This window comes from Entelurus aequoreus, linkage group LG02, assembly GCF_033978785.1.
Source record: "Entelurus aequoreus isolate RoL-2023_Sb linkage group LG02, RoL_Eaeq_v1.1, whole genome shotgun sequence".
NCBI lineage: Eukaryota > Metazoa > Chordata > Actinopteri > Syngnathiformes > Syngnathidae > Entelurus > Entelurus aequoreus.
Window position 1 is genome coordinate 64,319,220 of NC_084732.1, and position 144,179 is coordinate 64,463,398.

Consider the following 144,179-nt stretch of genomic DNA (forward strand, 5'->3'; position numbering starts at 1 on the left):
GTTACATGGCCTTTCCTTTTAACAACACTCAGTAAACGTTTGGGAACTGAGGAGACACATTTATTAAGCTTCTCAGGTGGAATTCTTTCCCATTCTTGCTTGATGTACAGCTTAAGTTGTTCAACAGTCCGGGGGTCTCCGTTGTGGTATTTTAGGCTTCATAATGCCCCACACATTTTCAATGGGAGACAGGTCTGGACTACAGGCAGGCCAGTCTAGTACCCGCATTCTTTTACTATGAAGCCATGTTGATGTAACACGTGGCTTGGCATTGTCTTGCTGAAATAAGCAGGGGCGTCCATGGTAACGTTACTTGGATGGCAACATATGTTGCTCCAAAACCTGTATGTACCTTTCAGCATTAATGGCGCTTTCACAGATGTGTAAGTTACCCATGCCCTGGGCACTAATACACCCCCATGCCATCACAGATGCCGGCTTTTCAACTTTGCGCCTATAACAATCCGGATGGTTCTTTTCCTCTTTGGTCCGGAGGACACGACGTCCACAGTTTCCAAAAACAATTTGAAATGTGGACTCGTCAGACCACAGAACACTTTTCCACTTTGTATCAGTCCATCTTAGATGAGCTCAGGCCCAGCGAAGTCGACGGCGTTTCTGGGTGTTGTTGATAAACGGTTTTCGCCTTGCATAGGAGAGTTTTAACTTGCACTTACAGATGCAGCGACCAACTGTAGTTACTGACAGTGGGTTTCTGAAGTGTTCCTAAGCCCATGTGGTGATATCCTTTACACACTGATGTCGTTGGTTGATGCAGTACAGCCTGAGGGATCGAAGGTCACGGGCTTAGCTGCTTACGTGCAGTGATTTCTCCAGATTCTCTGAACCCTTTGATGATATTACGGACCGTAGATGGTGAAATCCCTAAATTCCTTGCAATAGCTGGTTGAGAAAGGTTTTTCTTAAACTGTTCAACAATTTGCTCACGCATTTGTTGACAAAGTGGTGACCCTCGCCCCATCCTTGTTTGTGAATGACTGAGCATTTCATGGAATCTACTTTTATACCCAATCATGGCACCCACCTGTTCCCAATTGGCCTGCACACCTGTGGGATGTTCCAAATAAGTGTTTGATGAGCATTCCTCAACTTTATCAGTATTTATTGCCACCTTTCCCAACTTCTTTGTCATGTGTTGCTGGCATCAAATTTTAAAGTTAATGATTATTTGCAAAAAAAAAAAAAGTTTATCAGTTTGAACATCAAATATGTTGTCTTTGTAGCATATTCAACTGAATATGGGTTGAAAATGATTTGCAAATCATTGTATTCCGTTTATATTTATATCTAACAGTTTCCCAACTCATATGGCAACGGGGTTTGTAATACAGTCATCCCACAAGTTAATCATCAGAGTATATCAATGAATTATTTACATTGTGTACAATATTTACAATCCAGGGGGTGGGATGAGGAGGGTTTAGTTGATATCAGCACTTCAGTCATCAACAATTGCATCATCACAGAAATGGACATTGAAACAGTGTAGGTCTGACTTGGTAGGATATGTACAGCGAGCAGAGAACATAGTGAGTTCAGAAAGCACAAGAACAAGTATATACATTTGATTATTTACATTTGGTTATTTAAAATCCGGGGAGGTGGGATGTGGAAGGGGGAGGGTGTTAGTCAAGGGTTGAGGTTGACTGGAGGTGTTGTTTTAGTGCGGTTTTGAAGGAGGGTAAAGATGCCCCTTCTTTTACACCTGTTGGGAGTGCATTCCATATTGATGTGGCATAGAAGGAGAATGAGTTAAGACCTTTGTTAGATCCGACGTGACTCAGAGGCACTTGCGGGTTCTACATGGCGGTCACAAAACCGAAACCACCCGTCCCATTTTTCCAAACCGGGTAATAAACTGCACGTTATGCTGCGTTATATTTTATATTTGATTTGTCTAACAGAGACATGTTATATTTTATTATTTTTGGTTGACGTTGCTGCAAATTTTCCAAAGCAGCAAGACATAAATTCCATGTTTGTTTTCCTACGGGTGACAGCTTAGGAAATGATCATAAAGTAAGATATATTTAAGTTTTTATTTCCTGTCTCTTTTGTGCTGCTGATTCTCCGTTTTGTTGTTACACATTTTATTCCATTCATGGTTAATTACAAGTAGTTATTGACAACTCTACAGTTTATCCATCATTTAGTTTTTACGCAAGTATTTCACATATTTACATTTCTATATGGTGCATAATTAACCTTATTAACAAACTCAAATACAAGATGTAGTATTTGTAGTATATACATGTAGAAAACTGGAACGCAAATGGCGCGCGACTAAACTTGAGGTTTTCCATCAAGCATGGAGTGATAGTTTAATAACTTATAAACGCATGCTTACCTTAGCTAAAACTAAATACTACTCAAATCTCATCCGCCTCAACAAAAACGATCCTAAATTTCTGTTTAGCACAGTAGCATCGCTAACCCAACAAGGGACTCCTCCCAGTAGCTCCACCCACTCGGCAGATGATTTTATGAATTTCTTTAATAAGAAAATTGAACTCATTAGAAAGGAGATTAAAGACAACGCATCCCAGCTACAACTGGGTTCTATTAACACAAATACGACTGTATATACGATGGACACTGCCCTCCAAAATAGTCTCTCTATTTTTGATGAAATAACATTAGAGGAATTATTACAGCGTGTAAGTGGGATAAAACAAACAACATGTTTACTTGACCCACTTCCTGGGAAACTTATCAAGGAACTGTTTGTATTATTAGGTCCATCAGTGTTAAATATTATAAACTTATCACTTTCCTCCGGCACTGTTCCCCTAGCATTCAAAAAAGCGGTTATTCATCCTCTGCTCAAAAGACCTAACCTCGATCCTGACCTCATGGTAAACTACCGACCGGTCTCCCACCTTCCGTTTATTTCCAAAATTCTCGAAAAAACTGTTGCACAGCAGCTAAATGAACACTTAGTGACTAACAATCTCTGTGAACCTTTTCAATCCGGTTTCAGGGCAAATCACTCTACGGAGACAGCCCTCGCAAAAATGACTAATGATCTATTGCTAACGATGGATTCTGATGCGTCATCTATGTTGCTGCTTCTTGATCTTAGCGCCGCTTTCGATACCGTCGATCATAATATTTTATTAGAGCGTATCAAAACACGTATTGGTATGTCAGACTTAGCCTTGTCTTGGTTTAACTCTTATCTTACTGACAGGATGCAGTGCGTCTCCCATAACAATGTCACCTCGGACTATGTCAAGGTAACGTGTGGAGTTCCCCAGGGTTCGGTTCTTGGCCCTGCACTCTTTAGTATTTACATGCTGCCGCTGGGTGACATCATACGCAAGTACGGTGTTAGCTTTCACTGTTATGCTGATGACACTCAACTCTACATGCCCCTAAAGCTGACCAACACGCCGGATTGTAGTCAGCTGGAGGCGTGTCTTAATGAAATTAAACAATGGATGTCCGCTAACTTTTTGCAACTCAACGCTAAGAAAACGGAAATGCTGATTATCGGTCCTGCTAGACACCAACATCTATTTAATAATACCACCTTAACATTTGACAACCAAACAATTAAACAAGGAGACTCGGTAAAGAATCTGGGTATTATCTTCGACCCAACTCTCTCGTTTGAGTCACACATTAAGAGTGTTACTAGAACGGCCTTCTTTCATCTCCGTAATATCGCTAAAATTCGTTCCATCTTGTCCACTAGCGACGCTGAGATCATTATTCATGCGTTCGTTACGTCTCGTCTCGATTACTGTAACGTATTATTTTCGGGCCTCTCTATGTCTGGCATTAAAAGATTACAGTTGGTACAAAATGCGGCTGCAAGGCTTTTGACAAAAACAAGAAAGTTTGATCATATTACGCCTATACTGGCTCACTTGCACTGGCTTCCTGTGCACTTAAGATGCGACTTTAAGGTTTTACTACTTACGTATAAAATATTACACGGTTTAGCTCCAGCCTATCTCGCCGATTGTATTGTACCATATGTCCCGACAAGAAATCTGCGTTCAAAGAACTCCAGCTTATTAGTGATTCCCAGAGCCAAAAAAAAGTCTGCGGGCTATAGAGCGTTTTCTATTCGGGCTCCAGTACTCTGGAATGCCCTCCCGGTAACAGTTAGAGATGCTACCTCAGTAGAAGCATTTAAGTCCCATCTTAAAACTCATTTGTATAATCTAGCCTTTAAATAGACCCCCCCTTTTTTAGACCAGTTGATCTGCCGTTTCTTTTCTTCTCTCCTCTTCTCCCCTGTCCCTTGCGAGGGGGAGTTGCATAGGTCCGGTGGCCATGGATGAAGTGCTGGCTGTCCAGAGCCGGGACCCCGGGTGGACCACTAGCCTGTGCATCGGTTGGGGACATCTCTGCGCTGCTGACCCGTCTCCGCTCGGGATGGTTTCCTGTTGGCCCCGCTGTGGACTGGACTCCCGCTGATGTGTTGGATCCACTGTGGACTGGACTTTCACAATGTTATGTCAGACCCACTCGACATCCGTTGCTTTCGGTCTCCCCTAGAGGGGGGGGGTTACCCACATATGCGGTCCTCTCCAAGGTTTCTCATAGTCATTCACCGACGTCCCACTGGGGTGAGTTTTTCCTTGCCCGTATGTGGGCTCTGTACCGAGGATGTCGTTGTGGCTTGTACAGCCCTTTGAGACACTTGTGATTTAGGGCTATATAAATAAACATTGATTGATTGATTGATTGATAGTAAAACTAGGGGCCATCGGGCTCTGATCTTGAGCTTTATAGAAAAGTGAAATTTTCTTTACACAACATATTACAAATACACAGCATAAAACTGTTCAGGTCTATACACAGTAAAGACATACAGTATACAAACAGTTGTGAACTATTCATGTCATCCATGTTGGTTACACATTTGTACCAATATTATACTATATACACTTACATTTCCATTATTATTTATGTACCACATTTTAGTTTTGTAATTAACCTTGATCATAGTATTAACTACTGGTGTTTATTCAAGAGCGATATATTTTTCTTTTTAAATGTGTGAATGGAACTGTAAGATTTAAGGCATCATCCAAGCTGTTCCACAGATGGACCCCCTTGACAAAAACACATATACGTTTGAACTTTTATGAATTCTCATTTAGCTACTTTTTTTTAAATCTTTGCTTATTTTATCTTTAATGTCCTTATTTCGTCTTATTTTCTATTATAAAATGTTATTCTAATGTTATTTACTCATTATTCACTTAAAGTTGTAGTTTATTTTCTATCACTTTTTTTACCCTACATTATTTGCATATTTATTTTAACTTATTTCCTACCATGAATTTCTATTAATTCTCATTCTGTCTACTTTTATTCCTATATGAATCTATCTTTCATTTTCAAACAATGTATGTTTTTTGTTTTTTTAACTCTTATTTGCTTAATTGATTTATTTTTTAACTTATTTTCCTTGATTTTTATTTATTATAATTTTATTCACGCTGATTTTTTTCCCCATCTTTGAACATTTTAATTTTAATTTTTTTTGTAACTCTTATTTTCATTCTCACTTTATTTACTCTTAAAATAAAAATGGACTTGTCAGTGTCTTATTTTCTTTTACTTGCTTAGTTAATTTGTGGTCAAAAAGAAAGGTCACAAGCATGTAAGTGAAACCATACTTGATCACGAATGATGTAATTAAACTGCATGGCAAGATGCCAGCATTCTTTGTTAATATGTTGAGTTGGGATAGCTTTCTTTTGTTTGTAATGATTTCTATGTATTGATAAGTCAAGCCAATGCCTGATCATGAACAATGTAATGAAATTGCAGGGTAACATGCCAGCATTCTTTGTTAATGTTTGACTTAGGATAGCTTTAATTTGTTTGTGATGATATCTATGTATAAATTAGAATCCGTACAGAAGTACAGTTTCGGTCATTAACTTCTCTGATAAATGTATACCTAGAACACAGACAAAAGTATCCTTGATTAACATAACTATGAGCAACAAACAATTATAATAAAGTTTCAATGTGAAAGACATTATTTATTGTCTTTGCTAAGAGTTAAAAAATGAAGTCCCACACCAAACGTAAATGATGTACTGTTATATTTTTCTAAAAACATTTGTACAGGAACTGAAAATACAACCCATGCAAGAAATTCTGAATGATCTTCCGTTGCTTCTTTTGATGAGCGTTTACAAATAAGCCATGAGCATGTACAAGAATCCGTGCTGTTAGAAGTTAAAGCATCAATAAAGGACATGAAGAGCGTGTTCAGCATGTCAAATGGGATATTTCATAAAAAAAAAAAAAATTGAAAAAATGAAGAAAATATAAATATACTCGTACACATAACTGCAATCAGCTGTGAAACGTCCAAATAGAACAAAGCAAGCGTGAACTTTACAAGAAGTGCAAATATTGCATAATGGAGGATTGCATCATTTTGGAAAGGTAACATTTCTTTCTATTATATATTTCAAAACACACAATACCTACAAAATTTACATGCAAGTCAATATTCAAAAGCCAAGGTAGTGTTTTAACTTGTGTTTCTTATTGCTGACAGTGACAAGACTTGTTTGGCTAGACCAGAACAAAGATTGAGATTATTTATCATAGACTAAATATCATATACTATTTCCTTCATTTATATTAAAAAGCAGATGGCACCATTACATATTGGGAAGGATCTTTACTACAAAGATGGTGGCAAAAAGACAGTCAGCATCAGAGGTCAGAGTTTGGTGGATGTAGAGTTCAGAATGTGGTGCTGGATCTTGGCGTTAGTGGCCTTGGACAGGTCTCGCTGCAGAAACGAAAGATATAGCAAGCCATCAACACGCATTTCTAGTCAAAAACAACATAACTGCTAACTGTTAGGCACACTGCTACTTCAAGATACTCGCTGAAGGTAAAAAAAGCAAAACACCACATCAGTTCATGCTCAAAGACTAGAAAGGACTATTCTGAAAGGATGGTGCAGGTGCAGGATACACAATTATTTTTCTTTAACAGTAGACATGCCACAAGAACGGTTTCGCTGTGTTGTGGTGCAAATCGAAAGTCGTTAAGATACAAAAGTGAGGCCTCTGCCAGCCAATAACAGTCATTAGGGTGTAGTTACCCTTGTTAGTGTTCCTCTTAATTATAGCAATAGTAAGGAGTGCACCATAGAGCGAAACAACTCTTGTTGGGGCATGTCTCTACCTATAAGGAAAAACACAATCCTCTCAGACTAGAGCTGTCCTATGAAGTCCTTGAGCATGAACTGATGAAGCCTGCTCAGATAAGAGGTAAAACATCTTCAAAATTGGGATGGGTGACATGGCATAAAATCTACATCTAAATATATACTGCAGCCTCCTGCGATAAGAAATAATATAATTTTGCATATAAATAATAATACAACCAAACATGTTACAAAGGCTCCTAATTTGGCTGCTGATATGTGCGATTACTAAATGATCGATTTGATTGATAATAAAATAGCGCCGAATGCATTTGTTGCGGCCAAAATTGACTTATTAAAAGCCATCCCAAATATATGACTGTATGGGAAACACTGATGTATAGACTACAAGTGACTAACAAATGTACAGTAGTACCTTGGATTACAAAGCTTTTTGGGAAACAGATATTTCCTGAAATTTTCATTAAAAAACCTTTGATAACTTTTTCAATTATACTGAAAACTAACCAACAAACGTCAGCGATTGCATACCCTCCTTGCGGATATAAGGACTCTGTACAAAGAGAAAAAGAACTTCTGCGCAAGTAAAGTAATATGTAGTCGCGCTCGCCACACTGACGAGGAAAACGTCTCCATTATACCCATTAAGCGTGAGGCAAACTCTTCAGAGGCAGTGTGCCACAGAAAAGAGAGCAGAGCAGAGCAGCTTTATTTGTCCATTCTTAACATGTACAAGACACATAAGAACTGAAATTACATTTTCGGCACAATCCCGCTAAGAGCAGACATACGTTACAGGGAGACAAGACGGGACCGCCAACGGATCAGCCACTTAGGGCGCTCCTTAAAAAGGTGGGAAAAAGGTGACATTGGGAAAGGGGGGAAGAGTAAAAAAAATATCAGTCTGAGGCTGGACCCTCAGGAATGGTCCAGACTGAGTCCGAGGAAAAAAAACTCACATAGCATGGCACACATAAACATGGTACATGTAATCACAACAACTCGTAACAGAGTCATCCAACAGGACCTTGGAGGCCGGCAGCTGCTGTTGAGCGCTACTCAGCCCCCACAACCCCGGAGGAATTAAGCAGTGGTGAAGGCGTTGATTTGGGGAGGGGTGTGTGCGTGCATGTATGCCCAATTAACTTGGGTGAGATGTTGGAATTGTCTTTATGGGCCGAGGCCGGCCCAAGGAAAATTAAAGTAAAAAGTGAAGGGAAATTAGACGTAAAACACTCTGTAATGGAAAGGTGTGGAAACGAATATTGGCTGCATGGCCTAAACAAGCGCTGTGAACATCATTAAGGAAGAAGATAATAGCCAGATTCGCATATACTAGTTCTCGGGACTCAGTTCTAAGAACTACCACACTCAAGTTTAGTTATAGGAACTACCCTTCCCCACAGGGGTTTTTCCTTTTCACGTTCGCACATGGCTGAGGATGCTTGGGACCTTGATAAGAAACATGTGTGACGCATATCTGCCTGTGACCCAAGACATATTACTTTAGTATCTCAGGTAAGTAGGACTGTTTTGTGTTTTGTTTTTACTTTACGGAAAAAATATCGAGATTTACATCGTATATTGCCATTCAGCATACGGAGCGGAAAACACAACCAAAAATTGTAGGCTTCTTCACGCGACGAAGTCGGCCTACTTCACCACAGTCTGTAGTTTATTGCCCCCCCCCCAGGCAGCGATGAGAAAGAGACGTGATGGTGGCGACAGGCCAAATTACACTGTTCCTTACACCCACCCAGCCCCTTCCCGGTCCGTCCGCCTGTCCCGGGCGACGCCCCCTTCCTTCCCCCTGGAGAGACACCACCTTGACTAACAAATATTCTGGGGGAAACACTGAAGGCGGTATGCACCACTTTTCAATTACACATGCAGTTTTGTTAGATCACACACACAACAAGCCCACTCATAGTACACACAATTTTTTTTTTGTGGACACGCTCCCTAGCGTGTGGTATTTGGATTTTAGTAAATCAGGCCCTGCGTGTGCGAAATAATTTTATTTTGTCATTTTTTCTTCCCAGCAATGCGGGTGCTCCAATTATCAGTGTATATTCTGCACATTTATGAAGACAAACACGCTAAATGGATTGCACTCCTTAATTCACTTAAGGGATGCTATTTTGTGCGTATAAGCTTGGTAGATCAGCTCAAGTTTGCACAAGTTTTAGTACACGTAAACCTTCAGTAAATCATGTCAATCAGTAAATATCATTATTTAGTTATCTTGTAACAAACTGTAATCTCAAACAGCCCAGTGGTGCTTTTGTTTGTTAATTTCAGGGATGCACAATATTTATATTCCATCCATCCATTTTCTACCGCTTATTCCCTTTGGGGTCGCTGGAGCCTATCTCAGCTACAATCGGGCGGAAGGCGGGGTGTACACCCTGGACAAGTCGCCACCTCATCGCAGGGCCAACACAGATAGACAGACAACATTCACACACTAGGGCCAATTTAGTGTTGCCAATCAACCTATCCCCAGGTGCATGTTGTTGGAGGTGGGAGGAAGCCGGAGTATAAATATAATTTTGGGTGTGTTTGGATGTCTTCCTCTGAAGGCCCGAAGGATTCCCACTTGATCAATGGAAACGTTTGTTTACACTGTGAGCTTAGGGGAAGTTAATACCCTCCTGCGAGGTAGGAGCGCTTGATATTTTCATCCTAACCCACTTTAAAGCACAGTATGGACACTCTTGCCTCATTGGAGTGTTGTTTTTTCAATAATTGTCGGATTTATCGTTGTGGCGTCATAATTCCTAACATTGGTCCAATAGTTATCGGGCATCCCTCAATTTATAAGCTTGCAATCCAACTCAAAGGTATAGAGTCACTTAAAATGAAAACACACCTTGACTGAACACTTTCAGTATTCACCAAGTCCCTCTAAAATGTAAATTGGCATGATTAGATGCAAAGGAATAGTAGAGAGAAAGCATAGCAAGAAAACATGAAGACAAAAGTGTCCATTACCGCAAACTCTGAATATGTGCTGGCAACAGAGTTAAGGCTGACGTTACACTGTGGACTAGAGGGGGTCATCAACGCACCACTCAGAGGAGTCCCCTTCAACTGGACCTCATTTTCCTTGTTACAGCCTGTCACCTTTGGGTGGGGAGATTTAACGAGCATCCTTTGTGTATGTCCCTGGAGTAGGGAAAAGAGGGCAGAACATAATCAACAGCAATCCTGAGACTAAAATTATTATTTTTTTAAATTTACTTACCGGTAGTTTTATTTTTAAAATTGTAATAATTAAACAATTTATATCACAGTGGATCCCTGACACTGTAAACTTAGACAAACATTATTCATCCCCAAGGAAAAATGGCACACAGTAGCTCAATTACAAGAAGTTAAGTTATTTATGGTTTGGCATTGGGGACTCTGTATTTTGTCAGTAAGTACCATACAGTATAAGTATGCCTATAATTGTTTCTTCAAGTGTAAAACTGAATTTAAAATTATTTAAATACTTGTGAGAGGCATATTATAGGATTAAAGTAGCAAACACCGGGCTTTTTATTGGTGCATTAATCATTTGTGTTTTATTCATACAAAATAAAAATAAAATATATAATAAATTCACCAATACGACGGTGTGGCGAAGTTGGTAGAGTGGCCGTGCCAACAATCGGAGGGTTGCTAGTTACTGGGGTTCAATCCCCACCTTCTACCATCCTAGTCACGTCCGTTGTGTCCTTGGGCAAGACACTTCACCCTTGCTCCTGATGGGTGCTGGTTAGCGCCTTGCATGGCAGCTCCCGCCATCAGTGTGTGTGAATGGGTGAATGTGGAAATACTGTCAAAGCGCTTTGAGTACCTTGAAGGTAGAAAGGCGCTATACAAGTATAACCCATTTATCATTATCATTTACCAATATGAAATGCTGTAAATTCCACAACCAATATTTTACAGTGCTTTTAGTGAAAACCTTCTGCACGAATCAAGCAATAATTGATAATGAATGCTAATGAATACTAATTAATATTGATTCTGGCAATATTTACTGCCTTTCCAATGGGGTTTGCTAACCCACCACACCCTTGGCAATGCCCACACAGTCAAAAATAGATTGGCTTTCTGTGGAAAACACTGAATCGTTATATTCCATTAACCTCTGTCGAGACACTGCATATTGTAAATGTTCTGTTTTTGCATTGTGCATTATTATGGTACACTCTTTTAGTGTATTTACGGTCATTCCCAGCATGCATTGCTCTATGCGCGGGCTCCGGTGTTTTGGTCTGTTATGTGAACGGCAGTGGCCGGTTTGTTATTGTGTTCCCTCAGTAAAGTATACGTATAAAAAGAAGAAGGTTGTCGTAATTGAGTTATCAATGGTAGCAGAGGATGTCTAACAACGCTAACTACAGAGTGCCTCCTGCGTTTGAAGAAAAGAAGTCATATGAGAGCTGGAAAAATGAGGTTGAAATGTGGATACGTGTTACCGATCTGGATAAGGAGAAACAAGCATTAGCTGTTGCTCTCTCACTGAGGGGGAGAGCTAGAGATACAGCTTTGGAAATACCTGCGGATGATTTGAACAAAGATGACGGGATGAAGACCCTTGTAAAGGCATTGGATAATGTATTCTTAAAAGAAGAAAAGGACAGAGCTTATGATGCATACACGGACTTTGACAAGATTCGGAGAGAAAACGAAGTTTCCATGGTGGAATACATCATTCAGTTCGAGCAGAGGTACAACAAAATGCGCAAATTTTTCATGGTTCTTCCCGACGCTGTTTTGGCATTCAAGTTGTTGGATACAGCCAGTCTCGATGTTAAAGATACACAGCTTGCGCTTACAGCTTGTTCAACACTTACATTTGCAAGCATGAAGTCAGCTTTAAAAATGATTTTTGGAGAAAATGTGCAGCCGCCCACATGCAGCGGGGGAATTCACATGCGCGAAGATGTTGCTTTTTATGTGGATCAAAGGAAAAGAGACGGAAGGAAATTTTGTTCCCAACCCGAAGTAAAAGTCCCAGCAAAAATAGGACAAACCAGGTGCCACATAGAGACTGAGGTGGTCTCAGTGAACATTCCTTTACTACTAAGTAAAACGTCACTTAAGAGGGCAAAAGCAGTGCTTGCCATTGAGAATGATAAAGCCACAATGTTTCAGAAACCAGTGCCTCTTGAGATTACATCCTCAGGACACTACTGTGTAAACATAGTGGACAGAGATTGCACAGCCACCCGTGAGAATGAACCCCAAACTGATGAAGTTCTGGCCATAAGAGATGGCATGAGTAAAGATGTAAAACTCAAAGTATTGGTGAAACTTCACAAGCAGTTTGGACATTCCTCAGTTGATAAACTCAAAAAATTACTAATTAGTGCTGGAAGTAATGATGATGAGAGTGTTACTATTCTGAATGACATCGTAAGTAGCTGTGAAACATGTCTCAAGTACAACAAGCCCAAACCAAAGCCCTCAGTTGGTCTACCAATGGCTTCAACATACAATGAAACTGTGGCATTAGATCTACACGAGCTAGAACCAAATGTGTGGTACCTCCACATGACTGATCACTTCACCAGGTTCAGTGCTGGTAGCATTGTTACAACAAAAAAATCCAGTGAAATTGTGAGGCACTTTATTCATTCCTGGGTGAGTGTTCATGGAGCCCCATCTAAGATTTTTTGTGACAATGGAGGTGAATTCAATAACGAGGAAATGAGGGACATGGCTGAGAACTTTAATATTGAAGTGAAAACCACTGCTGCCTACAGTCCATGGAGTAATGGATTGATGGAAAGACATAACCAGACCCTTACAGAGATCCTGTTAAAAGTGAAGAAAAGCAGTGTTTGTGACTGGAAAACAGCCCTAGATTGGGCCTTGATGGCAAAGAATACAATGCACAATGTGCATGGATTTAGTCCATACCAGCTGGTGTTTGGACAAAACCCGAACCTACCTTCTGTGCTGGTTGATAAACCACCTGCCCTGGAGGGCACTACCATGAGTAAATGGGTAGGACAGTACATTTCAGCATTACATGAAGCAAGGACAGCGTTTACTGAGGCAGAGTGCTCTGAGAGAATCAGGAGAGCTCTGCGCACACAGCTTCGCAGCACAGATGAATACTACGAAACTGGAGATAAAGTGTACTACAAAAGAATGGACTGCAATGAATGGAAAGGCCCTGGGGTGGTAATTGGACGAGACGGGGTGGTAATATTTGTTAGACATGGAGGCTCCTATGTCCGGGTGCATCGCTGTAGACTGCGCAAGGCCACAGATCACTACACTGACACGTCTCGTGACAGACAAGAAAGCCAGACAGAACTTAATGCAGCAGAATGTGGCATTGAACATGTTGAAGATCTACCCAATACTGTATCTAGTGATGGAGACAGTGTGCCTAACACAGAGAATGCGGCAGGGAGCTCTAATAATGACAGAGACAGCAATGAGCACGATAATGATCCATCTGACAGACAACCTTCTATCATAAGAACAGATCGTAGTATGAATCTAAAGGCAGGACAATTCATTAAGTATGTGGAAAGAGACACTGGAATTACACACACAGCAAAAGTGCTAGGTCGAGCGGGAAAGGCAACTGGAAAACACAAGAACTGGTACAATCTGGAGTACACTGAGCCAGTTAACCTCACTGGCACAACAAGGTCAGCTGACCTTTCACAGGTTGACACACTGCAGATTCAGTCATTGGACAGGGTGGAACAGCCATCTGATCACGAGGATGTACTTGTTACAAAGGATGTGTCATTTGAATCAGCTAAACTTACTGAAATCAGTAACTGGGAGAAACACGGTGTGTTTGATGAAGTAAAAAACATGGGACAAAAATGCATTTCCACAAGATGGGTGTGTACACTCAAAGACACACCAGACGGCATAGTTCCAAAAGCAAGGCTAGTGGCGAGAGGATTTGAAGAGCTAAACACAAAAGATCTCCCAAAAGACTCGCCAACATGTGCCTCAGTCTCTTAGACTACTCATGTCTGTGATATGTCAAAACCGATGGACACCCCACTCTATGGACATTAAGTCAGCATTCCTTCAAGGAAATGAGTTATCCCGAGACATCTATGTTCGTCCACCACCTGAAGCCAAGAGTGAGGGAACTCTATGGAAGCTAAACAAATGTGTTTATGGACTAAATGATGCATCACTGTACTGGTACAATAGGGTTAAAGAAACAATGTTGCAAACTGGAGGAATGATGTCACAAATTGACCCTGCTATATTTTATTGGTTGGATAAAGATTGTAATGTGTCTGGGGTGCTTGCTTGTCATGTTGATGATTTCATCTGGGGTGGTTCACAGATTTTCACAACTGTAATCCCTCACCTGCAATTTGCCTTTCAAGTGGGCAGAGAAGAACATGACAGCTTTCGCTATGTAGGCATGGAGTATGTCACTGCAAATGGAGTAACATGTATGCATCAAGACAATTACATACAGAATCTTCAGCCAATTCACATGGACATCTCCAGAGCCATGAGACGGGATGCTCTTTTGACTGAAAGTGAAATTGATGACCTGAGATAAAAAATAGGTCAACTTCTGTGGGTTGCCAGACAAAGTAGACCGGATATTATGTTTGATACATGTGTCCTTGCAGCTAACATAAAACATGCTACTGTGCAGACTTTACATGACACAAACAAGGTGGTGAGAAAATTGAAATCAGAACATGTGACACTGAAGTTTCAGAACCTGGGAAAAGACAGTTCTCTAAAGCTAGTAGTGTTCTGCGACGCCTCGCTGGGAAACCTTACAGATGGAGGCACTCAAGGGGGACATCTCATTCTGCTGATGGGTGAGGAAGGAAGATTCTCCCCTGTGTATTGGCAGTCAAAAAAGATCAGAACAGTCGTACGGAGCACTCTTGCTGGAGAAACTCTTGCCCTTGTCGATGCTGTTGACAGTGCCATTTCTTTATCTGACCTTCATGCAGAACTTACCACAGGGAATGTATCACAACATGTCTTACCTATAGTGTGTGTCACTGATAACCACTCCCTTGCAGACGCCATCAAGTCTACTAAGTCAGTGACAGAGAAAAGGCTCAGTCTTGAAATAAGTGGCATCAAAGAACTTCTTCAGTGTAAAAGAATTCAACAGATTCTCTGGGCACCTACTGGAGAGCAGCTAGCTGACTGTTTGACAAAACGAGGTGCATCCGCACTTCAGCTCCTAAAGGCACTCAATGTTGGACAGTGGAAACTGGAATAGAGACTATTCTTTTGTGGACAGTTTTTTTTGTATAAGTTTTTTTTGTTGATCACCATGTTCTTACATTTTCATACTTATAGACATTAATAATAGACTGTGATTTTTTTGTGTTAAAAAAACTAAAAAGAAAAAGTGGGAGATTGTAAATGTTCTGTTTTTGCATTGTGCATTATTATGGTACACTCTTTTAGTGTATTTACGGTAATTCCCAGCATGCATTGTTCTATGCGCGGGCTCCGGTGTTTTGGTCTGTTATGTGAACGGCAGTGGCCGGTTTGTTATTGTGTTCCCTCAGTAAAGTATACGTATAAAAAGAAGAAGGTTGTCGTAATTGAGTTATCACATATCGCTACTCACACAATTTTTTACCCAAGTGCTCAGACCACTGAAATGAGCCAAACAGAAATGAGGCACCGGTACATACTCAGTTTCTGGGTCTGGTTTATGTCGGCACACTTGCTATTATGGTACAGAGTTTTAGTACGCATCCCCATGTTCTTTTCTCCTTGAAAAGTATGGGCAGTGGCCGGTTGCATAATGCAGTATTTGTCAAATAGAATGTGATTAAAAGGGGAATTGCCCTTTTTTTTCTCCTTTTTTTCCATCCATCCGTCCATTTGCTACCGCTTGTCACAATTATGAAAGACATGACGACGGATGGATTTAAAAAAAAAAAAGCATTCTAACTTGTAAATATAAGTCCGCTTACAGGGGAGCCAATGGGAGCTCCTCTATTTTGCCCATAAAATCCAATACAAAAACATTCATAAACCACCAACCGTACTCCATTTACATTTCATGATTTAAATAGTATCCAAGTATTAGTGATATTGTTATTACAAGCGCTAACGTAGACAAACTACTTTTGTTTACATTGAGTGGTCCGCTGCTTTCTCGCTTCCTTGCTCTCTGTAAGTTTAATGTTTATCATAAATCATGCATCCCACCTGGACAGAAGACATCTGAGTAGGTATTCAGACAAGTTGGTACACTTTGACAGCTATTTAGGACCCGAAACTGGCAAGGACGACAAAAGATGCTTGGTTGAAGTAATGAAGGTAGACAGTAAAGGAGAGACCGTAGCAAATTGATAAGTAAAAATGAATAATGTAGATATTTTACAAAAGTGCACAAAAAAGTGGAAAATGTGAATGCTATGATAAAAAACCTTTAGAGATACATTTTAAAGTTTTGGGTTAAATGCCAATACTTTCTGTATTTTGTTTTCGTGGATAGCGATTGTTGTCCCATAATTTTGAACTCATTCCTACACTCCTGGTTATTTGAAGCTTACTTTGAGGTGAACAAGAAGTCACAGTGTGCATGTTTTAAAGGCCTACTGAAACCCACTACTACTGACCACGCAGTCTGATAGTTTATAAATCAATGATGAAATCTTAACATTGCAACACATGCCAATATGGCCGGGTTAGATTAGTAAAGTGCAATTTTAAATTTCCCGCAAAATATTCTGCTGAAAACGTCTCGGTATGATGACGTTTGCGCGTGACGTCAGGGATTGTAGCGGACATTTTGGGACACCATTGTGGCCAGCTATTAAGTAGTCTGTTTTCATCGCAAAATTCCACAGTATTCTGGACATCTGTGTTGGTGAATCTTTTGCAATTTGTTTAAAGGCCTACTGAAATGACATTTTTTATTTAAACGGGGATAGCAGATCTATTCTATGTGTCATACTTGATAATTTCGCGATATTGCCATATTTTTGCTGAAAGGATTTAGTATAAAACAACGACGATAAAGATCGCAACTTTTGGTATCTGATAAAAAAAAAGGCTTGCCCCTACCGGAAGTAGCGTGACGTAGTCAATTGAACATATCCACAAAGTTCCCTATTGTTTACAATGATGGCCACCAGAAGTGAGAGAGATTCGGACCGAGAAAGCGACGATTTCCCCGTTAATTTGAGCGAGGATGAAAGATTTGTGGATGAGGAAAATGCAAGTGAAGGACTAGTGGGGAGTGGAAGCGATTCAGATAGGGAAGATGCTGTGAGAGCCGGGGGTGACCGGATATTCAGCTGGGAATGACTACAACAGTAAATAAACACAAGACATATATATACTCTATTAGCCACAACACAACCAGGCTTATATTTAATATGCCACAAATTAATCCCGCATAAAAACACCTAGGTGTTTGTTATGCTAGCTCCTAGCTCGAGCTAGTTATAGCTCGAGCGGGTTATATGGACGGGATCCCGTATATATAACCCGCCAATACAATTCAAACACCTGCACAACACACACACTCACTCAGCCCAAAGAACCGTTCACCTAACCCAAGGTTCATAAAGCTTATATATTTAACCAAAGTTACGTACATGACACGCACGTACGGGCAAGCAATCAAATGTTTGGAAGCGCGCGGGTGGGACCTGATATTCAGCTGGGAATGACTACAACAGTAAATAAACACAAGACATATATATACACTCTATTAGCCACAACACAACCAGGCTTATATTTAATATGCCACAAATTAATCCCGCATAACAAACACCTAGGTGTTTGTTATGCTAGCTCCTAGCTACTAGCTTGAGCTAGTTATAGCTCGAGCGGGTAATATGGACGGGATCCCGTATATATAACCCGCCAATACAATTCAAACACCTGCACAACACACACACTCACTCAGCCCAAAGGACCGTTCACCTAACCCAAGGTTCATAAAGCTTATATATTTAACCAAAGTTACGTATGTGACACGCACGTACGGGCAAGCGATCAAATGTTTGGAAGCGCGCGGATGGGACCTGATATTCAGCTGGCAATGACTACAACAGTAAATAAACACAAGACATATATATACTCTATTAGCCACAACACAACCAGGCTTATATTTAATATGCCACAAATTAATCCCGCATAACAAACACCTAGGTGTTTGTTATGCTAGCTCCTAGCTCGAGCTAGTTATAGCAAGCGATCAAATGTTTGGAAGCACAGCTACGTACTCACGGTATTGCGTCTGTGTATCCAAATCGAAGTCCTCCTGGTTAGAGTCTCTGTTGTCAGAGTTCTTCGATCTTGACTGCATCTTTCGGGAATATAAACAAACACCGGCTGTGTTGTGTTGCTGACTTCCCTCGCAAAATATCCGCTTCGACCGACAACTTTCTTCTTTGCTTGCTCAGCTTCTTTCTCTATATTGCAATGAATGTCCAGAATACTGTGGAATAATGAGATGAAAACAGTGCTATTTCGTATTGGCTTCAATGGGGAAGCCATACCTCTGTTAAACTGGCTACGTCACGCGCATACGTCATCATACCGAGACGTTTTCAAGCGGAAGTGTGGCGGGAAATTTAAAATTGCACTTTATAAGTTAACCCGGCCGTATTGGCATGTGTTGCAATGTTACGATTTCATCATTGATATATAAACTATCAGACTGCGTGGTCGGTAGTAGTGGGTTTCAGTAGGCCTTTAATGAACAATGAAGACAGCAAAGAAGAAAGCTGTAGGTGGGAAGTGGTGTATTAGCGGCCGGCTGCAGCAACACAAACACGTAGAGAACTGGGACAACAGAGACTCTTACCAAGAGGACTTTGAGTTGGCTATGCGGTACCGTGAGTACGCAGCTGCGGCTTCCAAACATTTGATCGCTTGCCCGTGCGTGCGTGCCGCTATGTGCATGTCACGTACGTGACTTTGGGGAAATATATGTGCTCCATGAACTTTGCAGAGGTGAAAGGTACTTTGGGCTGTGGGATTGAGTGTGTTGTGCGGGTTATATGGACGGGAGGGGGGAGGTGTTTCTTATGCGGGATAAATTTGTGGCATATTAAATATAAGCCTGGTTGTGTTGTGGCTAATAGAGTATATATACTGTATGTCTTGTGTTTATTTACTGTTTTAGTCATTCCCAGCTGAATATCAGGTCCCACCCGCCTCTCACAGCATCTTCCCTATCTGAATCGCTTCCACTGCCCTCTAATCCTTCACTCTCACTTTCCTCATCCACGAATCTTTCATCCTCGCTCAAATTAATGGGGTAATCGTCGCTTTCTCGGTCCGAATCGCTCTCGCTGCTGGTGGCCATGATTGTAAACAATGTGCAGATGTGAGGAGCTCCACAACCTGTGACGTCACGCTACTTCCGGTACAGGCAAGGCTTTTTTTATCAGCCACCAAAAGTTGTGAACTTTATCGTCGATGTTCTCTACTAAATCCTTTCAGCAAAAATATGGCAATATCGCGAAATGATCAAGTATGACACATAGAATGGACCTGCTATCCCGTTTAAATAAGAAAATCTTATTTCAGTAGGCCTTTAATGCTGTGTATCTTTAGAGTAGTTACATTTGAAGCTGCTTAGCGATGATTGAGTTAACAACACTAGAAATGAAGAAATCGTTTCATAGAAATTACCTCTTTGGGTCTTACATTTTATTTTATGTCGACAAAAGCAGTTGACCATGTACGTCAACATACAGTAAGCGGGCACTTACTAGTAATAAGACAAACACTATGGACCAGGACTTGAGTTGAGTGAAAAGTAAATTGTTACTGCTAATTTGCTTCCTAACGACTTTTAAGTCACTTTTGAGTTAATTAAGTTAGACGTGTTGTTAAACTGCAAGTTGCTTTTTGTATTGCAGGTTGTACTATAATGTGTTTACCCAATTATTGAGTTAATGTGTTCTATATACATTTTTAACACCAACCTTGTTAGCAGAAAAAGGTGAGCGGGACAGCGGTGTGCGGGGTAGGGGTGAACGACAGACAGTTCCACTAAAGGCAGAGCGCATTGTGCTGTTGGATGTGGCCAAAGAAATGCTGGAGGTTGCATTTAACTGTGCGAAAGACAAAATAGCATTAGTGTTAAGAGTAGCCATTGAGGTATTCAAGTAGCCCAATGTAATTCTGGGTTTACCATTTTTCGTGATTTACTTGGGGTTTGGTTACCCGGGAATCTACGTTTGGGGGTTCGTACTGATGTTCCATACAGCATATCCTCTTCGGTCTGCTTGCTCTTTTTTAGATGCTGGTGTTTGTAAAGAAGGGTGGTTACGAAACACATTAGTGATAGTGAACAAATCAAAAAGCGTCAAAATTAAAACTACCTTACCCTTTCTAGTTTTTCCTTCTCCTTCTGTGCTTGATGCAGTGTCCTCTGTTCCCCCACATACTCAAGAAACTTCTGGCCATTGACCAAAAACTCACAACCCTGTTCACCTTCCCAGGCATCAATCAGGGCTTTCAGATTATTTTCAATCTTAAAAAAATAATAATTATGGATTATAATGAGTTTAAAACATCAGCACGTCTTCAGAACTTTTACCTTTGGCAGGTTTTTGTGAAGTTCAGCCCTCTGTTTTTCCTCTTTAAGAAGATTACCTCCTCTATTTGTGAATCTTGTTGGATCTGAGGCCTTTTTCTGGAATTTCGGAAAAAAATATTGCGTAAAAGTTCACAAAAATGACTATAACTAAATTATTTATAACTAGAAAATTTTAAAGAGGAGGAAGAATCATTTACAGAAAACATTGAATCCAGATGGTGATCCAGATCACACCCAAAATCTAATCACTTTCTGCTAACTCAATTTCTAAAAGTTCCTGAAATATTGATTAAATCTTCCTATATGTTTGTGAGTTACGTATGTTGCTAACTAACAAAGAGAAAAAAAGACAAACACCCGCCAATCAAAGAATAGATTAAATTGTCAACTCAGTGTGTAATTGTTTTGTTTGTTTGCTGCTTCAAAACACGCTGCAAGAGGGTTTACACTCTGCATCAGTCTCAGCACCTGGGCGCATTTGTTCAATAGTGAAATTATATATACAGAGTGAACCCTCTTGTTAGTGATCACATACACCAGTCTTGTATGCTTAGCTTTTTCACTAGTAGCAATGGTGTTACTAAATGAAAAAAAAAACAGTAATACAGAATATTTTTTGTAGCACAGAACATTTTTTGTAGCAATGTGAAATGTCTTAAATATTACAATTTCATTATTAACACTCAAACAAGGTGCACATGCCATCTTAAGGCCTACTGCAACACTCAATTAAACACAGACAACATCCCTAAACCGTGTAGGGCTGAGCGGTATGGATCAAAATTCATATCCCGATATACTGTAGTTTAGCCCATAAACTAACACATAAATGAAAATATTTGTGTTAGTTTCATCCACCATGCCTAGTTTTTTAATTTTCGTGAATGATGGGTACCCCAAATACACAAAAACAAGTACCAACAAGTAAGAAAAGATACCACCTTAGAGGTGTTTTGACAAAATAATATAAGAAAAGTCAAATACCGTCTCCAAACTTCTTTAAAAAAAAACATGTATCTATGCTCAATTCTTCAGCGAACCAAAACACAAAACAACAAAATGTGAAATAAAGTGCCCTTGTTTAAGAGGTCGTGTTCGCAGACCATGAAAATAATTGACCTTTAACAATGGTGTTTTTATAGGTAAACATTATTATAGAACATACACACAAAGATGTTAACCAGGAACACCAAGCTGCCAACTGCTTCATGATGCGGTCTGACAGGCGGTGTTCTGAAAATTACTTTAATTAATCAATGATATACGGTAATTTGATACATTGAGTCTATTACAGTGCTAAAAGTGCCTGGAGTTAATCAATAATCACTATATCAGTGTGCAGCTTTTTAAACATCACAAAATGCTTGTTTTCTTTTAGAGGGAGTTAGATTTGGTGTTATACTGTTTGTTTTTATGTTGCAATTTTAACTGTTTTTTAATACATAAAGAAGGTTAATAGTTTTGTTTTTTTTTAGCAATTTGCCTTTCCTGTATTTTAAATCAGTGGGGGTGGGGGTATTTTTTTTTATTTTATTTTTTTCCCCCAGAAAGAAATACAATCATGTGTGCTTATGGACTGTATCCCTGCAGACTGTATTGATCTATATTGATATATAATGTATATATTGTGTTTTTTATGTTAATTTAATTAAAAAATAAAATACAATAAAAAATGTTTTATTTATTTTTTTATTTCTTGTGCGGCCCGGTACCAATCGGTCAGGCCGCGGCCCGGTGGTTGGGGACCAATGTTTTAAATGGACAACATTTTAATAGTTATTTAAAATTTTGAACAGCCGAATGCACAGTTACAGTATAAATACATATTTATGATTTAATTAGTCATCTTTGTTATTTGTTTGTAAGCATATGCCTAAAATATCTTAAGTTGTAGTATCGTGCCATCTCGTGCGTGCTTGTATAACAATAATGTGTCCTGGTATAACAGTAAAGTTCCTTGAATCCTTTATAAAGGTGGCATGAAACACTATTAAAATCAATACAATAAATTTCAGCAAAGTACGAGGGCGGCGAATGCGTTGCTCTCCCTTGCCGCCATCCCCCTCTGCTCATCGTCAACTAGTCTTAAAAAAAAGGTACCGTATTTTTCGGACTATAAGTCGCAGTTTTTTTCATAGTTTGGCCGGGGGTGCGGCTTATACTCAGGAGCGACTTATGTGTGAAATTATTAACACATTACCGTAAAGTATCAAATAATATTATTTAGCTTATTCACGTAAGAGACTAGACGTATAAGATTTCATCTGATTTTGCGATTAGGAGTGACATATTGTTTGGTAAACGTATAGCATGTTCTATATGTTATAGTTATTTGAATGACTCTTACCATAATATGTTACATTAACATACCAGGCACGTTCTCAGTTGGTTATTTATGCGTCATATAACGTACACTTATTCAGCCTGTTGTTCACTATTCTTTATTTATTTTAAATTGCCTTTCAAATGTCTATTCTTGGTTTTGGGTTTTATCAAATAAATTTCCCCAAAAAATGCGACTTATACTCCAGTGCGACTTATATACGTTTTTTTCCCTTCTTTATTATGCATTTTCGGCCGGTGCAACTTATACTCCGGAGCAACTTATACTCCGAAAAATACGGTAAAAGTGATGTAAAATGTTCAATTAACTATTTTATTCATCGTTTATGTTTTTGGAATTGTTTTCAGCATGTAGTTTTGTGGTAATATTTTTGGTTGTTTAGAACAATATAAATACATTTTCATACAATTTATTTTGGAGGGGAAGGGGATTTGCTTCGGTTGTCATATTTTTTTATTTTCAACTGACCATTTGGAACAACTGTACAATTTAATTCATAATCATTAATTTATTGATAGTCTGTCTCTCTGTTAAAAAATGTTTACAAATAATATGTACAGTAGCTATTTCGTTTTACATCATAACCTTTACTGCATGGCCAAAGAGCTTTGTATAGACTGGTAAAAATTCCCTTTTATTGCTACATGAAAGTCTTCTCATTCCCAGCACTCAAGAGTACTCACATCCAACTCTAGAAAGAGTCTCCAGCTTTCTTCCCATTGGTGAACCCCGTCAAAAAGAGTTTTGTGATCTTCATAATGCTGCTTCAAGCGCTGGAGCTCGGCGTCATGCGTACTCAACAGCTCCTCTGTGAAATCCTCTAAAAGTTGGAAATCAGAGCCTTAGCAAAGCACACATTTTCAGTACCATATTTTTCTGAATAAGTAATAGTAAACGCACCACTAAAATATGCAAAAAACGCCTGCTGCTGCTCAAGGCTGTAGAAGCACTTCTCCCAAAACACAGCAATCTCAGAGCGGATAGCATCGGTCACATTTCGAATGTTGTGCAGTTTTAGGTCCTCCAAACGATGTACCTCTGCTTGGAGCTGAGGAACGAGATTTTAAAAAATCAAGCATACAACCCAGCAAACAGAGAGAGATGTTTGTCAAGTTATCCCACCGCGTCTAGGTTGAGTTTCTTCGACATGACCATGTGCTCGTTGAAGGCATCTCTTTGCTCTTGGGGAACCTGCAATCGGTCCCACAGTTGCTGGATCTTCTCTCGATGAGCCTCACATGTTGCCTCGTTCTCCGCCTTGTGTTGCTCCAGCTGGACATTGACAGCAGCATGACGTCACTAAATGCTCACAGTGCATTGCCAACAGTTCACAGGATTGCTTTTGGGTATCTCAAGATTCCAACTAAACATGGCGAGCCTCAACTAATTGTTCCATTTAAAAAAGTGTGCCTCGTGTTCAGTGACAAATAGTAAATGCAGGGAAGCTCCTGAGTGTTATTTTCGTAAGCCTGCTAATCAGATTGGAAATTGTGTGTATAGAACAAGCACAGCGCATTTTTGCTGAAACTGACAATTTTAGACACATGGACACCTCTCATCGCACGTGCGAGTATGCCAAAACTGTTTGATCTAAGATTGATGATAAAAAGAGTTAGGCCTTGTCTCTGATTTGCAGCAGTTTACATCACCTTTGGAAGACTATACAGCTTAAACATACAATAACAGGATCTCGCAAAAGTGAGTACGGTATACCAGTCACATTACAGCAAGTATTTTGTTGTATCTTCTCAAAGGAAAATATGGTATGAACACTGTAACAGTATAGTATATTTTCAATATAGCAGCACATTACATGTTTATAATTGCACAATTCAACATTTCCAAAAAGGCACACCAGGGGACACCGCCATCCCACCACCTCAGGTGGGATGGAACAATCCATATAACACGTCACAGATGACGTCACACTAACATCACGTGACACCTCTGAGGAAGGCTGCAGAAGCAAGATAGCCGAAACTTGTCAGGTAAAAAACTTTACCTTACTAGCCTATATAAATCAACCATTTATAAATTTCCAAAAAGGAGTAGGAAGAAGTAGGGAGTGTTTCCACTACATGTAATTGATCGTAGCGCACTACCACGGCAAAATAAAAGCCAACACACCTTAAAAATCTTTTACATAAAAAAAATTAAAGTATTATATTGCATGAATTAATATATATAGTCTATCATTTACGCACTATTGACTAGTGATGCACCAAAAATTTGGCCCCCGAAAGACTGATCACCTAAACAGCACTGCCAAAACAGGATGTTGTGATGACGTCGCAAGATACACGCGGTTGTCTGGAGCAGAGGCAGCTTTTCTGCGATGTGGATGTACTTTAATATATACGAGTGTACCTGCGGACAGCATTACACAAAATGTGACAATTTCAAGAGGACATTGAATTAATTTATTTTATCTGTCAAACTAAACCATCAAATTCAGTGGGAGTGGCTAACAGAAATCTAGTCCAATGATTGCTTTGGTCTGAAGCCTGAAAGTCTTTCAAAACATGGCAACTATCTAGGATATACGCTTACTTATTTAGGTGTTGGTGGTACATAGTTTAGACCTAGGGGAGCACGTGGAAGCAGGACCTACTGACTCAGAACATGTAGCAGTTAAAATAAAGGGATTTATTGAGGTTGTCAAAATTATTTCTGCACTTTCAGACCAAGATATCTACCACTACTCCTTTGCTTCTCTGGCAGTAGGGTTTCACAGACAAGCACAAGTGCCGAGTAACCAACCAAGTGTTAGGATCCACCCAATGACTTTAATGACTGAGTTTGACAGATAAAATATTTCATTCATGAAATGCTGCCACAGAGGTTCATGAAATAATTAAATAAATATTTACATTGTGAAATTATAAACTCATGAAATAATTCATAAAATATGAAATCATTTAATTGTGAAATAATTAAATAAGTAATTGATTACACATTGAAATAATTTAGATTGTAAAATATAAATTATTTCACATTAATTAAGGACAAATTCTAGATTAAGATTAAAGTACCAATGATTGTCACACACACACTAGATGTGGTGAAATTTGTCCTCTGCATTCGACCCATCCCCTTGGGGAGCAGTGGGCAGCAGCGGCGCCGCGCCCGGGAATCATTTTGGTGATTTAACCCCCAACTCCAACCCTTGATGCTGAGTGCCAAGCAGGGAGGTTATGGGTCCCATTTGTATAGTCTTTGGTATGACTCGGCTGGGATTTGAACACATTTAATTCCAATTTACTGCAAAAAGTAATAGTTATTGTCTTGTCCTTTTATACATAAAATGTGTTTCAGGGATACAGTATATCATATTTTACTGAGGGAACTTTCCTGAAGGAATCAATAAAGTAATATCTATCTATCTACTGTATTTATATCACACAGCACTACACTGACTACTCTAAAACCACAGTATAGCCAATGTTTATTTATATAGTATTGTCTCTTAGGAAGATTATATGTAAGGAGTATACTCACCATGTATAATCTCTCTTGATATCACAGCATAACATGAGTATTTTTAATTCAATGTGGCTTCAAAACAATCTGTATGATCACTTTCCAAATGTTCAGACACTGATTGCAGATTTTACTTCCCCTCCTTTTTTTATTTTTATTTGCTCACACATTGATAAGTGACATGAAAAAAAAGATCTCACCTGACAAAGAAGCAGCTTGAGTGCATTAATGTTGTGCGTCGAAAGACAGAAAGAGTCTTCATCTTCACAGACAACATCCTTCTCAAAACTGGTCTCTGGGACATGGTCCAGGTCACTCATGTACAAGATGATCTGCTTTTTAAGGTCCATGAACTCAGCATACCGTTTTGCCTAATCACGGACATAACCATAATTACAAGGATGTATGTTTTTTTCTGTGAATTGATGAGTTACTGACATTCTGGTGTATTTAAACAGATATTATACAAGTCAACTACTATGCTACACACTATCCATCCATCCATCCATTTTCTACCGCTTATTCCCTTCCCTGGAGCCTATCTCAGCTACAATCGGGCGGAAGGCGTGGTACACCCTGGACAAGTCGCCACCTCATCGCAGGGCCAACACAGATAAACAGACAACATTCACACACTAGGGCCAATTTAGTGTTGCCAATCAACCTATTCCCAGGTGCATATCTTTGGAGGTGGGAGGAAGCCGGAATACCCGGAGGGAACCCACACAGTCACGGGGAGAACATGCAAACTCCACACAGAAAGATCCTGAGGCCGGGATTGAACTCACGACTACTCAGGACCTTTGTATTGTGAGGCAGATGCACTAACCCCTCTGCCACCGTGCTGCCCATGCTACACACTAGAACCGCTTAAATCAGTCAATCCTGCTTATTTTGACAGCCCGTTAATGTTGACCATTTTCATCTAATCCTGATTCATCATGTTTATCTTCAGAGAGACGTAGTAAAATTGAAAATAAATGTTATTTTTCTAACAGCCTAATGAGAAACACAGTCAGTCAGTACAAGCCTGAAACTATCTCAAGCTGAATTCAAAAGCTGACTGCTAAACTAGAGTTGCTGAATAGTTGTACACTTATTAATCCAATTAGTCGACGAATCGTTTAAATAGTTGATGACTAGTTGACTTTCAAAATAGTCATTTATTGCAGCCCTTGTCGACAAAATTTGAGTGTCAAATGAGTAATTTCTATAAATGGGTTAGATTATGTTAACACTTATTGTGGTATCGCTCACTTCATCATCAAGAACATAACTACTGTCTTTCTATTTATTTTTCTTTAGATCTGAATTTTTTTTTTTCCGCAAATACAAAAACTGTCACTTTTGTCAAAACATACAATGAGTGTTCCCTCGATCTTCGCAAGGGTTACTTTCCTTATGTTGAATTTAACATTTGAGTTGTACATGGGTCACCGATTGTAGCTGAGATAGGCTCCAGCGCCCCCGCGACCCCGAAGGGAATAAGCGGTAGAAAATGGATGGATGGTTCACCGATAATTTCTTAAGGGGATCCATTATGCAAAACCAACGCGTTTTACCTATTGGTACCTGTTTTATTGTATTTAGGATTCTGACTTCTGAATGCGTGCGCACAGGTCGTATTACACACTCACAAATCTGGATGCGCTCGCTCAAATTGTACACGGCAGAAGTGTCGCAAAAGTCACGTGTAAAAAAAGACAGCAAATAGAGGGTTCCTGCTTCTCGCAGATCATTGATACGCATGAGAAGATTGTATTACACGCACGCACTTCTGAATGCGCACGCACACGTTCTAATACACGCTCACGAATCTGGATGCGCTCGCTCAAAAATACATGGCAAATTTGTTGCAAAAGTCACGTGTCGACAGCCTATCGAGGGTTTTTTCTGATTAGGGACAGACGGACAACTTAAAACACACGTACACGGATCTGATTGCACACACTCAAATTGATATACAGACAAACACATTTGTACACACGCCTGAAATTGGATTACACACGCAGATTGAGATACACGTTTGCAAATAATTTTGCTACAATAATACTTCCATACAAATATTTGTGACAGTAAATCTTTGAATATTGTTCTAATGTGTGGCACCTTGACACAATAATGTTAATTTACCAGTCTAAAAGTAACCAATCTTCCTTCACTCTAAATATTTTCACAGTTTTATGCATTTATATGTATAAAATATAAAAATAGCAAATTTTTAAGAGACAATTGCAATTAGTTTTTTTCTCAAAATCGTGCAACCCTATTTCTTGTTACTTAAATGTAAAAAAATAATCTCGATTTCTTAACTGTTGACTTTTTGTACTGCCTAACCACTATTAACCCCGCATAGCGAGGTAGCAGTAAAACGACATTTTGCAGAGCGGAGGTGCGGAAGTTGTCCTTGAGTTACAATCGTCCCAGAACATGATTTTGAAAAAAAACAACAAATAAATAAAAAATGTTTTTAAATAGATATTAAGACATTAAAAATATATTATTATTATATCATTAGAGAAAATATCGCAATATTGCCATAGCAATATTTGTGCCCACTCCTACAAGTTACAGCATTTTTCTAGAACTCCTGACCTCTAAAACATAGTTGTTGTTGCTAAAGAAGTCTCTACTCATCATCTTCTGTGTGAATGTGTATTAGTGCTTTTCTAAGACAACAGTCAAGGGTGGAGAAAAATAACTCTACTTATATAATTGAAAACAAACACGCATAGTGACTGAAAAGGTTGTGTTTCTTCCTGAAATTATACGTTCAGTACATGTCTTTTTGCATTTAAACAAGGCCAGCATGAATGGAGCTCCTACCTTCTCTGCACTCTGGCTGACAATGTGCTGGCTTAATTTCTCTAGTTGTTCCAGTGAGGGGACAGAATCTGGGTTGATGCTATAAGGAATGGAGCACAGGATGTCACACAGGTACTGGTCCTGCACCAGCAGAGCCTTCAGCTGCTGCATCCGCCTATTCTTCTCCTTTGTCAGAGCCTCCACCTGTGTGCGGAGGTTCTTTTCCTGTTGGAGCATGCTGATACCAGCCTCTTCCTGAATCAACACAGACCATTACAACGGTAACTCTATGCACAAAATCCTGGAGACATTACAGTACAAGTGCCAACATCTTGCTTGTGACAAAAAAAACCATAACAGACAAAAGAAAGTTAATTTGTGTTTCTAAATTGATTCGTTATGCTTTTAAATTATGAATGTTTTTGCTAACTTTTTGTCTGTCACAACAATCTTAAGAATTACATGCACAGTCATCATGGCCAATCATGCAGATTAGAGGATGACGTCATCTAATCTATCTCCCGTAACCTACTGCCACAAATAGATTGCAGTCGTTTGAGAAACACTGCACACTCTTTGGAGAATTCAATGGGGCGTCACTGACTGTCAGACGAACACTGACAAAAACACATACACCCTTGCAAACGACTGCATTGCAATCGCTCCTCTACCACAACCTTTCAATACGTGTGTCAATCGTATTACTGTACTGGTTTTGTTTTAGTATACAAGGGACAACCGGTAGAAAATGGATGGATGGATAATAAAAATATTAATTAAATTAAAATAAATCCTGAAAAGAATAAACAAATTAAAATAAACAATAATAAATAAATAAAAATAAACAAATACATAAACATCTTATTGAATAATTTTTAGAATTAGATAATCAACAATTAAATTCAATATGGGCCATTTAAATTAATGCAATTGCTCATTCGTGTGAAATATACAGAGCACAGAAAACATTTCAAACACACAACAATGTAGTTGGGATGTAACAGTTATCGGTATAATGACAAAACGACGATTAATATTATTGTTTAAAATTTTAACTATCGTAAAATCGTGATTACCATACACTAAAAACTTTGCGATTCTGCTAATTTCTTAGAGAAGCAACTCGCACGTTAATTGCTAGCTAGCTTAAATGCTAGCATGAATACAAGACTCATTAAAAACAAAACATGATTAAAAGATTTCAGTGTGTACAAGTACTTTTTGAGCACATTCAACAATATTGTGATAATGATAACCGTGATAATTAACCGTCTCTGCTCCACACGCTGTAAGTCTTTGCTGTCATTCAGCATTCTGTTTTTGTTTACTTTGTAGCCAGTTCAGTATTAGTTTTGTTTTCCATAGCCATGCCTAAACTTCAATGCTTTTTGTTTATTTTTGGTTTAGGCATTAGATACTACGTTTACAAAGCAATTAGCTACCTGCTGCCACCTACTGATATGGAAGAGTATTACACGGTTACTCTGCCGAGCTCTAGACAGCATCGACACTCAACGGCACTTTATTTGCAGATTATAATTACTGGTTTGAATAAAAAAATGTAACCCAAATAGGTGAAATTACACGGTGTGCCGCGGCACAGCGGTTGAAAAACACTGCCATACACCACACCTCAGTCATAGGAGACTCCATCACCCGGAACATACAGCTTAATAAACCAGCCACTGGGGTGAGTTTTTCCTTGCCCGTATGTAGGCTCTGTACCGAGGATGTCGTTGTGGCTTGTGCAGCCCTTTGAGACACTTGTGATTTAGGGCTATATAAATAAACATTGATTGATTGATTATTAAGTGTATTCCTCTGGGCCAGAGCACCCGACATTGAAGCTAGTTTTAGGGAGCTGACTCGCAACAGGCCTAGTAAACACGTACGTCAGGCTAACCGCACCACTAGCTACGCAAACAGTTGTACACGCCAGCTCCAATGACACCTTAACGTCATTGGTCTCAGTGAAACCTGGTTCAAACCAGATTAATTTTTCCCGCCTAATGAGGCATCTTCTCATAACTATACCAATGCACATATTGCGCGTCCCCCATTTGAGGTGCTTACTATGTGGTCTGTCACACCCCTACCTCTCTATCTGGCTGTTATCTATCGGCCCCTGGACCCTAATCTGACTTTATCAGTAAATTTTCAGAGTTTGTCACTGATCTACTGATGCTCGTAGATAAAATCATTTTAATGGGGGATTTTAATATCTATCTATCTATCCATCCATCCATCCATTTTCTACCGCTTATCCCTAACGGGGTCGCGGGGGGTGCTGGAGCCTATCTCAGCTACAATCATAATATTCTATTACAACGTATCAAAACACATATTGGTTTGTCAGACTTCACCTTTTCTTGGTTTAGCTCCTATCTTACTGACAGGATGCAGTGTGTCTCCCATACCAAAGTGATTATGGATTATGTTAAGGTAATGTGCAGAGTTCCACAAGGTTCGGTTCTTGGCCCTGCACTCTTCAGCATCTATAAGGGGCCGCTAGGTTACATCATACGCAAATACGGTGTTCGCTTTCACTGTTATGCTGATTACACGCAACTCTGCATGCCCCTAAAGCTGACCAACACGCCAGATTGTAGTCACCTGGAGGCGTGTGTAAATGAAATTAAACAATGGATGTCCAGCAACTTTTTGCATCTTAACGCTAAGAAAAAAGAACTGCTGATTATCAGTCCTGCTAGACATCAGGACTTTATTTAATAATACTACCTTAACATTTGACAACAAAACAATATATACCTACCCTATCTGCGGTCCCTTCCAAGGTTTCTCATCATGCCCATTGGGTTGAGTTTTTTCTTGCCCTGATGTGGGATCTGAGCCGAGGATGTCGTTGTGGCTTGTGCAACTCTTTGAGACATTTGTGATTTAGGGCTATATAACTAAACATTGATTGATTGGTTGCAACAAAAGCTCCCTCTGATCACAGTGCCTCTATAAATAGTTAGTCTGCGTTAGCTTTTATAATAACAATATCACTAATACTTAATACTAATACTAATATCCAAGTCACGAAATGTACATGAAGTATTGTTGGCGATTTTTGCATGGTTATTAAGAGAGCTATATGGGCGAAATAGAGGACCTTTCATTGGCTCCATTGTAAGCAGACTTTTATTTAGAACGCATAAAAAAATACAGTCGTCTTATCTCTCATAATGATTGTGAACGATAGGCAAAATTCCCAAAAAAGTGCGGTAACTTACTAGGCTAAAGGAATTTGTGTATTTTCTTCCTTCAGAACATAATTTTTACGCAAAACCATTTAAAATACTTGCAGTTTAACACTTCTCCATCTGCCTTATGTACTTGAACTACTATGTTGATGTGATTCTTGATCTTTCCTGAGCTGAGGTCATGCAGCAACGTACTGTTTTATATGGGTCTCCATTTTATATTATTTGTATTATTATATCTGAGTCAGTGTATTTTATCGTACGGTTTAAAAACATATAAAATAAACAAATGCATTTGCAATTGTGTAACAATATCAATAAGCGAATCCTTATGCATTTATATTCATAAATTATTCGAGGTTACGTACCTGCGATGTGGCTCTCAATGAAAACGAGTTTGACACTTGTGGTCAAAAGTTTACATACACTTGTGAAGGCCTAAATGTCATGGCTGTCTTGAGTTTCCAATCATTTCTAATACTCCTATTTTTTTGTGATAGAGTGATTGGAGCACATACTTGTTTGTCACAAAAACATTCATGAAGTTTGGTTCTTTTATCAATTTATTATAGGTCTTCTGAAAATGTGACCAAATCTGCTGGGTCAAATGTAAAAAAACAGCAATGTTAATATTTGGTTACATGTCCCTTGGCAAGTTTCACTGCAATAAAGCGCTTTTGGTAACCATCCACAAGCTTCTGGTTGAATTTTTGACAATTCCTCTTGACAAAATTGGTGCAGTTCAGCTAATTTTGTTGGTTTTCTGACATGGACTTGTTTCTTCAGTATTGTCCACACTTTTAAGTCGGGACTTTGGGAAGGCCATTCTAAAACCTTAATTCTAGCCTGATTTAGCCATTCCTTTACCACTTTTGACGTGTGTTTGGGGTCTTTGTCCTGTTGGAACACCCAACTGCACCCAAGACCCAACCTTGGGGCTGATGATTTTAGGTTGTCCTGAAGAATTTGGAGGTAATCCTCCTTTTCCATTGTCCCATTTACTCTCTGCGAACCACCAGTTCCATTGGCATTAAAACAGGCCCACATCATAATACTACCACCACCATGCTTGACGGTAGGATGGTGTTCCTGGGATTAAAGGCCTCACCTTTTCTCCTCCAAACATATTGCTGGGCATTGTGGCCAAACAGCTCAATTTTTGTTTCATCTGACATCACATGGACAAAGACAAGACCTTCTGGAGGAAAGTTCTGTGGTCAGTTAACACATTTAGTTCAGAAGTGAATACTTTGTGCAGCCCAGCCTCACCCTAACTCTGCCACCAGTGGCCCCCATTTAAATTGAGTTTGAGAACCCTGCTGTAAATTGTAAATATATTGTTAAAAATATTTGAGTGCAACACCAGACAATATGGCCAAAAATACAAAATAACCGCGTACCGTATTTTCTGAACAATAAGCCTTTTTTCCCCAAGATTTGAACCCTGCGATTAATACAAAGGTGTGGCTAATCTATTGATTTTTCTTCGCTGACGGCTATATTATTTGAATGGATTAAGCAAAGACATCAAACAATGCATTAAATGATCCACTTTAAGAAACTGTTCAAACCTAAAACGTGTTTACAAAGTACAAGGAAGACGAATCCTGGTAAACATCTTGAACCTTATTGAAAAGGAGAAAATCTTATTCACCCCATAAAGGTTGAATAAAGACATCAATGACTTTTTTGTTTTGTTTGATCAGCCGTTTTAAAAAAGGTATGTAAATAAACATTTACAAAATATTTTATGTAGATATCTCAATTCACAACGTACCAGTATATATCTGCAGCTTATGGTGCGGTGCGGCCAATAAATGAGAAAAACTTTTCTTCTTCTGAAATTTAGTGGGTGTGCCTTATATACCGGTGCGGTTTATAGTCGGAAAGATACGGTAGTTAGTTACCTCAAAAGATGGAATCTGTAGTTCAAGACAAAGCTTCTCCATTTCAGTTTTGCAGTTCTGAATGTTGCTTACAAGCCTGCTTTTCAAAGACTCCTCCTCTTTGATCATCATATCGAGTAAGTTCTGGGGAACAGAAGGACCCAGACTGTTAAATCATCAAAACACATCACGGACTAATATCTATAATCCACACATCATTCAATGTTAAAAAAATAAATAAAAATTACCTTTGTTTCAATATTAAAACAGGATTAGTACTCTAGACATTTTGTAACAAAGGAGATTCATTCTTTTTTATACTGTGTATTTAAAAGACAGATTTAAACCAAAAGGGTAAAATAGAAAACACACTTCCTTCCCAAGCCAAGTAATTGATCTAACAGTCTTTCCCACACATTATCTGATCCACAAAAATACTCTACATTTTCAGCGCCAAACAGATTTGGCGCTACATGTGAGGCGGAGGTATGCATCCTTACTCAGCAACTCACCTGGTCTGCCAGACTACAAACAGACACAGCAGCAAGGACAAAATGTTAAAAAAAAAAACCCGGGGAAAAATAGAACAAAAAAGTCAAAACGTGATGAAAAAAAAAAAGAAATGTTGATATTAATAATGAATACAAACGACAACAAAGATGTGTCTTTAAATATATGTTTTAGCCCTTTTATTAGCCTATTTCACTACAAATTACATGATGACATCTTGCTACCACCACATTGAAAGAATATTAAGAACAATATTGTTTGTCTTATGTATTGTACGTTTTTTTTTAAACGTAAAATAGTAAACTATTGTTATTTATGACCCTAATTTATGAGCACAATGTTGTTTTTGTGATACTTACTGGGTGGCGATAAGCCACTACTGTTCTTTTATGAATATACAGTTGCTAGTAGGGATGTGAAGATATGAACATTTCATATCACAGTTATTGTCACCAAAATTATTCTCACAATATTGTTGAATGTGCTTAAAAAGTATTCATAGACACGGTTAACACATTTTTATTTTTAAAAATTACTTATTTCCTGAGTTTGTAAACAATAACAAAACCGACCAAAAATATTTTGATATTAAAAAATAAAGATCTGACCACTGTGGTATTGACCTGATACTATATTACTTAGTATCGTGACTGTCAAATTGTGTCAAAATTTGTATCGATCCTCAGATTGGAGTTAACATATCATCCTACGGTGTATGCATTCCTTGTCCTCCAGGGATGATACTTCACTCGCCACAGAGACAAGGATTACTGACCTAGAAGTTTGCACTGAGGAGGGACATTAGCCGCTAGCAAGAATGATACACTGCGTTTAGAACACATTTGCTTGCTTGTCAGTTTCAAATCTGTGGGATACAGCTAAAATGTGTCATCAACATGCATTATCATGATAGAACGATAGTATTAAAACTGTGTTGGCCAAATGTATATAATTCACTGTATATCATCTATATTGCGCAACGCTATGTTGTGTTATCAAGTAAATATCGAAAATTCAAAAAGTATTGTATCGACTACTGAAATGTGACAGCCCTACATCTAGTTATTGTTTGGATGTACATAACGTCACGGCCAGCTCATCAAATGTGCGTGGTGGTCATGCTAGCGTCTGTTCTCAATGGGTACTAGGCGCCATTTAGCCTTTCTTGAAGAAAAATGCCCTATGCTTGCATTTAATTCGGCTGTACAAACCGTTGAAATCGCGAAAAGGATAAACGTTTCTTCAGAGTTCCTCAAGAGGTAATCAAGAAGCGCGGAAGAGTGCACGATTTTATGAAAGACAAGAAGTCCAAGGGAGCAGAGTAGAAGAACGCACAAGATTGCAGTCATCATTTCGTTAAAGGTTGGTTTGATATAGGGCTGCAACAACTAATCGATTAAATCGATTACCAAAATAGTTGGCGATTAATTTAGTCATCGATTCGTTGGAACTATGCTATGCGCATGCGCGGAGGCTTTTTTTTGGTTTTGTTTTATAAACCTTTATTTATAAATTGCAACATTTACAAACAGCTGAGAAACAATAATCAAAATAAGTACAAAAACAGTACAAAACAGCGTACGTCTCATGAGGTGGGGTAAGCTAGCCAATGATGTGGTCATGTGCAGCTCACGTGACGACGGCGTCTCCTTTGCTGGAAAAATTCGAAAAATGGCGCAGGAAAACACTACCGATAGTTTAGCGGAGAAACATCTTGAGGTTATTGCTTCAATGGAGAAAAGTGTACGACCTAAGTCGTCAAAAGTGTGGGAACACTTCACTTTAAAGACTTCAAAGAAGACCGTTTCCTGCAAAATGGCACGGAAGTACAACATTGCTTCAGGATCACCTGAAGAAGAAAAATGTTGGAGCCATGGATGAAGGGAGGAACTCACAGTACGTAACTTTTTAAGTCCATAGTGGCAACAAGCATTCATGAGTTCAGCTTTTTTGTAAGTAACTTTAACATTATGCCTTTGTTGCAAGCTGATGTTTCTCCGGCACATTTGACTCCGTTTTGAGAGAGAAAACGCACGGTTACTAATTTGGAAATAAACGTAACGGACAGAAATATCTCAGGTTGGTTTCATAATGGATCAATGTAGCCGGGCCGATAAAGCTATATAAATATATTTAGATTTGAGTGACGCTTTAGTATAACTAAACATTATGAAGGTGCTGAAATATTTCATGCTATTATTCAGAGGCAGCCTAAAATGAATCCTTTATTATTCACAACAGAAACGTGTACAATATCTGATTCAGTTCTGATGAGTTACATTTCTGTGTTATTATTGGTGTATGCTGCACCCCCAATGTCCACAACATGGTGCCAGTATGCTGGGTTTTTTCAATAAAATACTGGAAAGGATAGAAATGTAGTTTGTCTCTTTTATCCGATTATTAATTGAAGTAATAATCGACAGATTAATCGATTATCAAATTAATCGTTAGTTGCAGCCCTAGTTTGATATCTTTTTTATATACTTTTGTTTACATAAACGTGTCCTCGCAAGACTCAAAGTTAAATCATTAAAGGCAAACTTACCCAAGCAAAAACAATGCACGAGTTAGCCGGTAGTATCTCAATATCAATTTCCTTGACCCAGCCACACAAAAAGAAGTTGTAAGCCTCCTTGTTTTTCCAAGTTTTCATCTGTTTTGTCGTGTAGAATGACGTCTGGGGCACAAGATAGTTCAATATGTCTAGAAACTCCACTGACGAAGAATCCTTGATAGTACTCGACAAATCTTTTTTTGATAAAAGTATAGGGATCTATTCCATTGCATAGTTTGCGTTTTTGCTTGTATCTGCTTTTTGCAGGAAGATCTAAGCCCCTTGCGTACTCAGAGTTTGTGCGCCATTTGCTGCACAACAGCCATTTTGGCACCACTGTTTTACGCACAACAGCCATTTTGGCATCACTGTTTTACGCTTCCGGGAAGAAGTCATGTGACGGAATACAAACAATAGGAGTTTAACAGTAAATGTATTTGTAGCCAGATTTATCGGTACAAGGCCTTCGGTTTCACACAGATGCACATTAAAAAAATTAAGAATCAAAGAGGAGCGGTTACGATAGGGGAAGTATTTTCGCAGGAACGGGAATCCAGACAAAATCCAGAGGGACACCTCAAAAGGCCATGGGAGTGTGCATTACCACGAAAGGCAAGGTGTCGAGACGTGCTATGCAACATGTGCAGACCAGCCTTTGACTTGCCGCAGTCATAACTACAAATACTGCCTTCAACAATAATAAATAGGTAAACCAGTGTCCAGAATAAGTGGTGCAGGGGTCATTTTGGAGTGCGGCTCTTTTTTTGTATGAGCCCCTAGCATTGTGGAAATAAAACAAAACAGCAAAAAAAAAATACAAGCGATCTCTTGGCAAATTGTTCTTTTTGATTGTGAGCAAAAATTTGGCTAACAAACCTCCCCACCGCCAGTTGGTGTCTTGAATGTCAGCAAACCCTGCATGATCTGGTCAAAACATCAGTTGTTTTACTCGCTGGATAGCAATATATAATCTAGTTTTTCCAGCCAGGTGTCCAAACAATTGTGTATGAAGGACAGTGCTGAGAAGAAAATGCGGATGATATTCACTGAATAAAGACGCCAACTAACATGACAAAAGGTAGCCGACTTGGAGAAGAAGTGCAAGCATATCCCTGTTACAATAATCTACACCAGTGTTGTCCAAAGTGCGGTCCGATGGTCTTTTGCGGCCAGCAGATCATTTTTTAACTATTACAAAAAAAAAACATAAAAAGTGGAACAAAAAAGCAAACAGGTGTAATGTAGTGAGAACATGTTGCAGTATTGACACTAATAACACAAATTTGCAATCAGACAGTTTTTTACTTTAAAACTGTCATTGCTCTAAAAAAGATAAAAATGTATAATCAACAGAATGATCTGAAGTTGATCCAAATATTTAAGAGTTGAAAGTAAAATTAATATATATTAATATAAGAACTATTTGTAACACTTTTATGAGTGGGGGGTTTTGGATCCCCAAGGTTATTGTTAAACGGTTATTGTTCAGAAAATAATGATGAACCTAAAGCAATGTTATGAATTTTTCAACTATTTAAGGCTCCAATTACTTCACATCAAATATTCAATTTTTGAAAATGTTTGGGGGAAACTATTGCATATTTGATGTGTATGTCATAAAAGAAAACATGATTTTCTTCGGAAAAAACGGCATAATAAAAAAAATGAAATGTTATGGCAACGGATTGAAAATATTATATGCCTTATTTTTAACACTTTAATGACTGAGGGACCCCAGGACCTTTAACATTCACCAAAATTGAGGGAAGCCCGAAGGGGTACAATATATATTGTATTGGTCTTGAAAATCAAAAATATCAAAAGGGCCACTGCCTGCTTTCATTTTTCAATGTGCTGCCCTCTCAGTAGAAAAAGTTTGGACATCCCTGGTCTACACCATATTGAAGCAGAATGCCAGCCAAGGACGTTAAAATGCTTTCCAAACAACAGACATTAATCCATGAAAATCTGGAGAAGCAGCCGGAAGGCGATACGAAGTACACCGTTCAAAGTAAACGCTGTACATCCATATTACATTACTGTAGTTCTATGCTATTGTTTTCCCAACAATACCCAGGATCTAGGAGTTTGTTTTTCTTATTCAAAAGTATGTTAAATGTTAAAAAAAAAATTAGTTTTTTGGGGGCACATAATGGGATGATGGAAATGGTTGATTTAGAATAGGAGTATTTTGGGTTATGAGCTCCCCCTAAACAACTAAACCGGTAAGCTGAGGTACCACAGCAAAGCAAAAATGCATAATATAACGACCAAAATATGTAGTCTTGATATTATCAAGTAACAACATCACTAAGATTTGTCTTTAAATCTATGTACCGTATTTTTCGGATTATAAATCACAGTTTTTTTCATAGTTTGGCCGGGGATGCGATTTATACTCTGGAGCGACTTATGTGTGAAATTATTAACACATTACCGTAAAATATCAAATAATATTATTTATCTCATTCACGTAAGAGATTAGGTGTATATCAGCAATCGTCACACACACACGTCAACCAATAAAAATTTGGCAGGGGCGGGTCATGGCAGAAGTGCATTGTGAAAAAAAAAAGATGCTACCTGCTACTACTTCCGTACCTATGAAAATTGATCATTTCAACATTGGCGTTAACTTATAAAAACTGAGAAGGGCTGAACAAAAATGGCACCGAAAAGGAAATCATATACTGCAGGTTACAAGTTTTAGAAGCGACACCGAGGAAGAAGATTTCATCGGATTTAGCGATTAGGAGTGACAGATTGTTTGGTAAACGTATAGCATGTTCTATATGTTATAGTTATTTGAATGACTCTTACCATAATATGTTACGTTAACATACCAGGCACGTTCTCAGTTGGTTATTTATGCGTCATATAACGTACACTTATTCAGCCTGTTGTTCACTATTCTTTATTTATTTTAAATTGACTTTCAAATGTCTATTCTTGGTGTTGGATTTTATCAAATAAATTTCCCCAAAAAATGCGATTTATACTCTAGTGCGACTTATATATGTTTTTTTCCTTCTTTATTATGCATTTTCGGCCGGTGCGATTTATACTCCGGAGCGATTTATAATCCCAAAAATACGGTATTATGTTTTTTAGTCATAAAAATTGCATGCAGATATGTTATGGCCAATTATGTGACGTCATCTTGACTCCCAACCACAAATGGATTGCAGTAATCCACCTTCAGTAGCAGGCACCATTTAAATAATTTACGCAGTTAATTTATTGTTTTTCATGGTATTATTTTGTTTTGCCATTAAAACATTGCAGTGCATCTCATTGTATTGTGCAGGTGCATCGAAAGCAGTATACAATAAAAACAGACGAAGTCAAAGTAATAAGTAGTTTCAATGGGGTTATAATTACCATAACAATACATTGCTGACCCACCTTAATGTGATTCTTGACAACATTCGTTCTTTGCAGTCTTTGGTCTTCAGGTATGCCGATCTCCTCCCAAATGTCCTTCAGGTGGCACAAAGCTTTATTGAGGCACGACACGGACTCTGCTGCGAGCGCCACACTGCAAACATATTTAATGTAATTAGTCAATTTAATTCAGATGCATAGTTAGCAGCAAACTTGCTAACGTGCATAAGTCCACATACATGTAGTCGCTCACACTTGGTTACGACGTGTACATGTACTCCACTAACAAATTCAAAGTCTGAGAACTTAAAACACAAAAACGTACCTTCTCCTCATTTTCAATCGAAGTTGTGGCCGCCACCAATCGGTCAGAATCAATTAAAAAACTAACCAGAGAGAGAAATGAATGGTCAACGTTGCGCGCTGCCAGTGTGAGCCGTTGGTCACTGTCAGTTCAAAATCCCACCAAGCAATGCGCTGCTCTCCCATTGGCTCGTTAAGAAGTGGGCGCGTGTTTTAGCAGCAGCAGCATGAGCCGCCGGGACTGTTTGCCGACTCTCTTACTAGAAGCACCACCCATCTAACTCTACCATAGTTCAAAACAAACACATCCTCGTCATGGAAAGCGTTTGGAGTGAGCGATACTACAAATGTTGGCGTCGGTTAGTGGTGTGCGATACCATTGATTGTCTTTCCGATCAGATACCGAGTTAAATTCAAGTTGGTATCGGCAATACCGATCCCATACCGATACTTTGTGCAAATTTACTTTTGTGTCTGCTAAAATTTAAAAAAGTTGTGTATTTCGAACAATAACAGCAGAGAGAAAACATAATTTATTCTTACTATTTATTATATATTGTCTTTATTATATTATTTAATATTTGTTTATTTATTATTATTACATAGTATTTTATAATTATTATTTTGTATTTATTTATTGCAAACTCTGAAGTATATTGAGGTAGTGGCTTGAATACAACAGAAAAAACAGAGGACAAAATAATACAAAGCACACGAAACCATAATAAAAGGAAATAAGTAACATAATAAAAACAATAAAATAAAGAAATTAATAAAAACTACTATTAGGATAAAAAGTAAGTCACAATTCAGTTACATGAACATGTTAACGTGAAAATACTGAACATGTAAACAATATCATTCAACATTGACACATTGCCTCATTCGCAAGTTTAGTTACTTTTTTACACGGTGTTCCTGGCAGGGGTGTCACTAGCTTTTATGGACAGGGGGGGGGGGCTTAGCCCCCAGGAGATGCACAGGATGCGAGCGAACGTAGCGCACGAGCACAAAACTTCACAAACCGCTAACAAAGACTTAGAAATTATTCATTGTTATTATTATTATTTAAAAAAATGCAATGCAATGAAAAAAATGCAATGAAAAAATGCAATGGAAAATGCAATGAAAAAAAATACAATGAAATGCTCCCCGGGACGATGGCTTTTAACCATTTTTTTCTTTTCTTTTTATGTATTTATTTATTTTATATTTTACATTAAATGTCTTGGTTTTTCCTCCCTCTGAAAATCCTATGAAATGTTTAACAAGCCATCCTATAATACAAACCCCGTTTCCATATGAGTTGGGAAGTTGTGTTAGATGTAAATATAAACGGAATACAATTATTTGCAAATCCTTTTCAACCCATATTCAATTGAATGCACTACAAAGACAAGATATTTGATATTCAAACTCATAAACTTTTTTTTTTTTTTCAAATAATTAACTTAGAATTTCATGGCTGCAACACATGCCAAAGTAGTTGGGAAAATGCATGTTTACCACTGTGTTACATCACCTTTTCTTTTAACAACACTCAATAAACGATTGGGAACTGAGGAAACTAATTGTTGAAGCTTTGAAAGTGGAATTCTTTCCCATTCTTGTTTTATGTAGAGCTTCAGTCGTTCAACAGTCCGGGGTCTCTGCTGTCGTATTTTACGCTTCATAATGCGCCATACATTTTCGATGGGAGACATGTCTGGACTGCAGGCGGGCCAGGAATGTACCCGCACTCTTTTTTTTACGAAGCCACGCTGTTGTAACACGTGCTGAATGTGGCTTGGCATTGTCTTGCTGAAATAAGCAGGGGCGTCCATGAAAAAGACGGCGCTTAGATGGCAGCATATGTTGTTCCAAAACCTGTATGTACCTTTTAGCATTAATGGTGCCTTCCCAGATGTGTAAGTTACCCATGCCTTGGGTACTAATGCACCCCCATACCATCACAGATGCTGGCTTTTGAACTTTGCGTTGATAACAGTCTGGATGGTTCGCTTCCCCTTTGGTCCGGATGACACGATGTCGAATATTTCCAAAAACAATTCGAAATGTGGACTCGTCAGACCAGAGAACACTTTTCCACTTTGCATCAGTCCATCTTAGATGATCTCGGGCCCAGAGAAGCCGGCGGCATTTCTGGATGTTGTTGATAAATGGCGTTCGCTTTGCATAGTAGAGCTTTAACTTGCACTTACAGATGTAGCGACAAACTGTATTTAGTGACAGTGGTTTTCTGAAGTGTTCCTGAGCCCATGTGGTGATATCCTTTGGAGATTGATGTCGGTTTTTGATACAGTGCCGTCTGAGGGATCGAAGGTCACAGTCATTCAATGTTGGTTTCTGCCCATGCCGCTTACGTGGAGTGATTTCTCCAGATTCTCTGAACCTTTTGATGAGATTATGGACCGTAGTTGTTGAAATCCCTAAATTTCTTGCAATATCTGGTTGAGAAACATTGTTCTTAAACTGTTTGACTATTTGCTCACGCAGTTGTGGACAAAGGGGTGTACCTCGCCCCATCCTTCCTTGTGAAAGACTGAGCATTTTTTGGGAAGCTGTTTTTATACCCAATCATGGCACCCACCTGTTCCCAATTAGCCTGCACACCTTTGGGATGTTCCAAATAAGTGTTTGATGAGCATTCCTTAACTTTATCAGTATTTATTGCCACCTTTCCCAACTTCTTTGTTACGTATTGCCGACATCAAATTCTAAAGTTAATGATTATTTGCACAAAAAAAAAAGTTTATCAGTTTGAACATCAAATATGTTGTCTTTGTAGCATATTCAACTGAATATGGGTTGAAAATGATTTGCAAATCATTGTATTCCGTTTATATTTACATCTAACACAATTTTCCCAACTCATATGGAAACGAGGTTGGTAATACAGCAGCTATTAATGTAACAATACAATAAAACAAATATATTTAATGATGTTTTTTTCATTATTTTAAACAATAGGCTAATGTACATTACTTTATATAGATTCTGCAAGAAACACAAAAATTAAAAACTAAATTATTTACAATTGCAGACACAAGGTTTCGTGCCGCTTCACTCATTGTAAAGGAAGACGGAAGTCCACGCAGGAGAAAAATGACTACAAAGATGGTGTCTGGGTTTTTCTTATATATATATTAGGGGTGGGCAAATTAATGCGTTAATTTCGAGTTAACGCATCAATCTATTAACGCCGACAATTTTTTTATCGCGCATTTGCGTATGTTGTTTACATGCTTTTATTTTGTTAACGCCTATTGCTGGCTACTGCGGACAAGGAAGGAGAACGCGGAAGAAAACAAAACAAGTATGGAGAAGAAGGGTAACTCAACAGAACTTTTACAGGGTCATTTTCATTATAAAGTACTTCCAGGCGGCGGATTTGACAGAAACAAAGTGGTTTGTAGCCACTGCCAAGCTGAATTTTCTTATCACAGGAGTACTTCCAGTCTAAAATATCACCTTAACGCCAAGAACACTGTTGATGCGAGCAAACCGTTCAACAAAGCAGAAAGTGGAGCCAGGCTTCGGCAGACTATGTTAAATGCAGCGTGCGGGAGAAGTATAAATAAACGAGAGCAAGAGAAGCTAACAAATGCCATAGCGAAGTGGATAGTTACAGACTGTAGGCCCATTAGTGTTGTGGAAGACGCCGGTGTTGTACCGAAATCTGTTACCCATCGGAATTTGTAACTCCAGGGGGCGATGTTCCCATGGCGTTTGTTTGATGGTTAAACGGAAAGCCCAAAGAGGAGGAGAAGAAGAACGCTTGCGTAAATGGCGTAAACTATCCTTAATGCTGAAACGTCAGTTGTCAGAATTTCAGCATCAATAAATTACACATATTCTGGAAATCAATGACTTACTTTCATTATGGTATGAGTCAATTGTATCAGCTGTTGATTCTCTCTCACACACATACATTTTCCAATATAGATAAGGCTATACATGCACATGCGGTTGTTCTGTTTGTTATGGCTGTATGTTCCCTATTCTTAAGCCAGGCACCTCAATTACCATTTCCTGCCCTTTTTACACCCCCCTCCCCTTCATCTCCATTCACTTTTTCTCATTTAGACCCCCAGAATCAGGACGCACTACGGTTACATTTTCCGATAAGCTGTGACTTGGCCGTCAGATTTCGAGACCTTACTGTATGTTCCCTATTCTTAAGCCAGGCACATCAATTACCACTTCCTGCCCTTTTTACACTCCCCTCCCTTCATCTCCATTCACTTTTTCTCATTTGGACCCCCAGAATCAGGACGCACTAGGGTTACATTTTCATATAAGCTGTGACTTAGCCGTCAGACTTTTTTTTTTTGGGGCGTGGCCTCCAGCTCCGGCTGAATACCGGGAGTTTGTCGGGAGAAAATCTCTGTCGGGAGGTTGTCGGGAGAGGCGCTGAATATCGGGATTCTCCCGCTAAAAACGGGAGGGTTGGCAAGTATGCTTTATGGAAATGCACGTAAAATCCATTGCAATTGTTTGTCAGATATAGATGTATTAAGTAACCATTCAAGCAAATGTGAAATGAACTTACTTTCAATACAAATATCCCACAGGAGGTACTGTCTTTTTGTAGACTGTTAGGCACTGTGTTTGCAGACCACTTTGGTAGTGCAACATTCCTCTGTCGCATGAAAGACCTTCATATAATGTACACATCAAATCAAATTCAGGTATTGTGGATGTGTGTGAAAGTAAGGGATGGTTGATGGTAGCTGTAGGAGGATGAGATAGGGGCAGCTGCTCTACAGGCTTGACACATCCTTAATCCCTTGCGTTGTGCCTGTAAAGCAGCTCCCCCTATCTCATCCTCCTACAGCTACCATCATCCACCCTTTACTTCCACAGTAAACAGGAAGCCTGGGAGCTTTTGACTTATGAAAGAAACAGCTGTTACCCGGTGGACTCCAAACACTTGGGTACTTTAGAGCGAGCATTGCCTAATGAGTCAAGCACGAGACTCCGCTGCTCTGCTGGATAAATGGCCTGTGAATATTCAGAAACATCATAGAGCTTCACTTCTATTTCCTCACTGTCAGATAAGCCAATAACAGAAACACCCAGGATTAGGAGATATAATAATAATACCTGGGATTTTATATAGCGCTTTTCTAAGTACTCAAAGTCGCTTTACATGTTAAAAACCCATCATTCATTCACACCTGGTGGTGGTAAGCTACTTTCGTAACCACAGCTGCCCTGAGGAAGACTGACGGAAGCGTGGCTGCCAATTTGCGCCTACGGCCCCTCCGACCAGGTTCATGGACAGCTCCCAAAACAACAAAAAATGAATTGGGATCCAGCTGGAAAAAAAATTGAGTATGCAAATTTGGTTTACATTTAAAAATGCAAAGCACATTGTTATTTGTGCCATGTTCTCATATTAACAAAGGAATCCTACTTTCACTCGTGTTTTTTTCCTTGCCACATCATTGTCATGGCAAATGAATCAATGTATGCAGCTTGTTTCCCTCCTCGGCTGTTGTAGCACTCGACTAGTTTATGTAGGTATGCATTGATGACCTAAGGGCAAGAAAGTGAAGTGAATCCACCTAACTTTATTATTGTGGGTTTTTTATTTGTCTTAGCCAGATGTAAGTAAAGGAAATTTGTGTTTCAGCTTACCTCGCTTTCAAGTTCCTTGTTGGGCCCTGTGCGATTGATGTCCCAATACCACAATTTGTATCGTCCAATTTTGGACAGAAGAATGTGACAATCCTGTCCTCCCCAAGTTTCTTTGATATCTGCCAGAAAGATTTTATTTTTTAGAAATGTGAGGTAAAAACAGAGGTGGTAGATATGTAAGAGGGGATGAAATGTATGTAGTAATGTTTCTAAAATTGTTTTTTGGTCATTTACATTGCTCTGGATTATGTGAGATGGCAGGGATTCCATGGGATCCTCTGGCAGGTGTCATTCATCTTTTGGTAGACCCAGAGGTGGCTGAGGTGGTCTCACTGGTGTTTGGGGTGATGGCTGTGGCAGGTGCAGAAGAATCTTCAACTGCTGTGGTGGCAGGTGAGGCTGTATTTGGAGTGGCTTCAGCAGGGGAATCTGTGGAGCATGTCCTCAATTTGGCTGGTATTCTAGGGCCTTCCTCCACATATTTTCTTAAATGATCAGCATTGACCTTATACCAGTGGTTCTCAAACTTTTTTTGTCATCCCCCACTTTGGACAAGGGGGAGTTTTCAAGCCCCACCTGCCCCCATCGCCCCAACAGAACGCTAATGCCAAGCTTAACATTTTCAAATTTATCGAACATCAAGTAACATCAAGTTTTATACATTCAAACTCAATAACATAAAATAAAATCAAGTTCAATAATAAATAAAATTAAAGCTGCAAGCAGCATTGGTCGGGTCCGCCTTCTGGCAGGTGCTAGTCCTAGGTGTCCAATACTTTTGTCCAGTGGTAGTCCTGAGTGAGACCTACATAGAGGTTTTTGTTTCGTGTCTCTACGATATTGGTACTGGGAGTTAGAGGAAGTTGTGTCTGAGTTCACATTGTCATTATAGGCTATTGTGTGTATTGAGGCCAAAGAAGGTCTAATCGCAGTTTCGTTGTCATTTTTGGCACCGTAGCAGCATCAGTGCTGCGGGTCTTTGAAGGCTCGTAAAATCAAAACGGTAGCACTTAATCATTATCCGTACGCATCTTTTAATCAGAAGGGTTCAATCTCTCTCCTGTAGCAGTTTGAAGCGGAAACGACAAACGGGCTCAGAGGAGATAATGTTTGATGTTTGGTGACCGTTTGGTACAAAAATGTTGTTTTGAAATGGAGATAACAAACTTCCTGTTGATTTTTGCTGAAGGGTGTCAATCTATGAAATGTAGGTCTAGGCGAGACCTACATTAGAGGTATTGGTTTCATGTCTCTACGACGTTCCTACCGGAAGTTACAAGCAGTTTTGTCAGATTTTTCCTCTGAGGAGCAGTTTTTTCTCTGTTTTTTCCAAAAAATTATGTAGAGCACAATTTTGAGTTTTGGGATTCGGTTTTTTTTTTAGATCGCAGTTTCCCGCAGTCCCGATGTGTGTGCGAATTTTGGTGAGTTTTGAAGTATTTTAAGGGGGTCAAATTACAGCTCAAAAATCAAAAATGAGTGTTTTTAGTCATTTTTTGTCTTGAAGGGGAAATTGCCAACTTCCTGTTGGTTTTCGCCCGAAGAAGTGAAATTATGAATTGTAGGTCTAACTGAGACCTACATACAGGTTTTTGTTTCATGTCTCTACGACCTTCCTAGTGGGAGTTAGAGGCATTTTTCTTCCTAGGGGGCGCTAGAGAGCAATGTTGATTTTTGGTATTTTTTTTTACCACTAAAGTGTGCTGTCCCCGGGGTTTAATGTGTATGTCAAATTTGGTGAGTTTTGAAGCATGTTAAGGGGGGCAAAGTAGTGCGCGACCGTGCGGAAGAATAATAAAGAATAATAATAAAACCTTACAAATACAATAGGTTCCTTTGTAACCAGTACAAAGGACTCCCTGAGGGAGTCCTTTGTACAGGGTACAGGGCGGACCCTAATAACTGTGCAGCTGTGGTATAACTTGTATCAAGTTCAATATCAAATAAAATAACTTGCATCAATTCAATAATAAATAAAACAAAAGTGTTATAACTTGCATCAAGTTCAATAATAAATAAAAAAAAGTGTTATAACTTGCATCAAGTTCAATAATAAATCAAATAAAAGTGTTATAACTTGCATCAAGTTCAATAATAAATCAAATAACTTGCATCAAGTTCAATAATAAATAAAACAAAAGTGTTATAACTTGCATCAAGTTCAATAATAAATAAAACAAAAGTGTTATAACTTGCATCAAGTTCAATAATAAATCAAAAAAAGTGTTATAACTTGCATCAAGTTCAATAATAAATCAAATAAGTGTTATAACTTGCATCAAGTTCAATAATAAATAAAACAAAAGTGTTATAACTTGCATCAAGTTCAATAATAAATCAAAAAAAGTGTTATAACTTGCATCAAGTTCAATAATAAATCAAATAAAAGTGTTATAACTTGCATCAAGTTCAATAATAAATCAAATAACTTGCATCAAGTTCAATAATAAATGAAAATAAAAGTGCCACTTTGCAATCTTTGCCAAAAAAAGGAGGACAGGGCAAGTGAACATGAGTTTTACAGTACTCTAGCATTAGTGGCTGCAATGAGCCTGTTTTGCACTGCACAGCTTTTCAAATCGGGGTTGCCGGCTTGACACTGCCACTGTTAAAACCTCATTGAATTCGGGGCTGAGCTGCCTTGACGCGAGTGTTTCCCGGTGAATGACACATTGTGTCCAATGCGCATTTGGCGCAACCCTCTTTATTAGAGCCCGCAGCCCGTTTCTTGACTTTGCCATGCGCGCCATCAGAGCAAAAGCCCACACAGTTTTCCCATTTAAGGTCGTGTTCTTTGAAGAAACTGTCCATTATCTTGAACAGCTCATCAGCAGTGGCTCTATTTTTTATGTATTTGCAAAACAGCAAATCCTCGCACAGTGACTCGCCATTCACAAAGCTTCCGCTTAGCCCCGCCCCATTAGTTACTGTTGCTGTCTGTCAAACTTTCGCTCCTACCTAGAAATGTAAAGCATACAGGAAAAATAAGTAATTTACATTTATCTATATAGCGGATTTCACAGACAGAATCACAAAGTGATTTCCAGTGTGTATAGAAAATGAAAGCATAGTAAAAAAAAAAATCAAAGAATATAATAATAAAAATAAATAAAAAAATCAAAGTGAAATTTCCTCCCGTTCCTCGCGCCCCACCTGTCATGTCTCTATTCCCCACCAGTGGGGCGCGCCCCACACTTTGAGAAACGCTGCCTTATACACAGGCTTTCCATCTGTGCTGACAAGGTCAATACTTTTCCCCTGAATTTTTGTTATGCAAAATGGACCAAGGAAGTCAGGGTCAAGCTTTCCCCCTTTTCTTTGCTGACTTCGGACATTTCGCCGCCACACCATGTCCCTCACCTGCATAAATTGAGTTTTAGGCCTGTTTTTTGCTGCCTGGGTTCTTTGATGAGCCTTTTCTTGATTTTTTTGTACAATGGCCAATATTTTCTCCTGCCGTTGTAGATCAAACATCACTTCTTCCTCTGTGTATAGCTCCTCAAAAGACTTATCAACCCGTGGCAGAGAAGAAACGGATGCTAGACATACACTGTAGTACTGGCAAATTGGGATTGAAGTTTTACACAAGGGAGGAATACTGCATAGATGGAATTGAAATGAAGATGAATGAGAGTTAACCTGGAAGTTCTCTGCAACCTCAGAAGGGTATCGCGCCTCCCTTCCAAACATGAGGAAGTATGGCGAAAATTTTGTGGTGATTTGTTTTTTGGTGCGTAGGCCGAACATAACTGCGTCCAAATAATCATCCCAATCGTTCGCCTTGTCTTTCACGAGCTTCCCCAGGGTTCTAAACAATCATTTCATAGAAACAACATAGATGCTCTAAAAGTTTGGAATATTTTGGGTGAAACTAAGACTTAATGGAAGAAATATATAACAACTATAATTCTAATCATTAACAAAGCTATAATGACATGTTTGTTTGTTTTTTACCTCTGAATGCTAGAGTTGAGTCTCTCCACCAACCCATTTGTCTGGGGGTGGTATGGAGCACAAAGGCTTCTTTTAACCCCCAAAAGCCGGCAAACCTCTGTGTTGATCTGTAAAAGTAGTTTGTAATTCAAGGCTTCAAGTACTTTCACATGTTTAGTCCTTTTAAACCTCACAATTTAAGTCAAGCAGTATTCTATCAACAATATTATAGTCATCAATTGTATCAGTGAGAAGTACAACACAATAATTCTAAACTAAATCATAAGTTTGTGTATCTTACATCAAACAAAAAGGTATATGCACACATTGTTGACAAATTATTTGCCCTGGTCAGTCAGGATTCTTTGCAGAACCTCAAACTGATAGAAAAATTTGAGGATGCACCCTGTCACTTCTTCTGCTGTTTTAGATTATAGGGCATATGCCTGTGCCCATCTGGTGCAGTAATCTACCATCACACAAATGTATTGGTTGCCTGTCTTGGTCTTCACCAGCCTGCCTATGAGGTCCATTCCGACCAGCTCAAAGGGGCATTTGGTCTTGAAGAGAAGAGTGGAGAACAATGTTAGCGTGGAGTAAACACACACAAACTCACACAAACACAGGGAGAATTATAGCTGCTGTGAGGCAATGGTTCGGGGACATGAAAATTTAGGCAACATTTGCATATTCTTCACAACTAGTTTGACTTTGGTAGTCTCAAATGATTGACCTATAAACAGCGAGGCCTTATCCCTGCCAGAGTTTGAATAGGGCCACCTTTTCATGGGAGATTGCAGTGCTAGCCACCCCACCTCTCGCCAAGGATACATGCTGTGTAATTAAAATGCAAAAGGTGAAGTTCACCTTGATTGGCTTGTACTCTGTGCCTGCCTTTAGGTCAACCCTGCCCTTCTGTTGACAGGACGTGCATTCAGACAACTGAGTATAAAAAACATTGATCAATACAAAATATTTAACGGCTTAAAAGTTATGTCAGTATGGGTATGTGCAGAGTATGTTATTTAATTGTTTGACAAAGGGGAATGGGGTATATAGGCCAAAATGGTAAAGACTATTTGATATATACTTGGGAATCAAATTGTTTATTTCAGCAATGAAGGCCAAAATATCTGAATTGTTTGACATTCAGAATTTTTTTTAAATTGCTTAATTATTTTTTATGTTTTTATGACGAGCCAGCAGACTGTCCTTCAAAGTGGACAGTCATAAGTGCCCTTCATAAATAAAATGATGGACTGTATTCCATTTATTTCTGACAAGGCAGCAGTACCTTTCGGTAAGACAGGCAAGACATGTTGTAAAGGCAAAAATGAGGAAAAACCAAATCTTACCCATTTTTCAATGTCACACGTCATGGAGGGCCAGTAACATCTCTTGGAAATTGCATCCCTTGTTTTGATCTGGCCACAATGTGCGCCAATGTCACTTGCGTGGAACTCTCTAAATATGGCATCTGCTTCAGCTGCCCCACACACCACTTTAACTTTCAGCTCTTAGGCCGATCCTTTGTGGCGGAGGTAATATAGCTTGCCATCTATGACAAATCAAAGCATTAATTGAAAGCTTATTTCTTACAATGAAAAGTAATACAGTGAAATACAAATATCTCTGATTTGAAATCCAGAGATTGTAGCAATGGTATTTGTTTATTGTAGACATTTCAATGCTTTACTTGCTGTGCTCACACCTAACAGAGTGAGCGGCCTGATTCTATACAAATTAAATGCAAAACTCACAAATGGCGTGGGGGCAGTGTATATTCATTCATGAAGGATCTATGTATATTAAGATTTACTCTTAGACTATTAAATTAATAAAATGAAAACATGGCTCCGAGACCGTTTATTTATTTATCAAAAAAACAATACACATGAGTAAATCCGCGACAAAAAATATCTTATCCATCACACAATCAACTCAGAGGATATGGGCATGGCCTCAAAGGGTCAATATCCGATGAGGCAGAGAACTGCCATCAACCCAACATATACAGAAAGGGTTTTTTGGAGAAAAAAAAAGGAAATTAACATTACTTTCACTTTTTCTTCAATTTTCCATGGATTTAGGTTAAAAGGTGTACAATTTCAGACACCATTTATGCACCTGAGTAAAGTTGCGCCGCATTCTAGTGCTAGGTGAGAGTCCATCTTAAGTATGAAAATCTACAAACACTGAACACTGTTGCCCTCTGTGTTTTAATTTTTTTTATTTCTATTTACTGTTTTAATTGGTTTCACCCTTAAAATCGTTTTTAATCATATTTATTTTATATTGTTTTTATATGTATTTATTTTTATTTTTTGTTTTTTATTCAGTCATTGGTGGAGCTCAGGATAGTATTTGAATGTTGTTTTTAATATTGTTGTGCAGCACTTTGGAAACATTTTGTTGTTCAAATGTGCTATATAAATAAAGTGGATTGGATTGGATTGAATTATGCTGTAGTATAATGTAAAACTGTAAATTTAGAAAGGGAATGCTTTGTTTTTCTTTAAATACATTAACACCATCACATTTTGTTATAATAATACTAAGTCGTTGAACCTCTTGAGGCAAATTTGGCATTTGTTGGGGTAGTTATCAAGTGCGATGCTAGGTACCATAACTTGCCTTCCACAATGTAGTTTGCCGCTTTTCTTTTCAGGTTGAAGCGCTCGTATTTTTTGGAATTTGGTGGTACTTTCCCTTCGGTAAGGTATTCCACCAATTTTCTATAGGTGCTTGGTTCCATGATTTAGATTGGAGTCAAAATCCGCTAATAAATTGGAAGGTGGGCTTCAAACTGGATAAAGCCAAATGTTTCAAGTACCTTGGTATGGCGCCACCTCCTGTTAATAGTGTGAAATGCCATAAGCTTACGCCTAGTTGGCTGGGCAAAACGCCGACAGGCTTATCGGAAAATGTAACCCTAGTGCGTCCTGATTCTGGGGGTCCAAATGAGGAAAAAGTGTAGGGGCAGTGTTGGGACTAACGCGTTACTTCGTAACGCGTTACTGTAACGCGTTACTGTAACGCCGTTAGTTTCGGCGGTAACTAGTAATGTAACGTGTTATTTTTTATATTCAGTAACTCAGTTACCGTTACTACATGATGCATTACTGCGTTATTTTACGTTACTTTTAATGTAGTATAAAGTGTGTTAGTGTCGTAGTTCTGATTCTTCTTGTGTCACAAACCGGAGAAGAGATACCTGCGCTCTGTGTGTGTGTCTGAGTGTGGGGAGAGAGAGGAGGGGGCGGGGGCGTGTCTGATCATGGCGGAGCCAGAAGTCGAGTTTGTTAACATGGAGATATTTTCACTACTATTCTTTTGTCGAGCACAAAGAAAATAACATTTTAGTTAAATGTAAATTGTGCTTTGGATCAAAGATCCCATCTACTGCCCAAAACAGCAATTGAAATCTGCTGAAACAAGCTACATAAGCAACATGCTTCGACGTAGCTAGTAAAGAGAGACAGAGACTCCGATGCTACTTTCCCTCCACCACTTAAGGATTAACTCTGCCTCTGCTCATCATTCAGCACTGAAGGTACACACTCTGTAGAGCGATGTTCCCTCTAATTTTTCATGTGTGTGAGCAAACGCAAAAACTCCCTGAGCATTCAGTGGAGCCCATGTGAGCAACATCAGACGTGCACACTGTGGCTACACCAGCAGCACACCTGTCCCGAACCTGACTAAATAACAAGTTCAATCTCCATCCATTTTCTACCGCGTGTCCCTTTCGGGGTCGCTGGAGCCTATCTCAGCTGCATTCGGGCGGAAGGCGGGGTACACCCTGGACAAGTCCCCACCTCATCGCAGGGCCAACACAGATAGACAGACAACATTCTCTTATTATTATAATCAAATGACAGCAGTCATTTCCTTTTCTAATATAAGTGTTTAGGCCCACTTACAATGACAATAACAAAAAATATTGTTTTTCATGAACTGTGTACTTGTATTGTTTGTCTGGGTGGAGGTCCTGCTTTGGAAATACTTTGTACCCCTTTCAGACATTGCATTTAGTTCCCATTAAAACATTCACATGTTGCACAATGAGATGTAAGCAGGGGATCATGTGTACATTCCTGCAACTTCCTGTTTGTAAAAAATATATTTTTATTAGTATTTATTTAATATACTAATAGCATTTCATGATTAATATTTATAAATTAAGATTCCTAATAAATGACACTAGAATAAGCACACATTTGATTGGCAAATCATAGTGTAACAACCTGGAATGACACTTTATGTGTGGTGTTGGAGTTGTCCGACTTTTTGTGTGGCTGTAAACGCATCACTGGCTAAGTGCCATATGTGCATGTGTTGGCGCAAGTGAGAAAGAGCGAGCGGCTGCTGTTGATCTAACAAAGTTGCTTTTGGTCTGGTTTGTACTGCAGAAAATGACCACTTTTGCTAGATGATATTTTTTTTACTAATGTTTTGGTGATGTGTTTACGGCCGACAATAAAGAGTTTTGCTCAGTAAAGTGATGGATGGAATTCATGTCCTCAAAGCGTCTCGACAGACGTTACAATATTTGAACTATGATGACGAAAACTGTTTTCTCTGTCGTGTCCGTGTCGTGTCGAAAATTGTTATGCGCTTATTTTTTTATTTGATTTTGTGCGTGGCATAGATTTGCCGTGCGCAGAGGACGCTTGAGCAATGCGCAATTGCACAGGCGCGCACCTTAGAGGGAACGTTGCTGTCAATTCTCTTATATACTCTTTCATCCTAGACTTCCAGAGTGTTTGACTATCACATCACTCTAAATGTATAAACTATAAAGTTCACAAACATAAAGAGGGATTCTAGTGGGCCAGGCCAATCTTTCCTTATCTCTAAACTAAAACTGGGGAAATGTGTAGAGTGTTCTGGGCTTCAGACATGATTTTGTGTCAGAATTCTTTGAGGAAAAAATGCCTGGTTAGGCTTTGTGTATGTAGTGTGTGCCTTTCTTGCTTTACAGCTATGTTGTTATTATGCTGTTTGTTACTTATGTATGTTATGTTGCAGCTATTTCAAATAGTTTTGTCAATTTGTTCTGGCCAGAAACAAATAGGCCTTTGTAACATATCTTTGTCTTTGTGTGTTGTATGTAGACCACATTGCTTAGCAGAGTTCAGTGATGCAAATGCATGTCAAGTTGATCAACACATTGTATTATTCTCCAGTGCAATAACAGTACTGAAATGAAGGCTAAAGGGCATTAATGGGAGCTTTAAAAAAAAAAGAAGAAAAAAAGAAGTAACTAAATAGTTACTTTTCAAAGTAACGCATTACTTTTTGGTGTAAGTAACCGAGTTACTTTTGAAATGAAGTAACTAGTAACTATAACTAGTTACTGGTTTTCAGTAACTAACCCAACACTGGTAGGGGGTGTGTGAAAAGGGCAGGAAATTGTAATTTAGGTACCTGGTTTAGGAATAGGGAACATACAGCCATAACAAACAGAACAACCGCATGTGCATGTATAGCCTTATCTATATTGGAAAATGTATGTGTGTGAGAGAGAATCAACAGCTGATACAATGGACTCATACTATAATGAAAGTAAGTCATTGATTTCCAGAATATGTGTAATTTATTAATGCTGAAATTCTGACAACTGACGTTTCAGCATTAAGGATAGTTTACGCCATTTACGCAAGCGTTCTTCTTCTCCTCCTCCTTGGGCTTGCTGTTTAACCATCAAACAAACGCCATGGGAACATCGCCCCCTGGAATTACAAATTCCGATGGGTAACAGATTTCGGTACAACACCAGCCTGAGAAACATTGTGCGAATCGCAACAAGTGACAGCACGGATGAGCCGCCATCAAGACGCACCAAGAATACACGACTTGTATGAAAAGGAGAGGACTGTAAAAGTGACAACTTTACAACGTGCAGCTGTAGTTGCTCTCAGTGGGGACTACTGGACATCAATCGGTAAGCATAATTACCTCGGAGTTACAGTGCATTATATTGATGAAAGGTGGGTGCTGCATTCACATGTTCTGTCTATAATGAAAACAGAGGAGAGGCATTATGGAAAGGAAAATTAGAGGAAAATGTTTCTGCTGTTAACTCAGAAATTGCCTGTTCGGATGTTATGATTGTGGCTCAGGGATTTGTAGGTAGATTATATTTATTTTCCATAACAAATAGGATAACTTAAATACCCTGGCAGTGGCAATAAACTTGAATGTTTGTATTGACATTTTTTGAGTTGATTTTCATAAAATATGCTATTTAACTGCTACTGTTTAACAAGTACTGATTTAAATTGTGTTTGCACAACAAATGTTTTGGCGCTTTTGTTCATATGGGAGAATATTCCAATAAAGGTGCACTACACACTACTTTTGAATTCTTTATTGGGTTTTGCGTATACAATGCAGTTAATCGTGATTAATCAGAGAAATAGTGCGATTAACTATGATTAAAATTTTTAATCGTTGCCCAGCCCTAATATATATACATATTAAGTCTTTCATACATGTATATATATATATATATATAAATATATGAAAGACTTAAAGGTATACTAGAGGATGTTGTGGATCATGTTGACTATTGGTCCTCCTAATTGTCAATCATTCTGGTGATGTTACGTAAGGACATTATATATATATATATATATATATATATATATATATATATATATATATATATATATATACATACAGTATATATATATATACATATATATCAAATAAAATAAATGGCTTATCGATAAGCCATTTTTTATTTATTTATTTATTACAACGCCAAAATAGGCCTAACAACGCCAATGGTTGTAATTCTGTAGCACTTTGAGATTTGGAATCAAATGTAAAGTAGATTACAAATACAATCTATTATATAAATAAATAATATATGTCCTTACATAACATCACCAGAATGATTGACAAATAGGAGGACCAATAGTCAACATGATCCACCCAGAAATAAATAAAACAAATGGCTTATCAATAAGCCATTTAAAAAAAAAAATGGTTTTAATATTTATTTATATGTATCATTATTCTCCTACTCACCTTTCCAGTAGAGGCCTCTCCCCTCTCACTTTCTGTGCTCCTCTGCCCTGACTCCTACAGATCAATAGGGGTTGTGGAGTGATTATCATTATTATCTACTGATGATAGTCATACCTGAATGAGCTCAGCTCCTCTTCTCCTCCATGTGTGAAGTGAGAAAAACAGCTGATGCTCCAGAAGGAAGTTACCCCAAATATAGCAAATGGTAAAAAAGAGTGCACATTTAACTTTATAAACAACCAGGACCTTCATGATGCATTTCAAGCTAACTAGCTAACTAAGTAGCAGCATTGTTTTAGAGCGGTAATGTCACTTTTTGTCAAACACAGACCTGGTGTAAAGTGGAGCTAATACATTTTACTACAAGCAGTGATGCATACTTACTTTCTGGAAAAAGTTTCTTATGTCCATTTTGCATCCGTTCATGTTCTTGTTCTGCAGTGCTGTGTGCTAATATGCTTCGTACACCTGCAGGACCGCAACTCCGCAAGCAAGGTCGCAGAGAAAATGCGGACTGGATCTTGAGTGATGTGGGCATTTTCTATATGAACAAGCGGAATGGATTGGATACCGATACCTTACGTGAGGGGAAACTGAGTGAATAATGACAGGTTATATGATTATTTATTTAAACTCATATTCGGGCCACTTTATAATGAATATGTCGGCATGTATTTGTAAAAAAATAAAAATAATAAATAACACCAAATTATTTAGGGGGGCATCAGAATATTTTAGGGGGGCTTGAGCCACCCCTAAAATAGGCCTAACAATGCCAATGTGGATGTATATATATATATATATATATATATATATATATATATATATATATAAATATATATATATGTATATATACACATACATATATACTGTATATATATATATATATATATATATATATAAATACACACATACATATAGACTTAGACAAACTAATGGTCCACAAGGGAAATTGTTCAACACAGTAGCTCAGTTACAATGATGGAAAGGGTAAGGAAGGAAAGGACAATGCAGGTAAAAATAGACTTATATAGCAATATAAAATCTAACATATATACGAATATATATACATGTGTACAGTATATTATATATACAGATATATTTACATTTTCCTGAGGGAACTCTCCTGAAGGAATCAATAAAGTACTATCTATCTATCCATATTATATTATGTCTATAATGTCTATGGGCTTCTGGCGACTTGACCATGAAGCCCATTTTTCTTTAAGTGCCTCCTTATTGTGCACCTTGAAACAGCCACACCAAAATTTTTCAGAGAGTCCTGTATTTCAGCTGAAGTTATTTGTGAATTTTTCTTTGAATCTCAAACAATTTTCCTGGCAGTTGTGGCTGAAATCATTGCTGGTCTACCTGAATCCCTCATTTTCCATTTCTTAATCAGCGTTTGAACACGTGCTGATTGGCATTCTCAATTCCTTGGATATTTTTTTATACCCCTTTCCTGTTTTATGCAGTTCAATTACCTTTTCTCGCAGATCCTTTGACAATTATTTTGCCTTTCCCATGACTCAGAATCCAGAAACATCAGACAAGATATTTAACGTTCACACTGAGAAACTTTTGTTATTTTTTCCAAATATTAGCTCATTTGGAATTTGATGCCTACAACATGTTTCAAAAAACCTGGCACAAGTGGCAAAAAAGAGTGAGAAAGTTGAGGAATGCTCATCAAACACTTATTTGGAACATCCCACAGGTGAACAGGCTAATTGGGAACAGGTGGGTGCCATGATTGGGTATAAAAGCAGCTTCCATGAAATGCTCAGTCATTCACAAACAAGGACGGTGCGAGGGTCACCATTTTGTCAACAAATGAGTGAGCAAATTGTCCAACAGTTTAAGAACAACAACGAGCTATTGCAAGGAATTTAGGGATTTCACCATCTATGGTCTGTAATATCATCAAAACGTTCAGAGAATCTGGAGAAATCCCTGCACGTAAGCGGCAATGCCCGTGACCTTCGATCCCTCAGGCGGTATGCATCAAAAAGCAACATCAGTGTAAGGATATCACCACATGGCTCAGGAACACTTCAGAAAACCACTGTCAGTAACTACAGTTTGTCGCTACATCTGTATATGCAAGTTAAAACTCTACTATGCAAAGCCAAAGCCATTTATCAACAACAACCAGAAACGCCGCCGGCTTCGCTGGGCCTGAGCTCATCCAAGATGGACTGATGCAAAGTGGAAAAGTGTTCTGTGGTCTGACGAGTTCACATTTCAATTGTTTTTGGAAACTGTGGACGTTGTGTCCTCCAGAACAAATAGGAAAAGAACCATCCGGATTGTTATAGGCGCAAAGTGTAAAAGGCAGCATGTGTAATGGGGGTGTATTAGTGGCCAAGGCATGGGTAACTTACACATCTGTGAAGGCACCATTAATGCTGAAAGGTACATACAGCTTTTGGAGCAACATATGTTGCCATCAAAGCAATGTCTTTTTCATGGACGCCCCTGCTTATTTCAGCAAGACAATGCCAAGCCACGTGTTACAACAGCGTGGCTTCATAGTAAAAGAATGCGGGTACTAGACTGGCCTGGCCGTACTCCAGACCTGTCTCCCATTGAAAATGTGTGGTGCAATATGAAGCCTAAAGTATGAGAAGGGAGACTGTTAAACAACTTAAGCTGTACATCAAGCAAGAATGGGAACTAATTCCACTTCTCAGTTCCCAAACCTTTACTGAGTGTTGTTAAAAGGAAAGGCCATGTAACACACTGGTAAAAATGCCTTTTTTGCAATGTGTTGCTGCCATTAAATTCTAAGATTATGATTATTTGCAAAAAATAACAGTTTCTCAGTGTGAACATGAAATATCTTGTCTTTGCAGTCTATTCAATTGAATATAAGTTGAAAAGGATTTGTTGTATTCTCTTTTTATCTACCATTTACACAACGTGACAACTTCACTGCTTTTGGCTTTTGTCATCGATATTTTTTTTTGGTATTGATCTGAGTTTTGTGTGCAGCACATTCCAGTGACGACATGATGATGTGTCCTGACTAGGGTTGGGTATCGTTTGAATTCGAACGATTCCGATTCTTTGTTTCGATTCCGATTCCTGACGATTCTCGATTCAGATTCTTTTAAGAGGCAGGGTCAAAAAAAAGTTTAGGATATTTTAAATGAGCTAGTTAACCTACAGTCTTTCTGAATGAAATAGTCTGACATTCTCCATCAATTTTAATTCTAAAGTTTAAGTTTAAAGTTATTTTTATGAACTTTACTATAAATTCCTCACAGGGCTGTTTTCAACTATAATATAAATATCAAATCTATGAACTTGAATATAAATATTATAAATTATGAATACATTTTCCCAGGGGTACAATTTCCTCAAGAGAGCTTTATTTTTGAAAACCTCATGAAAACACATTTACACAAGTGTATGATGCTGCAGGAAACCTCATGAAAATACATTTACACATAAGTGTATGATGCTGCAGGAAACCTCATGAAAACACATTTACACATAAGTGTATGATGCTGCAGGAAACCTCATGAAAACACATTTACACACACAAGTGTATGATGCTGCAGGTACTTAAAAATGTTACCGTGCTCCCACTGATGGGCTAACCTGGTGCAGAAAAGAAAATAAACAATAAGAAACAACTTGCAAAACCCAGTCCAGATTAGCAGCAGGTACAGGATAAAATCAGAGACAGTTCTTGTTTAGGAAAATGACCATATCCGCCTTCTCAGGCAGGATGCGTGAGCGTTCTGGACAGATAGTGTCTCTTGCTGTGGAAAATACACGTTCGCTGGGGGTGGAAGAAGCTTGAACGCATAAATAGGAGAAAGCGAGATCTGACAGCAAAGGATAAGTCTTTTGTTGGTTCCACCGGACCACCACCATGCAGCAGGGTCGTCAGACATAAGTATCGGTGGAAAGTCCTGGTACATCTGCAGCTCTCTCTCCACTCGTTTCTTGATGGACATGGAGCTCTGTTATTTCGCGGTTATTTAATTTTTTTTTGTAAAGTAAAGCCACACTTTCGACCGCCGACGCCCGCTATCCATGCTTGAGCTTGACTGACTCGCTCGGCTATGCTAACACTTCCGGCGGTGGGCGCTTCTTCGTTGGTGTTCAGCGGCTTCTTCCTCCGGTTCGGCGGACATATTTTTTTCCGGTCGGCGGACTGGTATCGAAACTAGGAATCGAAATTTAAACTTTTGAACGATTCCGGGAGAATCTGAAAGTTAGTTCCGGTTCCAATCGATACTCGATACCCAACCCTAGTCCTGACTGCCCTCGCATGCGACCGCTTAACGACCCCGTCGCAGTGAAAGCGGTCCAGGAGGCGGTGCAGAAATACAACCAGGAGTCCAACAACCAGCATTACTTTGCTCTGCTAGAAGTTGGACATGTGCTGAGCGGGGTGAGTACTTCCTCTTTGCGTGCACCGACTGCGGCGAGAGGCGTTTAACACAGGCTTCTATCCTGACGCAGTACATCCCATCTGTCGGCATGGTGACCTACCCCAAGTTCATCCTGGTTGAGACAAACTGTCCCAAAGACTCCCGCATCGCCCCGGAGGCCTGCACGCCTCGCTGCCCCCATAGAGATGTAAGTTCCAGTGCCCAAACATGCTAGTGCTATTATGCTAAAGCATCTTTTTGTCTCGTCATGGAATCTTCTCTGATTTTTGTCTTACAGCAACACGCCGTTTGCTCAACATCCTATTCTTCCAAGAATGGAGTTTGATCGCCACAGTGTGGAGTTTGATCGCCACAGTGTGAATTATTCCCAGCCAAAGTAAGTGCACACTTTAAAGGTGCGTTCATAATTTGATCATAATCACACAAACTGCGTGGTAGGACTCTACCGCCCTCGGGCCTGGCGAGGTGGAGCCCCAGTGCGGGTCGTCCTTCCACCAAAGTCCTGAAGCGGCCGCCTGCAGTTCTCAGCTGACCAACACTGATCCGGCTCTCCACCAGATTTGTCCCTTCCCTCTCGCCGTACAACTGCCGCAGCATGGGGCAGTTTAAAGTGCGCCATTGTTATCGCAGCACATGGCGAGTCAATAAAAAGATTGGAATTCCAGAACCTCTCTCTTCTTCTGGCCCTAAACTCGTCCGATGTGTGGGTAGATCCCGGATCTGCAAACATGTGACTCGTTTGACCGTTCTCTGAGTGGAGCTTTGCACCTCTCGGAGCTCCAACACGTCCTCCTCGGGTGCTTTATCAGGCTCACCAGACGTCGGATCATTCAACTCGAACACAGAAGGAAAATCAACAATTACCATAAATTCCGGACAGGGTTGTACTAATTAATACTAATGAATTAAAAATGGTAATATACTGCTTCTGAAAAATACCTATACTATTTTTTTTAAGGACATGACTGCACGCCCTGGTCACATTGCTGGTAAAACGAGCAGACGCAGAGTCAGTGACGGGCAAGCTACTTGGAAAATGTAGTAAGCTAAGCTACAAGTTACTCTTGATTAAATGTAGCTAAGCTCTCTCCAGAGAATTGTAGCAAGCTATACTACAAGCTAAACAGCAAAGTAGCTTGCTTCATCAAACCTACATTTAAAGGAGCCATATGTAATTATGTGGCCAGAAATGGTACTGCAATCAGGGTCAAAATTCTGTAGTCCCTTCCCTCTCTCCCTGACTGAGGTTGGCAGATACGCAGCCAAATCCAGCTGGATGGACTGGACTACTCCAAGGAACTTCAAACTTCCACTGCCTCTTACTAGGGGTTGAGGTGCTGAATAGACAAGCGTTTTGTCAATAACAAATCTCTAACCAACACATTTTACACAGAAATTAGGCTATTTTCAGGAAGAAGTAGGTCATGCCTGCGTACAATATCACAACAATCACATGGTTATTGTTAGTACTATCAGAAAACAAAGACTAAAACCAACTACAACCAACGCTAGCAATGGTTATACTGGTGAAAATAGGTAGAGCATGCTTAGCAGACTAATGTACGCCCAAAACTAAAGAGAAGACATTTTACCAAGGTATGCCTATAGGCTACTGTTTCAAACCTTTCAGATTGCCATATTACTGTACTGTACTATACTGTACTGTATTGTACGTCGTCATGTCTTTCATAAGGATTGTGAATGATGGTCAAAATTCCAAAAAAGTGCAGTTCCCCTTTAAAAGAACAAGTGTCATTAACAGACTAGCAGCCAGGCTAGTGCATGATTGGATGTAAGAAACAGAATTAAGTTAAAAGGCTCACCAGTTGATGGTCACATGACTGCCACGAGCATTATAAACAATCATTAAAATAAAAAATGAACCCTCTGTGATTCTTGATCACTATGACAGCAAAATTAAGTAATTTGTTGTTTATTAAAGTTAACATACAGAACACAGGAACAATGACAGTTGAATTAAAATAAATAAATAAAGTTTAGGAAGGGAAATATGATGATGGCACAGGTGCTGTGTTCCGTTCAGGTGGGGACTCTAAGAAGAAAGATCAAGTCAATGAAAGTGACAAAATCACCATCAAGAAGACTTTGCATGTGATGTGACGTCACCTCTGGGAAGCTGACTGGCTGGAAGACCGTAGACTGGAATGCTGTCCGATCGCCTGAAATATTTGGGGTCCAGACCTGCAGATTGTCTAAAGGTGTCCAGAGAGCACATGCTTTAACTCATTGATATTTATTGTAGACTTGAGGTGGGAGCAGGAAGACGCCACAACTCACGTGTGCTTAGGAACGGAAGGGAAATATGTTGATGGCACAGGTGCTGTGTTCCGTTCAGGTGGGGACTCTAAGAAGAAAGATCAAGTCAATGAAAGTGACAAAATGACACCTTCTCACCATCAAGAAGACTTTGCATGTGACGTGACGTCACCTCTGGGAGGCAGACTGGCTGGAAGGCCGTTGACTGGAATGCTGTCCGATCGCCTGAAATATTTGGGGTCCAGACCTGCAGATTGTCTAAAGGTGTCCAGAGAGCACATGCTTTAATTCATTGATATTTATTGTAGACTTGAGGTGGGAGCAGGAAGACGCCACAACTCACGTGTGTTTAAGAACTGCACCTAGGTCAGAGGACGCCGCTTTGGAGGTTTGAGGATAAAATTGCATCTGGAAAAAGATGGTGACCTGTCAGTGTGTGTGTGTGTGTGTGTGTGTGTGTGTGTGTGTGTGTGTTCGTGTGTGTGTGTGGCTCAAGTGAAAAAGGAAGAACAACACGAAGAGGGCGACACCCTCACCCGTAGTCCAGCGGACGACAGCGCAGACGCACTCTCCAAAGGTTCTGGAAGGTGTGGCATCTCTGCAATCGGCTTCTCAATTAGCTGCCTGTTGAGCCAACTGATGACTGACAAGACAAGACATGGACACAACGTAAGAACACTGAGACTAATAAAACTTCTTTAGGTGCACCTGCACAGTCTAAGGAAAGAGTTCACATGAAGCATTTACTTCTTAAAAGTAAAGTGAGAGACCTTCATGGAGGTCATGTTGCTGAGGAAGAAAGATTGGATGGACAAATGTCCTCACCGTTCTCTTTGGTTTGCAGCAAGTCTTCGTTTTCATTCAGCTGCTTTTGAAGCTTTTCAACCTGCCAACACACAGGCTGTGTCTCAATATACCAGTGCACTTAAAAAGTTCCTGAGAGCACAGAGTTTGACATGGTCGGGTGGTCCCAAATCCATTATAATAATAATAATACATTTTATTTGGTATAGCGCTCTTCTCGGTACTCAAAGACGCTTTACATGATAAAAAATTAAAATATAAAACAGTTCAAAGTAATAATATAAAATACAGGAAATATAAAAGCAATCAATCAATCAATCAATGTTTATTTATATAGCCCTAAATCACAAGTGTCTCAAAAAGCAGTACATTGTAAAATACATAATAATACTAGAGTTACTATTGTGCACCACAGCAATTAGGGATGGGTACCGACTCCGGTACTTTTTTTGGCATCGCCACTCCTACAGTACGTGGGTTGACTCACTTCGGCAATCACTCCAGCAGCACTGAGAGCAGATTCAGCCAAACCTCCTCCAGGTAATGTTGCAATTTTCAATGCCAACAAAGAAATAGACTCAAAAAATATGCCAATGTAGAGACTCCACTTTTCTAAAAATGCCTTAGAATTATGTTAATATACCTTGGCTTTGCTATTAACTTGCTACTGATTAGCATTAGTGATTTTACATGGTGATTTCAACACCTCCAAATTTGTTAATGAAAGATACAACTAAGATGCACGTTACAATCAAACAGGTGGTGCTTAATAAGTACAATACTTACAGTATTACCATTTTTTGGGCGCAACAAAAAACAAAGAAACAACAAACTATACACTACTGCCCTATTGGACCTGCAACAGTCATCACAGTTTAATATAATTGCAAATGATAGTATTTGATTTGATTTTTATTAAGGATCCCCGTTAGCTTGTTGCCACAACAACCCACTAGTCTTCCTGGGGTCCAGAAACTCAATACAATTACAAGTAAAAGCATATAATTATAACTACACAATACAGAAACAAATAAAAGCATCAACAAGCAAACAAGCAAAAAATTTACCGTCACAGAATATTAATTGCCATATAAATATAACTACACAATACAAAACCAAACAAAAATCATCAACAAGCAAACTAATTTACAGACTCAGATCAAATATTACTTTCCTTTTAAAAACCTGTTTACTTTCAATGCCGGTGAGAATTGGAGGCAGGTTATTCCAGAGCGATACAGATCTATAAATAAAAGATTTCCGCAAAGCATTCTTCCTGGGACGAGGGAGTACAAAATGACCCTCACTAGTAGTATGCTGAAGGTACAACAAAACTGTATAGCAGGTATCATGTTTAGCTCATTTTTAAATGTTGCAATAAAAAATTAGATTTTATTACAAAAACAATTAACATCTATTAACCCACACAAAAGTACAGAAAATTGGTACCGTTGAGTACCGGCATCGATTCCCAGGTACCGGGAATTGGTACTGTATTGGTTGAAATGTGAACTGTACCCATCTCTAATAGCAATATTTACCCACATTTTCTTCTTTCTTTTCAATAATGCATTGCAACAGAGCATTATCACCAGCGTTGTTGCCATTAAATATATTCCTACTTTTGTCCCCCACTTCTTGATTTTACATTGATTGAAATTAATTGGTTATAGGGCTGATTGATTTTGAGGAAAAAAAGTAATTTGAGATTTTTCTCTCAAAATTGCAATTCGATTTGCGAATTTTATACACACAGATAAATGCATGAAACTGTGAAAATAACAAGTGAAGGAAGACATGTGGATCAAAAAAGTTTGTCTAAGTCTAATATGAATTTTGGGTCATAAAGCCCAGCCATAGTCTCATCTGTATCCTTTCCCCTTTCAATTGAGCAGCTGATTACCTAGTTGCTTTTTGTTTGGCAGTCCCATCCCTCCCGCTACATAGCCAAAATGGTGACTATTGAGGGTGGGAAGTGTCCAGCAATCAACATTATGAGTGCAGGATCCAGATACTGAACGTGCACTGTCTTTTTCCGTACTCCTCGGTGTGAATGCACTCTAAAGACTAAATCTAAGTACGGATGTGGTGGAATTGAGACACAGCATCAAGACTGGAATATGTTGCAAAGACACACCAGCACGCACCTGCTGGTCCTTGCTGGAGAGCTGCTGCTGAGTCTCATGGAGGTCTTTTTCAGTGTGCTCAAGTTTGGCCTGGGTCTCCTGGAGGATCTTCTGCCGGTCCTTCAGCGCAATGTCCATGTTATGGAGTTTGACCACCAGAGTTCGCACCTCATGTCTATACTTTTGCTCATCATCCACAAACTTATTGATGATCTGGTAGCCCTGAGAAGAGGAGCACAGTTCACCATGCTGCAATCACTATCAGTGACTTACTGAGACTAAGGCTGTCTCAAATGAAATTTTTCTGTCAGTACACTTCAACATGTATACTATATACACTGTTTACTCGAGTATTGATAGTGCAGTGCTGTGCCAAATCCATTGTTGTCGTTGCGCTCATACAAAAAAAACGATTGCAATATTTGTATGGTTCCTCTTCTTCTTTTTATTGGTGAATTGCAACCACTGGAGTTTGTCCTTCCCCTTCTGCTACGTGGCCAAGACGGCGAGTATTGAAGGTAAGTGTCCATCTTTCCACTCACCTTCTGAGGTGTGTTAAAGGGGAACTGCCCTTTTTTTTGTAATTTTACCTATCGTTCACAATCATTCTGGGTATCACTCCATCTTATCTGTCTTGTCTTTTAACAAAGAAACAAGGAAGTCACAATCTTCGTTCAATGAATGTTCTGCAATTTGTCGTCCCCACAGTAAGAACTGAACTGGGCAAGAAAGCATTTAGGTTTTCAGCACCGAAGGCTTGGTATAATCTACAATCCAATCTTCAACTTCAAACCCTTGTTACATTAAATGAGTTTAAAGCTTCTGTGAAAGGATTGCAGTCTACCTTGTCTGTATGCACATGTGTTATGTTAGCAAGTTTTAATGTTGTAAATTTGATGTTTTATGTGTTGTTTACTGTTTTTAATGTAGCCTTGCTGCTGCCCTCTTGGCCAGGTCTCCCTTGGAAAAGAGATCTTTGAGCTCAATGGGATTTTACCTGGTTAAATAAAGGCTAAATAAAAAAAATCGAATGAAAGACATGATGACGGATGGATTTTAAAAAAAAGAATTCTAAACATTAAATAAATGCGATCAAAAGTCTGCTTACATATGCCTGTCGGATTATATTCTCAGCCATCTACTTTCCAGGTGAGATGCATGATCTACAATAAATTTACAGGGAGCAGGGAAGGAGGAAACAGCAGACTACACGATGATGTAAACATAGGCACATCTGGAAGTGATCATGGCGCCGCTATAAATAGTTTGTCCGCGTTAGCGCATTTAATAATAATATCACTAATACTTGGTTACCGGTAATATTCAAGTCACGAAGTGTATACGGAGAATTGTTGGCGCTTTTTGAATGGTTATTTATCGGATTTTATGGGCGGAATAGTGGAGATCCAATTGGCTCCACTGTAAGCAGACTTTTATTTACATTTACTCAATATTTAGAATGCATTAACAAAATGACTGAACGATAGAAAAAATTCCAAAAAAAAGTGCAGTACCCCTTTAAGTGCAACATCTGACAGTGCACTGCATTTTGCCATACTTCCCAGAGTGAACATACTTATGCACGCTAAAGGATAAGCATGGAAGTGCGCCAATTAAAACAGCCTAATTACATTGTTGTATTTCTACAGCATGTTCACTTAATACACATATTCTTCTTCACATGGAAAAATAATTCATCAACTCAAACCTTTTCCACGTCGTATGTCAAAGATGTCACCTCCTCCTCAAGTTTCTGGATTTTACGTTCTTTAGTTTCTGCTTTTTCTTCTACATACTCCTGTACAACATAAACGTTTATTAAAAATTGTTATATTTACTAATCATCATCATTTCTTTTTATTCCTTTCATGAAAATGCATATATACAAGCCACGTACAGTTGACACTTTCATTGTCTTTTGTTTCTTATACATTTCCATGATCAGAAAGGAGCAGATGGAAGAAGAATATTCTTATATTTATCTGCACCCTTATTAACACAATTTTTTTTAGATGACTTTATAACTGTTCCCTCCACCAACACCCCACTCCAACATACTTTTAATTTTCCTTTAAGCATTTTCACAATGACACGTCCAATCAAAATCAAAAATCATTTTGATATAATTCCAGATGTCTCTTTTTGTAACTCTTTTTAAATTCAAAGATATTCTTGAAACGTTTTAAGTCTTTGTCTAGAGAATTCTATGCTTTCACACCAGCAACAGACAAGCACATTTGTTTCACTCTTGGATGTTTAAAGTCATACGGCCTTCTGTGGTTCTCATCTTCAGACGTGAACACAAATAACTTTTGTAAGTCCTTCGGAAGAACTTTATTTCTAGCTTTGAACATCACTAATAGAGTATACAATTCTACAATGTCTTTTAGTTGTAATAATCCTGACCTAATGAAGAGTGGATTTGTGTGGTCTCTGTATCTTACTGTAAAAATTAATAGGAATTACTCTTTTCTGTGAAAGAAATAAAGGCATTATGTTGCTGTGATATGTATTTCCCCATATTTCTGCACAATAACTGAAATAAGTTAAGTCATTGTGTTATACGGGAAACTGTATTTAACCTTGTTCAAAATAAATACGCTTATTTTTCACATGCAATATATGAGCTTTCCATGTAAAATTTTCATCTAAGATGACCCCAAGAAATCTGATTTCAGACACCTTCTCAATTTTCACATTGTTTATGGATAATGGTGTGAGTACTTGCCTTCTGCTGCTTGGTGGCCTCGAGCGCCTCACTGGTATGGACCACCTGCTGCTCCAGATCGCCCACCCTCATCTGGAGCTGGTTGGCCAGACGCTCCTTCTCGTGGAGGGTTGTGTGGAGAGAGTGGTTCTCCTTCTCCAGAGACGCCACCCGCTGCTTGAAGTGCCGACAATACTGCACACAACATACCTCCCTGATTACCTCATCACCATTTGTAACCTCACAGTTTTTCAAATAGACCAGTTCACGGTATTCGAAAGTGGTAAAAAATTATAATCTCACTAAATAAAAGACAATATTGATGGGCAATCTTGTTTCTTAAACCCTGATTTTATTTTGGAGATTCCACAGTCCTGTTCCATGCAGTTAGATTTCAGTGCATTTTAAAGAACTACCAACATACTCTGAAGTCTGCGCTCTACTGAAACATGTGATAGTTCCAGTGATCACAAAGAACAGAAGAGCATGCGCCATTATTGTAGTCCGTACCTGCTTGGCACCCATTATTGTAGTCCGTACCTGCTTGGCACTCATTATTGTAGTCCGTACCTGCTTGGCACCCGTCAGCTTGCATTTGAGCTCGTTGATGGCCGACTCGTTTTTGTACCTCCCTTGCGTCAGGTCCTGGCAGGATTTCTCCAGTTCTGCCAGGCGTGTTTGAAACTGCTGGTGATCGCTCTCCAGCTTGTGGCTCAGCTCCTGCTTCTGCTTCTCTAGTCGGCTCTGTATCTGCAGGAGAACTCACGCTTCGTTACTCGCATCCAGTGTTTTTCAACCTTTTTTGAGCCAAGGCACATGTTTTGCGTTGAAAAAATGTGGAGGCACACCACCAGCAGAAATCATTAAAAAACAAAACTCAGTTGACAGTAAAAAGTCGTTGTCGCAATTGTTGGGTATGACTTTAAAGCATAACCAAGCATGCATCACTATAGCTCTTGTCTCAAAGTAGATGTACTGTCACCACCTGTCACATCACCTCTTTTTGAGTTTTTTGGTGTTTTCCTGTGTGTAGTGTTTTACTACTTGTCTTGCGCTCCTATTTTGGTGACTTTTCCTGTTTTGTTGGTATTTTCCTGTAGCAGTTTCATGTCTTCCTTTGAGCGATATTCCCCGCATCTGCTTTGGTTTAGTAATCAAGAATATTTCAGTTGTTGCTATCCTTCTTTGTGGGGACATTGTTGATTGTCATGTCATGTTCGGATGTACTTTATGGACGCCATCTTTGCTCAACACGCTGTAAGTCTTTGCTGTCGTCCAGCATTCTGTTTATGTTTACTTAGTAGCCAGTTCAGGTTTAGTTTTGTTCCCTAAGCTTCAATGCCTTTTCTTAGGGGCACTCACCTTATGCTTAGTTTTGGTTTTAGCATTAGATACATTTTTACCTGCACGCTGCCTCCCACTGTCATCTGCATATTGGGATCACAACAAACCATGTTCCGACATCAACAAAGCAATTAGCTACCTACTGATATTGAAGAGTATAATATTGTTACGCTGCCGAGTTCTAGACAGCACCGACACTCAACAACAACACATCATTTGCAGACTATAATTACTTGTTTGCAAAAAATATTTTTACCCCAAATAGGTGAACTTACATAATCTCCCACGGCACACCAGACTGTATCTCATGGCCCACTAGTGTGCCGCGGCACAGTGGTTTAAAAACACTGCTCTAACACATTTGGAAGGCATTTTGAGAGGTGGGAGGGGTCTTACCTCCGCCACCTTCTCCTTCTCGGATTGCAGCTGCTGTGAGTGACGGCTGGACAGCAAGTTGGTCTGAAGATTACATTCCGAATGCAGCTCGTCCAACTCTCTGGTCTTTTCTGACAGAGTCTGATGGACATTTGTAAAATAAACACAAAAACGACTTAAACTTTGATGCATTTTGTACATTAAAGATGCTAAAACTAATGGATTGTATGTCCGTATGTGCTAAACTATTTGAATAAAACATCTCAGCTTTGTGTTACAGGCAACAAGGCAAATTAGTGTGATTTGTATATCATTAATAATGAAATTATTATTACAGGACCACACATTGGACCCTAGAGATGTCCGATAATGGCTTTTTTACTGATATTCGATATTCCGATATTGTCCAACTCTTAATTACAGATACAGATATCAAGCGATACCGATATATACAGTGGTGGAATTAACACATTATTATGCCTAATTTTGTTGTGATGCCCCGCTGGATGCATTAAACAATGTAACAAGGTTTTCCAAAATAAATCAACTCAAGTTATGGAAAAAAATGCCAACACGGCACTGCCATATTTATTATTGAAGTCACAAAGTGCATTTTTTTTATTTTTTTTTAACATGCCTCAAAACAATAACAGTGCAATACTTTTTCATAACATGGTCACTACTGCCTAGTTTCTCTTGTTATATTCTTATTCTCATTGTTGCTTTTTATTTTTATTCTTATTGCAATATTTTTCTATTCTGTTTTCATTTATACCCCCATTATTTACTTTTTAAATTCGATCTCAATTCTGTACACTGCTGCTGGAATTTTAATTTTCCTGAGGGAACTCTGCTGAAGGAATCAATATAGTACTATCTATCTATCTTGATCTTAGCGCCGCTTTCGATACCGTCGATCATAATATTTTCTTAGAGCGTATCAAAACACGTATTGGTATGTCAGACTTAGCCTTGTCTTGGTTTAACTCTTATCTTACTGACAGGATGCAGTGCGTCTCCCATAACAATGTGACCTCGGACTATGTCAAGGTAACGTGCGGAGTTCCCCAGGGTTCGGTTCTTGGCCCTGCACTCTTTAGTATTTACATGCTGCCGCTGGGTGACATCATACGCAAGTACGGTGTTAGCTTTCACTGTTATGCTGATGACACCCAACTCTACATGCCCCTAAAGCTGACCAACACGCCGGACTGTAGTCAGCTGGAGGCGTGTCTTAATGAAATTAAACAATGGATGTCCGCTAACTTTATGCAACTCAACGCTAAGAAAACGGAAATGCTGATTATCGGTCCTGCTAGACACCAACATCTATTTAATAATACCACCTTAACATTTGACAACCAAACAATTAAACAAGGAGACTCGGTAAAGAATCTGGGTATTATCTTTGACCCAACTCTCTCGTTTGAGTCACACATTAAGAGTGTTACTAAAACGGCCTTCTTTCATCTCCGTAATATCGCTAAAATTTGTTCCATCTTGTCCACTAGCGACGCTGAGATCATTATTCATGCGTTCGTTACGTCTCGTCTCGATTACTGTAACGTATTATTTTCGGGCCTCCCTATGTCTAGCATTAAAAGATTACAGTTGGTACAAAATGCGGCTGCAAGGCTTTTGACAAAAACAAGAAAGTTTGATCATATTACGCCTATACTGGCTCACTTGCACTGGCTTCCTGTGCACTTAAGATGCGACTTTAAGGTTTTACTACTTACGTATAAAATATTACACGGTTTAGCTCCAGCCTATCTCGCCGATTGTATTGTACCATATGTCCCGACAAGAAATCTGCGTTCAAAGAACTCCGGCTTATTAGTGATTCCCAGAGCCAAAAAAAAGTCTGCGGGCTATAGAGCGTTTTCTATTCGGGCTCCAGTACTCTGGAATGCCCTCCCGGTAACAGAGATGCTACCTCAGTAGAAGCATTTAAGTCCCATCTTAAAACTCATTTGTATAATCTAGCCTTTAAATAGACCCCCCCTTTTTTAGACCAGTTGATCTGCCGTTTCTTTTCTTCTCTCCTCTTCTCCCCTGTCCCTTGCGAGGGGGAGTTGCATAGGTCCGGTGGCCATGGATGAAGTGCTGGCTGTCCAGAGTCGGGACCCCGGGTGGACCACTAGCCTGTGCATCGGTTGGGGACATCTCTGCGCTGCTGACCCGTCTCCGCTCGGGATGGTTTCCTGTTGGCCCCGCTGTGGACTGGACTCCCGCTGATGTGTTGGATCCACTGTGGACTGGACTTTCACAATGTTATGTCAGACCCTCAGTGTGACCTGTATGGCTGTTGACCAAGTATGTCTTGTAGGGCTGTGAATCTTTGGGTGTCCTACGATTCGATTCAATATCGATTATTGGGGTCACGATTCGATTCAAAATCGATTTTTTTTCCCAATTCAACACGATTCTCGATTCAAAAACGATTTTTTTCCCCGATTCAAAACGATTCTCTATTCATTCATTACATAGGATTTCAGCAGGCTCTACCCCAGTCTGCTGACATGCAAGCATAGTAGTAGATTTTTGTAAAAAGCTTTTATAATTGTAAAGGACAATGTTTTATCAACTGATTGCAATAATGTAAATTTGTTTTAACTATTAAATGAACCAAAAATATGACTTATTTTATCTTTGTGAAAATATTGGACACAGTGTGTTACAGTCAAGCTTATGAGATGCGATGCAAGTGTAAGCCACTGTGAGACTATTGTTAATTTTTTTTATTTGTTATAAATGTCTAACGATAATGTCAATGAGGGATTTTTAATCACTGCTATGTTGAAATTGTAACTAATATTGATACTGTTGTTGATAATATTCATTTTTGTTTCACTAATTTTGTTTTGTTCTGTGTCGTGTTTGTGTCTCCTCTCAATTGCTCTGTTTATTGCAGTTCTGAGTGTTGCTGGGTCGGGTTTGGTTTTGGAATTGGATAGCATTGTTATGGTATTGCTGTGTATTGTTTTGTTTTGTTCTGAATCGCACAACGTGAGAATCGCGATTCGAATTCGAATCTATTTTTTTCCCACACCCCTAATGTCTTGCATCAATTCGTAATGAGTAAAGCCGGTAGATATTACGTGACTGGGATGGCATGCACGTAAAGGAAGTGCCTTAAAGGTTTATTGTCTCTCTGTACCTCTCCCTACGTCCGTGTACACAGCGGCGTTTAAAACGTCATACATTTTACTTTTAAAAACCGATACCGACAATAACGAAACCGATACCGATAATCTCCGATATTATATTTTTAAGCATTTATCGGCCGATAATATCGGCAGCCCAATATTATCGGACATCCCTATTGGACCCCATGGCAAAGGCTATAGGAATACCCAATGAAAGAACTGTGTCAATAATTTGTCATAAACAAACACCTGCTGAGCATGTTTCAGCCGCCTGGACAGATCCTCTTCAGTTCTTTGGAGTTTCTCCTCCAGGCTTAGTTTTCCCAACTGAAACAGAGAAGTCATGTCCACGTTATTTAGACAAACATATTTTAGGACGGTTTTAGACTAGCTTTGGTGCTGCTGACTGTCTTTATTGAGCTGGTTTCTTTGTGTGTGGGTAGTTTCCTAATAAAGGCAGACCCTTACAATGCTGTCCTTTTATTGATAGCACGTACAATACAGATACAATACACATTTGTTTGACAGTTGTCTATTTTTCAAAATGACAAAGTTTATGTATTAAAAAAATTTTCTCATCCCGATTGATGATTGGTGTTCACGGCAGTCACTCACCCGGTCTCGTCAGCACATACACGCAGGGAGCGCGTGCACACAAACAACTTGCAGTCATGTTATGATAGAATATACGTTCAATGACAGCGAACACTAGCTATTCAAATTGCTATTAATGGCTAACAACACCTAAAGCTAATGTGTGTGCATGTGCTACGTATGGACGTCATTAAGTGCACAAAGCCGTAAGAGGGCAGGATATAAAATACATTGGAAGTTTGACAAAAAGCCCCTTGAAGACAACCCCAACTTAATTAGTGTTTTGTTTTGAGATAAGAGCTGTCTCTTGGCTAATTGGGATGCAAGCAAACATTTGAGATACAAGCATAACCACCATGAGTTGGTTTAACAAATGTCACAGTGAACCCATAACAGCCAAACAAAATAGTTTATAGCTAGAGGTTGACATGACTCATTGTTTAGTTTGGCTGAAGTTTATTTCGAACATGTATACAGTTTCAATATTATACATCACATACTTTAATTTTTTTTCTTTACAACATGTCCAAAAAGGAGTAGGAAGAAGCTAAGCTTATTTATTTAATCCTACCTAGGGTTGCAAAATTCCAGGAAAATTCAAAGTTGGAAACTTTCCATGGGAATTAACAGGAATATATGGGAATTAACGGGAATAAACATTGAATGCAACATGCTACATCTTGCAGCATGATTATTAGCTAAAACAACCTGATTTAATGCAAATTCAGTCGAATTTCAACCCTGCACTGTACATTCCTCCATCACATGTGCAGTGCATTCTTCCATCACATGCCCAGATAATTCCCAGCATGCTACACACTACAGCAGGGCTATTGAGGCCACACTAGTATTTGAGCCCAAGGACTTCATCCAGTCAGGTAAGTGTTGATGATATTACTGGGGTAAATATATTTGATCTATGGTATTCAAGTTGAATAGAGGTGTAATTGCTTGTTACTGTATGACTGTAGACTACTCCAGCGGACTTCCACTCAAGCTAGCTAGCTGTTCCTGTACTTGTTAAATGATTTTGGGACCAATATCTCTAGCTAGCTAGGTTTATGTACCACCACAGTCTCATAAAGAACCGAAAATATTTCTCCGTTAGCCGTCATGCTAATTTTCTCTATGTTAAATCCCATTAATTTATGCTAACAACGTCAGCGATCCGAATTTACCTTTTTTGTGATGTGTAAAGTTCAACTAGCAAATACTAAATCAAAAGGTGTAGTTTCCTCTGCCTTCTGTTCTGCTAGCCATTCTGTTGTCATACAAGAATGTAGCTTATAGTTTGATTTAGCATGATTGAGTGTTCATTTATTCATCTAGCCTATTTCTATTCATTTGTCCATCAGTCAAATATTTTTAAAGACTACTCCAATTGTTTAGCTGACTATTTATATCTGTGTGTGGCATTGCATTAGTGTTTTACAAGCTTCTCATCTTATTCTACACAATAAGATGGACGGTGTTCAACTTTCAATAATCAAAAAATGGTCCAAATTTCCAAACTTCCCGAGTTTAACTTCCCGTGGTAAATTTCCGGAAATTTACCGGAAACTTTCCACCCCTTTGCAATCCTTATCCTACCCCTTTTCTACTTCATAGCAATTACTAAAATATATGTTCTTCTCTCGTTCTTTATTGCCATACGTTAAAGGTTCGAAAATTCCTTCAATAACCCATTTTATTACTTTCATATTTCATCCGTGACAGTCTGTTGAAGTCTTACTTACATTTCTTTACAATTTTGATTATTTCCTCTTTTGTCACATTATTTAGGAACACTTCTATTTATTGTGTCATTTAGGTACCTAACTGACCCGGTTTTTCAAATCCTTAACTGTAAATAGGTTCCTATATTTACAGAGTAGTCATTAAAGTGTTCCACCGCTTCGTTCATGTTGTCATTTTTTATGTTTTCGTCTATAAAGTTTTGAGGGTGACCTTTCTTAGTGCCATTTTTAATAATACTATTCAGGATGCCCCATGTTGCTCTAATATGATGTTTGTTCCCGTCTAATAAATGACTTATATTCTTTTCTACATGTTCCTAGTTAGCTTGTTTTAATACTTTTTGTGTTAATGACAAGCACTTTGGCACGCTCCACAGCACACAGTTTGCATCCGATCGGAACCATACGAGTATCGAAACGTTCGGCTCGACCGGTAATCGTGAACTGCCCCAAAAAAAAATAAAAAAAATTGTTGATTACCCAGAATTCACGGTTTTCCGGGTAATTTTTCTCAAAGAAAATGAATGGGCCATTTTTCGAACTTGCACAATTTCCACATTTCTCAGCCGATTTCAACCGTTCCACAATCCACACACTCCACTTAGACTTCCTTTATATTGTCATTCAAATTTGAACTTTACAGCACAGATAAGAACGAAATTTTGTTACATAAGCTCATGGTAGTGCAGGATAAAAAAGCAATAAGGTGCATATATGAATAAATAAATAGGTTACTGTACAGATAAATATATTGCACTTTTCCACATGCGTCCATGTTTATGGATGTATGTTATATTGTCTTTTTTATTCCAGCGAGTTAATCCATTTTGGGGGGAGTTGAGGGGATCATTTAATTATGATGCGTTCAAGAGACTTGAGGGAAGAAGCTGTTACAGAACCTGGAGGTTCTGCTTCGGAGGCTGCGGAACCTCTTTCTAGAGTCCAGCAGTGAAAACAGTCCTTGGTGGGGGTGGGAGGAGTCTTTGCAGATTTTCTGAGCCCTGGTCAGGCAGCGACTTTTTGCGATCTCCTGGATAGGAGGAAGAGGAGTCTTGATGATCTTTTCCGCCGTCCTCACCACTCTCTGGAGAGACTTCCAGTCTGAAGCATTGCAGGCTCCAGTCCAGACAGAGATGCTGTTGGTCAGCAGGCTCTCTATAGTGCCTCTGTAAAATGTGGTGAGAATGGGGAGAGGGAGCTGTGCTCTTTTCATCCGACGCAAAAAGTGCATGCGCTGCTGAGCTCTTTTTACAAGAGCTCCGGTGTGTAGGGACCAGGTTATATTGTCAGTTATCTGCACCTCCAGGAACTTGGTGCTGCTTACTATCTCCACCGCTGTGCCGTTGATGAAGAGTGGAGCGTGGCTGGACCGGTGCTTCCTGAAGTCAACGATGATCTCCTTGGTCTTGTTGACATTCAGGACCAGGTTGTTGGTTCTGCACCAGTCAACCAGATGTTTCACCTCTTCCCTGTAGTCCATGTCGTTGTTGTCACGGATGAGGCCCACTACTGTCGTGTCGTCCGCATACTTCACAATGTGGTTGGTAGTGGACCTAGCGCAGCAGTCATGGGTCATCAACGTGAACAGCAGCGGACTCAGGACGCAGCCCTGGGGGGAGCTGGTGCTCAGGGAGATGGCACTGGAGGTGTTGTTGCCCACTCTCACAGATTGGGGTCTGTCTGTGAGGAAGTCAAGCAGCCAGTTGCATAGGGGGGTACTGAATCCAAGGGGGGCCAGTTTGCTCACCAAGTGCTGCGGGATGATGGTGTTGAATGCTGAGCTGAAGGCCAGGAACAACATCCGCACGTGTGTCCTTTCCTTCCAGATGTTCTAAGCTCAGGTGGAGTGCAGACTGACCTTTCCGATCAAACTACTGCTACCAAGTTAAAAAAAATTCCAGGATTTCTCGGGTTTTCCCAAAGCCCTATTTTTACCTCTTCCTGGAAAGCTTTCACAGTCCACATTTTTCAACCATTTTTGACCATTCATCCTTCAAAACTTTCTTCTTGATTGGGACAACAAAACTACAGTTTTTCTTTTCGTACAAATTCCCGATTTTCCTGAAATACCCATTCAAATTTAAACTGTTACTACATCAACATTTATCAACCGTTTTCAAAAATTCCAACAACCACCCATTCATCATATCATCTAGGACAGTGATTTTCAACCACTGTGCCGCGGCACTGTGCCGTCAGATATTGTCTGGTGTGCCGTGGGAAATTATGCAACTTCACCTAATTGGTCCAAAAAATATTTTTTGCAAATCAATAATCATAATAATGTGCCGTTGTCTATTGCCTGTGCTGTGTAGAGCTTGGCAGGGTAATATTGTAATACTCCATATCAGTAGGTGGCCGCAGGTTTGCTTTGTAGAAGTCGGAACGCGTCAAGGATGCTTTGTCGTGATCCCAATATGCAGAGCACAGCGGGAGACAGCGTGCAGGTAAAAAGGTAGGTAACGCTTAAACCAAAAAAATAACAAAAGGCAAGTCCCGCTAGGAAAAGGCACTGAAGCATAGGAATGGCTATGTAAAACCAAAGTACAACTGAACTGGCTACAAAGTCAACAAACACAGAATGCTGGACGACAGCAAAAACTTACAGCGTGTGAAGCAAAGACGGCGTCCACAAAGCACATCCCGTACATATCATGACAATCAACAATGTCCACACAAAGAAGGATAGCGTACGCACAACTTAAATAGTCTTGATTGCGAAAACAAAGCAGGTGCGGGCAATAGCACTCAAAGGAAGGCATGAAGCTGCGACAGGAGAACACCAACAAAACAGGAAAGGTCACCAAAATAACAGCGCAAGACAGGAACTAAAGCACGACACACAGGAATCCACAACAAACTCAAAATAAGGCACGACAACCTGGTGGAGTTTCATTTTTTAACCTTTTCTGCTGGTGGTGTGCCTCCGTATTTTTTTAATGAAAAAAATGTGCCTTGGCTCAAAAAAGGTTGAAAAACACTGATCCAGGACAATTGTTGTATTACTTATTATTTCAAAAATACCCGTTTATCTCGAAATTCCCAAATTTCTAAGAAATTCCCACTCAAATGAATGGACAGTCATTGTTTTACAATGCCCCAAATTCTCAAAATGATGCGCCTTTTTTTTTTTTTTACCCGATTCCGACCTTTTAACCACACTGCTCTTCACATATTTCGAACGCAAAACATGTTGTGCGTTTCCAATTAAATACTCTATTTTAATTGACTTCAATGGCTGACGCTGGTTTAAAATACAAGTGCTTTGAGTTGAGAGCTCCGCCACAGAACCAATCAAACTTGTAAGTTGAGGTACTACTGTATATTTGTATACGCATCAGTTTTGGAGCACACCAACCTTGAGAGATGTCAGAGACGCAGCCAGATACTCATTGACTTCTCTGTCTGAGCCTAGCTTGAGCCTCAGGGTCAGGCGGTCCGTGTCTTGATAGGAACATCTCTCCACCACACTGAAGTTGGCGGGGCCTTGGAGTGAGGCAGAGTCACAAGAAAGAAGCAGCTGGAACCTGCAGCCCAAAAACCCAACAAACACATGTCGGAATTTATTGTGCATGCTGTGTATTTTCACGATAAGACATTAACCGCATGCAACCTAAAGTTCACATTAGGAGGAGGAGGATACCTGACATGTACACCTTTATTTATTTACATTCCTACCTGGGATGGCTGGACTTCTGCTCGGACCGACATTCATTAAAATACTCAATGAGCATGTCGGGAAACGATGTGAATTCCAACCGAATTCTCTGCTGCACTTTTAAACTGTGCAATTAGACGAAAGAAAAAACGTCAAAAAAGGCAACACGTTTATTAGTGGAAAGAACGACTTCTGACACAAACCTTTGAAAATCTTCCTCTGAAATGTGGAGGCTGTAGAGAAAACATGGATCCACGTCATCCGTCAACCTCACAAGAAGATCCTGATGGACGCAAAGAGCAGAGAGAAAAGTTGACCCTCAGTTAAGATACAGTACAATATGCTATGTTTCTTTTGGGACATACTTAAAAAGTTACTTTAAGGAACATCACAGAATTACATTTACAGAATTCAACATGTCCGAAAAGGAGTGTGAAGAAGCAGATCTTATTTAATCTTAGAGTGTGCCGATACATTGATTCTTCGATGCGATACGTGACAATGAATATCTATTGGAGGTTTGTTTACTTTATTTAGGTTAGTTTACTGTACTAGTACCCGAAAGTAAACTTGTTTTGCAGCCAGCAAGATCAGGACATCCATTTAAACATAGAGAGAAAGTAACATCTTAGATATGCAATACAAAGACCTACCACATAACAAGCATCATAAACATTTCCAAGATCACAAAATAGTACCATTTGTGTCCAAATGTTTTAAAAGCATATCTAAAAGAGTTACAGTGGCATCCTCCAGCCCTCTGTGGGCTCAATATGCAAACTGCAGAGGATCTAATTCTCTTTGAGTTTGTTTTAAAATCTCAGTCCTGACCATCTTCTCTAATATCTTCGTAACAACGGAGGTCAAAGCCACTGGTCTAAACTCATTTAAAATTTTTGGTGTGTTGGTTTTGGGGACAGGAACTACCACAGCATATCTCCAAAGCTCAGGGACATGTTGAGTCTGTAGGGACTTATTACAAAGATAACAACATACAGGACTTAGCTCATGGTTCTCATTTGCTGCACTGCATTGCCACCATGGCAGAAAAACAGCAAGATTAAAACAATCCACAAAGCGGTAAAATATGCTATATCCATTTTTGATTGGTTGAACTAAGAGTACATAAACACTTATGATAAAAACCAAAAACACATGTCAATAAAAGCTTTAAAAAAGAGAAAAGACACTCACTACCCTGCCTTGCAATTGCAGTTCATTTAATGGAATGGTGAAAACACAGCCAACCTTGTTCTTAGAAACCCTGAATGGGACAAAAGATGCACCGATAATCGTGACAATCATTTAATAATTGAATGTTAGCACCCTGAATCGGACCGTGAGGTGCCGAACCTTGGATTTCAACAGGATACATAACCGCACCGCCACTGCGGCGAACTCTTTCGGTTTCCATTCAAGTCTATGATACTAATTATTTCCATCTCAGTTATCGTCAATGACATATTTTACCCTGACAAAAATAAGAAGATAACTAATCAAAACAAATACACAATGACTAAAACATGACAACATTTACTGACATTTTAGTCAACGAATAAAAAGAAGACTCAAATATTATGCTTCACTAAAGTCTCTAGTCTTAGTATTTGATTTTTTTTTAAATGGCTACGTTTTTATTGTTTTTATTAAGTGCGTAAAAAAATCTGTTATTATTTATTTCTGCCGGGCGTCCTACTGTTCAGTGGTCCTCGACTCGTTTCCCTCCCATTATAGAAGATCACTCTGGTTTAAGTGAGCACAGACCGTAGGCTCAATGTACACAATGTCATTGTCTAATGGGGAAAGACATTCATGTCTCTTGTTTTCATGTTAGCATTTAAGCTAGCGAGCTGGCATCAGTCAGTACGAGTTTATCAAACTTCAGTTATCAATCACAGTTGCTTAATCATTTTATTTTAAAATGGTAATACTAACAGTCTGACTTTTACCACGTTCATCATTATAACCGGTTATCGTTAAATCACTAGTCAAAAGTCAATAAAAAAACCCAGCTGTGGGCCGAAAAGGACCCCGGGCCAAAGTTTGAACACTCCTACCGTGGCCCCTGCCCCACTTTTAACCATTGTTAGTGGCTCTTTTTTTTTTTTTACAAAGATAAAAAAGCAATATAAAAAAACTCATTTATAGTTCTAAACACATTGGTTTTACTTTTAATCTTTTGTAGTCATATCTTCCAAATGTGTCATGGTCAGTTATACAAATTCAACGAATACATCTTTGCGTCATCTTCCCCCTGTACACCACATGGGTTAAAATCGCTATTTGGCCTGTGGTCCATTCTTGCCGCCTTATTCCACCATGCTTTGTGTGTCCTGTACTTTCTTTGTAGTAGTGATACGGTGAACATCTTGGAAGGCTGTTGTTCAAGACCTTCCCCACACAAAGTTGTTTTTCTACAAGATTCCATACTCACTCGTTTGTGAACTGGACTTTGCTGTTTCTGAAGCTCAACGGAGATGCGGAGCTGTGCTTTTCTGCAAGAAGAATACACAACGTGAAGAATAAGACGGTAGAAACAGTATAATAACAAAAGTGAACACATTCCATACATGTCATTAAGAATATAATTTATTTATTGATCATATTACGCCTATACTGGCTCACCTGCACTGGCTAATGATGCAACTTTAAAGTTTTACTACTCAGGTATAAAATACTAAAGGGTCTAGCTCCATCCTATCTTGCTGATTGTATTGTACCATATGTCCCGGCCAGAAGTCTGTGTTCAAAGAACTCTGGCTTATTAGTGATTCCCAGAGCCCCTATAAAAAGTCTGCCAGCTTTAGTTCTAGTTCTAGTTTTATGTTCGGGCTCCAATACTCTGGAATGTTCTAGCAGTAACAGTTAGAGATGCTACCTCAGTAGAAGCATTTAAGTCCCATCTTCAAACTCATTTGTATACTCTAGCCTTTAAATAGACCACCCTTTTGGACCAGTTGATCTGCGTCTCTTTTCTGCTCTGGCCCCCTCCTGCATGGAGAGGTTATCAGGTGACCACGGCTCAGCCTCCACGGAGGACGCGCTAGCTGTTCCAAGTTGGGACCTAAGATGGACCACTCATCTGTGCATCAGTTGGTGACGTCTCTGCGCTGCTGACCTGTCTCCACTCAAGATGATCTCCTGCTGGCCCCACTATGGACTGGACTCTCACTATTATGTTAGATCCACTTTGGACTGGACTCTCACTATTATGTTAGATCCACTGTGGACTGGACTCTCACACTATTATGTTGGATCCACTATGGACTGGACTCTCACACTATTATGTTAGATCCACTATGGACTGGACTCTCACACTATTATGTTAGATCCACTATGGACTGGACTCTCACATTATTAACCGTTTCCAATCGGTCACCGAAGGGGCGGTACCCCCACATCTGCGGTCCCTCCCAGGGTTTCACGTTGTTCCCATTGGGTTGAGTTTTTTCTTGCCCTGATGTGGGATCTGAGCAGAGAATAGGGATGTCGTTGTGGCTTGTGCAGCCCTTTGAGACATTTGTGACTAATAGCTATTTGAGCAAACTTTGACTGACTGATTGATCCCACAATGGGCAAATTATGTGGTTGCAGTGCAGATACAAAAAGTCCAAACCATGGTGATAGTTGGTATTTGATACGTGTCTGAGTCAGTAAATTCACATGAAAACAAGAGGGAAACATTAAAGAGTACAAGGAACATAACTGATACTTTAGTGTACCATTTCTACATACAGCTACAAAAAGTAAAACAAGGAAAAACAAAAAACAAATAAGCAATATTTGATACATATAGTGCACGTAAAAGACCCAAATAAGAGAGCTGACTCCGTCCTCAGCTGCCCACTAGCTTTCAGCCCACTATTTTGATCACAGTGCATCTTCTCAAGAGACAATACCATGGAAATGAAAAGTCAGTGTACAGCAGTACAGATGTACTACTTTACACTGATTGTAAAATGTCTAAATCAGGAGTCTTCAACCAGTCATTGGTGGAGCTAAGGATAATATTTGAATATTGTTTTTAATATTGTTGTGCAGCACTTTGTAAATAAATAAATAAAGTGGATTGGATTCAACCAGTAGCTGTATTGGCGGCTGGTTGCATCAGCTCTTTGATCTTTTATGTTCTTTAATGTTTCCCCCTTGTTTTTAACATATTTTTGTGGGCTTTTCAATCTACATTATGTTCTCATTGTGATATCAAACAAAGTCTAACCAAGCTTCCCACTTTATTTTTTGGGGCGATATAGCTTGGTTGGTAGAGTGGCGCTGCCAGCAACTGGAAGGTTCCAGGTTCGATTCCCGCTTCCGCCATCCTAATCACTGCCGTTGTGTCCTTGGGCAAGACACTTTACCCACCTGCTCCCAGTGTCACCCACACTGCTTTAAATGTAACTTAGATATTGGGTTGTCACTATGTAAAAGCGCTTTCAGTCACTAGAGAAAAGCGCTATATAAATATAATTCACTTCACTTCAATTAGGAAGCATATCACTTTGTGCTGTTTTGTTGGTAATTTGTCATTAAATGGAGGTTTAATGTTTGAATTGAACAGTTTCACAAAGAGTTTAGGCGTATATTACTTGATCCTTTAAAGGTGAAGTATTTATATAGCGCTTTTCTCTAGTGACTCAAAGCGCTTTTACATAGTGAAACCCAATATCTAAGTTACATTTAAAGCAGTGGGGGTGGCACTGGGAGCAGGTGGGTAAAGTGTCTTGCCCAAGGACACAACAGCAGTGACTAGGATGGCGGAAGCGGGGATCGAACCTGGAACCCTCAAGTTGCTGGCACGGCCACTCTACCAACCGAGCCCCAACAATAAAGTGGCGAGCAACCAGAAGATCGGTTAGACTTTGTTTGATCTAGTAATAAAAACGTAATGTAGATTGAAAAGCCCAAAAAAATATGTTAAAAACAAGAGGGAAACATTAAAGAACATAAAAGATCAAAGAGCTGATGCAACCAGCCGCCAATTCAAGCTAGTGGTTGAAAATTTAAAGACTCTGATTTAGACATTTTACAATCAGTGTAAAGTAGTACATGATTAAAAGAGTGAACTAGAAGCCGAGGCATACGACAAGATGAACAACAGTTGTTGATGTTAAAATACAAACTGTGGATACAACAGTCCAGCGAACTTGCTTAGCATGTCAACACACTTCATTAGGAGCGAGCATGGGACGAAACTAATAAATATGTCATTGATTGATTGAGACTTTACATGATACAGATATATACTATCATCATACAAGATAATCACATTGAATTATTTACAATCAGGGGTGTGGAGGGTATGGACAGCAAGTAGTGGACGGGGGGGAGGGGGGGGGAGTTAGAGAGAGAGAGAGAGAGAGAGAGAGAGAGAGAGAGAGAGAGAGAGAGAGAGAGAGAGAGAGAGAGAGAGAGAGAGAGAGAGAGAGAGATTAGCAATCCGGGGGAGGGAGTTGGTTTAGGGTTGTAGCTGCCTGGAGGTGAACTTTTATTGCGGTTTTGAAGGAGGATAGAGATGCCCTTTCTTTTATACCTGTTGGGAGCGCATTCCACATTGATGTGGCATAGAAGAGAATGAGTTAAGACCTTTGTTAGATCGGAATCTGGGTTTAACGTGGTTAGTGGAGTTCCCCCTGGTGTTGTGGTTATGGCGGTCATTTACGTTAAGGAAGTAGTTTGACATGTACTTCGGTATCAGGGAGGTGTAGTGGATTTTATAGACTAGGCTCAGTGCAGTCAGTCGGTCACTTTACGGTTACTTCTGTGTTTAATGTCAGCAATCCTACCTTTCTTCGCAGTCTCTGCACCTGACGCAGACTTCAACAACTTCAGCGAAAATCTTCTCCATCTTTCCCGCCATTAGATTCATTTTTCCTCCTTCTACATCTTCTTCTACTTCTTCCTGTTTAACAGCGGTTGGCATCCAGCTTAAGGGCGCATTACCGCCACCTGCTGCACACTATTTGACCTTTTAAATCCCCATCGCAAAAAAACAAATAACTAAATACAATTTAAATATCTAAAACAACTTCTGAATTTTAAAAGAACTCATATGTTGTAATTAATAATAATAATAATAGATTTTATTTGTAAAAGCACTTTACATTGAATGTGTTGCCCTGAAGTCAATCGTTAATATTATTTACATAATTACTTGATAATACTTTTGTATTAGTGACTGCAATGCTTTCATTTGGAGCTAAAGTTGGTTTTTATGTATTATATGCTATAATGGGGCGGGGTTCGTAATGTTACGCAAAAATGGAAATTCGTAAATATTTTCTCGGGACAGTTTTTTTTTAGACCTGAATTTGAGTTTGACTAAAAGTGCAGACGGGTGAAAAAAGTATTTACCTTCCGCTGCAAATCTTCTTCTTTGGTTTAATGGCGGGTGGCAAGCAAGCTTGTGCTGTGCATTAGCGCCACTTACTGACATGGAGTGTGGACCGAGGTGGAACCTCCTCTATACAGTATTCTTTTATTTTAACCCAGTCTTTTTTAAATATGTGTATAATCAATCATCAATCAATCAATCAATGTTTATTTATATAGCCCTAAATCACAAGTGTCTCAAAGGGCTGTACAAGCCACAACGACATCCTCGGTACAGAGCCCACATACGGGCAAGGAAAAACTCACCCCAGTGGGACGTCGGTGAATGACTATGAGAAACCTTGGAGAGGACCGCATATGTGGGTAACCCCCTCCCTCTAGGGGAGACCGAAAGCAATGGATGTCGAGTGGGTCTGACATAACATTGTGAAAGTCCAGTCCACAGTGGATCCAACACATCAGCGGGAGTCCAGTCCACAGCGGGGCCAACAGGAAACCATCCCGAGCGGAGACGGGTCAGCAGCGCAGAGATGTCCCCAACCGATGCACAGGCTAGTGGTCCACCCGGGGTCCCGACTCTGGACAGCCAGCACTTCATCCATGGCCACCGGACCTATGCAACTCCCCCTCGCAAGGGACAGGGGAGAAGAGGAGAGAAGAAAAGAAACGGCAGATCAACTGGTCTAAAAAAGGGGGGTCTATTTAAAGGCTAGATTATACAAATGAGTTTTAAGATGGGACTTAAATGCTTCTACTGAGGTAGCATCTCTAACTGTTACCGGGAGGGCATTCCAGAGTACTGGAGCCCGAATAGAAAACGCTCTATAGCCCGCAGACTTTTTTTTGGCTCTGGGAATCACTAATAAGCCGGAGTTCTTTGAACGCAGATTTCTTGTCGGGACATATGGTACAATACAATCGACGAGATAGGCTGGAGCTAGACCGTGTAGTATTTTATACGTAAGTAGTAAAACCTTAAAGTCGCATCTTAAGTGCACAGGAAGCCAGTGCAGGTGAGCCAGTATAGGCGTAATATGATCAAACTTTCTTGTTTTTGTCAAAAGCCTTGCAGCCGCATTTTGTACCAACTGTAATCTTTTAATGCTAGACATAGGGAGACCCGAAAATAATACGTTACAGTAATCGAGACGAGACGTAACGAACGCATGAATAATGATCTCAGCGTCGCTAGTGGACAAGATGGAACGAATTTTAGCGATATTACGGAGATGAAAGAAGGCCGTTTTAGTAACACTCTTAATGTGTGACTCAAACGAGAGAGTTGGGTCGAAGATAATACCCAGATTCTTTACCGAGTCGCCTTGTGTAATTGTTTGGTTGTCAAATGTTAAGGTGGTATTATTAAATAGATGTTGGTGTCTAGCAGGACCGATAATCAGCATTTCCGTTTTCTTAGCGTTGAGTTGCAAAAAGTTAGCGGACATCCATTGTTTAATTTCATTAAGACACGCCTCCAGCTGACTACAATCCGGCGTGTTGGTCAGCTTTAGGGGCATGTAGAGTTGAGTGTCATCAGCATAACAGTGAAAGCTAACACCGTACTTGCGTATGATGTCACCCAGCGGCAGCATGTAAATACTAAAGAGTGCAGGGCCAAGAACCGAACCCTGGGGAACTCCGCACGTTACCTTGACATAGTCCGAGGTCACATTGTTATGGGAGACACACTGCATCCTGTCAGTAAGATAAGAGTTAAACCAAGACAAGGCTAAGTCTGACATACCAATACATGTTTTGATACGCTCTCATAAAATATTATGATCGACGGTATCGAAAGCGGCGCTAAGATCAAGAAGCAGCAACATAATGCTTTATATCCTATGGGTTCATCATTGTAAATAATGTAAATAATTCAATGTATATACCCTGATGATTATCTTGTGTGATGACTATTATGATGATAGTATATATCTGATAGTATATATCTGTATCATGAATCAATTGTGGACCCCGACTTAAACAAGTTGAAAACTTATTCGGGTGTTACCATTTAGTGGTTAAATGTAAGGAATATGTACTTAACTGTGCAACCTACTAATAAAAGTCTCAATCAATCAATCAATTCTGAGTGCAATCCTAAAATATCTTCCACTATACCTAACCTTCTCTTGTTTGTCTAAGTCTAAGTATTATGTTTCCTTATCAACTTATTTCCCTTTCTCTATTTCCTACAATGTATTAAAAAAAAGTCCTACACTTATATCTGATCATGTATTATGTTCCCTATCAATGTCAATGAACTATTTAGATATCCATCCATCCATCCATTTTCTTTCGCTTATCCGAGGTCGGGTCGCGGGGGCAGCAGCCTAAGCAGGGAAGCCCAGACTTCCCTCTCCCCAGCCACTTCGTCCAGCTCTTCCCGGGGGATCCCGAGGCGTTCCCAGGCCAGCCGGGAGACATAGTCTTCCCAACGTGTCCTGGGTCTGCCCCGTGGCCTCTTATCGGTCGGACATGCCCTAAACACCTCCCTAGGGAGGCGTTCGGGTGGCATCCTGACCAGATGCCCGAACCACCTCATCTGGCTCCTCTCGATGTGGAGGAGCAGCGGCTTTACTTTGAGCTCCCCCCGGATGGCAGAGCTTCTCACCCTATCTCTAAGGGAGAGCCCCGCCACCCGGCGGAGGAAACTCGTTTCGGCCGCTTGTACCCGTGATCTTGTCCTTTCGGTCATAACCCAAAGCTCATGACCATAGGTGAGGATGGGAACGTAGATCGACCGGTAAATTGAGAGCTTTGCCTTCCGGCTCAGCTCCTTCTTCACCACAACGGATCGATACAGCGTCCGCATTACTGAATTTAGATATATATTTTATCTATTTTATTTAGATATGTATGTCCTAATCTCATTCTAGTAGTAATGTCTTCTTAGTCCTCCTCTCATTACATCTACTCTCCTTTGGACTTTGTAATACTCGGTTGGTAGAGTGGCCGTGCCAGCAACTTGAAGGTTCCAGGTTCGATCCCCGCTTCCGCCCTCCTAGTCACTGCTGTTGTGTCCTTGTGTCTTGCCCAAGGACACAAATATACATGTTTTTTTAAAATAAACTGTCAATAACATTTCAGAGAAATTTTAAATACCAGCTTCACCAATTTAATCATAATTTTTGCGCTTAAGAAACTTCTTCTCGGTGACTAAAACAATTAATACAATACATATAAATTAAACATCAAAATAAATCAATACAATTTAAGTGAAATTAAATCAGCTTCAGACTTTTTTTGTTTGATATTGTCGTTACTGCCACACGTGGTGGAAAAGTGTATTACAGCTGGCGGCCCTCCAGAGGGCGCCCGCGGCCCATCTATGGTTAAGAAACACTGATCTATATTGACTCCTGAAATGTGTTGACCTTTTTGATTCAAATTAAAGAATTATTGTGTAAAAAACTCTTTACACATAAAACATTTTTATAAAACGTCATCAAGAAGAATATGCAGCATTAATCGTGTATTTAATGACACATTCGGCATACGTCATATTATTCTTATTCTTGTTCTGTTTCTGAATTGGTGACAACAAATTTGTTTCATTACTAAACTGTTTTTAAGACTGTCCCCTAGATGGCGCTATTGTCCTTTTCTTTTCATGTCTGAAAGTGTTTGGAAGAGGCAAAAATGATGTTGAACACCGTAGAAATAAAAACCACAAAGGTTGGCAATAAAAGTTAAAAATAGCGTCAGACTTTGTGTGATTTCTTTTGGGGGTTAGAATATACTATATTACTTTGATTTATTTTTGTCAGAATAATTGTATCTAAGTTATCACAAAACGTTGTGTTTCAATGAGTTCCCGGCGAGCAGACAAAAGCTGTCTTTGATCTTACCAACCATCCTTAAAAAAACTTTAAAAGTGTTGTCAAATTATTGGATCGTGGTGACGCGGTTGGACCCTAAATGCAGAAAGATTTAAAACAAGGGTGTCAAAAGTGCGGCTCGGGGGCTATTTGTGGTCCGCAGCTCAAGTTTTGATAGCCTGCGACATGTTGTCGGGGGAAAAAAACAAGGATAAATATGTAAGAAAAAAGAGCAAATACATGTCATGTTGGGACTAAAAAGCTAAAAATGTTGATAAAAAAATGTGAAAAGTCTGCGGGGGATGTTTTGATATTTCTTTGAAAATGCTACAAACGGACATTATGTATGTTATGAGTGGCCATTTTTAATATTATTTATTAGTATCAAAATATCAGCTTCTTTTTATTACATTCATTGTATTTTTGTTCTTTTTTCTTACATTTTATTGTTTTTTCCTGACAATGTTGTGGGCCAACAAAAGCCAAGCTGCTGTCCCCACTTAATACTCGTACTTTACATACTTTGTTACCTCCAACACAAAGCTGACACTAAGTTTAGTATTCAGACATATGTCATGTCTGTTTGCAGCATTTTTTTTTTACAAAAATAAAATCAAATCAAAATAGCCCCCGCATACCTTGACTTTTCGTTATGTACCAAAACTGTGCGCACCCCTGATTTAAAACATTGTAAAACATACTAAAAGTGTGAGGTTCAGATGATATTCCTGAGGCTTTGTGTCTCTGGTGGCGGCGAGAGGGGGTCCAAAACTGCCACATACATGTTTTTACTAAGAATACATGCAGGACAACCATTCCTTGTGCACATACTCTATATCAGGGGTGTCCAAACTTTTACACTGAGGGCCACACACCGAAAAATGAAAGCATGTATACACATACAGTATATATATATACATATATATAGGCCCTGCGATGAGGTGGCGACTTGTCCAGGGTGTACCCCGCCTTCCGCCCGAATGCAGCTGAGATAGGCTACAGCACCCCCCGCGACCCCAAAAGGGACAAGCGGTAGAAAATGGATGGATGGAACTTCCTGGTAATGATAAATATTATCTCAAATAACTAAAGTGTCAAAAGTATCGATATTTTGATTTGAGAATCGATATTAAAACAGAAAGATCTTGTATCGATGGTATTGATACTTAAATAATGACCACAACTAGCCAACCGACAATGTAACAACAAAAAATCTTACATTTATTCCCCTATTGCTTTTCAAAACATAAAATTGTCATAAAGAAAAATCAATATTGCAAATAAATAAACGAAAGCAAATGAACAAGATCAACAACATAATATGAAACACACACAAAAAATGTAGGCCTATATCATTAAAAAAACTAAAACTTTAATAGTATCAAAAGTGTGGCTTGGCCCAGAAACCATTTTTGGCTCATTTATTTTAATTGGCCCTCAGCATATTGTAAAAATAAAATGCATTCATTAATAGTGAGATACTGTATAAGCAATTTACACTGAATTGGTGCCTTTTGTTTGATGACACTCAAAACACACCTATAATTATGTCTTATTTTAACTCTAAATCTGATAGGACACACGTTGAACAACTCAAAATTTGTATTGGCCCATCTTAAGCAACTTTGTTTTACATTGATCTTTGTTTTACCCCAATTTGAGTAACAGCACTGAAATTAGCAGGAGTGAGTTTTCAGCATTGGATTAGACCTCCACCAAGTCACTTGATGATGTCAAAAACAGGTTACTTTACTGACCTCAAAAAAGGTTTTAAAAGACAAAACAACTAGTGTAACTAAACCATTTATTAACATTGCACATCATTTGCACATTTTTTTCCCATACATTCCTGCCAAGTCAACATTTTTATGCATACTGTCATAGTTTAAAACCAGGGCTGCTCAATTGGCGCAATTCCATACCACACTTGAGAAGCAGTGGTGCAGCCGTCGTACCTTAATGTTGCACGAAGCAGGCCCAAAATGGTGACACTTACCATCCCTGATCATCACATAGTGGGAATAACTCAAAGGGTTGCAATTCATAATTAAAAAATAGGGGAACAAGAACAATTTTAACATTAGAATTGTTATTTTAAATGAGTGCGCAATGACAGCAACTGATTTAGGACAGCAGTACACTGTCAGGAACCGAACTTACAAGCTCTATTTGTTCCACAACTGAGCTCGTAAGTCATAACTAAAAAAACACACTTTCCGTTCCGGTGGATGGGGAAAGGTTGAAAAACAAACACACTTGTTACTTAAATTTATACTCACAATTTAAAGCATAACAAAAAGTCCAGAGGCAGCTCATGCTTTAAAATACTTGTAAGTTTTGGTACTTCTAAGTTGAGGTATACCACTGCACATGTCCATAGTATACTTATTAAAGTGTACTGAAGGAAGTATTCTATTTGAGATACAGCTGGCAGCTGACAACAAGCAGCAGGAATGTTTGTGATGTCCCTCAAGATGAACTGACAGACGTCTTCATACATGGTCGACAAGCAAGGCCTCCAACATTCTTGAACTGTTTGTAATTGCAGTCGTGACCACGATAAATCTATATCCTGTATAAAAAAAAAAAAGAATCTGTATCAAATTATGCTTGAGTATACAGTGATACCTCGGTTTTCGTACGGCCCACTTTTCGTAGGATGCTAAATGATTTATTTGTCATTTGCAAGCATTTTACATTCTTTTCTGCTTGTAAAACTATCGTTTTTCTATCTGCATGTAAAACTATCATTTTTCTAAATAAAATGTTCTTTATTTTACTACCGTAATTTCCGGACTATAAGCCGCTACTTTTTCCCCTCGTTCTGGTCCCTGCGGCTTATACAAGGGTGCGGCTTATACACGGCCTGTTCTTCTCCGACACCGACGAAGAGGATTTCGGTGGTTTTAGTACGCAGGAGGAAGACGATGACACAATGATTAAAGACTGACTTTTCATATACCGGTAGGCTGGTTATTTTGATAACGTACAGGCGAGCACTTTGTATTACTTTGCACCGTTGTATTATTTGTACTCTGCACGAATGCTGTTCGCCATGTCAAAGATGTGAAAGTTTGATTGAATGATTGAAAGATTTATTGTTAATAAATCAAACAGTCATCTCTGTCCCGACAATCCCCTCCGTGGTAGCAGGAACCCCTATATACTACGCTAATTACACATCAAAACCCTGCGGCTTATAGTCGGGTGCGGCTTATATATGGAGCAATCTGTATTTTCCCCTAAATTTAGCTGGTGCGGCTTATAGTCAGGTGCGGCTTATAGTCCGGAAATCACGGTATTTGGGATGGGGTCTGGAACGGATGAATATAATTTATTAGGGGTGAGAAAAAATATAGATACGGCAATACATTACAATGCTTTTAGTAATATCAGTTTTCAATGTCCTATTTTTTATTTTATTTTTGAAAATCATCCTCTGGGCCAATTGGAACTCAAGAACGATTTTTGCACCTCCACTCTGCAAAGTGCCGCTGTGCAGGGTAATTGGTGAGCAAGGCAGTACAAAAAGTTGATAGTTCAGAAGTAGAGGGCATCTTTTTGACATTTGAAAAGGTAGATTGCACTTCTTTTAATTATTTGGCCCATCACCCAGAATCCTTATGTTGGACAAAGCACACATATTTCCCTTTCCTGTGTTTTCTAATTAGTGTAAAACTGTAAGTACTAGGCAGCTAACTATACAACTGGATTCATCTTTTCCGCTTATGAAGCCCTCTAAAAACATCTAACACTATTTATATGCAGTGACCTACATATTAACCAACCTATAGTGACATTTGTGGGGCGGCACGGGCTAGATGGGACTTGAGGGTTCCTGGTTTGAATCCATCTTCCGCCATTGCTGCCATTATGTGCTTGGGCAAGACACTTCACCCACCTGGCTTCCAGTGCTATTCACACTGGTGTATGAATGTTTGGTGGTTGGAGAGGCTGTAGGAGCAAATTACAAGCGCAAATGTACCTCACCGCCATCACCATCGTGCTGAAGGATACAGCTATCCCATCTGTCGTCATCCCAGTGAAAGCGGACATTGTAAGTGACTGTTTTACGTTATTGTATTTGAAACGTTTAGCAATATTGCTACATGATAATTAGGGGTGTGGGAAAAAATCGATTCGAATTCGAATCGCGATTCTCACGTTGTGCGATTCAGAATCGATTCTCTTTTTTTTTTAAATCGATTTTTTTTTTTAAAATTATTTTTACAACTTTTTTTTTTTTTTAATTTATCAATCCAACAAAACAATACACAGCAATACCATAACAATGCAATCCAATTCCAAAACCAAACCCGACCCAGCAACACTCAGAACTGCAATAAACAGAGCAATTGAGAGGAGACACAAACACGACACAGAACAAACCAAAAGTAGTGAAACAAAAATTAATATTATCAACAACAGTATCAATATTAGTAACAATTTCAACATAGCAGTGATTAAAAATCCCTCATTGACATAATCATTAGACATTTATAAAAATAAAAAAAAAAGAACAATAGTGTCACAGTGGCTTACACTTGCATCACATCTCATAAACTTGACAACACACTGTGTCCAATATTTTCACAAAGATAAAATAAATCATATTTTTGGTTCATTTAATAGTTAAAACAAATTTACATTATTGCAATCAGTTGATAAAACATTGTCTTATACAATTATAAAAGCTTTTTACAAAAATCTACTACTCTGCTTGCATGTCAGCAGACTGGGATAGATACTGCTGAAATCCTATGTATTGAATGAATAGAGAATCGTTTTGAATCGGGAAAAAATAGTTTTTGAATCGAGAATCGTGTTGAATTGAAAAAAAAAAAAAAAGATTTTGAATCGAATCGTGACCCAAGAATCGATATCGAATCGAATCGTGGGACACCCAAAGATTCACAGCCCTAATTATAATGCTTCGAGGCTCTGTTGCTATGTTTATTGTGAAATCAATGCAGTCAGGAAAGAAATTACGGTAATGCTTAAAATGAAGAAATTACTGTAAATATTCCGTTATAACATTGTATACATTCATAGATTATGTATACAAAACATTTTAGAGTGTTTTATAGATGGATTAGATGACTTCTCATCGCCTGCATTGTTACTCGTACTGTTTAAAAAACAAAAAAACTACTTAGAAAGCATAGAGAAAGGAAAGACATGTTTAATCCTGTCTCATATAAGAATTGCGGAAGATTGATAAAATTCCCCCAAAAATACTTGATCCACTTTCTGTACAATTGCAATACTGGAAATGGATCATTGGAATTAAATAGTTTTTTTACTTAGGGTCATCTATTGTACATATATACAACTTGAATATTAGACTGCATTTTAAATTTATTAGTAAACTATGTGAGTAATCGCAATATATCGCCGTATCACAGTACTGTATCGAATGGCGACTCATGTATCATGATATGTATCGTATTGTGAACTCATGGCCCAGTCCCAACCCTAGATTTATGTTGTTTACAATGGGAAAATGTATTCTGTTTTTAAAACATTTCAGACATATTGGAACGTAATATTCATGAAAACAGAGGTACAACGTTTTACTGTGACTGCTGATTGTGAGGCTGATTGTGCGAGTATTCCACCGTCAGAGGAGTTAGCAATTTCCAGTTAATTTACTACTACTCTAGTTAAAATACTCTAAAAAATATCCAAGTGTTTTTAATAATAGCATTTTATATTAAGGCATACTTGCCAACCCTCCCGTTTTTAGCGGGAGAATCCCGGTATTCAGCGCCTCTCCCGACAACCTCCCGGCAGAGATTTTCTCCCGACAAACTCCCGGTATTCAGCCGGAGCTGGAGGCCACGCCCCCTCCAGCTCAATGCGGACCTGAGACTGAGTGGGGACAGCCTGTTCTCACGTCCGCTTTCCCACAATAGAGGCTTTGCCTGCCCAATGAACGGAGAAGTTAAACAGGACAATACTGCCATCTAATGGATAGCCAACGGAAGACTGAAATTCAAGTATTTAAAAAAAAAAATTCTATGTAAATAAATATATATATATATATATATATATATATATATATATAGCTAGAATTCACTGAAAGTCACGTATTTCATACATATATATATATCATATATATATATATGAAATATATATGAAATACTCGAGTTGGTGAATTCTAGCTGTAATAAACCACGCCCCCAACCTCGCCCCCGACCCCAAACCACCCCCGACCAAGCCCCCCCCCCCCCCCTACCCCCCACCTCCCGATATTGGAGGTCTCAAGGTTGGCAAGTATGTATTAAGGCAGGGGTGGGCAATTAATTTTTACTGGGGGCCGCATGAGCAACCCGAGCACTGCTGGAGGGCCACACCGACAATATGTCAATTAAATTTTGCTCAAATTATTTTTGATATACCGTAAGATAGATAATAATAATAATAATATTTTCAATTAACTTAACTTATCTTTATACAAAAGCAGATGACTTTTGATGGTTTTATTTTTAACACTTTCTTACACAACACTTCCTGATGTATATTACAATACAAAAATTTCAATTTCTGTCACTTTATCCTGCATCCTCTTTGTTGTGAACGTAGCACGCCTGTAAGGTGATTGGCGAAGAAGGAGGAAGCGTTGCTGTTGCGGAAATGAGGAGTGAGGATTGGTTTTCCTTTTGGAAAGAACGAGATAAGTCGAGCTGTGTTAGTATAGCATGCTCAATAAAAGTTTAAAAAGTGCATCAGACTTGGTGTGCACTTCTTCTGGACGCTACAATTGATGTCAGAAGTGGGATGAAATGCCTCCCAGTTCGCCTTGCCATCAAACCTGGGAGTCTTCGTTGAGGGCGGAATTCCCCCCGTGGCAAGCAGCGTGGCTGCACCTGTAAACGCTGTCTCTGTCTCCCTCTCTCTCTCTGTCTCTCTCTCTCTTTGCGGCGAGCTCCTCACGTGGCACGTACCTCCCGATGACGTAGCACACAAACAGTGCAGTATGCGCAAAGTTTTACTTCTGCCACCAATTGTAGCGTCCAGAAGAAGTGCACATCAAGTCTGACGCTCTTTTTAAACTTTTATTGAGCAAGCTATACTAACACAGCTCAACATATCTCGTTCCTTCCACACGCACGTCTCCTCACTCCTCATTTACGCAACTCAAGAAGACAACATCTACTTCAGCAGGTCGTTACACTATATTCTTTAAACACAGCAACGTGTGTACCACAAATAAGCACACGGCTTTACCTTTACTTGTCAGTCCATGTCTTGTTGAAAACACGCCATTCGTCATCAACTTTTCTCTTTTTAGCGTCTCGGGGATAACCGGGCATCACTTGTCGCTGTGCGCCTTCACTAACAGGACATACGCACATATAACACTTTTCAAAATAAAAGCAGCACAGTTGTATTGCAGGCACGACAAAGATGTTTTTTAAAATTTATTTTGTAATTTGAGATTGCCGCTGCGCGCACGAGCATACGTCCACACGGAAGTAATACAAATAACGCTTTTCAAAACAAAAGCAGCACCGTTGTATTGCACACTCGAAATAGATGCTTTTTTAAATTTATTTTGTAATTTATAATTGGCCTCACCCGGGCCGGACAGGGACGTACAAAGGGCCGGATGCGGCCCGCGGGCCGCACAATGCCCAGGTCTGTATTAAGGGGATGTTCAAATTGCAGCTCGGAGGCTATTTTCGGCGTGTAGCTCGTTGTATTGGCCTTAGACATATTGTAAAAATAAAATGAATGCATTATTAAGGAGATATATTATTAAATATTACATTAATTGGCTTTGTCATAAAAAGCTAATAGCATACATTGACCTACAAAGGATTGGATTTAGCATCTTTAATCTATCAAAATGGATCCTGCATCCCTTATTTTTCTGTTTGTGGCCTTCCGTGGAAAAAGTTTGCCTTACATGTTCAACATCACAAAGTATCAGCCTTTGGGTTGTCTTTACCTCTTTCTCTACCAAGGAACCGTAAAGCTGAAATCTCGGAGAACGTGCAACCTCCCAGGAACATGACAAGGATGACGCGTTGTGCCTCTTTTGTGGCGCCGTTGTTGCCTGACGTAAGACAGAAAAGTTTCAGAGCGCTGCTATTCAAAAGCATTGCACGTGTACGGTATGTTAGCAAAGCCAAAAGACCTGTGACTACAAACTCATTCCCATTTAGCAAGCGGACAACTTCTTCAAGCCCAGTCCAACCGTCCCGCTCTAAGACCTGGGAATAACAAAAAACAGTGACAAATCACAAAATACCGTGATCCTGTGGAATTCAATGAGAAGCTTATTTACCTGTTCAATGAGTTTGCAGCTGAGTGGGACATATGCACCACTAAAGATGTACGCCATGTCTCGTGGAACTCGCAGGTCATATTCTTCATCTGACTTTGGCACCTTTACGTAAAATATGACAGCATGATAAGGTTATGGTCTACAGCAGTGGTTCTCAAACTTGTTTCACCAAGTACCACCTCAGAAAACACTTGGCTCTCCAAGTACCACCATAATGACCAACATTAAATTACAGTATGGTCGTAAGCCGAAGTACTCATTAAAAACAAGACAGAAGTATTATTTAAAAAGTATATTAAATCTTTTTGGCCACTGTAACATTACACACAGTTTGAACAGTAACACTGTGTTTGAATATATCATCTTTACATTAATCAAGTGATTCTTTGGCGTACCACTACATGGAGCCCACGTACCACAGTTTGAGAATCATTGGTGTAGAGCAGGGGTCGGCAACCTTTACCACTCAAAGAGCCATTTTGGCAAGTTTCACAAATTAAAGAAAATAATGGGAGCCACAAAAAAAATTTTAAAATTTAAAATGAAAAACACCGCATACAAAGCTTAAATGCTTTGTGCTATGTTAACCAGGGGTCTCAGACACACGCACCGGCACACACTGTAATGTGGAAATTTGATGTTAGTGCGGCCCGCGAGTTTTGAATGAATGACGCTTAATCGCGTCATACTTGCCAATCCTCTCATTTTTTCCGTGAGACTCCCGAATATCAGGGCGTGATGGCACTGCTTTTGGCGCCCTCTACAGCCTGCCCAAACAGTGTACCTGTTCGACCACATGTAGAATGCAGTTTCAGCTTGCTCACGTAAGTGACAGCAAGGCGTACTAGGTCAGCAGCCACACAGCTTACACTGACGGTATAGCCGTATAAAACAACTTTAACACTGTTATGTTACAAATATGCGCCACACTTTGAACCCACACCAAAAAAGAATGACAAACACATTTCTGGAAAACATCTGCACTGTAACACAACATAAACACAACACAACCATTACCCAGAATCCCATGCAGCCCTAACTCTTCCGCTCAACCAACGCACAGAGAGGGGGGGGGGGGAGGGTTGATGTGTGGGGGGATTTGGTGGTAGCGGGGGTGTATAATCTAGACCGGAAGAGTTAGGGCTGCATGGGATTATGGGTATTGGTTGTGTTGTGTTTATGTTGTGTTACGGTGGGATGTTCTCCAGAAATGTGTTTTTCATTCTTTTTTGGTGTGGGTTCACAGTGTGGCGCATATTTGTAACGTAACAGTGTTAAAGTTGTTTGATACGGCTACCGTCAGTGTAAGCTGTGTGGCTGATGACTAACTATGCTTTGCTGTCTCCTATGTGTGCAAGTAAAAGCTACATTCAACATGTGGCCGGGCTGGCACACTGTTTGTAAATGCTATAGAGAACAATTACTACAGTGCAATCAGGGCACTCCCTTAATTTAGTAATTAGAGTGACAATAGGATTATATTTTCCCTGGGAGTTATCTAGGAGAGGCACTGAGATCCATAAATCTCCTGGGAAAATCGGGAGGGTCGATAAGTATGCAGCAGAGCCGCATCAGAGTGGTCAAAGAGCCGCATGCGGCTCCGGAGCCGCGGGTTGCCGACCCCTGGTGTAGAGTATTTGTTTTGGACATGCTGAGCAAGTTACATTGAGAAACATTGCAAGATTATTATGTCTAAACAGGATTAGGGACAAGCAGAGCTTTTTATTAATGCTAACACTTCTCCACCCTTTCTCTAAGTCAGATAATTCATACATAACATATGTTATACTGTTATTGTTGACACAATAATTCGAATGTTTTGGCATTAAAAAGTTTGCCCACTTCCTATGTTTATGTTTCACCGTTTTTTAATGAATGGAGAGCTTGTGCGGTATATTTCTCTTTCTCTATGCATGCGATTCCCCACCCCTTTGGCACTTAGGGAGTGTCAAAATACACAGCCTAGCAACTTTCTGCCTTTATGATTGGTCACTTTGAACGCCTACCGTCTCCTGTCTCCTGCCATGAAAACCCTCCATTAACGCTGGAATACACTCTCGCGTCACGTAGCTTGCGTCCCCTCTGATGACGTCTTGATTCATTTATAGCTCTGCCACGGGGGCTGGCGTGTGACTCGCAGTTCTCTTCCAAAACACCTGCGGGGAATGTCTCCTGAATGAGCAACAGTAGCTGTCGTTGACCAGATATTTACCATCTTGTGAAGAGTGAGCAATGTTAACCGTAACATCACCATCTTTGTTGGCACTGGAACTAATCATTCAGAAACATCCATTTACTTTTATAGAACGTTTTACTCAAAAAAAAGTTCTTGAAGATGGGACTATCAATCCCTAAACGAGTCGCGGCACAGGACAGGCAAATTTTCAACGGCCGTTCGGGACATGGGACAAAAGAGAGTTATGTAATTGAAAATAAACAAAACTGTTAAATAACTATTTTAACGACCTGCTGGTGTTAATGTTTAGGTTCATATGTTATTGATGTTCAAAGCTCCCATGTTCGTGACCATACCGTGACTGAAAGAGGATTGACAGAGAATGAAGAAGCGTTGGAGAGGGTGGTTATAACCGATTCTGTGGTAGGGACCACTAGTCCCAGGACACTCCAACCCCTGCTGAACGTTGTGTGTGAGAGAAAAAGACAAGTGTGCACGAGAAATAATGTCGAAATTGAACCTGTTGTTAGCACAAGATTGGCAATAAAAGTTAAAAACAGTTTTGTACTTTACGGAAATCTTCTGGGCGAAACAACACAACAAGCTCAGAAATGACATTCAGTAATAATTTTTAGAGCGCACGCATGCAATCACTGTTGCTTTATCTCATACAATAATTTGTGCATTTCATGCACAATCTCTGCTCTCCTGTGCTCAGGGACCCTTATAGGCAAAAGCTGACCAATCACAGCTCTGCGATCTGCGTCGCCGCTGACGCAAAGCGAGAATGTTTGGGAGATGCACGTCAAGGTCTGCGGGAGGATACACAAGGGGAGGAGCAAGACCGCAAGTTACGTGACGCGAGAGTACATACCAGGCTTTAGTGCCAAAAGGGTGGAATGTCACACGTATAGTTTTTTTACGTTGTGAGTGTAAACAGAGTATGCGTATGCACAAAATGAGTAAACGCACGCAGTGTCTTTGATACATGGGAGGATTTTGGCACTGTTCTGACGCATACATCTCCACCAAATTTGGTGAAAATTGGTCAAACTAGAGGAAGGGCTTAATTAATTTTAAATGTACAGGGTTCACTATTGAGTTTTCACCAAATTTGGTAAAAATTGGTCAAACTAGAGGAAGGGCTTAATTAATTTTAAATGTACAGGGTTCACTAATGAGTTTCGTTTTGTTTACGACCTCTAAAATAACACACTTTACACCAGGCCTGCCATGCTTGCAAACTTTTGTAAGCTCTCATCCAAGTTAAAACACAAAGAAATACACAAAGTCCAGGAAACATACAGAATAATTAATTATATACATAGCCTTTCAATAGGGCCTATGTATCCATATTAACAATGATCAACCAATTAAGTGCATGGTTTAATATTGTTGAAATTGGCAAACATGATTGCAAGGCCAGGACTTACAACCACCAAAATTATGTGATGAAAGATATAAGATGGATGACAATTTACCAAGTTGAGTTTTCTGCTCAGGGCCCTGAAATGGCTTTTCTTTGCCAGAGAGGAAAACGCATCTGTCAGCTTCCCTGGATAAGCAACAACAACAAAAAAAGTTAGGTCTCCCTACATAAAAAAAATCATCTGTCTGTTACACAAAAGGGAGCCAACTTCACCTGCAGTTTTATTGTTGACCAGTTTGCCCACTTGGTTCTCCATTACAGTCAGTGTTTCACCCTGCTGCTGCTCCACAAGCAAACCCATCTGCTTGAGGGTGGCGAACGTGAGCAGGTGCTCCGTGCCATAGCTCTGATATGAAAATATGTACCAGAACAGCATTTAAAACATATATAAAACAGAACATGTTTTTCGCAAATGAATTAATGAACTGCATTAGGGGTTGTTGGACTGATCCCAATATCTAATCGTATCGATACGATTAGAAGCATCAGTAACAGATCAATAATAGCATGATGAAACCAATATTTTTCACCTCTCTTCTATGTTTTCTCAAAAATATCTGTTTTTTGTTGTGTTTTTTTAAATAAATTGTTACACACCCAGGGAATACGTATGATGAATAATATTGGACAGCAGGCTTCTGCAAAATTCTAAATTCAATTGAGAATGTTTTTCAAATTCCAATATTATTCCATTAATTTATATTGAATTTAAATTGAGGTTGCAAACAGTAAATATAATTGCAATTTATATTTGAATTAAAGTAAGTAGAGTTTAAATTCCATGAAAGAAGAGGACTTGACGTATTGGTCGATATAAGCAGGTTCCACTGTACAATTATAAGGCCCCTTTACTTAGGGGATTCCATAGGTTTTAGCACTGTCAGTATGACAACTACAGTACATGTAAAGCCAACAAAAGCAGAGCAGACTGAGTCTTACCTGTAAATATTGTGTTTTTAATGACCGGTAGTCCTTTTGCAGGAGCCCTGCAGGTGACGAAAATGTCATCATTTCAATAGATATTCTTTTTATTTTTCAAAAGTACATGAAACATATACATCAAAACAAGTTATTGTACCATTTTCCGTTAAAGACAGAAGACAAAGAAGCCTGAGACTTTCTATCATGGAAACCTACATAAAAGAAACACACGAGGTCAGTTTTGGAGGGGCATGCATACACTATGGACTGTGTTTGAGCAAACTTACTTGGCTGTTGATGTGCTCCTCGATGAAAGAAATGCATTCACGAATATCAAACCCTTCGAGTAAAGCTGTAAGAAAACAAGACTTGAAAATTGTGCCAATGTAAATCCTCCATAGCAACAAAATAGCTGCCATGCAGAGTAACCTACAGTGCTCATACTTCAACAGCTCCTGGAAATCCTGTTTTGTTTTCTTCTTCATTATTGATTCACTTGCACTGATGTCTACGGGAAATCCGTGTCGTCAGAAACAAAGTTGCTTGGAATGTATTACAGTAAGTCTACTGCTGTGATCGAGTACGCCAACACTTACGCAGACTCAGGAGACGATGTTCTTGTTTCAGTCCTTTAAGTTCCTCTGACACAAAGGTCTTCATCTGCTGTATGTCCATCCCTTGACGCTTCTGTGCAATTCCAAGAGAAAAGGCTTTAATTAGGGATTGTGCTGACACTCAGGATTGGTATCGATATGATACTGGCGATATTTACTAAATACAATTTAAGGGAAAAATTGTACATAACCCCTTCAATCCGATCCTAAAGCCTAAACTATCACCTGAATGTTCATTTCAACGTTGCCCGACATGCAGACATGTTGAGAGGAATTTAGTTAATTCCTGTTATTTTTGGTAGTTTTTTTAACCAATGTTGTTGTTATCAGATTGATATTGTTATCGGTCGACAAACAGGGTGAAAATAACAAACCAAATATCTTTAAATAAATCTCTTGATTTAAACATTCCTACTTTTCTTTTGCAGGTTATATACTGCAAGTAAACTTTGTCCATGAAATTTTGCAACAATGGTCTCCCCTAACATGTCTTGGTCCAGTAAGGAAAATACCTACTGTACAAAATTGCATGCAGGCCTACTTCTCTAAAAAAAAAAAAAACATATATTGTAGACAGTGTTAGCAATTTCTTTGGAAAGTTTCGATTTCATGCTGAATTTCAAGCAACATTTTTGACTGAGTTTGGAAGTTCAGAAAGTATGGGACTGTGCAAACACTTGATTCTAAAATCCCAAAGAAGAATGTGTTCAATCAACGGAAAATAGGAAAATTTGCTTCCAACATCGGGGAACCCATTTAGAGCATACTTTGAAAAGAACCTGACTTTCATGCAAATCGACCAAGGTAACTGAAACTTTGGGAAATAATCGTACACAGATTGAAGTTTAAGGTCAAGAGAAATTTGCTGGACTTGTTTAGGATACAATAACATTTTCATGGGTTCTGTTTTTGGGGTCACATATACAATGTTGGCAACTGAACTCAGTATCAGATATGATTATACATTTGTACAGACTTACATCATATGCTCTCTGGAGATTCCTGGCTTTCTGACTGAGAAAGCTGAAGACATTAGAGAAATGCTCATTTCTAATTTCATTGAAGACCTAAGACACAAGCAGAAAGTTCAGAAATGCAAAGGAATCTAGAAATTCCCTGAGGTAGCCCTACCTTATCCTCAGCGTTCAACATGACTTTGACGCTTTTGTCGGAGGAACCATCACTTCCAAAATCCACACAGCCTAAGAAAAAGAACGACATGTAACATCACACAAATACGTGGGCAGAAATGCATATACAGGATTATAAAATAATCTAAAAATATTCAACCTTTTTCTATTTAATATACCGGTAAATATTAAATAAAATCATATATAGAAATAGTTGTTTTAATTAAAAGTAAATGTATTTAATTTACAATTTTTATGTTTTTAATGCTGACATTTAAATGTGGAATTTCCTACACATATTATTTTTTAATTATTAAATTACATGTTTTTGTGTAATGTGTCTAAACCGATAGCAACATGTAATATTGTATTTAATATATAATATACAATATAAATATATCTCAATTAAAATATAAATCCTTATGTATTTATTTAATCTTACTTTTTAATATATAACTTGAATTTTTACATTGAAAATGTTAAACATTTTTTAAATAATCTATTGAGTTTTTTGTATAAAGTATATACAAACAAATAATATTTAACATGTTTTTTATTAATTTATATATAACACATAAAACTCGTCGAAATATTTGTATTTAATGTATTCATTTAGTTATTCTTATTAATTGTTGTATGATTAATTAAACATAACTTTTTTGTATGAAGTATGACTAAATTATTGTGACTGAGCTACTAAGATTCCAAACAACAAGTGCTAAATTGCATGTGCAGACTATAAAATTACGTGTACTATTAGACGTGTGTGGAAGGTGATCTACTAAAACTGCGTGTGCAATTGATAACAAATGCAAAAGTGGTGCAGAGCAACCTATTCAAATTAGATTTTTGCATGTACCACTCACTGCACCACCAAGGCATCATGGGTGTTTTGTTATGTTGTGGAACATGCAGCACACAACTATAATCTGTACCACTTTTTCTGGGCTATTTGAAATACTCCAGTGCGATCTAAACAACAGAACCAATTTTTTTAGCACACACAGGATGCAGATGTGATAATTTTTGGCACTACACCGGCACTAACTGCGATGCTGCGCAATAAGTTTTTTCGAAGTAAAAAACGTATTTAAAAAGCAAGCAGACACCAAAACACCTCCAAATCAGCCCCTTAAGGCAGCACTAAGTATTTTTTTTATCCATCCATCCATTTTCTACCGATTGTCCCTTACGGGGTCGCAGGGGTGCTGGAGCCTATCTCAGCTGCATTCGGGCGGAAGGCTGGGTACACCCTGGACAAGTCGCCACCTCATCACAGGGCCAACACAGACAACCATCATCAAATATTTTCATAACTATAAGGATGATAAACCGACTTTTAAACTAGTTTAATGACACCTTCGTCATGGTCTGAGTGGGTCTGTATCGCTTTCACTGGCACTGAGCAATTTTTTGGAGGATGGCAGAAACCCTGCCACACAAAACACTACAAATGTGTAGACTGCCCTGCGGCATAGTCACTTCCCCCTTTCCCAATTCGTTACAACGGAAGTCGATGTGAACCCCTACGTGTAATTATTGCTATCATGGCCGAAGCTACAAAACAACAACACAACAAAAGTTTTGCCTGAAGAGACAAAAAAAAAAGGGAGGCTACCCGGATAAAAAGACAGTCAAGGATCAACATTGGCCCGGCTTTCACTAGCTGGCGTGAGCTCAAAGACGAGGAGGGATTTTCGACCAACGCTGCTTTGGCTGTGTTCCTGCTGGACTCGTAATTACCTTTCTAGGCTCAAATCGAAAGGATAATGCTAATGTTAGCTATCGGAAATTTGTGTGGTAGAAATAAATAGCCACCAGCTTGATAGTTTGCACTTTCACACTGACACGACCAGCCAAGCAAAAAACTCTAAAGTACTGTATAAAAAAATATGCAATGACTGCAAACTGAAAATATAAAGATTGAGTAAAATATGTACTGTGGAAAGATCAGTCATACTGAATCATTGTGATATTATCGTGTCAGTTTGTATGTACGTGACAGTAGTTTCTGACGATTTAAAACACTATACGCTGGTGTTTATGGGAAATGTGATCTTGAATGGCTGAACAGTATCGCTTTGGTCAACTGGCGCCGCCAAAATCAACCAAAACTGAAAGTTCTTAAGTGTGGCTTTAAGTCATCCAGTAGCTCAAAATGTATTGCTTGATAGACGATATGCAAAGTTTTCTTATAGTTTCTGACAGTCCAGATTTGTCGACATTCATCTCTCTCCGTCATGGTTATTGCATTGATCGCCTCCTTCTCGACTCAATACCTGCGGTGCAGCTTTTTGTGCGTAACAGGGAAAGTGAAAAATACAGACACAAAAACAGCGGCCGCAGAAACTTTCAGGCCTGATCGACCACATTGCGGACCCTAAATGATTACATTTGCATCTACTCCTCCCAGTATTGTAGACCTCCTGATAATCAGCAAATATTATGCATATACATGAAGGCAAACATGCTTTATAGATTGCGCTTGCTATTTTGTTCATTCTTTGCTCATCCTCTGTGCAGGAGCTTAGTAGATCAGCTTGTGTTTCAATACATGCAAACCTTTAGTAGATCAGGCTCTATATGTGTTTAGGCACACCATGAAGCGAAAATGTCTATAACACCATGAAGCAAACGTCTATAACCAGAACAAGTCAAGGTAAATGTATACTATTTCATATCGATAAATTAATTGGCTATACAAACCAAGCAATAACATGCACTAACCAAAGACAAAACAGTACCAGTGGTGTATATAACAAATTAGTCTTCTTTGAAATAACAACTTGGTCAACCCAACAACACACTTTTTGAAAGATGCATTTAGCACTCAGGATTTACACATATCCTAAAAAGCCACATTTCTGATGCAAAAAAGCTTCAGTTTGGAAAGCCTGCTATCTGCCACTTTGTGCTGATTTTGTCATGTCAAGATTATCATATGGTTAACATTGGAAAGAAACGTTGCATAGCTTTTTACTTGTTGAACTAGTTTGTCAAATAGTGCATGCAACCATGAAAAGAACAATAATCTTCAGGCTTGTATACGCAAAAAGGTTTTTTACATCTAATAGATTATTTATCTGTTACGTCCCCTCATATTAAGATTAAAAATCAACACAAGATTATAATATCAACACAGCACACCACTCACGCACAAACGCGCGCACACACCAATTCTGTCCCACCACCGACTCTGGTCATTCAAACCCTAAATCTTGCGTGAACAACCTTGATTCAACAAAATCGAAGAAGAAGAAACATAGCAACAAGAAAAAAAACAGGCAATATAGAAAAGGACATACGATTGAAGGGAATGATGGTGGTTTTGGGTTGGGACTATTTTTGACTGAAAAATACCAAACTAAAAAAAAAAATGTAGACTGGGTAAACACGGACTTTATAATCTACTGAAAAAGCAAGAGGTGGGTATGTTCGCAACAAAATAGCCCCAATGCTTTTTCAGATTCTTAATTGGCTACACACAAATGTTTTTCCAACAATCGAGAAAAAAATCACTCTTGACACACCTCAGACCACAGGACAATCTTATTAGACATTAGATAATCGGGCAAAAAAATCGGGACAAAAACAGCCCGATTGTCTTAAATACTGAATGAACACTGAACCATCTTCACAGGTTGCTTGTTACCCACCACATTTGATTCTGAATATATCATCCACAAGTCCTTCGTAAACCACTTGTGAGCACAAGGGCGTGATAAGGTCAACATCTGTAAAAAAAAAAAAAAAAAAAAACATTGGCAAAATTAGTGGGCAAGGCAAGGGTGACACAAATGAGGGGATTGGGATCTTCCCACCTCTGTCAATCAGGAAAACAGTTCCTATTTCACTGTTCTGTGCTTTTTGGTCTCCTTCTTCAACTTGCTGTCTCCATGACTCGTACACCATCTACCAAAAGCCAAAACCGACCACTATAAGAAAGGTAATTTTTGCCTAGTATAGAAGCAACATAAAACAATGTGAAACTGCAATGACATGACAGAAAGGAAAAAACTAATATACCTTTGAACACTTTCCTATTCCGTAAACCTTTGAAAGCGGTCCATAAATGGAGTGAAGGAGGTGTAGAGCACTGCCAGCTGTCCTCACCCAACGCTGGTCACCAGCCTGGGACACCAAGAGAAAATACAGCTCAAATAAATATAGATAATAAAAATAAGACTGGTGACACGTCATTTAATTCTATTACAGTATACAGTACATAAAAGTGCTCATTGAGAGAATAGTGTCTATTGTATTATCTGTGGCATTTTTACATATGGACCACATGAGCAATTGCCTACGGGGACACTATAAGGATGAAGGGGGAAAAAAAAAGATATTTATTTGTGCTAAGTGCCTGGTGTCCCCAATACGGCTCACAAGGGGATAAAACCAAACCAATGAGAGAAGATAATAGATTACTGTCCAAGGTCAACATCTCTGTCAATGAAAAGCAGTCACACATTTGAATTTCAATCAGCGCAAACTAGAGATGTAACAATAAATGGTAATAATAATATAACGGTTAGTATTAGTTTTAAATCAAAATTATCAAAAAAACGTGATTCATAGCCACATTTTGATAAACTCAAAGACTGGCGCCAGCTTGGTAGCGTTAATGCTAACACGACAACAGGAGATATTAACGTCTTTCCCCATTAAGAAACGACATACCCCAATCTAAACTTATACAAACACATTACTGTCAGAGCAACTAAGCTATCCACTGCGCACATTGAACCTACAAACTCTGCTCTCTCAGAACAGTGATCAACAAATAGGAATATGACACATAGGTGTTTTAAGGTGCGTTTAAGGACAGAGTAGGACACCACAAGGCCCGCCAGAACAGTCTTATCAGTGAAGCATGAGAAACATAAAAGATAGCGGGATTCCCAACAGTGGTCCAATTATTGTATTTTTTTTTTTTTTAATCTAAAGATTTCACTGTGTGTATAAGTACTTTTTGAGCACATTCAATAATACAGTGATATTAATGATAACTGTGACAATTTCGGTCACAATTACCAAAATATGAAATTTTCATATCGTTACATTGCTAGAATTAATGCAACCTCGCAAATCCCTTGAGACAGTGGCGGTTTTAGGCATGTGTATTACTTACGAGCATACAGGGCACAATTGATAAAGGCAGCATGGACAGTTGTGCTGTTAAGTGTTTTTGTGTCTTATCAATGAAGTTGTGGTTAAAATGAAGAGGTTCTCAAAAAGTTCAGATATCTCCTGGAATTCAACTAGTTGAGAAAGGAACACAGAAGTTTGTGTTCTATGTGGTGCATTTATTAAACTGTGGCCTTTATGCAGTCACACACAGCATCAGCATTTAGTACCAAGGCTGACGTAAAAGAAGAAGGGAAAACTATACATCTATCTGTGGCAGCGTCTGAGAAAGTTATACATAAGTTTCACTTAGTTTTCAATGATGTGCTAAAGTGTTAAATCTTAACGCTTGACTAAAAACCACAATAGAACTAAAGACATAGACATGCAAAAACTGTGGACTTTCTAATAGTGTCTTTTGTTGAGCTTTGTGGGAAATTAGCACCCCTCTGTGGTTTGGGGCTGGAAGGTGGGGATGAAAGGCGGTCTCGCCAAGGGCACCATTGAAGTTTAAACCACTAGAACAGACCTGGGCATTGTACGGCCCGCGGGCCGCATCCGGCCCTTTGCGCATCCCTGTCCGGCCCGCGTGAGGCCAATCATAAATTACAAAATAAATTTCAAAAAGTATCTATGTCGAGTGTGCAATACAACGGTGCTGCTTTTGTTTTGAAAAGCGTTATTTGTATTACTTCCGTGTGGACGTATGCGCGTGTGCGATTGTGAGTGAATTAAACGGCGCAATCACAAATTACAAAATAAAGTTTAAAAAACATCTATGTCATGCACGCAATACAACTGTGCTGCTTTTATTTTGAAATGTGTTATTTATGCCGTATGTCCGGGGGGAACCTGTGAGTGAAGGTGCATAGAGACAAGTGATGAGACGCTAAAAAAAGAAAAGTTGATGGGGAATGGCGTGTTTTCAACAAGACATGGACTGGCAAGTATTTCTTTACATAAATTAATGGTAAAGCCGTGTGCTTAATTTGTGGTACACAGCTTGCTGTGTTTAAAGAATATCATTTTAATCGGCACTACACGAAGAAACACGAGGGAAAATACCGGAATGTGTCTGATAAAGCGCGCGCAAGGGAGGCCGATGCGTTGATGGTAAAACTGCAAACCCAACAAGGACTTTTTGCCATATTTCACACCCCCAGAGATGCAGCCGTCAGGACAAGTTTCGTCATTTCTCACAAAAGCGCCAGAAAAAGTAAGGCGTTTTCTGACGGAGAGTTTATTAAGGAGTGCTTATTGGACTCTGTTGCGCTGATATGCCCGGAGACATGGACTGTTTTTCGCTAACTTTGGATGAGAGCTGTGATGTACGTGACACCGCCCAGCTGCTCTTCTTCTTACGTGGGATAACTGCAGACTTTCAAATCACGGAGTAGCTGGCAGCCATGCAGTCAATTAAAGAGACAACCACAGGTAATGACTTGTTCACATAGGTAAATGCGTGTTTGGACATGTTAGGACTGAAATGGGACAAGCTGGCAGGTGTGACAATCCAATCCACTTTATTTATATAGCACATTTAAACAACAAAATGTTTCCAAAGTGCTGCACAACAATATTAAAAACAATATTCAAATATTATCCTTAGCTCCACCAATGACTGAATAAAAAGAAAAAACAATTACATATAAAACCAATATAAAAAACAATATAAAATAAATATGATTAAAAACTATTTTTAACAACAGATGGTTGTCCAAATCTGATGGGGAAAAATGTTGGATAATGCAGGATAAAGTGACCATCAAAAGCAATCTGCTTTTGTATAAAGTTAAGTTAGGTTAAATTAAATTATTATTATTATTATTATTATTATTATTATCATCATTATTATTTATCTTACGGTATATCAAAAATAATATTGAGCAAAATTTAATTGAAATATTGTCGTGTGGCCCTCCAGCAGTGCTCGGGTTGCTTATGCGGCCCCCGGTGAAAGTTAATTGCCCACCCCTGCACTAGAATGATCAGTTCACAGACATGAAAATGCAGCTCTAATTTTGTGTTATTTAAATCCTTAATGAAAAAATAATAGTGTTTCTTACATACCACAAAGTTGTCCTGAAAAAATTCTGGGAGCTCCAAACTAATAACGTCATTGTCCAGAGGAAGCAGGTAGAAGGCCCATTCATCCATTGTCACGTCTGTTGAAAAAAGAAATCAAACATTTACCTTAACTGACTCTGGTGAGCAGAACTGAAAATAAAGAGGAGCAAGGACACCCCCTACCTCCGTAAACGCCCTGCTCTTCAAAAACCGTCTCACATGCATAAAACTGGAGGACAAGACAGACAACAGACTAAAACAACTTGAACGAGATAAAATCAAAGTTTACAGCTCAAAATATCATTACCTTCTGTGGGGTAAATATAACTTTGTATCTTCTACATTTCCCAGCTGCTTTATCAGCATTGATCACATCTGAAGGGAGAAAGTATCAGAAAACAAAACAACCAAAAGATTTGACAAGAAATAATTGTATAGCTTCTTAGTTGGCATTAAGTGATGCTGAGGCCTTTGTCCAGCAGTGGATTAATAATGGCTGATGATGATGATAAAGAAGAAATGAAACAAAAAACAAAAAAAATACCCCCATGTTTACAGCTCACACAAAAGAGAGTGAGTCTCTTAACTTTTCATTGGGGTAGCATTAAGCAGACAGTCGACTAGAACTCCACAATGTCATGATGGAAGAGTGGAAGAGTATTCCCATTACAACCGGTGCCGCGCTGAGGGGTTTTAAACATGTCATATCATGATATTTTTTCTACATTTAAAACACTTCCTTGTAGTCTATATAACATGTAATGGTGGTTCTCTGTTTAAAATTTTGCATAGAATATGTTTTACAGAACATCTTCAAGCCGCTTTTTGACGGTCTCTTAAGGAAGCGTTGTTTTGTGGGCACTCTTTACATGCCTCCACTTTGACTGCGTCTGCTCCCCGTCAGCCATGTTGTAGTTTTAAGGGCTTCCATAGCGAGTCTACTGACAGATATAAGTTCGAACGAAACGCTACTTTGTAGTAGAAATGGCAACAGCTGAGGATGTATGTGCATTTACGAGACAGTCTGCCCCACAACAAGACGATAAAGAAAAAAACTACAATGTCAGACTCATGCAAAGCTCTTTGGGTAAATGACTACCATAAATGGAGATATCCACTGACGTCACTATCGGGAAAAATGTCACAAAATGGGCAAATTCCAAACGGCTCGTTTAGAGGAAATATGAAGGAAGGCAAGATTTTTTAAATAAATATCTCCGCCATGATTTAATTTAAATTTTTTTGGACTTATGCAGATTCCAAAACACAGTAACAGGTACCAATAGGTGAGAAAAGTCGGCTTTGCATAAGGCAGTGCTTGATAACAATGGTGTTCACACTAAATATTCACACAAAGGACACTATTAGGACATGTTCACAGCTATTTAGACGATAATGGCTGTTGTGTGTTACTGCTATACAAACTGTACACAGACTATTTTATGTTTTAGCAAAGGTACATTTGTATAGTTGCTGAAACATGAAGAGGAGGAGAAAATATCATAAGCTGAATTTTAAACAATTATTTACTGTTATATTTAAAAGGAGAATTACATACCGCAAATCCACTTCACAGTTTGTATTCTTGGTCGGATCAGAAAACAGAGCCTGTGAGCGAAGAAAGTGAAGCCATAGTGTCAGACATGTTACGCTATGTTGGCATATGTTAAAGTGTGTGTATTAGGTGCAAAGAGTACTCACTGATCCGACGTGCTAAAAATAGGCTTATATTCTACTTTGTAAAGTTTGTCAACGTCGTGTTGCTGTTGAAATAACAAGGAAATAAAAATATAAGATGTGATTCATTATTGAAGAGATTACTTTGCTACATCTGACCAGAGTCACCTTTAAAATGGAAACGTTGCTGATACGATCCAGGGGGCTCATCAAGTCTGCCTCAATAAAAAGGTCCTTCTTTCCTGGAAGCTGCATGGAATTGGAATAAGGCGACAATAAAGACTTGAAACACTGTTTATTTAACGTTAGTCTAAAAAAGAGGCAACATAAATTACAGGGGAAAAAACTTTATAAACACAGGCTTATCTATAAGTTTAGAATATGGTGCAAAATGTTTTTGATTTCAGAGGAGTCTTTCCCATACATTCATTTATTTGTGGCGACCTCACCTACAACAGATAAATTTGGAGTGCCACAGAAGATTTGCTGCTTTTTTCTTTATTTGAAGCAATGCGCTCGCCCTTTCATCCAAACACATTATTATATTAGGGCCTATCTCAGCTGCATTCGGGCGGAAGGTGGGGCCCATTACACCATGAATGTTTATTTTTAAACATCAATAATAAGTAAGTCAATAACTTAATGTCCTGTTGGTAAAGGTGCTGTTTACAATGTGTTCCTAGTTAAATTTTTCAAACCAAAAGTACAACAGGAACATCACCGGCTCCCTTATCTTATCATTAGTGTTTTAACAGTACATACATTTTTAAAATGGTCTATATTTTTCATAATTTCTAATTATATTCAATAAAAATTGCTCGTCGGTCCGAGGCATTTGTTTGCCGTTCAGGCTTGTCATACACCTTGTCTCGCCCCACATTCCGTAGACAGCACAAAGGCTTTTCCAGAGAAGCAACAACAATTTGCAGTCACTTGTTATTACGATGTATTATACATACAATGATAGCTAACGTTTGCCACTGAATCACCTGTTAGCTTACAACACCCAAACCTAATGTGCGTGCACGTGTTGTGTACGGGCTTAGTTACTTCATTATGTGTTGGACGCCCTGGATGGGATATAATGCTTATATCACAATGGAAAGATAGCGCCCTGTAGACATCTGCGCAAAGGTTGCAAACAGCTCTTTTAAATAAGTTTGAAACGAGATAATGTTACACATTACTTACGACACTAATCAAAAAGCTCAATTTTCCCTGTCCACATACAAAAACGCTTAGTTTAGCTCAGGAGGCCCCAAACTTTTTGACTCGGGGGCCGCATTGGGTTAAAAAAATTTGGCCTGGCTGTGTGTATATATATATATATAAACACATATTCCGAGTGCGATGATGTCACCACGTTATCGATGGGAAAATGCATTTTTAGACAATATGATTTGCCTGAGCGGCTAGGAGACACAGAGAGTAACAAGCGGTAGACCTCAAATAGGCCATCTCAAACACAAGTGTGCGGAAAAACTACAAAACTCATCTCTTAGTCCAAAGAGGCGAAAAATTCCCAAATAACTTCTACGTGTCAGGTGATATGCTTATTTTTACAAATTGTATTACTACTTGTTGTCCAAAAGCTGAGTGGAAAAACACCAAAAAAAACACTGTTTCAACCACCGATGCCAGGGATTGCAATGTCTTCATTAGTAACTTAATAACTTGACAGCTTCTTATACTAGAACTGGCAAAACTAAAGCTTTAATGCAGATATATCCATCATCATTATTAATCAGATTTTGTTTAATTATGCAAAATGCAGCACAGAATGATTCAAAATCCCTAAAACTTCTTTGGCAATGCATCAAAGTACGATAATGTCACGTTATCGATGGGAAAATGCATTTTTAGACAATATGATTTGCCTGAACGGCTAGGAGACACAGAGAGTAACAAGCGGTAGAAAGTGGATTAGAAAGGTAAGATTTAAAAAAACTATAATTTAAAAAAACTAAAAACTTGGGACGTCCCGCGGGGCGGATTTTGGACGCTGGCGTGCCGGATCCGGCCCGCGGGCCGTAGTTTGGGGACCCCTGGTTTAGGTCGTTGCCAATGATGCAAAAAGAGTCGATGACGTCATTTAGCCGCAAGTACATTGCAGGCCCGTGAGAAGTGTCAGAAGTTCAGTTCAGACCAAATAAAAGTTACACTTTTTCCATGTTTAGGGCACGTCCGACTGGTAGGAGGCCACGGGGAAGACCCAGGACACGTTGGGAAGACTATGTCTCCCGGCTGGCCTGGGAACGCCTCGGGATCCCCCGGGAAGAGCTGGACGAAGTGGCTGGGGAGAGGGAAGTCTGGGCTTCCCTGTTTATTAGGCTGCTGCCCCCGCGACCCGACCTTGGATAAGCGGAAGAAGATGGATGGATGGATGAGTTTTTCCATCCATCCATTTTCTACCTTTTGAACTTTTTAAAGCTATTCTAATTCACGGAGATGCTCCTTTACACATTAAAAAACATTGGTGGATGTGCTGTGATTTTATTGTGTCAGTTTTCAGCAGTTTATCTACTTTATGATGTAAAAATTAATCTAGACGCCCTCCCACTGGAGCCAGAAACCTCATGTATCCAATTAAGTTTTTGCTCGGAAAAACAAAATATCCCCAGAACAACATATCTGCATTAGACGGTAGTCTATGTGTCATTACCTGTTCGAGAAGGTAGATGAGCTGATCTCTGGCCAGCCTTTTGAGCAGAGAAAAGTCAGGCAGCTCCGGTGAATCTTTGCTTGCGCTGTACGCCATAGTGCTTATACTACCTAAACCTTTGTGCGCTGACAACGAAGAAGTATATGAAAGCTAATATTGCTTTTTTGAGCGTTAGCGACATTAGCTATATGCTAAAAACATTAACCGGAAATCACACAGGCCTTAAGTTATTAAGCGCCTGGCTTTCTCATGTCAAGGCCGCCACGTGAAGGTGATAATAGATATATAAAGTAAATTAATAATGTATAAAGTAGGCAGAATGTTTGAGGAATGAGAGAATAAAGCAAATTTGACAGCCGTCAGGGGCGGGTCCTTGTCCTTCTTCCGCTTCTTCTTCTTCTTCGTTGGTTTCTTTTTTTTCTTTTCTTCTTTTTTTTTATTGAACAACAAACATACATTTATAATTCACACAAAAGTCAAGGCACTTTCAACATCAAGGAAAGAAAACAAAAGCAAATACATAAAGAGTAATAATATTAAAAAATATGAAAAAAAAGACGACAAAAAGGGCTACCTGAATTACTGTCAAACAAATTACAAATAATTAAGGACTTGTGTACTCTTAATCATTCTCCAAAAAATGTATTGATAATTGTAACACATTAAGCCAATTACAAAATGTAGGCATTACTTTCATAAATCGACATTTATGTAGAATTTTTTTTGCCTGGAGCATAATAATGTCAAGGATGATTGGCAACACAAAATTCTCACTTAATGCTCAGACTAAACAACTGAAACGCAATACAGGGCCAAAAATATGGACCAGGGGCCAGTAGAGGGCTGTATCCTTTCTTTTTTTGGCATTGTGCTGCAGGCATAATCAACATGAATCAAGTTTAAATACAGATGGTAATATTCCTAACAGATAACCTACAGCTTATATCCCCAGAATGCTGACATTATTATTATTATTATTAATAATAATAATAATAATAATAATAATTATTATTATTATTATCATCATTATCATTATCATTATTATTATTATTGTTATTATTATCATTATTATTATTATTATTTTGTTAATCCACACAGTAATAGCAAAGTCACAATAAACTTTATATCTAAAACTCTACTGTGAGAAAAATGTGATCCGCCGTAAACACAGTGCATTTTATTTTGAAAATTAACCCGGTGTTTTATTTTGTACACTACTTCCTGTCCCGCACGATCAGCTCTGCTCTGTGCGGACTTGATGTGCCGTGCTCAATTGATGCGCCGTGCTCCGACGTCCGGCAAAAACAGAAGCTGACACATTGAATAATATAATAATACAGCGTTTTTCTGCAATATTACCCATATTAGATGCTGAATAAGTGGACGGCGACTAGACCATAACTCACAGGTTCAAGTTGCTCCACTGTCACGTCTCAGGGGCGCAGTAACTTGGCTCGCTCTCACTCACTCGAACTCAAACAACCCAGTATTACAAAAAAACGTGGAGTTTTTGTACCGCTGTTTTTTGTTTTTGTTTTGTTTTTACATCCCTGACAGGAATTTATTAATGTTGTTTAAAGAAAAAAAAAGAAAAAAAACCACACACACACAGGCAGAGGGCACTTTTTAAGACGAGGCAAAAAAGGGCAGGGGCTCAGGCACCCATAGGGCCCTATGTGTGCACGTGCCTGTCTAGATGATTGACATCCTCTACAGCAGGGGTCACCAACCTTTTTGAAACCAAGAGCTACTTCTTGGGTACTGATTAATGCGAAGGGCTACCAGTTTGATACACACTTAAATAAATTGCCAGAAATAGCCAATTTGCTCAATTTACCTTTAACTCTATGTAATTATTAATAATTAATGATATTTACACTTAATTGAACGGTTTAAAAGAGGAGAAAACACAAAAAAAAATGACAATTAAATTTTGAAACATAGTTTACTTCGACTCTTTAAAATTCAAAATTCAACCGAAAAAAAGAAGAGAAAAACTAGTTCATTTGAATCTTTTTGAAAAAATTAAAAAAATAATTTATAGAACATCATTAGTAATTTTTCCTGATTAAGATTAATTTTAGAATTTTGATGACATGTTTTAAATAGGTTAAAATCCGATCTGCACTTTGTTAGAATATATAACAAATTGGACCAAGCTATATTTCTAACAAAGACAAATCATTATTTCTTCTATATTTTCCAGAATTTTTTTTAAAAAATAAATTCAAAAGACTTTGAAATAAGATTTAAATTTGATTCTACAGATTTTCTAGATTTGCCAGAATAATTGTTTTGAATTTTAATCATAATAAGTTTGAAGAAATATTTCACAAATATTCTTCGTCGAAAAAACAGAAGCTAAAATGAAGAATTAAATTAAAATGTATTTATTATTCTTTACAATAAAAAATTGTTTTTACTTGAACATTGATTTAAATTGTCAGGAAAGAAGAGGAAGGAATTTAAAAGGTAAAAAGGTATATGTGTTCAAAAAAGGTTGTATTTTTTTCTCTAAAATTGTCTTTCTGAAAGTTATAAGAAGCAAAGTAAAAAAAATTATGAATTTATTCAAACAAGTGAAAACCAAGTCTTTAAAATATTTTCTTGGATTTTCAAATTCTATTTGAGTTTTGTCTCTCTTAGAATTAAAAATGTCGGGCAAAGCGAGACCAGCTTGCTAGTAAATAAATAACATTTTAAAAATAGAGGCAGCTCACTGGTAAGTGCTGCTATTTGAGCTATTTTTAGAACAGGTCAGCGGGCTACTCATCTGGTCCTTACGGGCTACCTGGTGCCCGCGGGCACCGCGTTGGTGACCCCTGCTCTACAGCTTCACAGATATAACAGCCATCAACCTCCATGTTAAATTTAAGTTTAAAAAAATCCTTTGAAGGGTATATTCCATTAATAATTTGAAATTGTATTTCTTTAATTTTGGGAAGAATTGGGTATGTAATATCTCTTGTCCTTATTTTCCTTAGCTCAACTTTTGTAAACTCCTTCAGGATATATTGTCTATGAACTGTGCCCGGAAAATATTCTTTCACTAAAACTGCCCTCATATATTTGTTGGAACATTTTTCATCACAGAAATTAACATCTTCAATATTAAGGTTTCTCAGACAAGGGTGGTATTTGAATATAAAACATCTTGAGTCACCATAGATTTTAAGGATAGAGGTATTGCTTTGGTGATTTTTTGAAACACATTTTTTGAACAACAACATTGATATTTTTTTATAAATGTTTTCATACGTAAACAAACTGCCACAACTGTCCATAAAATGTCTGACAGCCCAAATACCTACAGAGTTGCATTCTTCTAATATATGGATTTTTTTTATTAACTACAATGTAACGGTTATTCCATATAGGTGTGTTGTGTGGAGAGAAATTGTGTTTAAACAATAATTCCCAGTAAAGTAGGGTCTGTTGGTGAAAATCAGACAGTATGACTGGTGATGAGTTGCAACAGAAAATGTATTCCTCCCAATCTCTGAAATATGACATTTGGAATTATATACCATATTGAACACGAGTTCGCGAGATAATTTTTGATCCATACTAGCTTTAAGACTCCATTCATGACTTTAAAGTCAATCATCTGCGTTGGTTCTGTCACGCCAATTTTCTTCCCATCACAAAAGCCTTCCTAACCCCCATTTACTTCCGGGGTCATTTCCGCTTACGTCATTTCCTCTTACGTAATTGACAGCGATCGATAGCACTTCGTTTGACTCTTTTTTATAATACAGCGTTAACAAAACGTCTGTATTAATCGGACAAGTATTAATCTGACAAATTAACTTGAGGATATTCCTGACTGCACATTTGACTCGTGGACATATGCGGAAATGAATAACAGTGTACAATAAGTTAATTCATTATCAATCAACATCATCAAACTTTATTAAAACTAAATTTATTCGTTAAATTCAGTTTTTTTTAGTTCTCTGTGTAAGTGAACTAAATTAAAATGACATTTATGTGCACATATGTACCTCAGTGAAGTCAGATGACCCGTGGTCAGACAAACGACAGTATTTAGAATAAGAACATAAAAATAAAGAAAAACCTTGGGTATTTCTTCAAGACTTTAAAATGAGACAAAAAACTGCAATGTAAAATGATTTTTTATTGTTTACAAATGTTTTGTTCCAAACATTGCACGAGCTGCACCTAAAGAATGGGGAACACAGATAAAGGACAAAGCGTCAATTATAATCACAAGTGGTGGTCACCTCAGAAGTAGACATGTTATAGTGGAAAGCTCTTAAACCACATCAAGGTACAAACCAATAAAGGTTATTAGATTATTATTTTTGAACCAGTTATTTTTTCCCCCAGCTTACATATTTCTCCAATCTTTTTTTTTTATGGAGCAACATAGGTATGATACAATTTATTCACTTTTGTGTCATGGCATACCAGTACTGTATTCAGTTATTCTTTGATGACGCAGTCGATGGCCTGGACTGAGTTTCTGGATACCCTAAAGACTGGCTGAAGAATGCCCTGCAATAGGCCGCTCGCCTTGTCTGTCCAATAACAGAACCTCTGGCCATGCCTTTGGGGAAATTGAAGAAAAGCTCTTCAGATTACAGTTACTAATCCATCCATTTTCTACCGCTTGTCCCTTTTTGGGGTCGCTGTAGCCTATCTCAGCTGCATTCGGGCGGAAGGCAGGGTACACCCTGGACAAGTCGCCACCTCATCGCAGGCAGTTACTAATCATGATAAACAATACATCAGATATTTCAAGAAGTTGTCCTACCCTTCAATGCCAAAGCGTTCCATTAGAAGGACACACCACCAACGCCGGATTGACTGCATGTCCAGCTAGAGCAGATATAACAATGAGTTAATTATTTTTACCTCTCAGAGCCGCTTATTTTGAAATCTTTTAAATATCTAAATACTTACCACACTGTAGTGAAAAGTAGTGTCCGTACAGAGCCAGGGGGAGTACTAAAAATAGAAAATAGTCATTTTTCTGAGCACATGCAATAATTGTGTAATGAAAAAAATATTTCTCTACTTTGTAATAATCTACTAAATTGATGAAAAGAGCCGTCAACATCAATACTGGAAATGTGATGGATAGGAATATCTCTGGAAGCAATAATTGCAACCAAATATTTTTGTAATTTGATGCTGTGTTTCACATCATTGTGGGGGAAGTTTAACCTACTCTTCTTCTTTAAAAATGCTCAACTTACCATGAGCATGAAAACACCACAGTCATTCCCCGAGGTCTGGCGTGGGATCTCCTGGTAATACACATTAGCACCAGTAAATGTATACAGCCTTTGGGTTTACTACAAGACATTTATATTTTATAGAGTAAACCTATTATCAATCAAGCAATCAATCAATGTTTATTTATATAGCCCTAACCTGCATGTCTTTTCCAGTGAGCTCACTCCAGCTTCCTGGGACGATGTGCTGTGCAATGCTCCTGCAGTAAAAAAGCCAAATGTGAATAAAATAAAATGCAATAAGCCACTTGGCATATTAAAACATGAAGACAAATTGTAAATAAACAAGTGAAAATTCTATTAGAACACTGCCAAAGCATGAACAAAATCACGTTTCACCAGTACTGGTCCATGACTCTGTGGTTGGGGACCCCTGTAGCACACCACTGGAACATGGCTAGAATGGGAACATAGCCGAAAGAAGAACATGTATAAAACATGAGCATAGCGGGGAAGGTAAAGATGACTAGAACAGAACCATAGCCAAAACCAGAACATGGCTGGAACAAAAAGTGGCCAAAATGGAACTGTGGCCAGGATTATTATAAAGGGACCTAAAGATGGCTCTGTACACCTCATCACCAAAACCAGATGGCCAAAGGGCAAACTGAGAGTCCAGCAAGAGAATTTCTCTCTTTGCCGGCCTCAACACCTACAATGGTCAATGCAGAAAGAGGCATAAATAATGTAATTGCACAAGAATAAGATATCTCCAGTATTTTTCTTTTCAACACTTACACAGAGAAGGTAATGTTGTGCTTGCTCCACGCTGGGAAGAGGAGTGCATCCTTTAGATGTGCATCCCTCTGTAGTAAACATTTATGACTATTTTAGAAATAAATTTCAGATTAGTGTAGCTATTATCATTCAAATTTCATAGTACTCACTGGAAGGCTTGACATTGGATCGACGTCTTTGTGCTTCCACGTTGGTACAATATACATGTTGGCAATGAAGACATCTTTGCCCTGTAACAGTTTTGAATCCAAAAACATGAGGATATGTGAGCTTTTATATTAACCATTGAATCAGATTTTTTAATGACTAAAAGCAGCCTCTGTTGTGCAGCTCTAAGAAATCATACATGTCTCTGAGCAGCTTCCTGAACCAGCTGGAGGCAAGCATTTCCCATCTGTCATCACATTACAGATGTAACAAAGTTATACATATCCATGGAATAAGCAGTCAAGTGAAACAAACATAACAGTTACAGTACTGACCGTGGAGTCCATGTCTCTGGACAACCCGAGAGACCAAAACTCTTCTCGGGCTAAACACACCCCTCCCTCTTTAACGATCAGCTCCATAGCTGGACGATCGCAGGCCAAAACATACTCGAGCTGTTCATGAGAAAATTTTACATTACTCGACTTGAAGATAACCTTGGCCACTTCACAAAGCAATAAATGTATATATTTTTAATCATATACTGGCTCCACTGTCAAAATTTTACTCATATTGAAACCTGCTCACCAGTTGTTTCTGGTCGGGGTGCAGCTCTTTTTTCCAGGGTTATGTGGGGCCAGCATATGTATGGTCCGTGAAACAATGACACTGGATATGTGTCAATCATACAAATAGTTAGAAAGCTACATGTATGGACACATAAACACTTTTTTTCTGAAAAAGTACCTCAGTTTCCTCCTCCGATGATGAAGTCAGCATTTCAGCATCTCCTGGAAGCACAGGGGCTGAAGGGGAATCCTTTGGCCAGCCAGGGTGAGTCCCTAAATGAGAGAGGAGGCATATTATGATACAGGGGAGGGATATTAAGATCTCTGAAGAAAAATTGCCTGTAAACAGCATTCAGTTTGACATACCCGGGCGCAGAGGTTTCAGTGATGCATACGGGGTCATCATATGCTTGGGCTTTCCATCCAGGCTCTCCAGCCTAACCATATTGTTTGGAATAACCTCCATAATGTTATGGTTGGACTAAGGGGAGGTGACGGCGACAGACACTAGATGGCAGTGTGAACAATGATTTATTATATATATTAACTATATACATATATATATATATATAATAATCAAACTATACAAATAAACAATAGAGTGGAGTGTGAACTAGATCCAAAAGTATATGTGGTGTTAGGCTATGTGTGTAGTTAGCTGAAGTGTGTGTTACCATGTGTTGAACGAGAGATGAGGAAGTCCAGGGTAAGAGGGGAATCCGTGTCCAAGCGGGAGGTCGAGATCCAAGGGCGCAGTCCGAGAAGCAGGGGAACGACGAGGAATGACGAGACACACAGCAACGTCAAAACACGGGAACGGAGGTCTGCGGTAGGATGACACGACAATGAAACACGGAAGGGAAAACACTGAGCGAGCAAGATACATAAAGCAGGAGATGATCGCTTACTGTACAGTAGACTATATTCCGGCGCCTGATGGCCAGTTCAGCAGGCTTATGAAGGCAGCGTCCTCATTACCGACAGGTGCGCCGATTGTCAGTGAATGATTGCAGCTGGTTGCTGCTGCAGAGCGGAGACGCGCACGGCGCATCCCTGGAAGTGCGCCGCGGCCGTGGGCGTGTCCCAAGGTGAGACAAGCTGGGCGCAAGGATGAGAGAGCGCATGTGGGCGTGGCCCGCGGTGCGCTCGTCATGAGGCACAGATGAGGACGCATTGGGATGCGCCCTGGCCGTGACAGTATCCCCCCCCCTATGGACAGCTTCCAGATGTCCTAGAAGTCAAACCCCCCTAAAAACAAGAACAAAAGTCAAGGGAGGGTTGTGGGACAAACTGGTGGTGGGTCGCCGGCCCAATTGTCCCCGAATCCACCGGGGACGAGTCTGGTGGCGGCGGCGAGTAGACCGCCGCAGCAGCCTGCGGGGTGGACGACCAAGGAACAGCCACCTTCTTGGACGTCGGGAGGGCGGACGTGAGTGGGGCCAGAACCACAGCAGCCTACGGGAAATATATCCATGTCTTGGGCGTTGCTGTTGGCGCAGAAAGTGTCCCTGCCCTGGCCACAGAGGGCGCCGTGTGCGGGCGCCTATATGCTGCCCTTGCGGCCGACCGGCCGGAGGTCGCGGTAGCGACTATGCAGGAGACAAGGGGGCTGGCGGCGCTGTGGAAAGGCCCGCCAAAGACGAGTAGGATGAAGACCTTGGAGCCAGAGTCGAGGAGGATGATGTCGTCGGAGCCAGAGTCAAGGAGGATGATGTCATCGGAGGCGTGGAAGCAGACGTCATCGGAGCCGGAGACGAGGAGGGCAGCTGAGGAGCAGGCCGAGGCGGAGAGGTCGGCGCTGCCGGCCGAGGCGGAGGGGTCGGCCCTGCCGGCCGAGGGGTCGGCGCTGCCGGCCGTGGCGGAGACACGGGGGCCAGCCTGGGAGCTGGTGGAGACACGTGGGCCAGCCTGGGAGCTGGTGGAGACAAGGGGGCTGGCTTGGTGACGGGTGCTAGCTCGGAGGCTAGCTGGGTGACGGGTGCTAGCTCGGAGGCTAGCTGGGTGACGGGTGCTAGCTGGGTGACGGGTGCTAGCTCGGAGGCTAGCTGGGTGACGGGTGCTAGCTGGGTGACGGGTGCTAGCTCGGAGGCTAGCTGGGTGACGGGTGCTAGCTGGGTGACGGGTGCTAGCTCGGAGGCTAGCTGGGTGACCGACTGTCTGGCTGGGGACTGTGGCTGGGAAAAACAGAAGACAGGTGGTATTTCTCTGGCAGGGGGTAGCCTGTCTGGGTGCAGCTGTGCTACCACATCAGCACAGCCACCAGTGCTAAAATGAAAAATAGATGGTATTTGTCTGGCAGGGGGTAGCCTGGCTGGGTGCAGCTGCGCCACCACATCAGCACATCCACCAGTACTCTCCCCCCCCTCCAAACGCGGATGCCAGACGCTACCAGCTGACTGGGGAACAGTCACTAAGGGTGGGAGGTGGGTGGCCAGGCGGCGGGTAAATTCCTCCTTCCCCGTGTTGAAGTTAAAGAGTCCTTTGAAGGAGTGTTGAGGAGGGCTAGAAAAATTGTTCAGGGTGGAGGTAAAAGAAAAAGACATCCTGAGAGGGGCAAAAAGAAAAAAAGAAAAAAAGTTTCTCTTTTTTCTCTCTTTTCTTCTTTTATGTCACTAGGGGGCGGGGCTAAAGTCACTGGGGGAGGGGCAAAGGAACTGTGCCGTCAGGTCCCTAATCAATTGGCCGGAATATACTGTTATGGTTGGACTAAGGGGAGGTGACGGCGACAGACACTAGATGGCAGTGTGAACAATGATTTATTATATATATTAACTATATATATATAGTATATATTGTGAGGGTTTGCTGGGAACGTCTGGCAGAGTCTCCTGTCAGAGAGAGTTTCAATTCCCACCTCCGGAAGAACTTTGAACATGTCACGAGGGAGGTGCTGGACATTGAGTCCGAATGGACCATGTTCCGCGCCTCTATTGTCGAGGCGGCTGATTGGAGCTGTGGCCGCAAGGTAGTTGGTGCCTGTCGTGGCGGTAATCCTAGAACCCGTTGGTGGACACCGGCGGTGAGGGATGCCGTCAAGCTGAAGAAGGAGTCCTATCGGGTTCTTTTGGCTCATAGGACTCCTGAGGCAGCGGACAGGTACCGACAGGCCAAGCGGTGTGCGGCTTCAGCGGTCGCGGAGGCAAAAACTTGGACATGGGAGGAGTTCGGGGAAGCCATGGAAAACGACTTCCGGACGGCTTCGAAGCGATTCTGGACCACCATCCGCCGCCTCAGGAAGGGGAAGCAGTGCACTATCAACACCGTGTATGGTGAGGATGGTGTTCTGCTGACCTCGACTGCGGATGTTGTGGATCGGTGGAGGGAATACTTTGAAGACCTCCTCAATCCCACCAACACGTCTTCCTATGAGGAAGCAGTTCCTGGGGAATCTGTGGTGGGCTCTCCTATTTCTGGGGCTGAGGTTGCTGAGGTAGTTAAAAAGCTCCTCGGTGGATGAGATCCGCCCGGAGTTCCTTAAGGCTCTGGGTGCTGTGGGGCTGTCTTGGTTGACAAGACTCTGCAGCATCGCGTGGACATCGGGGGCGGTACCTCTGGATTGGCAGACCGGGGTGGTGGTTCCTCTCTTTAAGAAGGGGAACCGGAGGGTGTGTTCTAACTATCGTGGGATCACACTCCTCAGCCTTCCCGGTAAGGTCTATTCGGGTGTGCTGGAGAGGAGGCTACGCCGGATAGTCGAACCTCTGATTCAGGAGGAACAGCGTGGTTTTCGTCCTGGTCGTGGAACTGTGGACCAGCTCTATACTCTCGGCAGGGTCCTTGAGGGTGCATGGGAGTTTGCCCAACCAGTCTACATGTGTTTTGTGGACTTGGAGAAGGCATTCGACCGTGTCCCTCGGGAAGTCCTGTGGGGAGTGCTCAGAGAGTATGGGGTATCGGACTGTCTGATTGTGGCGGTCCGCTCCCTGTATGATCAGTGCCAGAGTTTGGTCCGCATTGCCGGCAGTAAGTCGGACACGTTTCCAGTGAGGGTTGGACTCCGCCAAGGCTGCCCTTTGTCACCGATTCTGTTCATAACTTTTATGGACAGAATTTCTAGGCGCAGTCAAGGAGTTGAGGGGATCTGGTTTGGTGGCTGCAGGATTAGGTCTCTGCTTTTTGCAGATGATGTGGTCCTGATGGCTTCATCTGGCCAGGATCTTCAGCTCTCGCTGGATCGGTTCGCAGCTGAGTGTGAAGCGACTGGGATGAGAATCAGCACCTCCAAGTCCGAGTCCATGGTTCTCGCCCGGAAAAGGGTGGAGTGCCATCTCTGGGTTGGGGAGGAGACCCTACCCCAAGTGGAGGAGTTCAAGTACCTTGGAGTCTTGTTCACGAGTGGGGGAAGAGTGGATCGTGAGATCGACAGGCGGATCGGTGCGGCGTCTTCAGTAATGCGGACGCTGTATCGATCCGTTGTGGTGAAGAAGGAGCTGAGCCGGAAGGCAAAGCTCTCAATTTACCGGTCGATCTACGTTCCCATCCTCACCTATGGTCATGAGCTTTGGGTTATGACCGAAAGGACAAGATCACGGGTACAAGCGGCCGAAATGAGTTTCCTCCGCCGGGTGGCGGGGCTCTCCCTTAGAGATAGGGTGAGAAGCTCTGCCATCCGGGGGGAGCTCAAAGTAAAGCCGCTGCTCCTCCACATCGAGAGGAGCCAGTTGAGGTGGTTCGGGCATCTGGTCAGGATGCCACCCGAACGCCTCCCTAGGGAGGTGTTTAGGGCACGTCCGACCGGTAGGAGGCCACGGGGAAGACCCAGGGCACGTTGGGAAGACTGGCCTGGGAACGCCTCGGGATCCCCCGGGAAGAGCTGGACGAAGTGGCTGGGGAGAGGGAAGTCTAGGTTTCCCTGCTTAGGCTGCTGCCCCCGCGACCCGACCTCGGATAAGCGGAAGAAGATGGATGGATGGATGGATATATTAATTAATATTAGTGAAATGGTTTCAACAATAATGTTGATTAAAAGTACAGACATTTAACAGTATTATATATTAATTAATATTAGTGAAATGGTCTCAACAATAATGTTGATTTAAAGTAGTACAGACATTTAATGTTGATTTAAAGTACAGACATTTAACATTATATATTAATTATCAACAATAATGTTGATTTAAAGTACAGACATTTAACATTATATATTAATTAATATTACTGAAATGTTTCAACAATAATGTTGATTTAAAGTACAGACATTTAACAGTATAATATATTAATTAATATTAGTGAAATGGTTTCAACAATAATGTTGATTTAAAGTAGTACAGACATTTAACAGTATTATATATTTATTAATTAATATTAGTGAAATGGTATCAACAATAATGTTGATTTAAAGTACAGACATTTAACATTATATATTAATTAATATTACTGAAATGTTTCAACAATAATGTTGATTTAAAGTACAGACATTTAACAGTATAATATATTAATTAATATTAGTGAAATGGTTTCAACAATAATGTTGATTTAAAGTAGTACAGACATTTAACAGTATTATATATTAATTAATATTAGTGAAATGGTTCCAACAATAATGTTGATTTAAAGTAGTACAGACATTTAACAGTATTATATATTAATTAATATTAGTGAAATGGTTTCAACAATAATGTTGATTTAAAGTACAGACATTTAACATTATTATATATTAATTAATATTAGTGAAATGGTTTCAACAATAATGTTGATTTAAAGTAGTACAGACATTTAACAGTATTATATATTAATTAATATTTTTTGCACGTTACCACGAAGACAGAAGTTCGCAGCAGCGGCCCTAACACTCCGCTTGAAATGTTGCGAAGCCTGCTGGTGTTTGACATAAGTCCCCTGGGACAGATAAAGACGAATATCATCCAGTGACACCACCATATTCAGGAGATTTGGATTTATCGATCGCTGGCAATGACGTAAGAGGAAATGACGTAAGTAAGAGGAACTGACGTAAGTGGAAATGACCCCGGAAGTAAATGGGGGGTAGGAAGGTTTTTGTGATGGGAAGAAAATTGGCGTGACAGCTCCTCTTCACTGATATTCGTCTGTTGGACACTTTTGGCCTTTTAGGCTCGCCGTCGGCGCGCAACTCAAAGGGGCGTGGCCTACATCTGTGCCGCCGGCCCGCCACCTATAATACTAGTCACTGTTCAGGTGTTTCATAATCCCCCACTGGAACAACACCAACAGTGAACTGTGCCTTCCTGCCTGCTAGTTACACTTCAAAAACTTCGGGCTGTTGTTTGCTCTCACCAAGCACATTTGACGCTATGAATTCGGATGCAGTGTTGTTAGTAGAGACAGTTGATTTTGCGGCTAGAAAACACCGAAAGCAGCGTCGCAAAGACGAAGAGGGAACGCCTTACATTAACCACCCAATTGGTAAGTTGACTTAACGATTGTGTTGCATTCAGGGTCCAGGAAACGACTTAAATTAACCACCCAATTGGTAAGTTGACTTAACGATTGTGTTGCATTCAGGATCCAGGAAACGACTTAAATTAACCACCCAATTGGTAAGTTCACATAACTATTGTGCTGCATCCAGGATATAGGGAACGATGTAAATTACCTACCCAGTTGGTACCTGTGTGAAGTTGGTCTAACTATTTTAGTTTTTAAGTTATTAACGTTTTATTATTTTATGTTATTAACATGTAGTTAACGTGTTAATAATCATAACTAGACCGCCCAACTATATAAAAATCTCCCCAAACTTGTCCCATTTGTTTGCTCTTCGTTTGTGCTGCAAATTATTTTTGGTTTAACTCAGTGGTTCTCAAACTTTTTTCACCAAGTACCACCTCAGCAAAGACTTGTCTCTCCCAAGTGCAACCATAATGACCAACAGTTTTTGATTGATTGATTTAAACTTTTATTAGTAGATTGCACAGTGAAGTACATATTCCGTACAATTGACCACTAAATGGTAACACCCGAATAAGTTTTTCAACTTGTTTAAGTCGGAGTCCACTTAAATTGATTCATGATACAGATATATACTATTTTCATAAAATACAGTAGCGTAGTAGGCCCAAGTATTTATTAAAACAAGACCCAATTGGTAAGTTGACTTTACTATTGTGTTGCGTCTCGGGTCCAGAAAACGACATAAATTAACCACCCAATTGGTAAGTTGACTTAACGATTGTGTTGCATTCAGGGTCCAGGAAACGACTTAAATTAACCACCCAATTGGTAAGTTCACATAACTATTGTGCTGCATTCAGGATATAGGGAACGATGTAAATTACCTACCCACTTGGTACCTGTGTGAAGTTGGTCTAACTATTTTAGTTTTTAAGTTATTAACGTTTTATTATTTTATGTTATTAACATATAGTTAACGTGTTAATAACCATAACTAGACCGCCCAACTATGTCAAAATCTCCCCAAACTTGTCCCATTTGTTTGCTCTTCATTTGTGCTGCAAATTGTTTTGGTTTAACTCAGTGGTTCTCAAACTTTTTTCACCAAGTACAACCTCAGCAAAGACTTGTCTCTCCCAAGTGCAACCATAATGACCAACAGTTAAATACTGTAGCGTAGTAGGCCCAAGTATGTATTAAAACAAGACCCAATTGGTAAGTTGACTTTACTATTGTGTTGCGTCTCGGGTCCAGAAAACGACATAAATTAACCACCCAGTTGGTAAGTTGACTTAACGATTGTGTTTCATTCAGGGTCCAGGAAACGACTTAAATTAACCACCCAATTGGTAAGTTCACATAACTATTGTGCTGCATTCAGGATATAGGGAACAATGTAAATTACCTACCCACTTGGTACCTGTGTGAAGTTGGTCTAACTATTTTAGTTTTTAAGTTATTAACGTTTTATTATTTTATGTTATTAACATATAGTTAACGTGTTAATAATCATAACTAGACCGCCCAACTATGTCAAAATCTCCCCAAACTTGTCCCATTTGTTTGCTCTTCATTTGTGCTGCAAATTGTTTTGGTTTAACTCAGTGGTTCTCAAACTTTTTTCACCAAGTACAACCTCAGCAAAGACTTGTCTCTCCCAAGTGCAACCATAATAACCAACAGTTAATTACTATAGCGTAGTAGGCCCAAGTATGTATTAAAACAAGACCCAATTGGTAAGTTGACTTTACTATTGTGTTGCGTCTCGGGTCCAGAAAACGACATAAATTAACCACCCAGTTGGTAAGTCGACTTAACGATTGTGTTTCATTCAGGGTCCAGGAAACGACTTAAATTAACCACCCAATTGGTAAGTTCACATAACTATTGTGCTGCATTCAGGATATAGGGAACAATGTAAATTACCTACCCACTTGGTACCTGTGTGAATTTGGTCTAACTATTTTAGTTTTTAAGTTATTAACGTTTTATTATTTTATGTTATTAACATATAGTTAACGTGTTAATAATCATAACTAGACCGCCCAACTATGTCAAAATCTCCCCAAACTTGTCCCATTTGTTTGTTCTTCGTTTGTGCTGCAAATTATTTTGGTCTAACTCAGTGGTTCTCGAACTGTTTTCACCAAGTACAACCTCAGCAAAGACTTGTCTCTACCAAGTGCAAGCATAATGACCAACAGTTAAATACAGTAGCGTAGTAGGCCCAAGTATTTATTAAAACAAGACCCAATTGGTAAGTTGACTTTACTATTGTGTTGCGTCTCGCGTCCAGAGAACGACATAAATTAACCACCCAATTGTCAAGTTGACTTAACGATTGTGCTGCATTCAGGGCCCTGGGAACGACTTAAATTAGCCACCCAATTGTTAAATTGACATATTGTGCTGCATTCAGGATATAGGGAACAATGTAAATTACCTACCAACTTGGTCCCTGTGTGAAGTTGGTCTAACTATTGTAGTTATTTACGTTTTATTATTTTATGTTATTAACATGTAATTAACGTGTTAATAATCATACGTAGACCCCCTAACTATGTAAAAAAAATCTCCCCAAACTTGTCCCATTTGTTTGTTCTTCGTTTGTGCTGCAAATTATTTTGGTCTAACTCAGTGGTTTTCGAACTGTTTTCACCAAGTACCACCTCAGAAAAGACTTGTCTCTCCCAAGTGCAACCATAATGAACAGTTAAATACAGTAGCGTAGTAGGCCTAAATATTCATTAAAACAAGGCAGAGGATTTATTAAACAGGTGTATTTAATATGTTGGTCACTCTAACATTACACCTAGTTTGAACAGTAAGACTGTGTTTGAATATAGGAAAATACACTTTAATCAAGTGATTCTTTAGTGTACCACTAGATGGTGCCCGCATACCACTAGTGGTACATGTACTACAGTTTCTATCATAGTTAAAATTTTAACGATTTGTGATTCATCGGTCTGCATTCAGGGTCCAATCTCCCCAAACTTGTTCCAATTATTTGTGCTTCGTTTGTGCTGGTAGTTTTTAAGTTAACATTTTATGGTATTAATGTGTTATTAATCATAACTACGCTCCAACTATGTCACCATCTTCCCAAACCTGTTCTATTCGTTTTGTGGTTGTTTGTTCTGCAAAAATGTTTGGTCTAACAGGCCTCAAATTTTAACTTTTTAAGTGTAAGGCAAGTGTTGCCTTAAAGGAGGGCTCATATTTTAGGGCACCAAGGCAAACATTATTTTCTTTCGAGGCAGGGGCTCCAAAGCATGCATACATATACATATATATATATATATATATATATATATATATATATATATATATATATATATATATATATATATATATATATATATATATATATATATATGTATGTATGTATGTATGTATGTATGTATGTATGTATGTATGTATGTATGTATGTATGTATGTATGTATGTATGTATATATATATATATACATATATATGTATATATGTATATATATATATATGTAACTGAGGAGACACATTTTTTAAGCTTCTCAGGTGGAATTCTTTCCCATTCTTGCTTGATGTACAGCTTAAGTTGTTCAACAGTCCGGGGGTCTCCGTTGTGGTATTTTAGGCTTCATAATGCGCCACACATTTTCAATGGGAGACAGGTCTGGACTACAGGCAGGCCAGTCTAGTACCCGCACTTTTACTATGAAGCCACGTTGATGTAACACGTGGCTTGGCATTGTCTTGCTGAAATAAGCAGGGGCGTCCATGGTAACGTTGCTTGGATGGCAGCATATGTCGCTCCAAAACCTGTATTTACCTTTCAGCATTAATGGTGCCTTCACAGATGTGTAAGTTACCCATGTCTTGGGCACTGATACACCCCCATACCATCACAGATGCAGGCTTTTACACTTTGCGCCTATAACAATCCGGATGGTTCTTTTCCTCTTTGGTCCGGAGGACACGACGTCCACAGTTTCCAAAAACAATTTGAAATGTGGACTCGTCAGACCACAGAACACTTTTCCACTTTGTATCAGTCTATCTTAGATGAGCTCAGGCCCAGCGAAGCCGACGGCGTTTCTGGGTGTTGTTGATAAACGGTGAGACACTTCAATAAAATCCCCTGAAGAGCAGAGAAACCTGCGAAACAGGCTTGTAGGGATGAAATAGCCTTTGTGTTTTTCCCTGACCTGCTGTATATGTATATATATATATATATATATATATATATATATATATATATATATATATATATATATATATATATATATATATATATATATATATATATATATATATATATATATATATACACACACCTTAATTTCCGGACTATAAGCCGCACCTGACTATAAGCCGCACCAGCTAAATTTAGGGGAAAATACAGATTGCTCCATATATAAGCCGCACCTGACTATAAGCTGCAGGGTTTTGATGTGTAATTACCGTAGTATATAGGGGTTCCTGCTACCACAGAGGGGATTGTCGGGACAGAGATGACTGTTTGGGAACGCAAAGCGTCCCATTTATTAACAATAAATCTTTCAATCATTCAATCAAACTTTCACATCTTTGACATGGCGAACAGCATTCGTGCAGAGTACAAATAATACAACGGTGCAAAGTAATACAAAGTGCTCGCCTGTACGTTATCAAAATAACCAGCCTACCGGTATATGAAAAGTCAGTCTTTAATCATTGTGTCATCGTCTTCCTCCTGCGTACTAAAACCACCGAAATCTTCTTCGTCGGTGTCGGAGAAGAACAGGCCGTAAATAAGCTGCACCGTTGTATAAGCCGCAGGGACCAGAACGAGGGGAAAAAGTAGCGGCCTATAGTCCGGAAATTACGGTATATATATTCATAAACATATATCTGAAAAAAAAAATGGGCATAGTGTTCCCTTACGCCCTAAATGGCTGCGCCGATGTTGTTTATACCGATTAAAGTTAATTATGCGATGTCTTAAACAAATGAAAATGTAAGAAAAAAGTAATCTCGGGGTGTTTTTATCAATTTATTCGATGAAACAATTACGTTACAATTGTCCATTAATAAGTAAAAAGTCAAGGGCGGTCACGGCATGTTTTCACCGTCAATGCTGGTAAATTTTTTAGGGCATTACTACAAGTGGCAAGGGCGGTCGCGGCACTTGCTGCGGTTGCCGTGGTTAAATTCGAGCCCTGGTCTAACTATCATAGTTTCCAAGCCTTCCGCCTGAATGCGCCTGGGATAGGCTTTAGCTCCCCCCGCCACCCCGAGAGGGACAAGCGTTAGAAAATGGTTGGATGGATGGATTGAAGTTATTAACGAGTTATGATTCATAACCAGCTCCATACAACGTAATAACCTAAAAACTATAATCGTTAGACCAACAAAAATTTGCAGCACTAATAATTGGAACACGTTTGGGGAGATTTGGAGGGGGGGCAACTTCACACAGGTCCACTTGGTAAGTTGTTAGTGTTGCATTTACGCCTGCTCGTAATTTGAACAGTATTACAAACATTGTTTCCACGGATATTTTTTATACAATTACACCAATTACATGCATTTGTATTTATATATCAATATAACAAGAATATATGTCATAAAGGCAAGATGAGAAAGAGGTTATCATTTATTGACAAAGTGTCAATGACAACTGGGTAGGATGGCCCTAGCTATACAGTAGATATACTGATGCAGTACAAAATGACAGTATGTTAAACAATAAACAGCCCTTTATCATAATGTAATTAGAGTTTATTTGTTATGTTAGATTGAAGGCCAAAATGACTGAAATTAAAATGTTCAAATAACAGTAATCAATGATCACTATTCAGTAAACGCAAGTATAGGTCAGCTTACCTTCAAAATATATTGCGTGTATTAGGCGTGCCCAAAGTGCTGCACAGCGGCCCTGCATGGAAAAAGTTAGGACACCCCACAGGCGTTGAAAGCGGGGGGCGTGTCACCTCTAATATTGGGGACAGGTGTATTTATCCCACCCGTAAATTAAACTCTAGTGCGTAGCTCAACATTTTTTTGATTTTTAAATCTTAAACTCTGACTGCACAAGTGTAAGTGAGATGGGAGAAAGCAGGCAATGTAGGGATGGATACCTTTCACATTTGAATAAATGCGGTACCAATTCCCGGTACCTGGGCATCAATGCCGGTACTGAAATATACTTATTTTGGGTACTTTTGTGTGTGTTCATATAGTAATAAATAATATAATAAATGTTAATTGTTTGAAAATAAAATGTAATTTGTTATCTAACATTTAACAGTGAGCTGATAATGATAACTGTTCTGTCTAGTTGTTAAATCTTGTTTTCTTACACTGCCATTTTCCATGAGTTGAACTCAAATACCTAAAACTTTTACTATATACACAAAATACCTATTCCTCTCAAAACGGGGACGGCGTGGCGCGATTGGGAGAGTGGCCGTGCCAGCAACCTGAGAGTTCCTGGTTTGATCCCCACCTTCTACCAACTTCATCACATCCGTTGTGTCCTTGAGCAAAACTTCACCCTTGCTCCTGATGTTTTGTGGTTAGCGCATTGCATGGCAGCTCCCGCCATCAGTGTGTGAATGTGGGTGTGAATGGGTGAATGTGGAAATAGTGTCCAAGCGCTTTGAGTACCTTGAAGGTAGAAAAGTGCTATACAAGTATAACCCATTTACCATTTACAAGTACTGTTCAAAAATCTGTCTAAATCTGTGTTAGTGAGCATTACTTCTTTGCCAAGATAGTCCATCCCATCTCACAGGTGTGGCATATCAATATGCTAATTAAACAGCATGATTATTGCACAGGTGTGCCTTAGGCTGCCCACAATACAAGCCCACTCTAAAATGTGCAGTTTTACCATACACAATGCCACAGATGTCGCAAGTTTGGATGGAGCATGCAGTTGGCATGCTGACTGCAGAAATGTCCACCAGAGCTGTTGCCCGTGAATTGAATGTTCATTTCTCTACAATAAGTCGTCTCCAAAGGCGTTTTAGAGAATTTGGCAGTACATCCAACCGGCCTCACAACCGCACACCACATGTAACCACACCAGCCCACGACCTCCACATCCGGCAGGTGAACCTCCATGATCGTTTGAGACCCGCCACCCAGACACTTAAGTGCTCCCTCCAAAACAAAACTTTTCACTCACCTTCATGGAGCCATGCCAGCACTGACTTCAATCGGCCCCCTTGTCCCCTTCTTGGGCGAGCTCCTTGTATTGTCACTCAGACCTCAAAGCGGCCATCTCAAACACAAGTGTGCGAAAAAACTACAAAACACATCTTTTAGTCCAAAGAGGCGAACAATTCCCAAATTACTTCTACGTGTCAGGTGATATGCTTTTTGCTTTTTTTTAAACGCATTTTATGACTACTTGTTGTCCAAAAGCCGAGTGGAAAAACACAAAAAAAAAACACAGATGCCAGGGATTGCAATGTTTTCATTAGTACTTTAATAACTTGACAGCTTCTAATACTAGAGCTGCAAAAACTAAAGCTTTAATGCAGATATATCCATCATCATTATTAATCAGATTTTTTTTAATTATGCAAAATGCAGCGCAGAATGACTCAAAATCCCTAAAACTTATTTGGCAATGCATTTCGGGCAGTTTGTTGAAGTAGTGTTACTGTTGCGCAAACGGTAGAGACAGTGCAGAAGCAAACACGTCGATATGGAAGACGCAAAACAGCACGTCAATCCTATGGATGAGAAATTTGAGTAAAAAAGATAAAAACATGATTGGACAGTGGACCAACAGAAAAAGTATGATGCTCACTTTGCAAAAAGGGGTTTTCTTTTCACCGAAGCACTTCCAGCTGAAAGGTGTGATATATGATGATTGTTTTTCTACATGTAAAACACTTTCCAACATAACATGTAACGGTGGTGCTTTTGTCCCAATGTTGCATAGATTTTGTTTTACAGACCATCTTCAAGCCGCTTTCTGACCTTCTCTTCAGCATGCTCCGTTTTGTGGGTGGTCATATTTACGTGCCGAAGCCCTTCTCTAGGCCAAGCCCCTGTTAGATTCCGGTGATTGACGCACAAGTTCTTCTTGCGAGTCAAAATCCAGCACTCCGTTCAACGGGTCCAGTCCCCTCGGCGCAGACGGTCTTACCGGCTGCTCCACCGACGTGGGCTCTACTCAGCTGGATGGCGAGGCAATTCGCCTAGTTCTACTACCCTGTGTTGGTTCAGCGTCTGTCCCGCTTCCTTTTGTGGGCTACTCTGTAGAGAAGCCTATCTCTTAAGCCCGAGTCAAAAACCCCCAAATCCCGCTGTTTAATGGTAGCTTGCCTCTAATGAATCTTGGCTTTTGTTACTGACTAGGTTAGATTCGAGAGCTGGGGAAAGGAAAAGCCCTTCAGGACATATTGTAAGTGGACAACGTTAGAGTGACCCGTCAGAGCTAGGTGTTGGACACACAGTAGTCCTAGCGTTTTACATCGAGGACACGATGGTACAATGAGGGTTGTAATCTTGATACTTTTTATAATGCTCTTTATTGCAGGCTCAATTGCATAAGCATTGCACAGCGTCAATAAATCATCCACAATAATAACGAATAATTGTAAAATGTAATAAAAGGATTTTAATGGGTATCTAATTCAGTTCAAATGGAAGTTTGTTTGGATCTTAATGTGCAAGGTCCTTTGGGGAATGTTCCAGAAAGGGGAAAGCTCGAACCGGTCCCAAAAAGGGGGAAACACGAAACGATCCCAAAAGGAGGAAAGCCGAAAATGTCCGAAAAAGAGTCTCTGAAATTTGGGAGAAGCCAGATAGATCACCGGGCCCGGTGATCACATCCAGGCTTCGGCTGCGTCAGCAGAAAAGGGGAGCCAGCAGGAGACGTGGAGTCGGCCATGGGCGTCTCCACCCTATCAGCCATGTTGTAGTTTATAGGGCTTTCATATCGAGTCTACTGACCGATACAATTTAGAATGATACGCTGCTTTTTATTACAAATGGCAACAGGAGGATTGTAGCATGCATGTGCATGTACGAACCACTCTGCCCCACAACAAGAGGATAGAGTAACTTCAACTTTGAACTACAACTGAATAAAAATGTCTGACTTGCATAAAACTCTTCGTGTAAACTGCTACCATCTATTGAGATATTTCCCTGTCAGAAACATTCTCCTTTCTGATACTTTTATGATACAATGCATTATGTAATATGTACCGGTATTCGTTATGTTTTTTATAATAGTCAGTATTAATATAATATGATTACCTCTAATGATATTTCCTCTTATTTGTTTTTACTGTCAAGGAGTTGCAAGGATTCTCAGCCATGAAGGTGGTGTCACAGACATCGAGACTTTGCAAGTACGTTTTAAGCTATTGTAGTCGTGTGTTTTCTCTTTCAAAGATTATATCACATCACCGGTTTATTTTGTGCATGTGTTCGTCAGGCTGCTCTGCTTCATGACACTTTGGAGGACACAGACACAAAACCCGAAGAGCTGGAAACAAAGTTTGGAGCCATCGTCGCTCGCATCGTGCGGGAGGTGACGGATGATAAGAGTCTGCCCAAACAGGAGCGTAAGCGTCTGCAGGTTGAACATGCACCTCATTGTAGCCGCCAGGCCAAACTGGTCAAACTGGCTGACAAACTGTACAACCTGAGGGACCTGAACCGCTGCACACCAGTCGGTAAGTCTCGGTCAAGTTTTACACTCATTTCAAGGACTACTTTAATTTGTCTGGTTACAGTGTCATTTTTAAGGGGTCATATTTTCGTATTTTTTCGGACCATAGGGCGCACCGGATTATAAGGCGCACTGCTGATGAGCAGGTCTATTCAGGTCTATTTTCATACAAAAAGCGCACCGGATTATAAGGCGCATTAAAGGTGTCATATCATGATTTTTTTTCCTACATTTAAAACACTTCCTTGTGGTCTAATGGTGGGGCTTCGGTGAAAATGTTGAATAGATTATGTTTTACAGACCATCATCAAGTCGCTTTCTGACTGTCGCTTCAGCATGCGTTGTTTTGTGGGCGGTCTTATTTACGTGGCTCCACCTCGACAGCGTCTTGTCCCCGCAATCTTTGTTATATCGGTGTAGCGTGCAAGGACGGGAGTTGAAGAAGTGTCAAAAGATGGAGCTAACTGTTTAAATGACTTTCAGACTTGAATTAAATCAACAACAGTGCAGTATATCCTCATTCGTGGCTCACTAGTGCAACAACAATGCAGGAAATGTGTCCCTTGAAAAACTGTCGGACCGGAACTCTCTCATAACTAAAGTTCCTTGGGTGAATTATGTAAACCCACTATACAGGTAGTTTTTAGCGCTTTCATAGAGAGTCTACTGACAGATATAAGTTAGAACTTTACGCTACTTTATATTAGAAATAGCAACAGCGGCGGATGAATGCCCCATAACAATAGAGAAAAAGAAAAATCTTATCGACAACGACTGCAAAGGCGGACGCGCACAAAATTTTAGGATTTATGGAGATACCAAATACACATCAGCAGGTACCAGAAGGTAAGAAAAGTTGGTGATGCACAATATTGCCAAACAAAACGGCAGATAATATGTCTCCTAATAGGTGGCCTGGTGAGTGACTGCCATAAACATCAATTATTTTTATAAACAAAATGTTTATGTAATACATTTTGTATTACATGAACTTAGTAATTATTAAAAGTATAGACAACTGTAAAACAAACATCTGCTGTTAAACCACTAATGGTAACATAAGCGACCCAATAATGTTCTTGATGTTAATGTTAATAATGTTCTTTTGCTTAGAAAAGTTTACCTGTGAGCAAGTTGCAAACAGCCCCTTTAATTAACAATAATATTTTTTGTAATTATTATTTTTTTGTTTCCTCATACCTGCCAACTTAAAAAAATGTAATGAATATGTTCCCGCATACTAAAACAATTAAAGGGAAACTGCACTTTTTTTGGAATTTTGCCCATCGTTCAGAATATGAAAGACATTATGATAATGTGTTTTGTTTTTTTAATGCATTGTAAATAGTAAATAAATGCAATCAAATGTCCGCTTACAATGGAGCCTATAGGAGCCGCTCTATTCTGCCTATAAAGCCCTTAAAAACATTCCAACACCTCCATTAAGGTTTTATGTACTTATATATGTAATGTAGTAATGGGTACATTTATAATAACATTTAATATTTGCATATTTTGATCATTTCAAGCATACGCGGCGCATTATTAAAAAAAACGCATCACAACGTTTTTTTTTTTAACAACATCACTGATTATTACTCACTGCAGACTTCATGAGAGCCAACAAACAAAATAAAACATCACTTTGCTCCATTGCAAGCAGACTTATATTTACGTTTTTTTACGAGTTAGAATGCATTAAAAAAAATACATCCATTGTCGTGTCTTTCGTAATGATTGTGAATGATAGGCAACATTCCAAAAAAAGTGCAGTTCCTCTTTAAAGGATAAAAAGTGGGTCATTGGGATATTTTTTTTCAACAGTGTTGACTCACCATGTCGTGGTTCACTTACTGCAGTCACAGCGCATCACAGATTGAGAAAGAAAATACCATTGAGTGTACTGATATTTTAATACCCATTAAAGGTGCTGATTGCAACATCCTCACAGTAACAAGCTAAAAATATCACAAGAACACCACTGGCTAGCTTATGTTACCATTAGTGGTTTAATAGAACACATTTGTTTAACGATTGTCTATATTTTTAACAATTACGAAGTTTATGTATTACATTTTTTTACCGGTCTGAAGGATAAGCGGTAGATAATGGATGGATGGATGGATGAATCAAAAGGATTAATGTTTACGGCGGTCATTCACCGGTCTTGTCAACACATACGACCAGGGAGCGCGTGCACACATACATCAGAATCAGAATCAGAATAGTTTTTATTGCCATTGCTTGAGAACGGGTTCACAAACTAAGAATTTTTCTTGGTGCAATCGTGCAACATATAACACAGAATAATACATAAACAGTTCAAGAGAAGCAACAAACAATTTGCAGTCATGTTGTTGTTATGATAGAATATACATTGGATGACAGCGAACGCTACACTGTAAAAAAAAATTCTGTAAAAAAACGGTCATCTACTGGCAGCTATGGCTGCCAAACGAAAACCATAAAATTAAAGTAAAACATTGTAAACCAAATAATGATCAAAAACATTATATTTACAGAAATTTTCATGAAAAGTTTTGCGGAAAAATATCTTAATTTTACAGATTTTTACTAAATTATTAAGATTATCCACCTTTAATAAAGTGACGATGCAAACAGTTCTGCAGGAAAATACCTTTATTCTACAGAGTTTTTCCAAATTATTACGATCAAACACCTTTAATGAAGTGACAATGCTGGCAGTTTTACAGAAAAATACCATTATTTTACAGATTTTTTCTGAATTGTTAAGATCAACCACCTTTAATAAAGTGACGATGCAAACAGTTCTGCAGAAAAATACCTTTATTCTACAGCATGGGTGTCAAACTCTGGCCCGCGGGCCAAATTTGGCCCGCCGTGTAATTTCACTTGGCCCTTGAGGCGATATCAAATTAACACTAAAGCTGGCTCGCCGATGCTCCTGGGAGTCTTCCAAACGCCAGCCAGCCAGCCAGCCAGCCAGCCAGCCAGCCAGCCAGCCAGCCAGCCAGCCAAACGAGTGCTGGCCCAGTCACATTACATGTGCGGCTTCTGCACGCACACACATTAGAATGCAACGCATACTTCATCAACAGCGATACAGGTTACACTGAGGGTAGCCGAATAAAAAACTTTAACACTGTTAGAAATACACGCCACACTGTGAATCCACACCAAACCAGAACCCTTTGCAGCACTAACTCTTCCGGGACGCTACAAGGTGTGTGTGTGTGGGGGGGAGGTTTGGTGGTAGCAGGGGTGTATTTTGTAGCGTCCCGGAAAAGTTAGTGCTGCAAAGGATTTTGGGTATTTGTTCTGTTGTGTTTATGTTGTGTTACGGTGCGGATGTTCTCCCGAAATGTGTTTGTCATTCTTGTTTGGTGTGGATTCACAGTGTGGCGTATATTTCTAACAGTGTTAAAGTTTTTTATACTCGCACCCTCAGTGTAACCTGTATCGCTGTTGATGAAGTATGCGTTGCATTTGCTCGTGTGTGCGTACAGAAGCCGCACATATCTTGTGACTGGGTCTGAACGATGTTAGAATGGATGAAAAGCGGACGTGACGATAGCTCGTAGAGTATGTTAAAGGTTAATTTGTTCAACCTTGGCCCGCGGCTTTATTCAATTTTAAATTTTGGCCAACTCTGTATTTGAGTTTGACACCCCTGTGTTAGATTGTTAGTATGGACATAGACTTTTATATAACAAGCTACATATTTAATGAAAGATAATTACTGTAATTTTACATGAATTTGAAAGTAATTTAAGAAAACAGAAAATGTTATGTATAATTAATTTGGTATTTTTCTGTAAAAAAAATAGAAATATACATAGTTTGTCATTACTGGCATATTACTTAAAATAACAGGCGGATTGTTTATTTACAGATAATGTCTTCAATTCTACAGTTTTATAAACTATTTTTAAAAAAAAGAAAAATTACAGTAGAAATTTAGAGTAAATTAACCATAAAAATAGGATTGTTTTCTACAGTGTAGCTATCCAAATTGCTATTATTAGCTAACAACACCTAAAGCTAATGCGCATGCATGTGTTACGTACGTACGTAATTACGCCATTACGTACGAGACGCTGTAAGAAGTCGGGATATACTGTGTAAAATACATTGGAAAGTTGACGCCCTCTAGGCATCTATGTAAATGTTGCAAACAGCCCCTTTAAGTTCCGTGTTAGAATTACAT

The 144,179-nt window shown here is 39.4% G+C and overlaps 5 protein-coding genes across 13 annotated transcripts in view; 1 reads left to right on the forward strand and 4 right to left on the reverse strand.

Moving 5' to 3' along the window:
• Nucleotides 1-6,077: 6,077 nt before the first annotated feature.
• On the reverse strand, nucleotides 6,078-51,709 carry prc1b (protein regulator of cytokinesis 1b). Of its 7 annotated transcripts, XM_062030528.1 has the most exons (21): nucleotides 50,805-51,709; nucleotides 47,085-47,279; nucleotides 46,851-46,969; nucleotides 46,627-46,748; nucleotides 46,388-46,528; nucleotides 46,123-46,211; nucleotides 45,760-45,865; nucleotides 40,926-41,058; nucleotides 34,475-34,597; nucleotides 29,383-29,616; nucleotides 26,757-26,927; nucleotides 24,199-24,348; nucleotides 23,977-24,124; nucleotides 23,760-23,896; nucleotides 20,733-20,828; nucleotides 20,520-20,666; nucleotides 20,325-20,435; nucleotides 20,116-20,244; nucleotides 10,178-10,351; nucleotides 10,056-10,090; nucleotides 6,079-6,799 (listed from the first exon to the last, which is right to left on the reverse strand). In XM_062030528.1, exons 9-21 carry the CDS (start codon nucleotides 34,583-34,585, stop codon nucleotides 6,751-6,753), a joined length of 1,692 nt encoding a protein of 563 aa, XP_061886512.1. In that variant the 5' UTR covers nucleotides 34,586-34,597; nucleotides 40,926-41,058; nucleotides 45,760-45,865; nucleotides 46,123-46,211; nucleotides 46,388-46,528; nucleotides 46,627-46,748; nucleotides 46,851-46,969; nucleotides 47,085-47,279; nucleotides 50,805-51,709; the 3' UTR covers nucleotides 6,079-6,750. The 7 variants fall into 7 exon arrangements, with proteins under 7 accessions (XP_061886514.1, XP_061886512.1, XP_061886513.1 ...); XM_062030529.1 differs by lacking the exon at nucleotides 50,805-51,709 and having other exon boundaries at nucleotides 47,085-47,281; XM_062030527.1 differs by lacking the exons at nucleotides 45,760-45,865; nucleotides 46,123-46,211 and having other exon boundaries at nucleotides 50,805-51,704.
• A 9,841-nt stretch (nucleotides 51,710-61,550) lies between these two features.
• LOC133637851 (spindle assembly abnormal protein 6 homolog) lies at nucleotides 61,551-86,930 on the reverse strand. Of its 2 annotated transcripts, none has more exons than XM_062030522.1 (18): nucleotides 86,784-86,930; nucleotides 83,435-83,495; nucleotides 81,204-81,283; nucleotides 81,021-81,125; nucleotides 80,701-80,869; nucleotides 75,262-75,339; nucleotides 71,885-72,004; nucleotides 70,715-70,894; nucleotides 70,166-70,339; nucleotides 69,146-69,235; nucleotides 67,459-67,659; nucleotides 65,333-65,393; nucleotides 65,044-65,150; nucleotides 64,851-64,915; nucleotides 64,680-64,765; nucleotides 64,529-64,595; nucleotides 64,324-64,443; nucleotides 61,551-63,064 (listed from the first exon to the last, which is right to left on the reverse strand). In XM_062030522.1, the coding sequence occupies exons 1-17, from the start codon at nucleotides 86,918-86,920 to the stop codon at nucleotides 64,326-64,328; spliced, it is 1,899 nt and encodes a 632-aa protein (XP_061886506.1). In that variant the 5' UTR covers nucleotides 86,921-86,930; the 3' UTR covers nucleotides 61,551-63,064; nucleotides 64,324-64,325. The 2 variants fall into 2 exon arrangements, with proteins under 2 accessions (XP_061886506.1, XP_061886505.1); XM_062030521.1 differs by lacking the exon at nucleotides 61,551-63,064 and adding an exon at nucleotides 64,148-64,283 and having other exon boundaries at nucleotides 64,358-64,443.
• A 5,641-nt stretch (nucleotides 86,931-92,571) lies between these two features.
• Nucleotides 92,572-117,635, reverse strand: vps33b (VPS33B late endosome and lysosome associated). Its single transcript, XM_062030531.1, has 23 exons — nucleotides 117,245-117,635; nucleotides 114,751-114,831; nucleotides 114,607-114,668; nucleotides 114,464-114,513; nucleotides 113,213-113,280; nucleotides 113,089-113,134; nucleotides 112,909-113,003; nucleotides 109,738-109,842; nucleotides 109,533-109,623; nucleotides 109,368-109,445; nucleotides 105,713-105,783; nucleotides 105,562-105,648; nucleotides 104,564-104,654; nucleotides 104,401-104,475; nucleotides 104,255-104,319; nucleotides 104,125-104,179; nucleotides 103,986-104,032; nucleotides 103,260-103,392; nucleotides 103,099-103,172; nucleotides 99,442-99,543; nucleotides 99,292-99,367; nucleotides 99,103-99,210; nucleotides 92,572-93,720 (listed from the first exon to the last, which is right to left on the reverse strand). The coding sequence occupies exons 1-23, from the start codon at nucleotides 117,338-117,340 to the stop codon at nucleotides 93,641-93,643; spliced, it is 1,836 nt and encodes a 611-aa protein (XP_061886515.1). The 5' UTR covers nucleotides 117,341-117,635; the 3' UTR covers nucleotides 92,572-93,640.
• A 3,615-nt stretch (nucleotides 117,636-121,250) lies between these two features.
• On the reverse strand, nucleotides 121,251-125,240 carry LOC133664007 (uncharacterized). 2 transcript variants are annotated; one of them, XM_062068710.1, is made up of 15 exons: nucleotides 124,868-125,240; nucleotides 124,634-124,783; nucleotides 124,326-124,466; nucleotides 124,138-124,232; nucleotides 123,979-124,059; nucleotides 123,726-123,845; nucleotides 123,590-123,637; nucleotides 123,393-123,473; nucleotides 123,244-123,311; nucleotides 122,645-122,705; nucleotides 122,467-122,517; nucleotides 122,171-122,215; nucleotides 122,022-122,086; nucleotides 121,676-121,814; nucleotides 121,251-121,426 (listed from the first exon to the last, which is right to left on the reverse strand). In XM_062068710.1, exons 6-14 carry the CDS (start codon nucleotides 123,810-123,812, stop codon nucleotides 121,691-121,693), a joined length of 630 nt encoding a protein of 209 aa, XP_061924694.1. In that variant the 5' UTR covers nucleotides 123,813-123,845; nucleotides 123,979-124,059; nucleotides 124,138-124,232; nucleotides 124,326-124,466; nucleotides 124,634-124,783; nucleotides 124,868-125,240; the 3' UTR covers nucleotides 121,251-121,426; nucleotides 121,676-121,690. The 2 variants fall into 2 exon arrangements, with proteins under 2 accessions (XP_061924694.1, XP_061924695.1); XM_062068711.1 differs by lacking the exon at nucleotides 124,634-124,783.
• Nucleotides 125,241-129,948: 4,708 nt separating this feature from the next.
• Nucleotides 129,949-144,179, forward strand: part of hddc3 (HD domain containing 3) — an 18,427-nt gene continuing 4,196 nt past the window's right edge. Inside the window, exons 1-3 of the mRNA XM_062030532.1 lie at nucleotides 129,949-130,343; nucleotides 139,612-139,667; nucleotides 139,754-139,994. Of these exons, the coding sequence (XP_061886516.1) occupies nucleotides 130,232-130,343; nucleotides 139,612-139,667; nucleotides 139,754-139,994 (409 nt within the window). The 5' untranslated portion in view covers nucleotides 129,949-130,231. The remainder of the gene's footprint in view (nucleotides 130,344-139,611; nucleotides 139,668-139,753; nucleotides 139,995-144,179) is intronic.

Coding starts and splice junctions, on each gene's coding strand:
- prc1b (XM_062030524.1), bottom strand. Junction 29,617..34,474: donor TACAGATTCCATCTTTTGAG/GTAACTAACTAC, acceptor GTGTTGATTCAG/GAAGAGGCTGGTATCAGCAT. Junction 23,897..23,976: donor GTTTTTTGCATATTTTAGTG/GTGCGTTTACTA, acceptor TCCAACTTTTAG/AGGATTTCACAGAGGAGCTG.
- LOC133637851 (XM_062030521.1), bottom strand. CDS start 86,920: ATGCCAACCGCTGTTAAACAGGAAGAAGTAGAAGAAGATGTAGAAGGA. Junction 65,151..65,332: donor GCTGCAAACCAAAGAGAACG/GTGAGGACATTT, acceptor TTGTCTTGTCAG/TCATCAGTTGGCTCAACAGG. Junction 64,284..64,357: donor AGCCAGTCAGCTTCCCAGAG/GTGACGTCACAT, acceptor CTTTCTTCTTAG/AGTCCCCACCTGAACGGAAC.
- vps33b (XM_062030531.1), bottom strand. CDS start 117,340: ATGGCGTACAGCGCAAGCAAAGATTCACCGGAGCTGCCTGACTTTTCT. Junction 109,624..109,737: donor GAATAGGAAAGTGTTCAAAG/GTATATTAGTTT, acceptor GGCTTTTGGTAG/ATGGTGTACGAGTCATGGAG. Junction 104,033..104,124: donor TCTGTCTTTAACGGAAAATG/GTACAATAACTT, acceptor CGTCACCTGCAG/GGCTCCTGCAAAAGGACTAC.
- LOC133664007 (XM_062068711.1), bottom strand. CDS start 123,812: ATGGAGCTGATCGTTAAAGAGGGAGGGGTGTGTTTAGCCCGAGAAGAG. Junction 122,518..122,644: donor TCACTGGAAAAGACATGCAG/GTTAGGGCTATA, acceptor GTGTATTACCAG/GAGATCCCACGCCAGACCTC. Junction 122,087..122,170: donor CTACTTTTCACTACAGTGTG/GTAAGTATTTAG, acceptor TATCTGCTCTAG/CTGGACATGCAGTCAATCCG.